Below are 144,179 nucleotides of genomic sequence, written 5' to 3' on the forward strand. Positions count from 1 at the left end.
TGTGTAACCAATTAGCAGTTTTTTAGCTTGCCAGGTTTGCAGTAATAAATGTATATAATCTATGTGATTTCACCCAATAAACGGCTTCACCTAAAATTCATACCAAATTGCATGTTGCCCATTGCCAGTCTCCACATGCTGCCGTTTGCAGAGCTCCATGAGGTGAAAGTTGTGGGAGCAGTTGATACCTATGATTTAATTATCGTCGCAATCAAGATGGCTGCAAGACACCTGCCTTTTATTTCCTCTTATCAGTAGTGTAAAAGAGACTCCTGTGGACCAATGTCTTCTAATATTATCGTTTGTATGGATGGAGAGTGCTCAAAGAAGCAGAAATGCACAATGACAAACCATGCTGTTGATGAGTCAGTCAGAAGTGACGCAGATTTCTTCTAACATTGTCAGTGACCAGGGATTATCATCTGTAAAATAGTAAGACTCACTATCTCCCTTCCCCTTTGAGATTTTACATTCAAAGATCACCGCTCTATTTGGAGTATTTTTCTATGAATTGACTGATCATCCCTGCTATTCCAGAATGAAACATAGTGAAATCTCATTTTAAATTAACACCAAATGAAGAGTAACACAACAAACACAGGGAGGAAACAAGCAGGGTAATTGTAGTAAATGGCTCTTCATCTTTAAAAAACATTCATTTCAGACTAAGGTATCAACAATGTGCAGAGAAAAATTTGCTTTGATACACATCTTAATGGGGAAATTTTCTCTTAAGAGACATTTACGATAAATGCTGTATGTGACAGACATGAAGTATGGAGAGATCGGCCTGATAGTTTGCAAATAATTACCTTCCAACATCTAGCTGATACATGCACATTGATAAACCAGCCAGTGAAAAAGCCCTTTCTGGCTGTGGTGCAAGGTCATTTAATGGGGCAAAGGCAGCACACGGTGGCTGACTGAGGAGGGAGAGAGCAGCTGTGTGACTTGAGTACAGCCCACACATCTTCTTGTTCCTCATCTGCCACGAAGAGAGGGAAGAATGCTGCCAATCAATGCGATTGATAAAGCACTTCAACTTCATTGCAAGCACACACTTCCTTTTATACTATTCCTACCACGTGTTATACTTATTGTATTTTAATTGGCTCTAGGCCTAGTGCTGATTTGCTGGAGTTGAAGTTTTGTGGACTCTGATCAATATGATCAAGTGAGGTCCTTCATTGAAACACACACAGAGCTTATATAGGTTTCTATATCAGTATATGAGTTACATTACAGTGCTATTGGTTAGATGTTCTGTTCATGTGTCTCACTATTGCTACACAGTCACTTTGTTCCTCTTTAAGGTAGTTGTTAACGTTCTTGCAGTCTGTTATCTCATGGAGTTTCTGACACGCTCTTGTTCTCAGACATCTGCTCTCCTGTTGACATGTCTCTGTTAGCTTCCCCAGGTCTGATTATATGGGGGTGAGAAATAAATCTGGATGGGCCAAAACCACCATTGCTCTCAAACTGCATTAGTACAATTCCCCCTTTTTGTTTATGGACTAGCCAGATTTTTGTGAAGAGCACTATCCATCCTACCAGAGAAACACTGTGACATACACGGCAAAAATAATACTAAGGCAAAAATAACTGACAAAAACAGAAGCCCTTGTTTAACTGAATCTAAAAACCATCCCATAAACAGAAAACCATACTGTAGAGAGTGGCAAGCTAAAAACTGCTAATTGGCTACACGTACTGCTCACACCAAAGTGATTAATTAGTAATTATAACGAGTTTTGAGAAGCATATCTTATAGCTAATCATTGTTAGTTTGCCTTTGATATCTAAAAGTTATCTGCACACCTGCTGTGTTTTGGCCATCTTATTATGGCTGGTTCACAACATGTTCACTTACTTCCAAATACTTTCCTACAACTCCTTCTTGGTTTGAGGCAGTGCGTACCTTTGTCTTCAAGGTCACTATATTTGAGAATGTAATTACCAAATACCTTTCAGCATGAGTAATATTCATAGAATCATAGAATCATAGAATTGTAGGGGTTGGAAGAGACCTCGAGAGATCATCGGGTCCAACCCCCCTGCCAAAGCAGGCTCCCTAGGACATATCACTCAGATAGGCGTCCAGGTGGGTCTTGAATATCTCCAGAGATGGAGACTCCACCACCTCCCTGGGCAGCCTATTCCAGTGCTCTGTCACCCTCACTGTGAAAAAGTTTTTCCGCATCTTGGTGCGGAACTTCCTATGCTCCAACTTGCAGCCATTGCCCCTTGTCCTATCCCCACAGACCACTGAAAAGGGGCTGGCTGATTCCCCCTGCATCCCCTGCTTCAGATAATTATAAACTTTAATTAGGTCCCCCCTTAGTCTTCTCTTACTCAGCCTATCCTCATAGGGGAGATGTTCCAGGGCCCTAATCATCTTCATGGCCCTTCTCTGGACTCTCTCCAGGAGATCCCTGTCCTTTTGATACCAAGGAGCCCAGAAGTGGACGCAATACTCCAGGTGAGGCCTGACCAGGGCAGAGTAGAGAGGAAGGATCACCTCCTTTGACCTGCTGGCTATACTCCTCCGGATGCACCCCAGGATCCCATTGGCTCTCTTAGCCACCAAGGCACACTGCTGGCTCATGGCCAACCTGTCATCAACCAGGACCCCCAGGTCCTTCTCCACTGAGCTCTTCTCCAGCAGGTCATCCCCCAGCCTGTACTGATACAAAGGTTGTTCCTTCCCAGGTGCAAGACTTTACACTTGCTTTTGTTGAACTTCATCTGGTTTCTAACTGCCCAGCTCTCCAGCCTGTCCAGGTCTTGCTGGATGGCAGTGCAGTGTTCCTGCGTGTCAGCCACTCCTCCCAACTTTGTATTATCAGTGTACTTGCTGAGGGTGGATGCTATTCCCTCATCAAGGTCGTCAATGAAGATATTAAACAGAACTGGACCCAACACCGAGCCCTGGGGAACACGGTTAATAACAGGCCTCCAGTCAGATTCTGTTCCACGAATAACAACCCTCTGGGCTCGGTCCAACAGCAAATTCTCAACCCACCTCACTGTCCACTCATCTATCGCATGCTTTCTCAGCTTTGCTATCAGGGTGCCATGGGAGACAGTATCAAAGGCCCTGCTGAAGTCAAGGTAGATGACATCCTCTGCTCTCCCTCTATCTACCCAGCCTGTTATGAGATGATAGAAGGCTATGAGAGATCATAGAAGGCTATGTCTTATGGGAATTCAAGGATATTGTCTTCTGTGAGGAGAGCTAGGCCGCCCGCCGACTAGCCCATTATCCTCCTTGCCAATTTTTTCCTTTTTAGTATCTGTGTTACAAAAACTGCTTTTTTGAGGTCTCTGCAGAAAGCTCAATAAACATGACAGTAAATGTAAGACAGGTACCATAATTAACAAATCCAGTAATCTAAATTTGACCATTGACAATATCCATCATGAAATTCCCCAGTCATGAAACCAATTGTAAGTGCCTTGATACCTTTGCCGTTGTATTTGTTTGTTTTGCCAATCAGGAGTGTCATAAGTGCAGATAACATCAGCCTCACGTTTTCCTGCAGGCACTGATTGCAATCTGTGACATTAGGCTGTTCAGAAATCACTATTTCCCTAATTTTCATGCACAAACACATGCATTTTTCAAAGACTGTTAGATCATTTAAAAAATCCTGCAGCAAAGTTCAGTCCACTGTGGCCGCACTTGGAACACTTGACTTCAGTTACTGGGATCAGGATCTTGTCCTGGTTCATGCAAGCTTGAATTCTTCTGGATCCACGGCTTTATCCGCTGGGCTCCCATATCTGTAATGACACAGGCAGATCTCCTTCCCAAGTTAGCACCTGTAACTTCATTCTTAATAACACCTGACATCGACTTTTCTCTCCCTTTTTCCACCTTTTTTTTTTCCTCAAACCTTCTTTTAAACCTACTCCATGGTTCACCATTGGAGGTACCAAACTGTTCTGTGAGAGACATAAATAGTTCAAAACATAAAGAGCTTTGTGAGAGATTGGTTCATACATTCTACCATGGCTTTGCCTGTAGGCAAATGTGGCGTCCCTGTAACGTAGGCAATGTTCGTGCCATATATTCTGAGCTGTTGTCCAGTTTGATTTCACGGGGTAGCCAAATGCTGCTATAGCAGAGTACATTTACTGGATTCTCCCATTTGTGCAGTAGCTCACACTGCCAGAAAACATAATAATCTCCAATCCCTTGTGCTGGTAACTCATGAATCAAACTTTCAATGTCCAAGTTTTTTCTGTAATCAAATTCTTATCCATGTAATGATAAAAGATTAGATCAGGATGCGTTTTTCATACTGGAGCAAGTGTCCAGGCTACATAAGCCTGGCACATAGGTGGTGAACTTTTATACCTTGTGGAAGCAAGACCCAATAATACCTTTTGAAAAAAACCCAATCTCTTAAAATTTTTGCATGGTCCACAAACTTGTGGAAGGGTTTATACGCCCCGTAGTCAGTTACGCCTGTATTATACATTGCAAATGGGCAATTTTTTTTCTAAGTAAGTAGCTAGTAATCAGCCCAAACAGGGATTTTCTGTTTTCCAGGTTACATTTTTAAAGTAAAATGCCCAGTTTCAATGACCGCTATCAAAAATCCTTTTGCTAAGTAGGCAGCCTTTCTTTCAGTGGACTTTTTTTTCTCAGTGCTTTTTTTTTTTCTAAAAAGCATAAGAATAAATTAAAGGCTACCTCGTGCTCCATGGAGATTCCATCATGCTGCCGACTCTTGGCAGCTGGTGGTGCTGACTCCTGGCAGCTCCACCTCGTGCAGCTCGTTCCATGTTTGTAGTCCCGGATGGCGGGACCCTGCTATCAGGCTACCTCATGACGAGCCCCCGTTTTCAGGACGGTCCCAAGCATTCGATCAGGCACACATGTCTGGCATTTGCTGATCTGCTCACCGGTCGCTGCCCCTGGTGCCTTCCCAAACTCTCGCCGCTCCATGTCCACTCCAGGGGACAGGTCCGTATGCACTCCAGGCTCCTGTCCTCTGTGGGGGACAGGCCCGTTCAGGCGCCACTTGCCACGACGAGAGGGAAGAATGCTGCCAATCAATGTGATTGATAAAGCACTTCAACTTTATTGCAAGCACACACTTCCTTTTATACTATTCCTACCATGTGTTATACTTATTGTATTTTAATTGGCTCTCAACTAAAAGTTACATTTACATACTCCACCCATCTTGCAGCCTGGGAATCATGTCTCTTTCTCAGTCCCAGGAACACTGAATCCTTATCACACCTCCTACTCCCACATCTTGTGACCATGCTGCATGATACACAAAAATACACTGACCGATTGTTGACCCTTCTGTTCTCACCAAGACGGCGTGGGGCCTAGTCTTACTAAAATACACAGGCGACTGCTTGGACAACTGTTTCATAGGCTCATGGCCTTGCTTCTCAAGCCATTCTGCACCACTCATCCACCACCATGGGGGAAAAACCCAAAACATTTTCAGGCTTGGTGGTGGGGGTTTTGCTGTCATTATATCAGACATCATGGACAAAAGGGCACATAAGCATGTCCTCCCTCCCCCTAATAGCACAAAAACAACGAAACACACTCTGTGCTGCTGATCTGTGCTACCTTAGTTATCTTCTGGTGAAGAAAATTAACAAGGGATCAAAGTTAAGGCCACCTCTTTTCATGATTTTTTTTTTATTATTATTAAAGTGGCATGGTCTGTTTGGAATCAGATGCCAAACCAGCCAGAAAGAAAAACTATGAAGAAGATGTGAAAAATTACTTCAAAGAAGTGCCCGGTGCACATTGAGATTTTGTTTTGATCTAACAAGAGGCTGCCTGCAGTCTTTTGGATGAAAAGACTTGGTTGCTATGATGTGCTAACTTTGTTTTTATGCTTTTGTTTTGTTTTGTTTTCTCATTTTAAAAGATGCTTACGTGAGAACAAAGTAATTCTCACAGAAGTAATAAGTAGAATATAAGTGACCTTTATATAGGTCACAATTCTGTAATAAATATTGTGACTGCTGCAGTTAGTATGGTAAATCTGCTTCCTAATACCACAGGAAAATGTGCCATGCAGGTCTAGGACTGGGCATACATCAGAAATACAAGGTCTTCAGAAGCATAGCTGGACTTAGGGGTGTATGAAACACTTTCTTTTGGCAGGCACAAGGCTTTCTGGCTTGTGTTTTCTTTCAATCCGAAAAAAAAATCAATGTAGTGTTAAAAACATAGAACAGCTCCCTGTAGATAATACAGGCACAGGCTCAGAACTGGGACTTCTTTTGCTTTGTGTGGCTTTGCTGGGCTTCCTGCTGGTTTTCTATTCTCCAGATCAGGGAATTCTGTGCTTGGCAAAACAACAGAAATAAATCCCAGAAGTGTATTTGGGGCTGCAGTATCTAGGAAGGCTGACTTTGCTAACTTTGAATGACCTGTGCTGAGCAATTCTGTATTTGGAAGATTTTGGGGTTCTTGAGTACCAAGGGAGGAAGAGTGTTTTGTTGCGACTGTCCTCTAGTTTTGACCTCAAGTGATAATTTCAGGAAAAAAAAGAACCTAGTCTGCAGCCAGTTTATTACCATTGGCTGCTATACCAAGGCGGGAGTAAGAGATAGATGGGAGGATGCCGAGAGGAGCTGCACAATGGCAAGGCAATGTGTATCACTTCCATTCATCTGCATGGGCACTGTGAGGCTAACGTGGCTGCTGGCCACGCCAGCAAGACCACCTCGGGGCCAGCGAGGGGTGCTGAACCATAGCACCCTGTTATTGTGCTGAACGCCCAAAACCAATGTGAGAGATGTCGAAGGAGCTTGGAAACCCAGAGTGATTCTGACATGGTGGATTTTTCTAGGGGAATGAATGCATGCCTCACACTCCCCGTCTGTGCCAGTAGCAGATAACGGACATCAGCTGCCACAGCACTGGCAGCTTCTAGAAATCTTCTGGAAATCTTCATCCCCGTTATCTTCTTGATGCTTTTATTACCTAGAGGAACTGCCTCATCTCCAGGAGACAACGTTTCCCACCTTGCGGGGGCCCAACAGACACCTCCCCGAGAGGCCGGGCACAGGCCGCGGGGGTGGGGGGTGTGTGGGGCGCGACTCACCTGAAGCGGTAGCGGCGGCCTCGCCTCTCCTCTCTGTGTCTTTAAGGCCCTCCTCCTCCCTCTCCTCCTCCTCGCCATCCCTCCCTCTCCGCCTTCACCGCTGCCGCTCATCGCCGCCGGGCTCTGCCTCGTCTGCTTTTTCCCCCCCGCCCACCCTCCAGATCCCTGCCGCCAGCCATGGCTGACATGAAAACCGGCATCTTCGCCAAAAATGTCCAGAAACGCCTCAACCGCGCCCAGGAGAAGGTGCGTCGCGGGGCGGGACGGGGGGAGCTGGAGAGGGGCGGCTTCGCCCCGGCGGGCAGGAAGCGGCAGGGACCCGTGGCGGTGCCCAGGGGCTGCGAGGGGAGATCACTCCCCTCGCTCTCTGCCCCCGCCGCTGCGGCTTCTCCTCTCCCTGTCCGCAGGGGTGCGGAGCCGCCGCCGGGGGAGGCGGGGGGCGCGTTATTATGTAACTGGCCCATTTAGCCGCTCCAGCCGCCCCCCGCCCGGCGTCCCCGGCGCGGTCGCTCCCCTCTGCGGAGCGGTGGTGTGGGGGATGGGGCGGTGAGGGTTGCCGACGTCCACCTGCCGCAGGCCCGAGAGCAGCGCTGCTTCCTCCTGTTCACGGGGAGCTGGGCTCCCCGCAAGGGCGAATAGGCCGAGTGGCTGCGCACCGTGGAGGGGTGGTCGGGTTGCCGCTCCGGCCCGCGCGCGGAAATAAGGGTTTGCCTCGCCTCACCGCCCGCTGCCAGCCCTCCTAAGAGGATTGCATTTCCTTTAATATCCGCGTGGGCTCATCCTCGGCTGAAGAGATCCTCCTTGCTGGGCTGCCGAGCCCGCCGTGGCGCCGTGACAGAAGCCCCCTTTCGCATGGCAGAAACTCGCGGGGTGTCAGAGCGGGGAGTGCTGGAGGAGGCCCTCTCCTTGACCAGCAGCTGCTTCAGTTTTGGGGAGCTTCTCATGATGTCATGGGGCTGGTTAAAAACGTTGTGCGGCTTGATGGCGCTTGCTGCTTAGGAAACTCGGTCCCGATTCTTGTGTTTACTGTAGGCTGGACATGAGCAGCCGGCAAAGTCCGGGAGGATTTGCGCGAGTTTGATCAAAGACACGGGCTGTGTTGGACACTGTTTGGTTTTGTCACCTTCGCTAATAAAAGGCAGTAGCTATAAATGTTCCACACAGGGAACTCCAGTTTAACTGCTGTGTGTCTCAGAACAGGAGCGTGCAGACATCAAACCAAGCAGGAAAGTGTTTTGTGTGCAACTATATATAGCATCCATATCAGCTAATAGTATGGCTTGTTATAAAGCTGTTCTCAGCACGAATTTGGGAGGCACGGTTGTCAGCAGGCATTGCAAAGTCATCTGAGGGCTAATAAAAGCATTGTACCCTGCTAGCATGCATCCTGTGTTGTTATATGCCCTGTGTAATAGAGCTCTGGGGAATTAAAAGAGATTATTTTATGATCACTATTTCTCATACTTCATTGCCTATAAATCCTTACTTGCTTTTTGCCTCGCATGGATCTCTGCAGGGCTCTAAAGGAATAAAAATTGCAATGATTAACATGTAGAAAAGTCTCATATGTAGTCATGTCATTACTTAAGAATCTAATGGTTGAGGCTGTCACGGGCAAGTGATGGATTTTTCCCTTTCAAATACTCCTATCTACTGCACAAGGTCATAAAGTACTAGACTTTTTCAATGCCAAAGTCATGGTGCATTTCCATTCTTGCAGGTTAGGACTGCAACTGCTTTTGAGTAAAACACGTAATATACTCTAATAGTTTGAAGAGATCTGTGGTGTGAGCTGAGGAAGGTCAGTAGTTGGAGTAGAAGCCTAAAAATACTATTTATTTGCTTGTCTTTGTCAGGGCTTACCATCTGGTAAAGCATTGGTGATGATCTTAAAAATCACATGTACTGTTTCCAGATATGCCTGCTCAAACATGAGAGGTCTGGTTTACAGAGGAATTCATGGGCTATTAATGTGAGTTCCTGAGGTCTTGGTGTCTTGGCAAAGGCTGCTGATGTGCCAGCCCCAGGGCAGCTGCCTCCAGCCTGATGGGTGCCTTGGGTGCAAAACAGGGATGCTGGTGGGCCCTGATGGCAGGACTGCTCAACCTTTGCTTCAGCAATCAACCACACTAACAAGGGGAAAATTTATCTGGCGTGATCTGCGTGTATTGTAATTGGACATCTGGTGATTTTTGGCCTTGTTATTGCATCTGTGGTGGTTGTTTCTTATGTCACTGCTTCTAAACATTGGTTATTTGCAGGGAATGAAAGCTGTTAGTGACCTGACAGAGTAGTTCACTGTAGCATGTAACTTTGTGTCCTTGTTTTCCTCTTCATGGTGTGCATGTGTAGTTAGGGCATGAGCTATGCACATCTACTCATGCCTACGCTTCTGGTAATCTTTGCATTCCTTCATGATTATACTACATAAAGTCATAATGTTTGCTAAAACATTATTTTAAAAGCATTTTTGAAAAAGGGCCCCAAAGGGCAACAATACTGGTTTTGGTTAGTTTGTTTTGGGTACTTCATTACAATAATAAATTGTATCTAGAAGTTAAAAGTCTAAGATTTACCTCATTTCTGATGGTGTAAATAAGGATGGCATTGTGGCAGGTGTGTAATATCACATTGGCTTAAAGAGATTTTAAAGGCATTGAGTTGTTTTACCTTGCTGCTTGCATAGGATTTAGACACCTTCAGTTTTACTTGACGTGTCCCTATGTTCGATTGTGTTTATAAAGCATTTACACACAGTAAGTGATGCAACATATGCATTACAAACATGGAGTGGCTCTAAAGCTTAAACCTTCGTCTACAGAAACTGTTTTTCTAATTATTATCTGCAGTTCCTTGCAATCGAGGGGAAATTTTAGTTGCATGGTCTAAATAGTGTGTGTGCCCATGTACATGTGTGCCTAGTAACCCTTTGTATGACAAAAGCTAGATGGCTGACATGAAAACATCTCATATGGGGCAAATTATCTGTCTTGCATTAGATGAGTTAAACTCAAGAGCTAGATGGATACATCCTGTTTTCCTAGTTTAAACAAAAGTAATCGTGAATCTGTGACCAGGGAGATTCAATAATATTGTTCTTACAAAATTCCAGAAATACTTAGATTACACTGTGGAAATGGGTGGAAGTAAATGTCAATGACTTGATATGGCAGATCACATTTAAAAAAAAAGAAAGTAAGGCTAAATAAATCATCCACTTACTGTGGGTACTGAACTGAAGGGGACGGAGGCAATCGTTCAGAATGGGCTGGACCAGGCCAGTACTCAAAATGAAGCAGTTTTAAACAACTGGTCGCTCCGTTTTTCACGTCATCCAGAAGATGGTACTTTAGCATATGTGCCTTTGGCACCCTGATTTGGAATCACTGAGTGACCCATCTACTAAATAAGACTGTTCTTCACTGCATTTCTTCAATGACTTTTTCTTCCAAAACTGAGGAAGCGTGGACGTGCTGAGCTTGCAGTATCTGCTAGAAGCTGCCAAGAGTCAGCTGAAGAATTTGGATTAAAATTTGGAAATAATCAGAGCAATTTAGGAGCCTACATACCAGTCATAGAAATTAATGAAACTGATGCATTTAAATATCTGTTTATACTGAAACCTGAAAAGATAGATGGGTATGTAACTGTGGCTGGCTGAGTTAGCTTGTGGAAAACATTACTTGCATGAAAAGGCTGAGTTAGTACCTTTAGGTTTCTCTGGAAATTTGAATTTAAGTTGCTAATCCTGTTTATAGCACTAGTTATCTCCTCGCCCTCTCTTTTGTAACACAATGCTTCTACGTGAATAGAGTAGTTCAGCTGGAAGGCACCTACAACCACCATCTAGTCCAACTGCCTGTCCACTTGAGGTTTCACCAGAAGTTACAGCATGGTGCCAAGGCTACTGTTCAAATGCCTCTTCAGCATGAAATATTTTTTTCAAAACAAACTGTCAGTAATTATAAGTAAAAAACAAATTTTAGTCCCGTAAAAATCATAAGGAAAGGTTAATGAGCCTAATCAGAAGGTAAGAATTTAATTAGTTGCCTCATGTTTTTCTGATCTGTACTAACACTTCTTGTCTGTCACAGGGGAAACAGAGGTGCTAAGATCAAAGGAAAATTCATGAGTATACTCAGACCTGGAGAGATGTGGGAGCATGGCTCAATGTAGAGGCAGGTTGGTCTGATGCAGGTGTCCTCACATCTGACCTTGCTCAAGGAAGAAACACTCAGGGAGAGGAATGGGCACTAGTAACTGAAAGGACCCCAGGCAGACAAGGGATGTCTAGTTGCTGCAGCCACAGCACGGTCACCGTGGCACCATGTTCAGGCAGCAGTAGAGGAGCAGATTCATTATATGTGAAGCTGCAAGTGGAAAATCATAGAAATGTAGGGGTTGGAAGAGACCTCAAGAGATCATCGGGTCCAACCCCCCTGCCAAAGCAGGCTCCCTAGGACATATCACTCAGATAGGCGTCCAGGTGGGTCTTGAATATTTCCAGTGAAGGAGACTCCACCACCTCCCTGGGCAGCCTATTCCAGTGCTCTGTCATCCTCACTGTGAAAAAGTTTTTCCGCATCTTGGTGCGGAACTTCCTATGCTCCAACTTGCAGCCGTTGCCCCTTGTCCTATCCCCACAGACCATTGAAAAGGGGCTGGCAGATTCCCCCTGCATCCCCTGCTTCAGATAATTATAAACTTTAATTAGGTCCCCCTTTAGTCTTCTCTTCTCAAGGCTGAACAGTCGCAACTTACTCAGCCTATCCTCATAGGGGAGATGCTCCAGGCCCTTAATCATCTTCGCAGCCCTTCTCTGGACTCTCTCCAGGAGATCCCTGTCCTTTTGATACCAAGGAGCCCAGAAGTGGACACAATACTCCAGGTGAGGCCTGACCAGGGCAGAGTAGAGAGGAAGGATCACCTCCTTTGACCTGCTGGCTATACTCCTCCGGATGCACCCCAGGATCCCATTGGCTCTCTTAGCCACCAAGGCACACTGCTGGCTCATGGCCAACCTGTCATCAGCCAGGACCCCCAGGTCCTTCTCCACTGAGCTCTTCTCCAGCAGGTCATCCCCCAGCCTGTACTGATACAAACGGTTATTCCTTCCCAGGTGCAAGACTTTACACTTGCTTTTGTTGAACTTCATCTGGTTTCTAACTGCCCAGCTCTCCAGCCTGTCCAGGTCTTGCTGGATGGCAGTGCAGTGTTCCTGCGTGTCAGCCACTCCTCCCAACTTTGTATTATCAGTGTACTTGCTGAGGGTGGATGCTATTCCCTCATCAAAGTCGTCAATGAAGATATTAAACAGAACTGGACCCAACACCGAGCCCTGGGGAACACCGTTAGTAACAGGCCTCCAGTCAGATTCTGCTCCATGAATCACAACCCTCTGGGCTCGGTCCAACAGCAAATTCTCAACCCACCTCACTGTCCACTCATCTATCGCATGCTTTCTCAGCTTTGCTATCAGGGTGCCATGGGAGACAGTATCAAAGGCCTTGCTGAAGTCAAGGTAGATGACATCCACTGCTCTTCCTCCATCTACCCAGCCTGTCATGAAATTGTAGAAGGCTATGAGATTGGTTGAGCACAATTTCCCCTTGGTGAATCCATGGTGACTACTCCTCATGACCTTCTCTTCCAATTGCTTGGAGATGGTGTCCAGAACAAGATGTTCCATTACCTTTCCGGGCACAGAGGTGAGGGTGACTGGCCTATAGTTACTAGGTTCCTCCTTCTTGCCCTTTATGAAGACTGGAGTGACATTGGCTATCCTCCAGTCTTCAGGCACTTCTCCTGTCCTCCAAGACCTGTTGAAGATGATAGAGAGCAGCTCAGCAATCACCTCCGCCAGCTCCCTCAGCACATGTGGATGTAACCCATCTGGGCCCATGGATTTATGTGCATTAATCCCTTTGTGCCACTCCTGGACCTCCCCTACCTCAATCAGAGGGAAATTCTTCATTTCCCAAACACTCCTACTTTCATCCAGTGTCTGTGGGTCCCGGGGGGCCTTTGAAGTGAAGACCAAAGCAAAGGTGTCATTCAGTATCTCCACCTTCTCAGCATCCCCCGTTACCAGGACACCCTCCTCATTCAGCAAGGGACCTACATTATCCCTGGTCATCCTCTTACTGTTCACATATCTAAAAAAACCCTTTTTATTATCCTTTATGTCCCTTGCCAGCTTCATTTCCAAGAGGGCTTTAGCCTTCCTAGTTGCATCCCTACAGGCCCTGACCACATTCCTGTATTCTCCCCAGGTGCTCAGACCCTTTTTCCACAATTCATAGATCCTCTGCTTCTCACTGAGTTTACTCAATAGCTCCATGTTCATCCATACAGGTCTTCTGCCTCTCCTTCCCGATTTCTTGCTCAAAGGGATGCATCATTCCTGTGCTTGGAAGAAGCACTGTTTGAATAATAGCCAGCTCTCACAGGCTCCCATTCCTTCTAACAGTGTTGCTCATGGGATAGCCCCTATTAAGTAGCGGAGGAGATCAAAACAACCACAGCAGAATGAGGTTAATGTCCAAGTGAGAAGATGGCTGGCTAAGGTCCAAAAATAAGCCAAACATTTGGATATGAGATATGACTTTGAAATATGGAATTTGGATATCAAGAAATGTGGAAGTATAGCAGTGCAGAGAAATTTCTTTGGTTGTAAAAAATAGCACAGCCCTTTCTATTATTTTCAAATAGTTTCTGGATTAATTTGTAAAGGAATTAACACACCCCTTGGTCTTGCAAACTGCCATAATGTAGCTTTCTTGATAGCACATCTCTAAACATTGTCCCACTTGATTCTGAGAAAAAAATGTGTGGGCAGAGCTAGTACCAGCAGATGCATCTTCATTCATGTTTGTTCATCTACCCTCTTTTTTCTTCGTCCTTCACCTATCACCTTTTCCTTGCTGCTTTCTCTTCCTCGTCTTCTCTTGTAATCTAACCAAAGAAGTGGTTGCAGACTTAATAATCAAAGCCATTTAAGAAATTATGTGACTTCTGTCATGCTATCTGGCTACTTGATAGCTGATGCAGCAGCACACTTAAGACATGATCGTGCATTTAAAAATCAGTACTGAGCCTCCAAATGTTGTCAGGTTTCAGAGAGTACAGAGTGTTCTTTTTGTTTTATTGGTCTCCTGATGTGTATGTGAGGAGGGACAGATGGTGCTGCTGGAACCTGGCTCTTCCCTTGGGGTATGCAGGGCTGATCATGGTCCTCCCTGTGTGGTGGGAAGCTGGGAATAAAGTGACCATGCCCCACATGGGCAGTGCTGAGTACCTGGGGAAATGCTAAAAGACAGGGAAGGTGAAATAAAGAGCACATTTGTCTGGTAATTAAGAGAGCAGTGTGTGAAGATCAAGCATTGAGTCTGCAATGGGCCAAGTTCATAAGCTTTGTTTTTATCAGGACCTCCACCTGAGTCCACCAAAACTTAACCTAACTGGTTGCCTTACCAGTGCTGTCACTCCAGATTCAGTGAAGTCAAGGCGCTATGTGTACCCCTAGGCTTTTGAACTTACTTCTACCCTCCGTTCTTGTACTAAATAAACCTCTCAAATGAATTCACTACTTCCAGGCTGTGAAAAGCGTGTTTCAGAGAAGGCAAACCTCACTGATGTTCTGCAGAGGGGTTTGTTCTTAACACCATCCTGGCATGATGTTTCCCTGTTGCACCAGTCCAAGAACATACTTGTTGCAAGCACAGTGCCAGCATCTCTTGTGCAAAGTTTTGTATCAGGGTAAAAATAAATGGTAATTCAGAAGCTGGCTCAGGATCCAGGCTGCTTGGACAGCCAAACTGAGAAGCAAATCGGGAAGGATAGCTGACAACCACACGTGCCATTTGAATGGCCAGGAGTCATGATGTGGCAACATGGCAGGGCATGGAGGAACACACTGCTAAATATGGTGCAAATACAGACAAATATTTTGGATCAAGAACATGTGTTTGCATACTGCAGGATGAATGCAAGTTTGAGCATGTTGTGTTTTGCTCAGTGCTTCAACTCAGCTTGTGCTGTTCAGTTCTGGTTACCATAGTGAGGGCAGTTTTCAATAGGCAGTGTTTATCTGGGTTTGGCTAGGATAGGGTTAATTTTCACTGGAAGTTGGGATAGGACACAGCCACAAGTGGACCCAGCCAAACCAAAGGGGATATTCTCTACCATATGGTGTTATGCTCAGTATAAAATGGGACTAATTGGGGAGGGGTGGTGCAACTCCAGTGTATGCAGCTCAGGGACAGCCTGGCTTCCTGATGGGCCTGAGCTGCAGGACCCAAGTTGTATGGCTGCTGCTGAGAAACTGCATTGTGTATCACCATTTTTTTTGTACATTCAGCTATAAGTTCTGAGGTTGTCATTTACTCTGCAGTCCCAGCAAACTGTCCTTATCCCAACCCACAAGGTCTGTCTTTGTCTCCCTGTTCTCTTCCCCATCCTGCCAACGCAGGGGTGAGTGGCTGCCGTGGTGCTCAGCTGCTGGCTGGGGCTGAACCATAACACCGGAAAAGAGTTTAAAAAATTGGACCCCATTAAAAATATATTTTAAAAGAGGCACTGTGCAGTAGTGAGGCTGCTAAGTTCTGAAGGATCCATTTTTGTGAACAATAAATTATTTTTTCCCCCTTAATATCCAGTTTCAGGTTTGACTCAAAGCACTTTATACCACTATCTGTTTGCTAATGATCATTAGTAGCTCATCCTACCAATAAGTGTGCTGTGTAATAGTGGTATTGGATTGCTTGGTATTATCTGTCGTCAGAAGTGTTTGTGGGAATGAAGTTGTAATATAAACCTGGCCCAGGCTTTTCCCTGCTCTGGGTCAAATGAAGATATTTTTTTTTTTTCCACACTTCATTATACAGAAAAATTCCTTACTTGCAAGAAAGCAGTCAGCAATCAAGCAAATTGTATTAAAATTTAATGCATATTAGAATATTTGCACATTTAATGGATTAAAAAAAAAAAGGCAGTGAAAAGTGATTCTCAAACACAAAACTTGTTATTCCTTCTTTCCCTCTGAAGCTCAGGGTATTTTCAGTTCTGCTTCAGGGAAAGTGTTATCATTAAGTGTTGACAAACACTTGACTCTGGTGGGTTGTGATGGATTTCTGTCGTCTTTATTAAGTTTTATTAAAAAAAAAAGGTGGAAATAGCAGAAAGGTGGGTAAAAGCTTTCTAAAGAGTCACAAACCCATTTCCACTCTGATATGAACACCAACAGGTTATGTCTACATCTAAACCAGGTTTAACTATATTAGTACTAAGCAGGTGGTTTCCTATCAGACCAAAATTACCTGCCACACTACTGAAAAGTGTTAAAAAGACAGGATGTTTCATCCAAGGTTTTTAGCTCTGGGACTTTCAGAAGAGCTCAGTTGTTATTGACCTTCTTAATTTAATTTAAGGTTGCTGATAACTCAGGTCATTATTCCTGAACATGCTGCTAGCACCTACTTAAGTGTGGTACAAAGGTTTTATACCTCACATCCCTCAGTTGTCCAGAAGTGGTGACTCTGCGGAGATGCAGAGAGTACACTTTTAGGCTACTTTGTGAAAGCATGATGCGTTGTCTGCATCCTCATCTCCACCCAGTGTCTCCTGTAGCAAAACAGGAGTTCTCTGAGCCTTCATTTTGTGTGGCACAAGCCAAGGTCTCAGCTGGAGGATGTAAAGCTCTGTGCCTCGGCAGGGGGTGTCTCTGTGCAGTGCTCAAGAGAGGGATCGTGTTCATGTTCACCCAGGAAAACCCAGTGTTTTAGAGAACTAAAACAGTTAGTCTGTTCCTCACTGTATCAGCAAAAGAAGTTGTGAGAGTGCATAATTTTCTTATCCCTGATTTAATGCTTCTGTGCACAAAGAGAAGACTTCATGGCTGAACTGGTTTGATGAGCAACAGCAATGGTGGTGAACAGTTACAAAACAGACAGGTAAGAGGTGTACACTTGACACTGATAAGTGGTCAGACTGGGCATCCATTGCAGTGAATGGGACTAACAGTTGAGAAGCTTTACTGAACATCAGACTCACAGGATGTTGGTTGCAACCAGAACCTGGTAGACAACCAATGTATAGTCAAGATAAAAAGCCGCTAGCTAGGTTCTCCTGTTTTACCAAATTTGCTGTGAGGATCTGTCTGTCCTGAATGGGATGCACATAGATTTTCTTCGTAGTTCTTATTCTACAAAAGAATGCAACTACTATCCAAAGTTTCAGGAAAATATTGTATCTTCTCCTCAATCTCCTTTTCTGTGTTGCTTAGGAACTAAGATAAAAAAATTCTTTTGTCTGTGCAGTCTGAATAGACTTAGTGGGGTTTTTTCCAAACTGTATGGAATATGGAGAGCAAGCACACTTGTATTAATATAAGTTGAACCTGGACAGATGGCTGGGTGACTTATGTAATGTATGATGCTGTGAGAATTAAAGAACTCATCCTTAAAACATTTGTAATTTAGTAAACAATGAAGAAGCTGGGTCTAATCACCCATAAGATTTAGGTCTAAAGTGACACAGTAGTTAACAAAGGCCAGCACCTTCATAGAATTTCAGTTTTAGTGAGGCTAACTTTTAAAAATTAAAGGGAAAATGAGTAAATTATTAATATCTTCCCACATACTAAAATACAAAAGTGAGGACTATGGGGTTCAAATATTGACAAAAATAAACACTGCTCTGTCTGACACAAAATCTTTTTGCAGAAAGAATGTAAATTTTATAAGGTTTACAGTGAAGATGTCATATTTTCTGGAAGAGTATGTGTATTGTAGAATATGAAATCCAGTTACTGTTTGTGTTATGAAAACCTGAGCTATAGTAAAGAGCATAATAGTTTCAAAACAACAGGTTGTTTTCTAATCCAGGATGTGTGGGTGTGTATTGTCACTTGTTGCATTAAATCTGCAGTAGCTAATTTTACCAGAGACATGAGAAAATACCTGTACTCCCATCTGGGATCTAACACCCTTTGGTCTTTGAGCATAGGAGTAATAGAGCTCTTCCTTCCTCACCCTCCCTCATCAGAAAAGGCAGTGGATGATTTATGTAGGATAAATCTGGGGAATGGTTCTTTATCAACATGAGCATTTCTGTGATTCATACTCATACCAAGAGGCATTATAGTCTATCAGTAATAGTACAGAAATGTAGTGGACTATGCAGATTACTCCCATGTACACATAGCAGGAAAAAATGTGCAAAAATAGTGTCAGCCACCTTTCCACCTAGGCTTTGTTTATTCCCTTTGTCTCTTTCTTTTTCTTTTTTTTCTTTTTAAATGTTTTGATTTGGTTTAATGCCTGATTTTGACTTGAATTCTGGGGGAGTTTAATCAGAATAAAATAATTCAGATCAGAGCCACGCACTGAGAAACAGAGATTACATCCGTCATACTCTTTAGGCTTTATGCCTATTACAAATTGTAATGAACTTGATATCAAATCCCTGCAGTAGCTATCATTTAAAGGTTTGATTCTGCTTATGCTGATTTCATTTGCAGCAAGATGAGGCTCTGTGGGTTAAATATAATCCAATTCACTGTGCTAGCACAAGATTTAATGCTCTGCGTACTCTTTGTACTGGCTTGGCATGGGACTGGATTTAAGTTGCAGCTGGCTGCATAGCTTTCTGCAAATCACACCTGTGCTTATAGGCATCGTAGAGTGTATACATACATTCTGAGGTGAGATCTTTGCATTAAGGATTCCTGTGATATCAGAAGCCATGCTGTGAAATCTTAAACAGTTATAAGCCGGGCTTTCTCCTTGCTCTGAAGCAGTTTGCCTGGCTACGTGACCAGTAAATCTGTCCTGGGATCATAAAATTCCTGGTTGATCTTCCCTGTTTGACCTACACATGACCTGCATAAATCAATGCTTCCAATTTGCTGATACTGTGAGCTTTGTGGCTAATTATAGCTGTTTCAGAAAATTGGGTAAACCTGCACAGCTACCAGATCCAAGGGGGGAGGAGGGAGGCGCAAATGCCTGATACCAACTCAGTGCTAATGTTTTGCAAGGGTGCATGCAGGCTCACTTGCTGAAGCCTTTTGCTTGCTCCCCATGCAGCTAACACCTACGCAGAAATACAGAGGGCTTAATAGATCAGTCTGGGACCGTCTGTCGCTGTTTTTAATCTTGCTAATTTTGCCTTGCCTGTTTGTATCCATCAGTTGATGATCCTTGGAACATGCATGCAGTTTGATTGCTCCCTTTTCTTTTTGTGCACATCAACACCTTATTTTATTAATTTCACTTTACTTGAGTCCTGGGGACACTGGACTGGGGAAGATTAATAGTGTTTCTTCACATCTTGCTCTTACCTGCTGCAGTGCCAGGTTTATGCTATGGAAACTTGTCCTGTACATATCTATCAAAATTACTAATTTGAAGATAATATGGTGTAATCTGAAGTGGAAATACAGGGATATATTCTTAGGTGCTGTAAGCTTACATCAGCCTGCTGGCTTCACTAGCTTCTATGTTGATGACCTCATGTGAGGTGAAAACCTGAATGACTGCTGGTGACTCTACCCACATTAAATGTAGTCATCTTGCTGTGGTGACTTCTGTTCCCTGGGAGAGTCCCACATACATGCAAAGCCTTGTTGAAAATGCATTTAATCATCACACAGGCAAATGTAGTAAGTATCATTATACACAGGACCTCTCTTACCTGTTCTCTGAAAATTACAATACCCTGAGAAGAATACAAAGATGCTCAGTTATTTGAGACACGAGCCATCTGTGATTCCAAAAGCACTGGGTGAGAAAGAAGAGATTTGGAAAAAGTATGTGTCAAAACTAGATTTGATTTTATTTTTTTCCCCCCATTGCTGTTTCAGTGCCATTCCATCTGACAGGGCCCTGGAGGGGCTGTTACTGACCCTGCCCAGCATCTCTGTGCTTGCCTATGGGCCCAGGATCTCAATTCAGCCTCCCAGCTGGGAGCTACTGAATAGAGATGAAGTGGTATGTGATACTTGGCTGATTGTGCTTTGCAATATACAGCTTCAGCCACGTTACCTGAAATTTTCATCATCCGTACAGAGGACTGTAGTTGCTGTTGATACATCTGTAGCCTATTACAGAGCAGTCTTGTCTGGAAGGACTTCAGACCATTATCAAGGATGAACCTGAGGCGGCAACTGCTAAATCATAACTCACATTCCTCTGGTTTCTTACATGTGTCCTAAGCCTAAGTAAGACGTGCTTTGCTTCATCACTGCTTAGCAATAATAAACAACGCCAGAAAACTACTAACTCAAAAGAAAACAAAAACCAATTAATCTGTTCTCATGTCTAATTAGCTTAAAGCTAAGCACAAATTGAACCAAGACCTTATGGCTCACAATACGTGTGTCCTTCAGAGGATCTTGCTGCCTGAGCACATGCATGCTGAGGGCAGTAGAAGGCTTATACTTCCTCTTCCACCATCCCCCTTTGCCAGAAATTCCAACTTAGTGCTTAATAGCTCCAGATAGGTTTTGGTTTTTTTTTTTTCTATGTATATGTTGATATTTTTAATATATTTATGCTTTTGCAGCATATTTTGCTCTCTATTTCTGTTACATTCTTTTATTTAAAGTTTTTCCTGGTAAAACAGATACTCTGAAGCACAGGATAGACCCTATATGTTCTTTTATATAATAATTTTTTACTAACTGATTTTACAGACAGCGTGTATTTTTGCAGCCAGATGATTAAGGGCCTGGAACATCTACCCTACGAGGAAAGGCTGAATGAGCTGGGGCTGTTCAGCCTGGAGAAAAGAAGACTGAGGGGGGTCCTAATGAATGTTTATAAATATATTAAGTATGGGATGCAGGGGGAATCAGCCAGCCCCTTTTCAGTGGTCTGTGGAGACAGGACAAGGGGCAATGGCTGCAAACTGGAGCACAGGAAGTTCTGCACCAACATGCAGAAGAACCTTTTCACAGTGAAGGTTACAGAGCACTTGAATAGACTGCCCAGGGAGGTGGTGGAGTCTCCTTCTCTGGATATAAATAAGCCTTGTTTCCAGTGGGTTCGTGTCTCTTGTTCCAGTTGTCTGGTCAGTATTTTGATTTAAAGATGGCTTGTATCATTAGTCTGCAAGAAAAACTCCAGAGAGTCTACAGGTAGAAAAAACCTTGACTGAGAGAGGAATTATTCTGTTGTCTGAAGTAAGATTCACAATTAGGGTATTGATAAGAACATTGTTTTTTCTTTTAATATGAGTGTTGATTCTCCACTGCTTCTATGAAGTACACTGAAGCACACTAATGCTCTTTGCTCTATTGGCAGCATGTCTTCGTTCGTGTCTTCTGTCACGTGGGAGAATCATAATCTAAAAATGAGTTGAGAAATTTTGTTTTATAACTAGTATTTCTGGTAATTGAACCTTCTCAGAAGTTTTCTGGTTTTCTTCTGGAAGCTGTTTTTAAACCAGACTAGAATTTACAGACCTGGCCTTCACAAAGTTTGGTATCTTAACTTCACACTTTTCCTGGGCCTATTTGGAATGGCTGAAGAGAGCTCAGTGTCTGTTCAACTCAGGGGAACTCTTTTCTAGACTATCATTTATTTAAGAGCATTTATGTGAACTGTAATGATCACACAACTTGAAAATTTTGGTCCACAGGTTGTGGCTTGACTTGAAGGATATATATAAAAGAACTCTGAATTCACTAAGGTGATTTTAAATGGGTAGGAACTAAATTACCAATGTGAGACTGAAGAAAGATTGGAGTTCATCCCAAAATATAAACGTTGTGTGCATTTGATATTTTAAAATGCAAAATACAGTAACTTCCACATTAATGGAAGGGGGATTGCTTTATTTTGTTAAGTTTTGGACTTTCTGTTCCCCAAATAACTGTTGTCGTTTGCTAATGAAGGTCTGTGCTAGGACAAGTTGCAAAAGCCGGTCTATAAATATTTATCTTCCACAGACTTGAATCTGAATGCTGACATGAACTTGTTTATGAACTAGATTAAATTTTTGCTGCTTTTCGGTAAGATAAGAGCCACTGGAATCATTAATACCTGCAGGAAAATCTTAATAAGTATTTTTAAAGTTCTTTGACACTTGCTGAGCTGACAGTCTTTCCTTCTTTTTCTGGGAATGCTCTTTCTTGCTAGACCAGATTTGTGAGCATCCACAGGGAGACTAGCTTTTCCTGCTCCCAGGGAGGGGAGGGGGATGAAACAGTAGCCTAAAATACCCTGTCATTTAGGAAATCTCCATCATCTAGAGCTAGGCTGTAGTAACACTTATTTCTCTAGATTTGTCTCTGTTAGCAATATTAATGTGTCTCACTACTTGTTGCCTTGCAAAGCGAGAGAATACATCACAGAAGTTGATCTGCTTTGACATGGCATAATAATGTCAAGATTTGACTTTTGGGACATCTTTAGGGCACTGAGAGGATCCAAATGGAAATTTCCAACCTTAAGATGTTGGGTGCTATAAGTGCTATCCTCAGTTACAAGCCTGCCTGGGTAGTTTTCAGGTAGCCCTGAAAGGCTTTCCCTTTCAGGGAGCTGTGGGGCACTGCTAACAGCAGGCTGTTCTCAGGATCTGGACTTTGAGTAAGATTCTAGCTGCAGATCAGTTACAAGGAGAAAAGGGCTCATTCAAACCTTGGTATCATCTTGCCCTGCTCTGACAGACATTCTGAGCATGTGTAAGGCAGCGGCTTGGTGGTGTATCAGTGAGCTACCCCCAGGATAGGGCTCTACCTCAGAGGCGCAATACAGCCCTTAATTATTTATTTTGAGCATGAATTATTTCTTGACTTGAACACTATTGTCTTCTGCCAAGGCTGGAATGACTTAATGTGTTGATTGCTCACAGTTTTGTTCTCAAGCCTTGATTGTGATGCCTGAATCCAGGGAACATATTTTAATTTTGATGAATGTCTAACTCCCAGAGAGCAGTGTGTAGGCATCAGGAACAGGATGCATCTAAATGCATAAGATATAGACACAGCCAGTTGAGACATTTGTTGAGCAAATACTCCTTTTGTTGTGAAGGCCATGGAGCAAGCTGAGGAAAACTGTGTGATGGGTTACTAAATATGTGCCTGTAGCAAGCCTCACATTGCTCTGCTGTACCTATGCCACTGAACTGCAGCAGAGTGGCGTGGTTACAGGGGACTAGCCTAGCCAGGTGACTGACCCCGTGTTCACAGTTGCTACATGGCTGTGATCTTGGGGGGACCTCATTGCAGCCTTTCCAGTACCTGAAGGGAGCATACAAACAGGAGGGGAATGAACTTTTTACAGGGATAGACAATGGCAAGACAAGGGGGAATGCATTAAAGCTGAAGGAAAAAAGGTTTAGATTAGATATTAGGGGGAAGCTCTTTACAGAGAGAGGGGTGAGGTGCTGGAACAGGCTGCCCAGAGAGGTGGTGGATGCCCCGTCCCTGGAGGTGTTGAAGGCCTGGTTGGATGGGGCCCTTGGCAACCTTGTGTATATCCAGGCCTCTGGCAGGGAGGCTGGAACTCTATGATCTTTGGGGTCCCTTCCAACCCAGACCATTCTATGATTCTATGATTTCACTAGCAAAAGTGCTCTGGATATTAAACTAACATGTTTTCCTGGTACCCCAGTATGGTCTTGTTAGCAGATGCTTATCCAGAAGTAAGTTTCATTTCTCATATCTGTCACTTACTCATAAAATACGTCAAGCACTTCTGTAATCCTGTCAACCCCCTCCTGAATGGGAAAAGAGATTAAATAGAAATGCCATGGTAGAACTTGGGTGTAAATAGTAAACGTAACCAGAACACACATGTGTTGAGCAATGGTTTGTGTAGAAACACTGTGAGTCTTATATTACTGTGGGGTGAAATATAATGAGAAGTGTTAATTTACACTGTAGATTACAGTACTGTAGATTACAGTACTTGATGCTTTCTGACTCCCACTTCTTTTTGTCATCAAAGAGGGGAAGTGAGTCAAACTAACAGAGCTCATCTAAATAAAGTCTTGACTCTCTTAGTTTTGAAACAACTATCTATTTTCAAATAGAGTTTCTTTTTCCAGTTTTTTGGAGAATATTGTATACTTCTCTTCAAATGTTTAGGTCTTTATTGATTTAATCAATAAAGCATTATTTCTTTTTTTTACCACATACTCAGACTTCAATAGAAAATAAGGTACATAAGCTTGTGTCAGTGCTAAGCTTCCAGTGAGTGCTGACTGGAGCATCTGGCTCTACCTGCGTATTGTGACTTTCTTGTACCTGAAGTTAGAGGAGTAAAAATACCAGGAATAGAGCTGGTGGAGATAAAAAAGCAGGTGAACCAGACTATTTGTGTGTATCTGCCCTGCTCTGTGCAGCATCGTGCAGTGATATCCAGCTCTGAGCAAGTACCTGCAGCACTGTGGGTATGAGACCCCATCCCTCTGCTATCCAGATTTGCGGAAATACAGCCTCCTGGCATGCCTGGTAGGTGCACCCTTTCTGTGTGCAGAGGAAGCACACTGTATAATCCTCCACTCCTGAGAAAAGGCGTAAATTTTTACACTTTAGGCTCATGTCCTCCTTACAAATCCCAGAGAGTGAAATTATTATCTGAAAGTAAGTAAGTTTGAGTCGCGGGTCTGATTGTCTTCCCTACCCTCCCTCCCATGCTGCCTCAAAGCTTCACTCTGGTGGGCACTGTCCCTTGAGACACTCCTCCCGCCTTGCCGTGTTCCTGTCAGATAGCTTTCTTGTTAAATTTTGACTTACATGAAGGAAGAAAACATGTCAAGGAACTTCGCATGCATTCATCAGAAAGGTTTGATCGCTGATACCTTAAATGTAACTATATGTAAAATGTGTATTAAATATAGTATATGAACTATTCACATTTCCAACAAACAGGAGTATTTTTATACTCTTAAAATAGGATTAGATAATCCTCTGTGCTTACTTTAGATTGTGGTTATATTTAAAGAAATAAATGCTTTTTGAGGAGCAATTTAGTCTATGTAACAGTGAAATAATAAAGTGTTGAGATAAACAAGGAGCACTGCTAACAAGCATTTCATGGAATTAGCTAGCAATTAGTGCTTCAGAACTTGTTAATGAAGACTAGAAGCTGTAGGTTGCTACCAAGGATTTGAAAGCACGGTGATCAGCCAGCCCTTGATCGTTCTGAGGCCTGCTAAGTTCAGATAAAGAGCCTCAACACCTGATCTTATTTATTCATAGCCCCATCTGCATAGGAGGGGGGGAAATAGGAATGGTGCAGGAAATAAAAAAAAAAAAAAAAAAAGTAAAACAATTCTTTGAATTACGGTTTTCACCACAGTTTGTAATGCATTTCCAGATCGGGCAACTGCTACTATTATTTGTTGCTGTCAGGGATATTATCTACCAATAGCTGGTGGGGAAAATGGGCACTTAAGCCACTATCTTTTATAATTGTTTTCATGGTCTCACACAAAAAATCTGTTGGTTGTTCCACAATCTAGAAAGAGATGCACTGAAGAAAAAAAAAAAAGCACTAAAACAAGACTTCCTCCTGAAAATTAACCAGTAGCAGGCTAGACCTCCAAAAATACAAGCCTCCTGTGACTCAGGAGAAAGCCTAGAATTAAGATCTTGTTTACCTCTGTTGAATAAATAGGGGAGTCATTCCCAGTCATGAGAGGCTGCTAGCACTGCTGTGACTGCACTAGGAGGTCTCAGCACAGCTGGAGATGGCAATGCCAAAGCATGAGCAGGTGTCCAGTTACAGCTAAAGGAATTACTCTTGTGGAAATAATGTATGTCTGAATTTTATCTGATTATCTTCTTTTATGGTTTTGGACAGATTGCAATTTTTTAAGTTAGTTATTGCTCTAGCACACATTTTTAATAGCTCTTCAATCATTTTTTTTATACGTTTGCTAACCTCCAAATTGAATTTCTCTTTATTGTATTCTGTGGTTGCTCACTGTCCTGTCTATATATATTAAAAAAATAATCAAAAATCAGTGGGGAAAAAAGAGCATGGGAAAATGAGTTGAGGAGAGAAAGGAACTGGAGTTGGACGATGGACAGAGGAAGACACCAGAAATGTCAGAGATGCTGGTGCAGATTAAAAAAAAAAAAAAAAAAAAAAAAGAGTGAAAGAAAAAACAAACATTTAAAAGGAAAACGGTGGTGATAGCAGAACTGCAGGTGGAGAGAAAGAGGCAGAGAGCAGAGCTGCGCATCACTTGTGAGTCACTGATTAATGTCTGTATGTGTGTTTAATTTGGGGGAGTAACTGCTGTTTTCTCTCAAATGTTGACTAATTTTCTGGTTTTCTCACATAGTATTTCTCACACCTTGGGAGCTCAATGCAGTGTTTTGCTCTTGCACAGGAGTTTTTGTGAGAGGACATAAAATTCTGCCATAACTTTTCCTATTCTAGTTGTTGTCAATGGGATTTTTCATGCATGAAGCCATGAATCTCAGAAGCAATTGTACAGTTTAGGGCGCCTTGAAAGAAGGTTTTCTGAGTTAGCAAAGCTTACTTAGGCTGGACCCCAGTCACTGATACTTCCTTACACCTGTTACAACACAGAAAGCTGCAATACATTTCCCTGGGTTTTTCCCATCTAGGTAAGGCTGATCCTGTATTTATGGACGTCAGTCTTTTGTTCAGAACTTTCAACCAAATTTGTAACCTGTGTGGTAAAATGAAAGTGCAGTGATACTAAAGCAATATCTCCAAGAGCTGTACAGCCATATTAGCATGCCCACCAAAGCTGAAGATGGGTTTGATTAGCCAAGATGGAGCTGCTACTCTAGAAAAGCCATGCAAACCCATCCAAGCCTGGTGCCTCTGCACACCCCTACACTTCTGCTTTTTGATAAGCCATCTGGTATTCATTTAGCTGTCGTATCTGCCTCCTTCCTTTGTTGCAACAGCTTCCAAATCCTTTAAGTCAAACAACAACTTCAGACATTTGACAGCAGGATAATTAAAATATCAAATTATAAGAAATTTTAACAAAAAAGGGTATTTTTAATTGTAATTTTCTGCAGCAATCTGGTCTTTCCAATAGCAGAATTGAGGGTGGTTTTTTTTTCGTTGTTTTTAATAAAAAAATAAGGGGCTCAGTTAATGGGTGAGTATAAATTGAATCCTGCATATTGCGAAGAGTACAACCAGTACGTTTTTTCAGGAAGAAAATACTCCGTGTTCTTGCCAGCATAAATATTCCACCCTGGGGGCCACTGGTATGCCTGTGTGCTTGGAGACTCCAAAGATGTGTTGTCTTGGTACTCCGCTGTGCTCCATTAAGTAAAGCTAAGAAGCAGGTAACCTTCAGTGAGGGCTCCTAGCTAAGCTCAGCTCCTGTTAAGTTTTCTTTCTGGCAGCATCCTCCTTCCCACAGCTTCCTCAGGCAGTGACAGTGAGTGTGGATTTCCACTCTGGTGCTCAGCCTTTTCCTGAGCTGGCAGAGACAGAACTCACCTTGCCTAGGGTCATGGTGACTCAGCAGAGCAGCTCTGCTCAGAGAAACTCAACCAGAGAGCAGACCCCAGATGAGCATGGCTTTCCCCAAGAAAGGGAAAATGAACTGAACTGATGCTTCAATCCCACAAAATTTAGTTTCCAGGATTACGTTTTTCTTACAGAAGCAGCAGCATCTTCCTGTCAGAGAATATATTACTATCTGGGAAACATTTATCTGATCTCTAAGGAAAAGATCAAGAAAATGAAGATACACTGTTCTGATACCTGCTCAATGACTATAGAAGGATACTCTGATATTTCTGATCTGCTGACTGCAAACCCAGTTTCCCAATAAATGTTGGGAACACACAGTAGGAGCTTTATTATATACCCAGGTCTGCTCTGAGTTTTTCAGTGATGTTCTCCCATACCTAATTTTTCCCCACTATGTGTGAAAAGCTCATAAATTTGTGATAATCTGAAGAAATAGATTTTAGAAACAGCATAGTTGTTCACCATACTTCTTGAGGGTAAAGTGTCTTAATTTACAATTTAAAAACCCTCAAACCTTTCCTGGTCTAATATGTTGGCATGCACAGACCAGAATGTAGGAATTAAATTAAGTTCTTGCTGTCAACCAGAATTTCTTTCTCAAAATGTCAGTGAATTTAATGTAAAATGCAATCCAGTTCTCTATTGGTACAGCAATTCTCACAAAATGAGGTATAATAATTGTATTTTAAATGCTGACATTAAACACGCTTCTTGAAAGGCATTGGAAATTGTTCTGTTAAGTAAGGAGGTATTTTTATATAATGTGTTTTAATCACACGAGTCACTCTCCTTGAATAAAAGGTCAGTTGGAGAAGTGGATTTCAAAAGGGCAAACCTTGTAGATAGGCAAGAGAAAATAATTTCTGCCTTTGAATAGGGGAATTCTGTTTCTCAGTTATGGACTCTTGCTCAGTTTCTTGTGTAGATTAATAAACTTTGTAAGCGCTTGGCTGTGGAGATTAGTTGTTCTCAAATGAGTTTCATCTCTGAATTGCTCAGCTCTCAACTGGAGATGTCAATGTGATTGCCTCTGTGCAGTGTACGAAGATCAGACTCTGGATCCCACAGAAGAAGATTAAAACCTACAGCATGGGATGGGACTGCATGGCAGCACCATGTCCATCATGTCTCTTTCACTTAATGAAAATCGTTCTAGCTCTGTGTTTTAGAGACAGAAAAAACTTTTTACTTTGCCTGTGATTTTCTTGATATGTGACAGCATATTTATATTTGATCTATGGTACATTCTAGTATGCCATAAAAGGTGAAAGGGAGAATTCTGGCTGCAGAAGGGATCTGGGAAGATCTTGGGCAGAGCTCAGGAAGAATCTCATCAGTCAGTGTACAAGGGGCAAGCTCAAGGTCCTCTTGCCTTGTCCCTTGCTACGCGTAGCACACAATGCTTTCTTCCAACATGGAGCCTACCTACGATCTTGAGGAAGATACCTTTCCTTTAAGTTAGGCCAGGTGCAGAGCTGCAACTCTGAAGAGTTGAATTTTCATTGCTTTTCATATCACAGCTATTGCTAAGGCTCTTCAGCTTTCGGAAAGCTCCATGTGAATTTCCAGATTTGTGGTTTGGAATGATGTGGTACACCGAGGATTTGCGAATAGCAGGTTTTATTTGAAGGAATTATTTAGAATGGCCCTGTTAGGTTCAGATTAACCCTTGTTAAGAATCCGTGCTCACTGGCTATTAACTTTTTTCATGCCTGATTATCTACAGTAAGTCTTACTGCAGTACGTTCTGAACTGAAACTGATAGAAAAATCCTTTTGAGTTTTAATTTACCTCATGATACTGGAAACTGAAAAAAGACGTTAACGCTTTTGGACAGGCTAAAGGGCTCCAGCTTATACATAGATGAGGAGGTTTTTTTCTGTCTATGACATGGAGGTACTTTGCAATTTAATTTCTAAATATTTTTTAATGCAGCTCAACCACAGGGTCACTGAACTGTGGCCATAGTAGTGTCTAATTATCTTTCAGTCCTCATCTTCTGTTGGCGTCTTTAGTGATATCTTTTTGGAATGTAAATTCTGCTCAGAGGAGAAATAGTTGCATTGAAATTAACGGCCCGTGATTCCATGGTTGTTTGGGTGGCAAAATGCTGTAAAGTTAAAGCCTTACATTTTATGGCATGTTGTGGAAAACACATGGCATTCCTCTTCTGGCCAGTAATGTCTCTAGTAGTTTCTGGGCTTTCTATTCTGTACAAGTGTCCTGGTTTTGGTCAGGATGGAGTTAACTTCTTTTGTGGCAGTGGATGGAATGTTGTGTTTGGGTGTTAAAATGGAAGCAGTGCTGATAACATCCTGATGTTTTTTAGTTGAGTCAAGCAGTCAAGGACTTTTTCAGTTCTTCATACTTCCCTATTAATGAGAAAGGAGGGGACGAAGACAGGACAGGTGACCCAAACTGGCCAAAGAGTGTATTCCATGCCAATTGCATCATGCTCAGTATAAAGGGGGACTCTTGGGAGGAGGAGTGGGCAGCTCCAGGACGTGCGGTTTTTGGGGGACAGTCAGGTTCCGGGACAGCTCTGGGTTGCACAGACTGAGTTGTGTGGTTTGGTGAGAAACTGCATTGTGTATCAACAGTTTCATGTATTTTTTGCTCTAAAGTCCTGTTGTCATTGTTGCATTTTCTTTCTGCTATTCTAGTAAACTATCCTTATCCCAACCCACAGGTTTTTGGTTTCTTGGGTTTGGGTTATTATTTTCCCCTTCCATTTCCCTTCCATGTTGGGTGCTAAAAAAAGAACTGTGGTTGTTTAGCCCTGTCTGGATGCCAGACGTTCACCAAAGTCAGTCTATTACTCCTCTTAGTTGGACAGGGGAGAAAATACATATATATATTAAGAGGCTCAGGAGTCAAAATAAGGACAGGCAGAGATCATTGTCATCAACAATGTGGGCAGAACAGACTCAACACAAAGTGAAGAAGAGAGAAACTACTCTACTTTATTACACTGCACTACAAAGAACAGCGAACAAACCAGAGTTGAGAGCACGACCAGATCTTAAAACAAACGTAACCAGATCTTAAAACACTTTCCCCCCCACCATTCCCTCCTTAGCAGACTTTAGTCAGGATTATGCTCCCTTCTTCCCCACCTGCTCACAGTACAGGGCGGCAGGGATTGGGGAAGATGGGGTTCTCGGTAGCACCTTCCCCCCACCCCTCAATTCTAAGCAGACTTCCCTTTAGCCATGATCTTGCTCTCTTCTTCCTCCTGCTCGCAGTACAGGGGGGCAGGGACTGGGAAGAATTGGGGTTCTCAGTTACTTCTTCACGAGCTGTTTTCCTTTTCCAGATCTTAAGACACCTCTAACCTCCCTCCCCACTCCCTTCTTAGCAGACTTCACTCTAGCTATGATTTCACTCCCTTCTTCCCCCTGCTTGCAGTACAGGGGAGCAGGGACTGGGAGATGGGGGCTTCGGTCAGTCCCTTGCAAGTTGGTTTCCTTCTTGGCTGGGGGGGGGCTGGGACATGGGACACATTCATTCCACACCCTCCCCCTGCTGCACTGTGGGGTCTCACCCACAGGAGACAGTCCTCCATGAACTTCTCCGATGTGAAGCCTTTCCCCAGGGCTTTATCTATTCACCAGCTGCCCTGGCGTGGGTCACTGCTAGGGCGGGCAGTCATAAATCACAATGTGTCTCAGTCCCAGTCCTCTGTGGGGTCACCAGCCTCCCCCAGCAAACCTGTTCCAGTGCAAATCTCTCTCTCACTTGTTTGTGTCTCTGATTCTCCTCATGGCTGCAAGTGCTGGCAGCGGCTTGTTCCAACGTAGGGTCACAGCATCTCCTCTATGTCTCCACCTGCTCTATCCAGCTTGGAGCCCCTCCATGAGCTGCAGGTGGGGTCTCAGCCTTTTCCATGGGTCATCTTTCTCTCTGTCACTTGGGTTGTCTCCTCCCCAGCCCTTTCCTGGCCTTGGTGTCTGCACAGCTCATTATATCTTCTTGCTCCCTTCTCCAGTTGCAAAATTCAGCTGCTTCTGGGTTGTTTTCTCCTATATGTGATTCTGAGGTGCTCAACTATCTCTTAGGCCACGACTTTGGCCTTGAATTGCTCATTGTTTATAGTTTAGGATGGCAGAAAACTGCTGCTTAAGGAAACCGTCTCAGCAGCACAGCCTCACAAAACTGCAACAACAAGGTAACAGGGTCAATTCCCCTGTGGATACTTCAAAGTCTTCTTTAAATTATCCTGTCAGGAGTGTTCTTATTCTTAATCTCTCTGGTTACTTGATTGATTCCCTTCTGGTATCCATTCGATTTAATAGCAATGGCTTTCCAAGTTGTCCTGACTTGCAGGTGAAGTTTTCCAGAGCCCATTCTATGCCAAAATTAGGTTTGTTGGATATTTTTGGTGGTTAACGATGTATCTCTGATTGTGGTGTCCCATCCTCCCCCCCCCTTTTTAAAATTTTTTGTTCTTTAATAGAATGGACAGGCTTGCTACTTTCTTTTTTCTTTTTTTAAACAAGGAAAATCAAGAAAAGAACTCCTAAGCATGAAACAATGTTGAACATCCACTGTGTTATGGGCAAGGGGAGATGTGAGAGTGATGGGAAAATCCACTCTGATCAGAGACTAGCAGATTTCCTAGAGGTTACTTGGTGTATCTGTGAATATACCCAGCACTTTGCAACAGCTCTTGACTACCACGGGCTGGGGAGTAGGACAGACAGCACAAGGGCTGTGTCTCTCCAGACAGGGCCCTTCTTGGGGACAGGCCTCAGTCTGAGACTGAGGCATGTAATTTAGTCTAGGTGCTCTGGATGCTGATTTCTTGATTTTGTCACCCAAATACAGTACAATATCCAGAATATATCTTAACTTATTAACATTTTGGCATTTATCATGTGTATTGCGTTTGAAGTGCAAATTCTTGTGGTACTGCAAAATCTTACTGTGACTCATCCATTTGGGGCTGCTTAGTGCTATCTATCAAGTGTGCTGGGTCCTGCATTCTGCTGTAAGTGGTTCTCATCTCCACGCTTTTTTTTTCCCCTCACACAGTTTCTTGGTGAATGTGATTTACTTGCAGTGATTTTTATGCAGTTGCACAGTCATGAGTTCTTCATCTGCCTAAGTTCTGCAGTGAGGAAAAGGAAAAAAAGTGGGGGAAACGGGGAAGAAAGGCAGCCGCTCTTGGGATCTCTTTTGTATTTCTCTTTCTATTGTTTAAGACTATTAATACTTGACTGTAGGTGCTGTAAGGAGAGGGCCCTCCTCAACAGGGTGAGGGGCAGCGGGTAGGAATGCGAAGGTCTCTGGATTCTGTTATGTAAGGCTTTGAGCCCGCAGCAGTTTGCATGCAGCAAAGCTGATTCTGGCTTATGCCACATGAGTGAGGAGCCCAATGTGGGGCTCAGCGTTGCCTGCAGCAGCAGCATAATCCTTTTGTGAACCATCAGTGCTTTTCTTCCCCACTGCCTGATCAGCCTGGAGGATGTAGGAAGGTGGTAGTAAGAAAAAAAAACTTCTCTGGGGAGACCAAGCTTAACTTCTGTTAAGGACAGGCTGTTTTTAGTAGGATACCACTCTGACCGGCGTATGTGTCTTTACTTGATTTCTGAACACCCAAGCTGGATTCTTCCCTGTTTTCTTCCAGGAGCTGATAATCTCTTCTGGTCTGTTAATTTTTAATAGATTTCATACACTTTCAAATGCTACTTTCACCCCTGAAAATGAAAAACTTTCCTTGTCCATTTTCATAAGGAGTCTTGTGTGGCTGTGATAAAACTGTCTATTTTTTTTTACCCAAACATGACCCTGAAATCTGAAACATTTATGTTTGGACCAGTGTTGTAATCCATGCTCGGTGATTTCCCCTGGAATCTGCTACAGTGACAGATCTTCAGGCATTAACAGATGTGTAATTATTCTAAAACAAAATAGTAAATAGCTGAAGGTTAGCCTGAGAAATGCTGCACCAACATGGTACTTTGAATCTGAAAACCTAGCTTTAAATAGTGCCATCCTAATTTCAGAGCAGATTTAGAATCAATTAAGTTAATTATGGAAAAAGAAAGCGGAGGACTCATATGTTTTAGCCCTGTTAATCACACTGACTTGCACTAAATCACACGGTCTTACATTAATCACACAGCTTTGCATTTGTATTGTTTATTGTCCATAAGGACTGCAGTATTTTATGCAGAAACCATTTCAGGCACTACTGAAATGCAGCTTCCTTTTGAAGAATGTGGCAGATGTCCCACAGCCCGCAGCAGTGCTGACAAGGGCTTGAGGGCGAGAAGAGGAGGGCAGGAGAAAGAGGTTAAGAAAGGTGGAACATAAAAAAATGAACAGTTTTATTCTTAGTGCTGTGAAAACTATGCTGTGGTCAATACCTGGGAATAACAAGATTTATTTTCACTACTTTTATGAAAATGTGGCATCTCTGATGGCCTCCTAGTAGCCTACTGAGGTGTTGCAATTAATTGAAGTTTGAGGAAGCAATGACATCTACCAAATAACATGATTTCTTGCAAGATTCAGGATTGTCATTGTGGTTAGTGATCTTAGTAGATGCATGAAATTAATCACCCAAAGAAAAAAGAAAGGATAAAAATTATATAAAAGGCACAAAGCGAAGAATAGTAAGTCTTTCTTGTTATTACTTTGCATATTTTGAGCTTTTGATGTAGAGCCCTGAAGAGGAGCATGTGGATACCTTGGCAAGAGCTACTCTTGGAAGACTGCATCGTTACATAGGCAACCTTTCCTTTAGGTTGCATCTCATCAGCTTTCATTACCTTTACACTGTCACAGTTTAGGAATGTGTCACATAATCACCTGCCTTTGTTTTCATAAATTTACCTGTGGGTCTGCAGGAATCATCGAATCCAAAACCACTGCATGGATTAAATTAGCACAAGCCATGTTGAAATCACAATGGAGGACCCATAGAAAGACCAAGAGTGCTATGAATCACTGGCATGAGTTTCATCACTCAGCATGACTTGATGTCTAAAAGAGGCATCAGAATTTAAAGTGTGTTTGCAGTTTAGATCACAACAGGATAGGTCAGGAGTCGATTTTAAGGTTTCTGTCTCCCAGCTCTGGGATAGTTATTGATAATTAGGAAATTACATCATAACATTACACTCACTAGCACCTGATTCCTTGAATTTATAAAGTGTATTAAATAAAGCTTCTCCTGCTTTATTTTTCCACAGCTTTCTAATCTATTGATGGAGTCAGAAGAGGTACTTGATGATGTTAAATTTCCTTAATGTTGTGCTTCAGACTTCGGTACAAGTGGAGTTCCTCACTTTGTAAAAGCAAGTCTGATAAACATGACAGATATAGTCAAATCAAAAATTAAAAAAAAAACAAACATTTTGCTCAATTTATTACATTGACCTTTACCTTACGTTTGTATTCGAGAATTTTTAAAGAAATTATATATTCCAAGGAGACTTGAAAGAGTAGCATTAAGATTTTAATTCCTTTATAATGATGCATTTTAGTATTTATATTTTTATTTAAGCTATTTCATACTGGCTGTAATATAAAGAGTGGGAAAAAAAAGTCTTGTATAGAATGTTTGAAAATAGGTGAAGAGCAGAACTGTGGCTATATGATCCACACTCACTTTGTGATTTCTTAATGCTTTAAAAACCAAAACAAAACAACTGAAAAACAGCACCAAAACTGCAAGGGTGGACAATCCTGGAGCACATGAGATACCTGAATGGGGCTATACTATCTACTTGTAGCATCTGTACTATGTAAACTGGGATTAAGTTACACTTTATCAGCCAGATGTGCCATCTTGGTCCCAAGACACTACCATCCAGGATAAAATGGCACATGGTGCCAATTGGCTTTGTCTTTATCGGTTCCCTGGTGCCATGATACATGGCCTGTGTCTGCATTATGATTGGGAACTGATGATGGTCTATGTCTAGATGAAAACAGTAGGTGTGGAGGACCTGGCATGCTACACATTCCTAGGTTTTTTTAACAAACTAACTCTAGCAGCCTGGATTGAATGCCTGGTTGAGGATGAAGTGTACTTTAGAGTACATATACAGGTATGGGGGTGTGTGCATATATATACCAAAAAATTTTAAAATTATATGTAATTGTATGTGCCCCACTGGACACACACACATGTATATGTGTGGTATATGCCACATATGTGTGTGTATGTATGTATCCCTGGGCTCACAACAGATGCCTTATTCCTTGCAGGTTTATAGCCTTGTGATTACAGGGGGCATCCCATGTGCAAGGGCAGAGCAGAAGCAATATTAGTGTTGTGCTCTAGAACAAGGAGTTGCAATAAGGTATACATCAGCTATTTAATGTTAATTGGCTCCTGTGACAGGAAATCAGCATAGATTTCTAAAGTTTGCAAACATTGAGCTATCTACAGTACGTGTTGCTTTGCCGAGGAGAAAAGAGTCTTTGCTGAAAGGCAGCAAATGCTGCTTGTTTAGAAGGAAACTGGGTGCCAGAGTACTGCTGCAATAGCTGCATTTAATAGAACAAGGCTGAGGTTAGTTAATTTAGAAAAGTTTTACCTAACTACGAGACAAAGGATTTTGGTACCTTTTCCCTCATGGCGAAAAAGCTAGCCTGACAGCTTTGTAAAAATCTCTGGTCCGCAGTCTAAGGTTGTAAACCGCTTGCAGAGTAAGCAGCTTGCTTACTGAAAATACCCGGAGGGCCTTTTTTCCCCCTGTAAATAGGATTGGGCAAAGGATATGCCATAATTCCATTGACTGATGCATTAGGGGGGGCTTCAAAGAATTTGCTTCCAAAAATTCATCGATGTGGTTATCCTTTTGGTTTGTTTTGGCCCATGGTCCCCATGGAGAACTGCAGTTATTTTAGTTCTATCAGCAATTTCACGGTCTGTGCAGAGATAAATATCAGGCAAAATTTAATAGACTGCATCTTATAGTTTGTAATCTAATACTCAGAGATAAATTATAAAAGAAACAAAATATAGGCCAACTTCCATAACTTCTAATGTCAGCTATTATGGGACTTTTTGCTGTGGAATGCATTAAATCTATTAGAGTATTTTGTTACTGTCATAGTAGATAACAGGTTTCTGAAAATAATCATCTGTTTCCCTGGAAAACATGGTCTTTCTGGGAGCTTCTGCCTTAAAGTACTATTCTGATCATCTTGTACAAAAGGAGCAGAGAGGTGAAATTCAGCAAACCGAAGTATAAATATTTCTACACAGTACAAGTATTTCTATGTGTAGATCTACATCTACATATTGATGTTGGGTCAAGAGGGGTTCAATGATACTCCTGTATTACAATAACTCGCCCTTGTGCAGAAAAAGGGTTTTCACACTGTGGAGCAGGGTGTATCTCCTTCATTTTTAGACTTTTTGTAGCCATCCCTCCTTCTGCATACCTCAGCAGCCAGACATCAATACCTTCTACCACTGAGCAGAAAACAGGCTTTCTAGGGGTAGATCTGGTAATCATGTATGGTATATACTTTGCTGCCCCAAGCTGGGTGTCATGTAGATGTTTCAGATGAAAATAAGGCTGACTTGGTAGCAGTCTTCACCTTGAGATTTAAAAAAGGTTTCATCAAACCTCTCACAAATCCTGGTGAAACTGTGCCTCAGAGCATCTGGCAAACAGAGTAAAATGCCAGATAAAGACAGCAATTATATTTGGTTATAAAGGGTGATGCTTCCATCCAAGCTGAAGGAACCTCTAGAGATCAGTGAGCCCAAACACGTTCTAGGATGCAAACTGGAGGGCTTTCTGCACCATACAGGCAGGCAACAGCAGAAGGCATCTGGTAATCAGAAATTCACGCTGAGTGGAAATGCTAGAAAGCCTTTGGTGTCAGGCTGGATTTTCCAGAAGATCTCCAAAGAGACTAGCAGGCTCTGGTTCTCTTATATGTGGGCTAAGGCCTAAACACCACCGCCTAGTTCCCCCAACGTGTTTAATCCGGTTGGCTTTGAAGGGATTTACATCATTAAAGCTATGATCTTGCTCAGTCAAGGGAATCCTGAAGGTACTTGAGATCAACATCCCTGGACAGACAATTTATCCCTGCATCTTTAGTTATTTTGTTAAACCAGCTTCTGTGCTATTACAATGCATGGGGTGATCTTTGTTAGTTAGAAACTGTTTCTTTATGCATTTAAATAATAAGAAAAAACCCAGTGGTTTTTTTAAGATACCTAAACCCATCATGTATTTCCTAAAGTACTCCTGTCTAACATCCTTCATAACCCATGAGTGACAAATACTTCTGTACTGCTAGAAAAACACCTTTATATTTCTATAAATGAACAAAATGTTATGACTTTGGTGCATTTCTAATCTCTAAGTAGCTGCCAGAGGTTAAATTTGTATATATAAATGCCTACAGTTCTGCTTGCCTTTTAAAGCCATTATGGTACATTATGTGAAAAGCATCCGTTATGAAAGCATATAATCAAGATCACGTAAAAAATGTCTTTGTTAAGAAATTACTTGCTGCAGAAGCTATTTTACACAGCTGAATATTTCTGGGACTGCATTTGATACAAAGGGGAAAAAATCAAATCAGGCTTTACAGTTATAGAAATATTCCCAATAAGCTTTGATATACTTATTTTTACACCAGTATCTTTAATTTTTAACTTTTTTGCTACAAGAAATATGACAGCTTGAGTAGGTATGATAGACAATATTAAGTAATCGTTGCCATATGTATCACTTTATTTTTGGGAGTGATAGAGAAACTAATCCTGTTCGTCTTTCTCACACTTTCAGATCCACAAATGTAATTACCTAAGTGAAATAATTGAGATTTGGACCTTTTTATATCCTTGCACTTGGTTATAAATGCTTTTTTAGTGCTTTGCATTGCTCAGTAGCTGTTGAGGGAGGATTATATAGGCACAGCATTGATGCACAACATCTACACGTTCAATTTAAAGCTCTCCTTTTGGCATTTTGCTTACAGGCTGGCACAGCTACTTAATCAATTGCTGTGCCTTGGTTTCCTCCCCTGGACATGGAGGTGTTATAATCTAATCTTGGGGAGATTGTAAGAGGCGTTTAGGAGATAGTCACTGTGCTGATCAAGGTGGACAGGAATATTTAGAGTGGCTGTACATTTCAGCTCCAAATGTAACGAGAGGCTCAGGAATGGCTATCTTTTTTATGAGAGATGTGCAGAGTGTGGTTTTTTTTCCGTAGGATTTAGCCCTGAATATTATATTGTTGTAGTTTAATCTCCTTTGCTGCTTTTTCCTGTCTGACACCATTGTTTGATCCATTTTCACATGTAAGCTGATTTTAAGTGCTTAACACATTTCTTTCTACCACTAATTTTTAAATAGAGCAAGTGATATTTTTTCTCTTTTTCTTTATTTTTTTACATATGACTGATTTTCAAAGCCAATAAAAAGATAGGAAAAACAAAGAGAATTCAAGGAGCTGGAGTAATTTAAGGAAACGCTAGTTTAGACATATTACTACTAGGGAAGAAATTTACTTTCAAGCTTAAAAGAGTCCAGAATCTAGGAAAAAAGCCAAGAGGATAATCGAACATTAGAAAACTTGACTACAAGGGAAGGCTGAAGTCAGGGCATTTGCTCAATGTAGAAAAAATTAGGCTGAAGGTAGAGATGACAAGAGTCTTCTAATTTAATTTAATGAATGCATTTTTGTAAACATTTTTTTTAAGGAGAATGGTGACCATTTTTCTATCTTTGCCCCTGGATGGAAGATACTAGCACAGTTGATTTTTAGAAGAAAGACTGGAGTTGTTTGTCACTGTCCCATGCTCTTCTGTCACTTAAAGTGTGAAAGGTTATTAGCTCAGTGTCCTCTTCTCTCTGTCTGAATTCAGCAATGGACCACGGTCCTGGTGATTTTCACTAGTAGCTGGCCTGTGCCCATTTCCTGTGGAAGAAGTTCTTTCCATCTTAGGCGTGATGATGAGGATTTCTGTTGAACTGTTCACTGAAGCATGGCTTCATCCTCAGTGCAGACTGTCTGCTTCTGAAGAGTTTGAGAGGCCTCACAGCACAGGACTTGCTGATGCAGGTCACTCCACCTTGTCTTTGCTTGGTCTGTTTCTCTAGCACGCCTTGGTGACTATGCTAACAGATCATGTGGTCATTGTTATTTTGTCTCAATTCCAGCTGCTTTCTAAATTTCCTTGCACCTGCAGAGTTTGTTTTATTTTTTTCTTACCAGTTTTAAACCTCTCTCCCTATTGGAAATGTTCTTTGTCCGGATCCTCAGTTCTCTCACCTTGTTAATTGTGTACATGCCTCTGACTTTGATGTTTGTCTAAGTAAGGCCTGCTGAAAGGCATCAGAAGGTGGCTCCAGATGAGCAGCAACCCCAGAAGAACATGACATCTCTTACAGCAAGGCAGTGCTTGCGTGCCATTTCTTTCCCAGCATTACCAGAGAGGCTCCTTTTCTGGACACATTTTTAATTGGAAACTGTAACTGTTAAGACAGCTCTTAGATGTGCTGGTTGTATAGAAGCACACTGAGCAGGACAGGACTGCTGTTTGCTTGGCAAAGAGGGACTTCTCTGAAAAGCAGGCCCTACCTGTGCTCTGTGTGCTGCTGACCTGAGCAACACAGTCTCTGTTTCCCTGTTCAGCAGCTCTCAGCTCTGTCCAGAAAGGGGTTACTCTGGACACCCATCCCCAGGCTCTGTGGAAGAGGGTGAAGCCCTATTTGCCTGCAAGATGTCATGCAAAATCTAGGTGTCGAAGCCAGAGCACTGACACCAGCACTGTAGTGCTGGTAGTCCCTGCTGACCTCAGTGTCAGTTCAGAGCTTTTTTTTCCCCTTTTGTCTCTCATCCTTAAGTCCTGTTTCATTTGTGTTGTCCCCTACGCCTCCGGTGTCTGTGTGAACGTGGTTGGTTTTTCTTTGCTTTGGAAGTGACTGCTAAATAATTTCTGTGGTAACTAAAGGGTCATAATCTGGGGTGAGCATGACAAAAGATGCACATAAACTCCTGAGAAGAGGCAAGCTTATCCTTAGAGGCAGTTAGTGAGAAAAGTAGAAATATGTTATGCTAGCTGAGCAGCTTTTGGGATACTTTAGCTGTGGTGAGGTACTGTTTGACCATCAGTAATGCAAAAATGCTGAATAATTCTAAAAAACTATGAGAATGAAAACTGGTAACTTTCTTCAGAAGTATGTTTATAAATATCTTAAGCATGGGATGCAGGGGGAAATGGCCAGCCCCTTTTCAGTGGTCTGTGGAGACAGGACAAGGGGCAATGGCTGCAAGTAAGAATATAGAAAGTTCCGCACCAATATGCGGAAGAACTTTTACACAGTGAGGGTGACAGAGCCCTGGAACAGGCTGCCCAGGGAGGTTGTGGAGTCTCTGTCTCTGGAGATATTCAAGACCCTTCTGGACGCCTATCTTTGCAATATGAGCTAGGGAGCCTGCTTTGGCAGGGGGGTTGGACCCGATGATCTCTTGAGGTCCCTTCCAACCCCTACGATTCTGTGATTCTGTAATGCTAGCCATGTTATGCCGGTTTCATTATTTCTTGATAGGACTGGTCTTGGGGATCGTAGCAAGATTATGCCCTCACAAATTCTTCCAGTAAGTCAGAAATAAATCTCTTGTGGAACAGTAAGTTTTTTAAAAAGAAAGACTGACCTCATTGGCTTCAAACATTTCCTGAACTGTTAAATTACTTGAACCAATTGCATGTGCCCTAAGTTTTCATACTATTTGGAGATGATTTCATCAGTATAATGAAACAAACTTATTTGTCATTCTGTCTAGAGAGGATTGAATTCACGTTGAAGTGGTTTGTCAGTGTCACTGTCTTCCTCTGAATGAGGAGAGAGGAGAAAGGTCTAGAACATCCCAAAGGTGAAGAGTAGCTCATCAGCAAGTGTTGCCATGTCAGGCACATTGCTGATATCTACTCTGTGCAGTGTATTAATGATCTATGAAGAAAATAGTAAATTCCTCCACAGATGAACATCAATCTGGGAAATGTTTTGCAAAGTAATAGAGAAAGTTATCTTCATGTTCTGTATTGCTATGTGTGGCATGACACGAGACTGTCTTAAGAAGTGGTGAAATATTATGTTGGCAAGCCATCAAACCATGCTTGGAAACTTCTAGATTTGTTTCCCCAGGGCTCCACTGTCAGTCCTGTAATGCAGATTGGACTGAGTCTGCAGAGAGAAATCCTGTCCTTGCTGGATGTGAAGGAGCCTGAGGGTGGTCAGAATCTGCATCTCTGTGTGCTGGACCAAATACGGGTGTCTCTTTCTAGCCTCAGCCAACACCTTTCTCAAGTAAAAGTGTGGAAATGTCACAGCTCAGACTGGAGGAGGCAGTCAAGATTAGGCATCTGTATCACTACTTTGAGCATATGGATTAATTTAGAAACCAAACTGATAAAAACGTAAAGCCACTAGTAGTCTATCTTTTAGTTGTAATAGTGAAGTGGAAGGAAAGTGAATTCACCTTTTAACTCCTTGAGGCTGTGCAATGGGAAATACATGAGCTCTGTTAATTACCCATCTCAGGAATGGCTGAAGTCTTGTCTGTGGTTATCATCTCTGCATGGTACTGATGTTACTGTAACTTTGTGGACTGTAATCTCACTGGCAACCATTAGAAAACCATATTATATCAAAATACCTCTTTTAAATTGGATTTTTTTCCTCCCTAGGAATTCTGATACTTATTTGTTTTAAAAAACTTCTATCTGGCTCTTTCTCCAGGTTGAAGAAATTTATTTTCACTTTTAAATTGCCTTTTGTTTGCCTTTCATGATGAGAAGTAATCTAGAGATAGCTATAGTGCTATTAAATAAAACTTCCCAAATTTGTATCATTCTACCATGAGGACGCTGTATTTTATCACTGATGTTCTTTATTTACTTAGTGCCAAAATCAATTTCTTTTATTATAAATGTGTTCAGTTTGAGTTTAATCAAGACCAATAGGAAGTATTGTTAGTGGATCATGGAACGGAGTACAGATACTGAGGAACCGCAATACAAATAGAAGGGGAAATAGCCTGAAAAGCATCACTTAAAGTGAAAGTTCTTTAATCCGCTCAAAGCATAACATCAGAGCTAAATAAAGTAAACAAGACTCTGCTATATATACCCAGTGGAACTAGATGGTAGGAGAATGGATGTGCATTTTAAATTCAGGTCTGTTGTTTTGAATGTCATCCTTATTTTGGCCTTGTGACTGAAAAGCTTTTTGCTTGATTATTTCTTACTTCACTCCCAGCAGACAGGAAGAACATCACATACTTGCAGTGACAAATCCAGAGCGATGGTCTCTAAAGACAAAATTATCTTTTCCCAGGTAGAATGTAAATGTTTAATTAAGAAGGAAAAACTACGGTGGCCACAGATAAATTACAATTTTGTATTTGATAGGTCTTTTTGGCCCAGGAAAAACTTGATTAATTTAGAGATGGCAGATTGCCTGTCAGGTAGCATTGCCAAGGGCTCTGGTAGTATAAATTATATGATGCTTCTTGTGCAAGGATGAACTTTAGTGGTTCTTCTGTACAGGAGGCAGATTTTTTTTATTCCATTGTGACTGCTTCCAGCTTGAAATATTTTCGTGCTAAATGTCTTTGTAGTTGATTTTAATGTTCTGTTTATAAGATCTCAGAAGTAAGTTTTGAAGAAAGTTTTATGTAAGCAATTTACTTCTTTTTTAATAATTATCTAAATCTAATTTTAATAATTAAAGTTTTCTAAATGGCAGTTATGTTACGGTTTGTTCCAGGCAACTTTTTATGGATTGAAAGTATGGTAAAAAAAGTTTTTCAAATGGCTACTTTAGCCTTTTTTTCTTAGTTTGTAAAGACTAGGAATATCAGGTCAATAGACAACAGAAGAACTAGCTAGTCACTGGGTGAATATAAATGTTAGAACAGAAATTATTGTTAATTGTGACTTTCTGGTAGGATCTTCAAACAAATTAAAATGATCATCCCCTTTTCTTCAGTGCTGTACACAGATGAAGGATCAGATGGTCTCTTCTCTGAAAAGCTTGTAGGCAAAAAAGGGCCAGAAGTGAATCCAAGATCACATAAATGAAGCTGTCACATGAACACTGAAACATTACCAGGCTAGTAAATAACATGCTTGTTCCATTGGTATTACTATTTGGAGGGAGCAGTGTCTGCTCAACAGAAAGCGTATAGGGCAAACCAAAGGGGAGTAGGAAAGTGGAGGAACTGGTAAGTAAGAGGAAAGTGAAATGATGAGAAGAGTCTTAAGTGATCCTGTCTGCACAACCTGTGTGAGATGCTCTAGTGTCACTACTAGAAAGATTTCCAGGTACTTTTGAGCTAGATGAATAATTTAAGTATAGGCAGAAGCAACAGCAACTGACAGGATTTTTGGTTAGTTCAGGAGAGTAGCTTTTTTTATTTATTTGGGGTATAGTAAAGGTGACAGAAATTCAGCCAGGGATAATATTGCTAATTGTGCAGGCAGTTAAGTTTAGCTCTTGTTGAGCCAAAAGAAGTGATCAATCTTCAAGAAGCTTGAGAGCAGCAATATCCAGAGAAGGGCAAACAGATTGTCTTTCAAGTTCTTTAAGATGCCTTTTTGTTCACTCTTCCTCATCTGTGTAGATCTGATGCAGGTAATCTGAACACAGCAGATTTCTGTACAATAAATCAGAAGGACTTTCACAGGAGGACAGACCAGCGGTTAAGAAGCTAGCCTAGAATGATCAGATTTGGTACCCTGCTTGTGATTAACTTCCTCTGAACTTGGCCATACAGGTTACTTGCCTTTCCTGTATCTTGTTTCCCCAGTGGTAAAATGAGCAAGGAATGAACTGCTTGTGCATTAAGAGATTTTGTGAGGAAGAAGAGTACTCAAAAGTTTGAGGATTGTAGATCTTGCTGTGATATTCATAGCTCAATGCCCACACGTAGGCTGTTAGAGTTGTATCCTGCCTTGCCTCAAGCTGCTATTCCAGAAGATGCTTCCATGGGTCCTAGTGTCATGTTTGCCACATGCACAGAGATGTTTGAGACACTGCCATCTGAGATGCCTACACGAAAGCGAATTAATCAAACCCACCATTTCTCAAAGTTGATTCTTTGCTTTTAGCTTAGTCTCTATTCTTTCCTGATGGTTTTTTTTCTCTTAGTACTTTCTTTGATTTCTCTCTTCTTTTTTTTTTTTATCTGCATCTAATCTTGGTCTATGTTGTTTCTTGTTTCTTCCCGTTTTTGTTTTTGTCTTCAAGCTACATCCCATGAAAATCACCTTCCATACACCATTTTAGCATCTCTACCTGGATACCATCCTCTATTATACAGGCTTGGTATACAGAGCTGATTGAGGAAAGCTGGGATAAGACCTTGCCTCTCTATAGTTTATTTTTTGAAGTACAGGGCAGTTCTTTGAAGCTGTTCCAGGCTTTTACATTCACTGGGGATAAGCACCTTTCAGATTACATGCAGAGAGGGTCTAATGAACCATCTTACTTTGTGGAAGACCCCCTTAGCACTAGACCCTGTGAAGATCCAGAGAGACAAGCAGGAAAAGTCCCTAGCAGTACACTGTTGTAGCTGTTAGTATCCCTTCTTACCAGTAAAGCAAAGCCTTTAGAACTCCAAAGCTCATCCTTCAGTGTTGTGGTTTTGTGCAGCAAGGCTCTGGTGGAAGAGAGGGTGCTGCAGGGGTGACCTCTGCAAGAAGCAGCTAGAAATTTCCCCTAGGCCTGACAGAGTAAACATCAGCAGGGCTCAAGGATGGACCTGCTGCTGACCAAGGCCGAGCCTATCAGCGACGGTCACAGCACCTCTGAGAATCACATTTAAAAGAAAAAAACAAGTCACAAGCAGCTGCTTTTTGCCACCAGCGAAGGGAGTGAGAAGATGTAAGAAACTCAGCAGACACCAAAGTCAGGGAAGAAGGTGGGGAGGAGGCACCCCAGGTGCCAGAGAGAGATTCCCCTGTAGCCTGAGGAGAAGGCCATAGTGGAGCAGGCTGTGCCCCTGCAGCCCATGGAAGATGATGGGGAGCAGAGATCCCACACTGGAGTGAGTGGAGACATATGGAAGATGCTGTGACCTGCATCGGACCAAGCTCCTAGCAGAACCTGCAGCCCTAAAGGGGCCCACATGGGAGTGGGTTTTCTGGGGGAAGGAAGAGGGGGGATTGTGACTCCAAGGGTGAACAGGCTGGAGAAATCTGGGCCTGAGAGACTGAAAGGCATTCTATGATTCTGTGACTGCACCCTGTAGAAGTGACCCACACCTGGGGCAATTGGTGAAGAGATGAAGCCTTGTGGGAAAGGACTGATTTTGGACTCCTAAGCCTTTCAATATATATTTTCTCTCCTGTCCAGCTGCAAAGGGGAATGATAGAGCGACTTTGGTGGGCGTCTGGCCTCCAGCCAGAGACAAACCACCACATTCAATCTCCTTAAACTCCTACTGCCCAGATAAGTTTTACCACTGGGCCTCTTAAGATCTCACTTAGAACAATAGCCAGATACTATTATGTAAAATTTTGGAAGGGTGCCTAATTCCAGGTTTGCTGGATATTACAAAGATAGGGTGAGGAATGGTCTGTGCACTGTGATGCCCTGTGATGTGCAAGTCAGTGCTCTCTGTAAAGTACTTTGTGGTTTTAACCAAATGACCAGGGACTAATGTAGAAGTCTGAGGCTTCATTCTGAGAGGAATCAGTCTTGTTTGTTTTGTGGATCTCTCTAGAGCATTTTTACATCATCTGGCGATGATGTACAATTGGATTCTGTAATTTGCAGAAAGGTTATTATAATCATCACTCATAGCATAATGTTCATATTTGTCATTTAGGCTGTGTAGAAAGGCAACATTCCCCTCTTTCAATTTTGGTTAAGGGAACATACCTTATCATAGTATTTTATGCTTGTCTGGATATTATGCAGTGCTCTTCTCATTTGTTAGCAAACTGTTCCCATGCATCATGGTATTTTACAATACTCAAAGCACCATCAAGCAAAAGCTCACCAAAAAAATTAACAAAAGACAGGCAGCCATGAGAAAAATGAACCTTCATGCTTCTTGAAACAGCAAATGTCTTACTAGAGCTTCACAAACAGCAGGACAATCCATCAGTAAGAAAAATCCATCAGGGCTGTAAAATGTAAGGACATTATGTCAGAAGTTCATTTAAATGCAGTTTGTTAGGGGTGGGGAGAGGGTTCTGCAGGAGTGTCACTGCATGCTTGTCATGTATCTTCCCTAGGCCTCTTCTTGGGAAGGGAGTGGAGAGAGGCTGCTAGATTATATGGACAATTAGTGCGACCTGTAGAGTTGGGTTTTTTGCTCTTTCATACCTAGTACCTAGCAGCTGCCTTCTTCCATTGTGTGGACTATTCATTCTTCAAGCATTAATGCAGTTCAGGATAGGACTTCTCTTTTGCTTTGTGACCCTGTACAGCAGGAATTACCGTTGTTGTATATTAGGATAGCAGTTGTGGCGTTGCAGTCTTCCACTAAATGGTACATTCCTAAATTGCAGTTTACCATGTTGTCCCTTCTCCTCTTATATCACAGAATCACTATGTTGGAAAAGACCTTAAGATTGAGTCCAACCGTTCTCGTCCTATGCTAAACCAGATCCCTAAGTACCTCATCAACCCTTTTTTTGAACACATCCAGGGAAGGTGACTCAACCCCCTCCCTGGGCAGCCAGTCAGTTCCAGGCCCTGACAACTCTTTCAGTGAAAAGTTTTTTCCTAACATCTAATCTGACTCTGCCCTGACGCAGCTTCATGCCATTTCCCCGTGTCCTATCTTCCGTCACCTGGCTGAAGAGACTATTTCCCACAACTCTACAACTTCCCTTCAGGCAGTTGTTGGCCGTGATAAGGTCTCCTCTCAGCTTCCTCTTCTCCAGGCTGAACATCCCCAGCTGCCTCAGGTGCTCCTCATATGATTTGCTCTCCAGCTCCTTCACCAGTCTGGTTGCCCTTCTCCAGACTCACTCGAGGACCTCAATGTCCTTCTTAGGGTGAGGAGCCCAGAACTGCACACAGTACTCAAGGTGTGGCCTCACTAATGCTGAGTACAGGGGCACAATCACCTCCCTAATGTGATCCAGTGTGTCAAACTTGAGCAATGAAATTCAACTGTAAATGGTAGGCAAATGAGGATTATTTTGCCCCATTTAAGGGAAGACTGAAATGGGCAGCGGTGGACCAAATATCAATACAATAATAGAGATATAAGATACATCATGTGACAAGAAAGATTGGCTGTAATTTACTGAATGCTCAGGACTTCTCTGTATCATTAATACTGCAAGTGTGCAAAGAAATATGGGTTGGTGACTACAGATCTTCTAATGGTGATCTGGAAACCTGAGCTAAGCTTAGTCATTTGTTAACATCGGTAATAGAAACAATCTGGAGTGCAGATTCTGCTGAAGATAAGGAATGAGAGAGAGGTCAGAGGGTGAGGGCATAGGTGTTCCTTGCAAGTCTTCTGTTTCCTTCTTTTTCAGATCAAACTCTTGTAAATTTATTGGCCATCTCCACAGCAATTCAGCCTTTAAAAGTGTGTTGTGTGCTCTGGGTGGGAGGGTCATTGATTGCTCATTAATGATTTAAAGCATGCTTCCTTAAATTCTCACCTATGTGTTTTGTGCACCAGTGGATCTTCTTGAGACTTCAAAACCAGGCCACAGCATCACCCTTCTTGACACAGCTCCGGCCTTTGCCTGGTGGCCAGCTGTAGTCCTCAGGTTGCCTGGAGAAGTTCTGTGATAAACCAGCACCACCCCAAGCAATTGAACATGAGTGAAGAGCTTTATTGTAGCGTCTTCCTGCATTTTCTATAGCTTTCTTAGTAAACTGCTCAGCATGCTGTTATAAACAGGTTTTCAGGATTTTGAGAGTCTGTCAATGAGAAAAAGATGTGTTGGGTTTTTTCCCCACAACTTCCCAGCATATATTAATGAGAATGGAGGCTTGGGCAAACATTTGTCATAGCACAATGGTGGAGCAGCAGCAGCAGCAGTACAAAGGGAAGCCTTTGTTCTTTGAAAGTTGTTGTCTGTTTAGCATGGAAAGCATTAAATTCAATCAGCTGCTTGGAGAAGTGAAACGATTGAGTGTGTTGCATTGGAGCTATGTTGGATCAAAATATTTGTAGCAGAATTGGAACTGAGTGCTACGCTATTTCAGATGTTTATCTTAACTCTGTGATAAAATGGTAACTTAAACTTACTGGGTGTGTTCTGGCTGCTGATCTACTTTCTTTAAAAAATCCTAATAATTGTAACTGTGGTATGAGTTGTGGCTCCAAACTGAGCTTGTTTGGAAAGCCAAGGCTTTCACCGCAAAAAGAAAGTGTTAAATATTGTTTGGGTTTTTTTTTTTTTTTTTGTCTCTACAGTGCTCAACTGTCTGACTTACTAACAGGAAAGCCAAAGAATGTTGATCTTTTGCTCTGTTTAGTCAGAAACTTACTCTAGCACAAATGGAAATTCTTGGAGGGAAAAAAAAATATGAAAAAGCTCCAAATAAAACACACCTTTTTTACCCCCATGACTCCTTTTCACCACCTATGATGATAAAAATTCCTTTGCACACATGTTTGACAAGGGATGGATATGTGTTGGGATGTCTGATGAGGTAACTGTCAGGTCCTGTTCGTCCTGCTGCTGCAGCTCCTGTGTAAGGAGCTGAGCTGCTCTTGAGGCCTGGGTGGTCTCACACAAACAGTTTCTCCCTTTTTTTAGCTTTTTTTTTCTTTTTCTTTTGTTAATTGGTTTGTTGGTTGGTTCGTTCTTCTATATCTCAACTCCCATAGTCTTAAAACATTTTTTAGGGGAAGATGGGTACGTTTGTCTGGGTGGTATTCTCAGCAGCTATTGTAACACTCATCCTTGCCACAGGACATGAGTTTTCAATATAATCAAGCTTACTCAAGTTAATCTGTAATTTTCTCTATTATATTGGTTTTCTTTCTTTGGTATGTTGCAGACATTTAACAGCATTCACTTCACAGTCATTATTCAATTGATCATTTTAATTCAACATCAGCAAATCAGTGACGTTTTCATCTTAACGCTTTGCATCCTCACAAAACTGAAATGTGTTATTTGGTAAATGAAGGCACTTAGATGACTTGAAAGGGGAACTGTTTAGTCTTCTGTCTTTAAAAAGATTTAATGAAGATGCAACATCCCCAGATGGAAATAGTCTTGCATTTTGTATCTAGACATGTAATTGTGATGACATTTATTAATTGTATCAGACATGTTTTTCCTTGCTCAAATTGTATGTATTTGTGTTGAATCTGTCATTTATTTTATCTCAGTACAACATTGTCAGGCAATTCATCTATACATGTGTTCACCTAACAGCATCTATGTTTACCACCAGGTCAAATTTAACTTCATTCTCAATGCTAATTGGACTTAGGAATATATGAACTAAATAATTAGCAACATGCTGGGCCAACACTGATATTCATTTTAGATCCTTAGTGTAATTCAGTGCATTAAGCAAATCATACAGTTTGGAGATGACTGTTAAACCAAGAAAAAAAAAATAGAGCAGCTGGTTCATTTTTGAGTGGTGGTTGGTTGGGGGTTTTTTTGTCTTTTTGTGGCAGTTTAAGGGTAGACTTACTGCTGCATTATTTAGTCTAATGTGAAATGGGGTAGTTTTTGCCTATTTCTTTTTTTGATGGGGTGATTGCATTCAGCATGCTTACCTGGCTGCCACCTCTTTGAAAAGGAAATGTTGGATTTTTCAGGAGTTGCCTGGTGTGGATCAAAGTCATACCACAGTTGGGGGCAGACTGTTTGGCTCGTTGGTGACAAGGAGCAATATGAAGGCCTGTGATGAGTCAAAATGTTAAATTAAATGATTCCTCTGTAAAACCATCTGTGATACTTTTTAACATTTTATTAAAAGATTGGTGATGAGACCATATGAAATCTTTGGAAGTAGTAGGCAGACTTAAAAGCAACCCAAAATGCCCAGATAGGCCAGGGGAATGAAAAGCTGAAACATCGCTATAGGCAGCAGAAGGCTATTCTTTTTCCTTGCTGATGTCATTCTTTCTGTCTTTCAACTGTAAATATGTCAAAACTTCCTTCAAGTTCCACATGCCAGGTCTGTAGGTAGCATTGCATCACCTTCATGGTCATCTTGACCTGCTGGTTTCTACTGTGGCCATGCTGGACCACCCCCCACTTTGTGCAGCCCGGTGAAATGGTGGGAGGCTGGCAGTCATAGAGAGAGTATGCTGTTGTGAGAAGAATAGGAGGGGATGTTTATATGTTTATTCATAGTATCAGCTAATTTCTACTGTTTCAATTTTGTGTTGTTTCATTTGGCTTTGTTTTTTCCTGTGAAAATGGGAAACTGTCATGAGAGAGCAATCCTAGCATCACTGTGTGAGATGGTCCATCCCACATGCAGTGGGATCTCCTAAAAGATATGAGGGCTACTCGATAGGAAGAGTGAAGCCTACTTTCAGCTAGGTATAAGTCTTCAATAATAAACTGAATGGAGAGTGCTTGGATTTAAAAATAGTCTAAAGTGTAGCTGTGTCAAATTACTTTTAAGATTGCTATCACGTGAATATTGCTGACATATGCAGTGTATTTATTATCTAGTGGATGATAATCCACTCCTGAATTAGAGAAGAGCAAGTATGAGCACAATAGGAGTTTTAAATATGCATCAGTTGTAGCAGTTTTTCATGCAGCCTTACAGTTTGTTCTTTATTCTTACTCTATGACTTGATGTTGACAATCATGCAGATAAGGATGATGTTAATTCTATTCAATGCAATGGGCCATAAACAGAAGAAAAACCTAATGAAATTTGAATTTTTGTTTTTCTTTCTCTGTCTGAATGGGAGGAAAACTTGCAGTTCAAGCAAATTTCCCTCATTTTTTCTTGCTTTTAAGTCCTGGAATTCTTTGCTAAAAGAAATGTTGCCTCATTAAAGAAAAAAATATATATATATCTCCCTCCCAAGGGCTGCATACTTTGAAGAGTATTTACACATACACACACGCACCACACCCCTGCTGTTTTCCTTTTTTATTTTGACAAAACAGTTCCCTATGTGAACTTCAGAAACTTACATCTAACTGCAAGAAAAGCAGCATTGAAAGTAGTTGCCGTTTTGTTTTGTGAAATAAAGTTATTCCATTTTCTTTTCAATACAGGTACTTCAAAAATTAGGAAAAGCTGATGAAACAAAAGATGAACAGTTTGAAGAATATGTTCAAAATTTCAAACGACAAGAGGTCAGTGACTTCTCCAGTTTCCTTAATTGTGTCTTAACAACAACAAAATACACTTGAACTTGCCAATTTTGAAGGTGATGTTACAGGGTAACAGGTAAATAGAATTAATTTGCATGTGTGTGTAAGATTTTGTTTTGCTAGTTTCAGATGGAAAGACCAGTTGATTTTATACATGCAGCAGGCTAAGAAATGTGATTGTAATACAAGGACATACTGTAACCATACATAACACCATCACATTCAAAGTGCTTGGGGCCAGTGGAGGGGTGGCACATTTTCAACAGCATAAACGAAAGCGCATCACAACCCTTACTAAATACAGCTTTGTAGTGTGGTTAAGCTGCCTGTTTGTGCAGGGGCCTGTCGCGGCAGTGCTGATGAAGTACTAGTAGGAGTAAGGCTCAGTTGTTCTACGTATTTTAAACACAAGATGTGAAAATGAAAATGCTCTGAAGAGTTTATAATCTACTCCCAGTGCTATCCTAAAAACTAACCTCAATTACTCCTTGCTTTGTTGGACAGACTTCTTGGCTCAGAGGTGATTAACTGTAATTAATTGTATAGTAGCTTTCTAGAACAAATTAATGCCTACCATGAGCTGCATTAATGCCACCAAGAAAACAGTCTTGTTATGCAAGTACAAACTGAGGTGTCTGTCGTCTTTATGAGCTATCATTTAGAGCTCACACAGAAAGGCACTGGAGGGTGAAAGAACTGCTCCCACGCTTTTTATGCGATGTAAAAAATTGACTCATGTCAGTGTTTGCAATTTCTGCCCTGAGTCAGTCCTGTCTACCACAGGCACTTCCGTCCTTCCCATGTAAACACAACCCCTGCCTCAGTTATTTTGAGTACAAGAGAAAAAAAGCACTCTGTCTGCCGTGTTCACCAATAAGAAGCATATAAATTGCTTGAGTTCCGTTAGTTTTGTTCATACTTTGATCTACAGCTTGCTGGTAATGCAAAGATACAGAGCATTACAATATGCACCTGAATTATCACTCTTACTGATTAATACCTTGCTGAACTGCTGTCTTCTCTGAACTCAGGCAGCCATTTCTTCTTGGTTTACATTCAGTCCTGCCTTCAAGATTATCTCTGCAACTCTAGAGCCTTAAGGAAAAGCAGAATTAAATTCTAGGTATTAAAGAATAAAAAAGGAAGCCTGGGTCATTAATCCTTGTACTCAGGTCCACCAAACTGTTGATGTGGGCCATTGAGTTGGCTTGCAAGCCTGTTATAGCTTATCCTATCTCTTGCAGTTCCCTCCAACATTTGTCCCCGTGGTGTTTGCCAACCTAACAGAGCCTTTTTATAGCAGAGGCAGTTTGAGAGTAGATCCAAAATTTATTTTGTTTCTTACAGTGTCATTTAGCAATGGTTTAGCCATTTCATGGCCATTTGGCTCCCTGGTATACAAAAGACAGGGATCTCCAGGAAAGAGTCCAGAGGTGGGCTATGAAGATGATTAAGGGCCTGGAACATCTCCCCTATGAGGAAAGGCTGAGTGAGCTGGGACTGTTCAGAAGACTAAGGGGAGGGACCTTATTAATATTTATAAATATATTAAGCATGGGATGCAGGGGGAAATAACCAGCCCCTTTTCAGTGGTCTGTGGAGACCGGACAAGGGGCAGTGGCTGCAAGCTGGAGCACAGGAAGTTCCTCACCAACATGCGGAAGAACTTTTACACAGTGAGGGTGACAGAGCCCTGGGACAGGCTGCCCAGGGGGATTGTGGAGTCTCCTTCTCTGGAGATATTCAAGACCTGTCTGAACACCTATCTTCGCAGTATGAGCTGGGGAGCCTTCTTTGGCAGGGGGGGTTGGACCCGATGATTTCTCGAGGTCCCTTCCAACCCCTACGATTCCGATTTCATCTACCAACATTTGATTTTGAGGAAGGCTGCCACTTCAGTTCTGTGCTCTGGGAATCCTAGTAAGCTCAGAGCTGTGAAAATAGTTTTTCTTGTTTCCCTCCCTTATTGAGCCTGCAAAACTTGGGAGCTCAACTGGTCATACGGATAGAATGATCTTTTTGTTAATTTAAACACAGCAAGTGAGGACTCCCGGTTCAGCTCAGGGAAAAGAAAGAGAATAGTGCTCATTACCCAGTAGATAACTGCAAAACTGAAGTCTGAACATGCTAGTCCTTGCCTCCATAGCAGACTAGATGGTGAGTATGTACCAAACTCAACAGCAGGCTCTGTGTAAAGGTATGTCCAGCAGACCTATCTGTAGGAATAGCTCGTTAAGGCTATCCAGTGATCCATTCCCATCTCTTTCTGAATACAGCCAGATAAGAGTCTGTTCTGGACTTGACAACCCAACTTGAATTATGGAGTTGAATCACCGTGGAGAAACTGACTCAACCCTGGTCTGGAGAGAACAGAGAATAGTGGCTTTGCAGAGCCTCAGGACTTTCCCTGTTAGAAGCGGTTAAGATGCTTCAGTGGAAACCAACAGTAAAAGTCTTTGATTTTTAACAGTGAATACAGCTGTTATTCACTTTCCATTTAAGCTGTAAACTGGACATTGCCACTCTAAATAAAAAATTATGGAACAAAAAGAATGTAAAAACTCATATATCACACAGATTTTTGGTGTATTTCAAGAAATTTCTTGAGGCTTAGATTTTTTTCTCTGCACAGCTAATTGTGGATGTGCTCAGCCTCTTAATTGACCCTGAAGTTGAGAGAGAGGAAAAAAAGACAAATCCTGCATATTTCTCTCCACTGTGAAAATATCATCAAGTTGCTTGGAATTTTACCTGAAATTTCATCTCAATTCTGTTGTTCAAGCAACTGAATCTTATGCACTTTTTTTTGACAGGAGGTAAACTATCAATTCCCTTATCCCTAAGTATATTGTAATGACTCAGAGTGCTTGTTTTGATTTTGTAAGAGGTCAATATTCTAACTTGTGTCTATGCATATTTACCTCATTATTTTTCCCTTATGTAGTTATGAGACTTAGTTTACAGAGTATAATTAAAATACATTTTAGTGTTTAAAGCCATTATGTAATGTATATATACATACAGAGATATACCAGTTGCTACTAGAAAAGTGGCTGCCTGTGACATGTTGTCAGAATAAAGTCAAATGTCAAGTGCTGTTGTTGCTAGTTTTCATTCAAGTGGAAACTAAGACTCTTTTGGTTTTTTTTTTCATCATTGAGTGAGCAGAACATGCTTCTGTGGGCTGCTGTACTTAATGTGTGTCTCACAGTAACAGCTGCTTCTTGGCTGTAATTATTAGGGGTCCTGAAAAGTCTTAATCTGGCCAGGTCTGTGTTTCACACCTACAAATTTACCCGCCTTACAGCTATGGGACAATGTTGACTGAAGTTGTTCAGAGGGAAAAATAATGTTCATTAAAGTGCTTTTTTTGCATCAGACATGCCACTGATTTCATACAATTAATTAATGACCTAAGATACCAAAGATAAGATTCGCCAACTACACACAGGCACTAGACACGCCTGGCTTCAGCAGTTGCTCCAGTCACTTGGCTGTGCCCACAGTCCTGCGTCATACTTGCTGGCCCCATGGTCCTCTGGAGCACCCCATGGCATCTCCAGCAGCAACAGACACATGTTTTGGCAGCTGAACCCTGCTTCTGAGAGGTCATCCAGTGTCGGATTGTGACACCTAAATGTGAGTGTCTGCGTTGGAGTTTTTCCAGACACATGTGTGAAATTAGGCAGTGTGGTCTGGAGGGCCAAGACACAAGCCCATCAGTCTCTTAGGTCTTAATGGCTCTGTTCATTCCCATGTAGGACTCCTAACCATGTAGACAGGCCTAGAGTCCCCTTTTAGCTCAGCCCTGGGCAAGTGGTCTCTCCCTGAGCCATGTCACAAGTGTGCTGGTCCCCATGGCTTGGGGACCCGTGCTTCAGCTGCATCTTCTTGATTCCCCCAACAGACCCTGGATTGTGGTTCATACCTTTGCCAGGTGAAGGAATGCCAATTGCTTATCATACCAGCACCTGGCTCAAACCTTGCAGGAATGCACCTGTCAGTGAAGTCATGGCCTGTGCTGGGGTCACTCATGGCTTCTGGCTCAGGTCTGCTGGGTTGAGCAGCTGCTGAAGTTTGTCAGTTGCCTATATGTTGGTATCTGTTGCCACTTGCAAGTCCCTAGTGTGTCCTCCCTGGCTTCCAAATGCTATTCCACAAAGCTAGCAGCTCTCTTAAGACTGGTTTTGTTTCCTGTTTGTGGATATCTTGCACGATATCACAAAAGGCACTGGAGAGCTATGCTGAGTGAATGGATTTGGCTTTTGAGTTTCCTTAATTGCCCTCCTGACTCCACAGGCTGCAATGAAGAGCTCTGCAATGAGGAGAGGCACCCAACTCATGTAGACAGTCATAGGTGTCTTAATCTGGAGTTGAATGAAGGACATGACGAAGAAGGGAAGCATCAATATGTGCTGTAATCCTGTGATATGCAGCCTGTGTTCTGCAACACCTTCTTTTCTCTGAGAATTATTAGATTTCCTATATATATATTTGACCATCTTTAAACCTACCTTATTATAGAATCACAGAATGGCATGGGTTGGAAGGGACCCCAAGGATTACAGAGTTCCAACCCCCCTGCCACAGGCAGGGCCACCAACCTCCAGGCCTGGATCTACACAAGGTTGCCCAGGGCCCCATCCAACCTGGCCTTGAACACTTACTTCCAGGGACAGGGCATCCACCACCTCTCTGAGCAGCCTTTTCCAGCACCTCACCACTCTCTCTGTAAAAAAAGCTCACCCTAATATCTAATCTGAACCTTCCTTCCTTTAGTTTTAATCCATTCCCCCTTGTCCTGACATTATCTATTGATTCCCCTCCTATTTGTATGTTCCCTTCAGGTACTGGAAGGCTGCAATGAGGTCCCCTCACAGCCTTCTCTTCTCTAAGCTGGGCAAGCCCAGCTCCCTCATCCCTTCTTCACAGGGGAGGTGCTCCAGCCCTCTAATCATCTTCGTGGCTCTCCTGAACCCTCTTCAACAATTCTACATCTTTCTTGTATTGCAGGCCCTAGACCTGGACACAGTACTCCAGATGGGTCCTCCCCTTAGATCTCTCATTCTACTGATCTTGTGTATGGTCTTGACATAGCGAAAATAATCCAGGCAATCAATGAAAAAGTTTGAGCTTTAAAATTACTCTTACTAGGAGACACTGTTTCCCTGTAGCTGATACCCAGATTTCCTTGGTTGCCTGTGGAATCCCATACTAAACTGGAGGGGATTCTTGATACTTCTTTAGTTGCAACATACTGTTGGTTCAGTACTGCTCTGTCCATAGGATACTCCTTCGGTAAATGAAGATGATGCCAAATGCTGTCCCTGGTAGTTAATCTGAAGTAATCCAGACATGGGAAAACATGATCTAGACTAGCAGGACAGAGCTTTTTTGTTCTGTGAGCCAAGAAGCATCTGTAAAGTGCATTCAAGGGGACTGCATCTGACAGGCGTCTTTTCACGGGCAGTCCCAAAGCGTACATCAGGTACCAGATGGCCACTAAGACAAATACAGGCAATACAATGCACAAAGTATTTTGGGGGGGCTATGGGAGGGATTTTGCTGCTGATTACTATTTCATCCTGAAATGTACATTTAATAATGATCTTATGCCTGAGAGCTCATTTTTCCTGAGACAAGAAGAGACATAGTGTACTATTAAATTTTATCTCAACCTCATTAATTTCCAGTCAGGCAGGATACCCAGCAACGTGAGGTCCTCTGTTTTATGCTACAAAATTATCTCTGCAGGAGCAGCCCTGATCCATTCCAACTAATCCCTCACTTCAAAGGAGACCGCATCTGATCCAGTGTTTTTGCTTTTTCAGTTCTACCCATTGATTGCTCCAAATCTAGAGCCTAGACCACTGTCACACTGGGCTGACTTTAATTGCCCCTTGAATATAAACTATTACACCTCTGCAGCTTTAGTAACTGTGATAATTGTTTTCTCACGGGCAGTGCAGATGAATGATCAAATTATTTCTGACTATTTTTACAGCAGACTGGTATATGTTTCTTCAGGATAAGGTACCTTGGGATTTAACATGCTAACTGAGTGTGATCCAGTTCACAACAAGCAGTTCTGGACTATTTTCTACCAGACCTGTTAATAGATAGGTTATATGTTATTTAAGAATATGGTTATGGATATGCAGCTACAGAGATAAACAGGGGTCAAGTATGTTTTCAGTAAGTGTAGCTTGGCTTTTAATATGTATAGATTATTTTTAGCCGTAGAATCGTAGACTGCACTTGCTGTCTCTACACACCCCAAATTTTCATTAAAGCCATTATTCTGGCCTCTACTCTGAGGCCGTGAATATGCCTATAGGAACATTTTATAGGTATGAAGGTAGGATCCTTCTTGGACAGGGAGAGGTTTAGTTGTGAGGCAAGAAGGTTGCAATTTCATTTAAGAAGGGTGCCAAGTATTTTCTGTTCACTGCTCATCTGAAATGGAGACTGAGGTTTCAGTGAAAGGGTTAGCTGGTTGAGCATCACTGCAGGCAGAGAGCTTTCTCACCCTGCTGCTGGGAGTTTTTACTAATGTGAGGCAGAACACCATGGTGCTTACCTTTAGAGTTCATACTTTTTGGATTAGTCCATATTGTCTGAGGAGCCTGTTTGGTTTGATGCAGTTTGTTCCAATTCATCATTTTACTTCATAATTACAACAGTGAAATTCTTCCTCTTTAGCTACTTTAGTGATTGGGCCTCAATTTTGGTGCTGTCTTGGTAGGTACTAGGATGCCAAAAAACCCCTCTGTGTTTCTAGAGAAGGTTGCAAACCCAAGTATTTTCAAGTGATGCATTAGAGAAATAATTCAAAACCCAAACTACAGCTTGTAGAAAGAAAAAGGAAGAAACTAATTTCTTTAAGGAAAAGCATTCCGCAATCTGGGAGTCAGTTCTAGAAACTGTAAGACTGAGAAATGGTAAAATAGAGTATGCTGATATGTAGATATATTTTATACTGAATTATGTATTTGTCCCAATAGCTTCTTATTTTGTTAAGCTTCACTTAACAGAATAGTCCTTTGGATTCATACTTCTGAGTTCCCTAAAAGACCTACTAGTAAATACTACCTAAAGTGTTCAGAGAGACAGTGCTGCTTTACATTGCAGCTAGTAACTGCACATTACAATAAAGGTAATCATCCAGATGATACAGAAAAGGCTTTATTTTGAGCTATTTCCCTGACGTCTTAGTGATGAAATGACAAAATTCTTTAAAAAGAAAACCAAAACTAACCATAGACAAGAATCTGTAGTACTGATAAGGCTTAGTGCTGCTGTAAATACGTGTAAGACCTGTGGCTGTTGATAACATGATTCTGAAACACTGAGCCTCCTTTTCTCACTGAGTGCATGTGTCTCTACTGGCTTCATAATACTGACCTATGCAATAAGACCAGAGAGTTGAAAAGGGAAGCTGACAGCAGTACTGACTGTATGCTACAGTGTTCAGAGTAACCAGCTGTTGTTTGGGACATGGCTATGGAGACCTGTGTTGATTTTCCTAGTAAAGGATGTTGCTTTGGGTGGTCAGCATGCCTACCTTGCTCTTTTGTGAAGTTTAACTGGATTGCCGGACAGATTTCTGGTAATTTCTATCTTGAGTGTGACCAGGTGAGCTAAGACCACTGATTTTTGGTGCTGGAGCCTGGTGAGAACATGCTTGCTGTGACTGTGAGAAGTTTGCTATGAACTGTGCTGTTAAGATTTCTCTCTGGAGTTTTCTTGCATAATATGAAACTCTGACTCATATTGCTGCTTCATGTAGAACAAGTAAAAGAAATTATGAAATTATAAAGGAAGCATCACTGCTTTCTTGGGAAATCTCATTTCAGAGAAACACAACATCTGCAAAATGACACCTAGTTTTCATTCTTTTCAAGAAACTGCATCTCAATTAACAAAATTGACGGCCTTAATGAAGATACTTGTAACCGAGGTTTCAGAACTACCAGATGAATTCATCTAACAGATTGGAAACATGAAAAAGTGGGAGAATATGAAATATGTGTCATTGCTTAAAACAGTGCTTTTTAAAACAAATACACCTTGGTTTGCAAAGTTTTGGGTGCCAGTAAAGCAATTTTTTCATCCTGTGAGTATTAGTCTGTTAAGTGAGAAAAGGGTCTATACCCTCATGAACAGTGAGTTTACTATAGCAAAATGTGTGGACTAGAGGCACTCTTTCCAGAATTCACAAGGCTGAAGTCTTTTGATGCAAATTTTTATTTCTGGTGTTGTATAGAAAGGTCTGATTCTGTTGCCATTGGAACTGAAAGATTTTCTCTCAAATTCACTGGGAGCTGCCTGCCCTGTGGGGCCTTAGATGTCGTATGTTATATGTTTGCTAATGAAGAAAAATTCATAAGGCTCTGTGTTGCTTAGATATTTCAATGGCTTGTGACCTGTTAATAACCTAGACTGAGGGAGATTTGTGTTAAAATTATTCCTTTGAATGAATTGTCAGAATTTGTAACAGCACATATGGCAAGATACTGCATTGTGCTTTACTGCTTTGACTTTCCCTGCTGTGTTTTCCTGAGCAGTGGTTGCTGATGACTCATGAAGATAACCAGCAGCAAAAGATCTCATAGCAGTTTACAGTACCTGTAGTAAAAACACACCACAGCACTGTTATAAACGTGGTGTTTGAGCAGTGCGTGTTCCTGGCATGCTGTTTATGATGTGCTGCTTAGTGACAAAATGGCATGTCCATGAGTAAGTATAGGCCTTTTACTGGACATAAGGACAGCTAATAGCTCTGAACCATTCAAAGTTCTTTAATAACTAAAAATTATTACCTAATGAGCACATCTTCAGCCATATCATGATAAAGAATCAAGCTGCTATGTGTATCTGCTTCCCTTTTTCACCACAAGCCAAAAGACTATATTGCTGCTCAGGACAGAGAGGATACAAATTGGAAAGATCGTTTCTCTACCTTCGTGTGACTTCTCAAAGGACCAGGGATCCTCCCAAGAGGAGACTGGTGTTTATAAAAGGAGAACTTTCCTCCTCATTCTCCCACATATTTACACTTCCGAAGTGTGTTAGGATGCTACCGTGTTATGTAGGATGATAAAATGTGTTGTTATGATGTGTTAGGGTGGAACTTTTTACTAAAAAGGCAGTATGAAGATGTACTACACACATACGGACACAACATAAGGGACACAACACCAAGCTACCACTACTTTCAGAACTTCCATTGTTTTGTGAGTAATTAAGCTGAGGTTTAATCCAGTGATTACTCAATGTGTGCCTATCTGGCCCTTGCTTTGACACGCAGCTTTATCCCAAAGCAAGGGAAAGGTTTGCTTTCAAATCTCAAACAGGAGACAAATTTGGGGTCCGGGTGCTGCTTGTGCTCTTAACTGTTACTCAGCAGCTTCTCAGGTATTGCCTTGTTCCCTGTGCTCAGAATTTAGTTGATTGATGGATTTATATTCAGAAAGGAGTTTTACTTCAGATCAAGTTAGTGTAAAAGCAGCCTTCTGTTGAATCAATAAAGTGATATCAGTCTGCTTTCTAAGTCCTCTCAGCCATCTTTTTTACCTTCTAAACTCTAATATTTCCAGGATCTTAAAACAGTTGTTCTCTTACAGTATAATGAAAATTGGGGGCTCTTGATCCAGTTCTAAAGGCCATCAGTTCCCTGCAGGGAGCTGGAAGAGGCAAGTGAGTTTGGTAGGGGTACTGGCTAGGAAAATGGGCATTCTTTGAGAACCACCATTTGGATTTAATGTGGCTGCAGGTAGATTTATTCAAAGATCCAGACAGTACCTTTCAACCTGAATTTCTTATGATTCTCTGTGTCTGAAGGTTCTGACATCACTGTTGCTGATGGCAAATCCTATACTGATGTCAGAAGTCCTTTGACTTCAGTGGAGTTTTAGCCAGTTATACCAGTTGAGACTCTGCCTCCTAAAGTATTCACACATACGACCTGTTGGAGTCTAACTTTCATACACACACAAAAAAAAGAAAAAAGAGAGAAAACCTCTAAAACAGTCATATTTTGCAGCTGATTTTTCCATATGGTGTATGTGACAAAATATAACTGCAAGCTGATATTTCTATAGTTTCCCACTGCTGAAATAAATAATTTGAAAGGATGTTGGGAACTGATAAACACAGAGCATTTCCAGAATCTTCAGGCTACTGCAGGTGTCCTGGAGAATAGCTTTTTAACAATGCAGCACAGATTTTATTGCAAATCCTTGTTGTAAAGTTGAACTTGACATAGTCAGAGATAAAGCAACCCATGCTGTCTATTCTGAGGTTGCCAGTGGTTGTTGGTATATGGTAGAGATCTTTTTAATGTATTTACCAAAGAAGCAGTTAAGATTTCACTGCAGACTGGGATATGCTCTAGCCAAGTTAAGCAAAATAATGAATGCTATTGTTTTTTAGTAGTTATTTGCTTCCAACATATTAAAATGTTAAAATTCTTGGAAAACTGTTTGCAAAATTAGTAAGCCATTTCTGTGAGGACATGGATTTTCAGCAAGTCTAGACTATCTTTCTTTGTCTGGTTTGAAGTGAACGTACGCCATTCTTGATGGTATGGTGTGTTTCAGGTTAGGACACTGGCCAGATTGACTTGAGCTGGGCCTTGGCCATAAAATATACCTATCTTTCTTGGGCTGGAATTCTGCCATGTGCAGGTGACTGATAAAATAGAACCAGAAATTTTAGCCTAGAGAGTACACTATGTATACCATCTTGGCCAGGCCACCTTTTTTTGTGTAAGCCCATGCACGCTTGCAACGTATGATGCTGTTTATCAGCTCCCAAAACTGCTTTTTGTTGTTATGCTTGACATACTGTACGCATGTTTTAAGGCATAAAATATAACTAAAATGTGTTTTCACTTTTTTTCTTTTTTGTTTTTTTTCTTATCCAGGCAGAGGGTTCCAGGCTCCAGAGAGAGCTGAGAGGATATCTAGCAGCCATCAAAGGTGATTTTTAAGTTTTGTCATGTTTTCAGAAAGTAAACTTCTGTTAAAAATTGAGAGAGGTAGGTTTGTTTAAGGTACATAAAGACAAATTGAGTAGTCTGCTTTTCTGCTTTGAATCCAGCACAGGCTCTTTAGCCTGTTGCTAGGGATTCTGCGCCTTTGATGTCAATTCACCTGTACAGTCTTACATGTATGGCTCTTCCTTGGCTGTCCTTTATATGCAGGGCTGCTGCCCAGATTCTCACATTGCATGTATTTTGACCACCCACAAAATCTACGTGTCATCTTGCTCATATCTGCAAGTGCTGCAATGTGATAATACCCTGTGCAAGGCAAGTGATTACTTGATCTCCACAACTAACATTCCCAGGTATTACTAGCTGGACGATGATCTCCTCTCTCCAAAACCACACTCCCAGTGACAATGTGATTTCTCATGTCTTTCTGACTCCTCAATCCATTTTTTCCATGTTTAAAAATCAAATGAGATGTCTTTCAATACTGCATTGAAAGTCCAATTTAAGTCAGTGCTTACATATCAGAGATTAAGTAAACAGCTATTTAAGTCCTACTGGACATCTGTAAATCCAGCACACTCAACTTAGCACCATACACAGAGCATTCTCTTTCTCGTACCATCTCTCTTTAGAGGAATTGGAGGCCAGGTGCTAACGGAAGGGAACAGAAGTTGGTAACTAACAGAGAAATAGTGGTGACTTCTTGAGATAAATATATATGCGTGAATATATTTTAACCTGGCTCCTGTCCAGTAGGAAAAACTTTACAAATGAGTATTAGCATCCAAGGAAATCACTGTGGCATAATAAAGCTTCAGCAACTGTTGGCAGGCGGGGAAGAAAGCTCTTTTTGATGGGAATTTTAAAATGGGGAGCAAAGCAGTAACATAATGTTGTTGACTGTGCTATGTTGGATGGGCTGGGCAAGGAAAATCCTGTACGAGACAAAGGATATTTTGCCTTGTAGGGCTTTGCACAATGCCAGTCCATTATGCGATCCTATTGGACACTGATTTTATTTTCTTCTTTTTCAGTAATCCCTTCCCCCACACATTGTCAGATGGATACTCAGAAGCAGCATGATGAAGCTGTTTGTTGAGCAGATGGCTTTTCTGTCACCTAGGCTGACTGTTTACATGCTGCTTAGTGACAACAATCCTCCCCTCCGTGTTTCATTTTCTTTCTCTCTCCTTCCCTCTTCCAGTTCTTTGTGCATTCATGGTTATTTTGCTAGTTTACTCTCTTTACACCAAATTTTCATTTTAACTTGGTGAGAAATTTTTCATGGTGCATCTTTTGTCTTTTTAGCCAGGCTTTTCTGTTCAGCATCTTTCCCTTGCTGCAGTCTATAAGCCCATGTTTGAAAATAGTTTGGACTGACTTTTTTTACCAAGAGTGAAGAGTGTTCGCTAACACCTCAGTAACTATATGTCTTAAAAAAGACCCAGCTGCCATGAGCAGCTCACAAAAGGTGTTACTCCTCAAAGCCAACAAGCCACCAGTGGGCATCCTTGGTGCACATATTGGCACACCTTCACGCTGTGGAGTGGGAAGACAGCAAAAGACAGTAGTCCGCAAACACAGGGACTTTCCCAAAGCTGGGGCTTTCCCAAAGCTGACTAAATCCACGGTGGCAAAGGCACCTTCCAGATTTTGAATGGTAGAAGCAAAACAAGCATCTGCTACAGTCTCTTTGTTGCTATTCTTTGAAGTACTGCCTGCTATTGTTAAAATATTTTTGCGTGGCTGTGCACATTATGGGAACCCCTGAATTTTAGGCACTGGAGTGGGTTTTCAGCACCTAGGACATCTGAGCCTTGGAGGCATGCTGTTATCAGAGGGTCATTTTGCAGGGAAAAACGTCGGTCATATCATTGGAAAATAATGCACTTGACTTCCTTGTACTCTTCCAGGTGTGATAAAAGCAGTTCAAGCTTACGCTAAAATCATTTCATTAAGCTGATATGCTGTGAACTCTAGTAATAAGTTTCATTTTGCTGCATGCCTTTTGACTGAATATTGGAAGTTGGAAGTACTAGATGGGGGCATGATTTAAGCAAGGAATAGTTGATTGAGCATTCTTCTGACCCTCTATCCCTACATTTTAATATACTTGTCAGCTTGACGGTTAGTATGTCAGCTTGAGGGTTAGTATCACACATTCAGAGGGGCTTCTTAGTCTTGGCTGGATCTTGATCTTTACTGCTGGTTACTCAAGGCCTCAGAGGAACCATGTCATGAAGCTGTTGAACATGACACTAGTTCTTATGTGCTGTTTTATTTCACCTGCATGATAGTTTAACATTTGCTCTGTATCAGTGGTGCTTCTACTAACGAGACTGTGTACTGTTCTCCATAGCTATAGTCATCTCATGTCTGTCTTCTGTCTTTTCCAGTCTCCTTGGCAACGTGTATCTGGGTTTTCTTCCTCATGATTTATTTTTTAAAGCCTTTGAGAGCTGTAGGTGACTAACAGTTTTGTGGGCCGGTTGTTTAAGAAAACTTAAATCAGCCTCCCATTCTCTTCCCTAAGCCCTTTGCAAGTACCAGTGCAGATGGGGATGTACAGACCAAGGTGGCAGAGGTTAAAAGGAATCTTGCATTGTGAAAAAGCAGCACCATACTTTTCAGCTGGCTTAATTTAGTGAGAAATAATAACCAGTCTACAGGAAGGAAAGGAGATTTTGAAGGGCTGTAAGCCGTTTTACTGCCTAGTTGCCAGCAAATATTCTCCAGATACATAAATCTTAGAATCAATTATGTGATTTCTTAGAAGCCATAAAACTATACATCATTATTCTGTAAAAATTTGCAATGAATTATGCAATGATTTAATTGCTGCAGTGGAAACTGTATCGGGTAACTAGCAACAACAGATATATAACCCTTATGGCAGGATAGGTCATTGCATATGAAGCTCTCTTTCCCATTCAAATAATTAAATAGTAAGAGCCAGGACAAGGTGCAATCTCTGCAATCTCTAGGGTGCTTAATGGAAATGTCTCTGCACCACCAGCCCTGAGGCCCTTACCACATGGGGGCCTGTAGGAGTCCTTTGGGGTTCTGAAGACAGGAGCACTTTCCCATAGAAAGCAGGAAGATTTCATGGAAGAGCCTCAGACTTCAGTGATTGGTTTATTTGACATAATTTTTCCTGAGCGATTCAATTATTTTGGCATTTATAGTTATTAAATAAGTGACCGAATTACCAAGAAGAAGCAGTGCTAAATGAAACAATTGATACTAAATATAAATTTCTACCTGTTCATCAGCAGTAAAACATCTTTTTACATTTCTTAGTTCTTTAATGACTTGCTTTCAAACAATTCATCTTTCTCAGGGATAGCAGTTAAACACAGCAGAGAGAGAGGCAGCCTGCAGTCTATGGCTGACACTAATCCTCTTAGCTTTAGTGCTGAATAATGCATAAAAGGTATCAGTGCATAAGAAATAATTCCATGTGAAAACCAACCAAATAAAAAAACCCAAACCCCAAACATTGGGTGCTGTGAGTTTGTGCCCACAAGCATGAAAAAGAATGGGAAGCCACCAGCTTGGCATAAACCTACACACTCCTTTTGGTATGGCAGTAAACCTAGTATAGGTACAGTAGGAGGCGAGTAGGACGGATGATCTTGGCATGGGGACATTTCAGACAGAAGTCCCTGATGGAGGAAGCCAGGCATTGCAACACTCACTTGCCACATGCTGCAGCTGGATTCGATTGATATTTTGTAATGGGATGTGGTTACCAGATTCTCGGGATTGAAAAAAGTATAAAAGTTGATGCAACTTTTATCGTGACTCAGGTTTGGGATTTTAGGTGTCTTAGTCTCTTAAGCCTGAGTCCTGTACCACTTAAAAAAACAAAGTCTGCTTAGGAAAAAGGTGCTCTGCCCTAGCCTGGTTTGTGACAGAGCAGAATGTAAGCTGCAGGAGGGATTAGCAGGCAGCTCTGTTAGCCTGCCTGCCGCAGAGAATACGTGGTAGGTTTAGCAGGCAGCCTGCTTAAGGGCAAAAGTTCAGGTATCAGAAGGGGTGGAGCATGAGCCATGTCAGCCTTCTTTGTCTGTGCTTTGCCCCTGAGTGGGCAGAAGCAGCTGCCTTAAGCACGGCAATACTGTGGAGGTTTTGTTTTACCTCATGAGAAGATTAATTGTAGTGGCAATGGAGATTTTAGATGGGTCCTGCCTGGAAAAATATGTGAAGATCATCTGTAATCTGTCATATTCTAGGCAAAAAAACCCTCCTTCATTCAGGAGCCCATTCTTAGCTAGTGATATATCATCCTAAGCATTAACCACAAAGGGGAAAAGGAAAAAACACATCTTTGCATGGCAAAGTTTTGGTAGAGGTGATGGCTACTGTGTATAAAGATGGATTAATCATTCTGAGAGGGAGATTTCTTGTTAACCTGGGGGGCCTGGGTGAACATAAAGGTTTTGTTTCAGCTCTGGAAAATTAAAAAAAAAACTATGCTAGAGGGAAAAGTCAGTACATGGGGATCAAAATAAAGATATTTAGCAACTACTTTTTGTAGTTTGCAGTTATGTGTTTCTCCTCCTGTCTAATTACAGGGATGCAAGATGCCTCAAAGAAGCTTACAGAATCTCTTCATGAAGTTTATGAGCCAGATTGGTACGGACGGGAAGATGTGAAAATGATTGGAGAGGTAAGATATGTGGAAAGAGTAAAAAAAGTATTTTGGCTGCAAATGGATTAGCTGAGCTATTGAGAAGCGTACATCTAAAATTTCTGTGAATTCTTCATTAAATCCTACTTTGAGCATAGAAATTATTGGTCTTGTGAAAGGCACCTCCTGCTGACCACATGCCGCGTTTGCAGTGTCTGTTCTACAGACCACTTGTGTAAGTTCCCACTGAGGTCAACGTCTGTGTCCTGATAGCAACCGATTGGCACATTGGTGCTCGGTATCTTACTTGTGGTTTCACAGTCAGGATTCTCAATTCAACTGCGTGTTGAAAATGATAAAATCTGCTTAGCTTTTTGTGCTGCTTAATAACTGTTTAGCCAGTGATGCTAAACAGGATACTTGATGGTACGCTCACCTTGCTGTGACAAGAATATGGAATTTAAGGCCAGGCTAGGCTGCAGAGCACTATTCATCTTAGCTTTTCTGAGGTTCCTTCAGTGATCAGAGAGAAACAGGCTTTTGTAGAGGACATTGCTTAACTCAGAATTGCCTGCTTAGAGTAAACATCCTTAATTCTGGGAGGAGTCTGTCAGCAAGCATGAGGGTAGTGACAACAAAGTGTGTACAGCTTTTAACCACCCAGCATCCATTGCATAAGGCCTCCTGGAAAATATAATTAACAAGAAACTGAGAGACAGCACGGTCTTTTCAAATGTGCATAATGTTTCCTTTTCTTCTCTGTGGCTGCCTTCCTCTACTTTTCTCTGCTGCTGAAGGCATGGTGTGGGTTTGATTTTAAAAACACCCCACTTCCAAACCCTCTAAGTTAGGAAACCATAATATTTCTATTGTTTTAAGTAGAAAAGCTGGAAGATCTCCTGCTGCACCATGCTGTAGCACTTCATCTTGTATCAATGGACAGATTTTACACTCAGGAATTTGTACTTGTGCATGAAAGGAACAAAATTTGGCTCTTAATCTCTATTAGATATAGGGATAAATGTCAGATGTGTCTTCGTCCTGGTTTTGGCTGAAGTAAGAGCTAATTTTCTTTCTAGTAGTTGGTATAGCACTGTGTTTTGGAAGGGGAGGTGTGAGCAAGCAGTTGCATGATGCTTAGTTGCTGGCTGGGGTTAAACCATGACAGTCTTCTCAATAAGAGACTGATGTGGACAACATTACAAAATGTCTGCAGTCACAAATGTGGATTTATGCATCCATCAACCTGGAGTAAAGAAGAATGATATATTTGTGCAGTCCAAGATATAAATGATCATTCCAAAAGTAATTATATAAATGATCTATTGATATAATGATATATTTGTGCAGTCCTGTATATAAATGATTGTTCCACCTAAATGACCTTATTCTGTATGGTAGGGAAGGTGATTCCTTAATGAACTCTTCAGCCATGTTTTCTGAGCCCATTAGCTTTCAGAAATCATCCATGATTTTAATTTGACCAAAATATCTATCAGCAGGATACAAAGGCAAATGCATGAGACTGGCATTGCTTGCTATGATCTAATCCTGTGCTGCTCTGTAGACCACTTGTTGCAGTTTTGTGAGGCTGTGCTGCTGAGACGGTTTCCTTAAGCAGCAGTTACAGTTTTCTGCCATCCTAAACTATAAACAACGAGCAATTCAAGGCCAAAGTTGTGGCCCGAGAGATAGTCAAAGCGCTTCTGAGAATCACAGATAGGAGAAAACAATCTGGAAGTAGCTGCATTTTGCCACCGGAGAAGGGAGTGAGAAGATGTAATGAGCTGTGCAGACACCAAGGCCGGAACAGGGTAGGGGAGGAGACGACCCAAGTGCCGGAGAGAAAGATGCCCCTGCAGCCCATGGAGAAACCCATGGAAAAGGCTGAGATCCCACCTGCAGCTCATAGAGGGGCTCCACGCTGGATAGAGCAGGTGGAGACATAGAGGAAATGTTGTGACCCTACGTTGGAACAAGCTGCTGCCAGCATTTGCAGCCATGAAGAGAAACAGAGACACAGAGATGAGTGAGAGAGAGATTTGCACTGGAACAGGTTTGCTGGGGGAGGCTGGTGACCCCACAGAGGACTGGGACTGGGAGACATTGTGATTTATGACTGCCCACCATAGCAGTGACCCATGCCAGGGCAGCTGGTGAATAGATAAAGCCCTGGGGAAAGGCTTCACGTTGGAGAGGTTCATGGAGGACTGTATCCTGTGGGTGAGACCCCACAGTGCAGCAGGGGGAGGGTGTGGAATGAATGTGTCCCATGTCCCAGCCCCCCCCAGCCAAGAAGGAAACCAACTTGCAAGGGACTGACCGAAGCCCCCATCTCCCAGTCCCTGCTCCCCTGTACTGCAAGCAGGGGGAAGAAGGGAGTGAAATCATAGCTAGAGTGAAGTCTGCTAAGAAGGGAGTGGGGAGGGAGGTTAGAGGTGTCTTAAGATCTGGAAAACAGCTTGTGAAGAAGTAACTGAGAACCCCATTTTTTCCTAGTCCCTGCCTCCCTGTACTGCGAGCAGGGGGAAGAAGGGAGTAAGATCATGACTAAAAGGAAGTCTGCTTAGAATGGAGGGGTGGGGGGAAGGTGCTATCAAGAACCCCATTTTCCCCAGTCCCTGCCCCCCCTGTACTGTGAATGGGGGAAGAAGGGAGCAAAATCCTGACTCAAGTCTGCGAAGAAGGGAGTGGTGGGGGAAAGTGTTTTAAGATCTGGTTACGTTTGTTTTAAGATGTGGTCGTGCTCCCAACTCTGGTTTCTTCATTGTTCTTTGTAGTGCAGTGTAATAAAGTAGAGTAAGTTTCTCTCTTCTTCACTTTGTGTTGAGTCTGTTTTGCCCACATCGTTGATGTTAGAGTGATCTCTCCCTGTCCTTATTTTGACTCCTGAGCCTCTTAATATATATTTTCTCCCCTGTCCAACTAAAAAGGGGAGTAATAGACTGACTTTGGTGGACGTCTGGCCTCCAGCTAGGGCTAAACCACCACACCACTGTGACTAAATATTGTGTTAATAAACTAGATCTTTCTTTTAAGCATGATTAATAGGTTGAATTAATTCATTAGGGATTCTATTAGGGTAAGAAGAGAATGAACTGAATGTTGGCATCACACAGTATTTATTATATGTCCTGTAGTGGCTCACAGTGACACAAACACTAGGGAATAACTTTGCCGACTAGCCAGTGAGGATAAGAACCCTGAAAAGCAGTGCTACCCCCTTTAGCCTCCCTCCTATCAAAGGGGGGAATCCAGTGATGTTGGAAATGTTCAAAGAAAAGGGGGATCAGCATGTTTAATGCGGGCTAATGACTTGTTTGGTTGAGAACCTGGAAACTTGAGCAGTACGTCTCTGTGTAAAAGGATTTGCTTTTGGCAAGGTATCTCTCACCCTGCTCCCTATGGGGTCCTTCTCACATCAGCAGTATTAACATGTTCTTAAAAACTGGAAAAACTGCAAGGAGTGTCTCTTGGTGACTGCTGCAGAGTTGCAAAGGGAACTGGGGAAATGCACTGTAGCTTCTGGAGGAGGAGGGCTTTTGTTTATTTTGCCTGCTGATGTTGGCATATTTCATACCTGTCATCCCAATTCTCAAACAGTGTGAGATAATGTTCTTCTCTGTCCATCAGCCATTTCATCAAATGTACCTTAATGGCACAAAAAGCAACTGTATTAGAGTTGGGTCGCCACTGTTTTTATTTTAAAAACGATGAAGCAAAACTAAGTTTACAAATCTTTGTAAATTATGGGAAACCTGCTTGCTTTTTTTCCTTTTTTTTTTCCCCTTTGTTTTATCTACTCTTTTATTTTTAGTTGTACTCCTTTTCTCTGTAAGGAAGTTTCATCACCAGTGAACATACTTAGGCTTAAGAACTAGGGCAGCTTCAGAGTTTGTGTTGTTGTCAGGGACCTGAAACTCTGGGGATGAACTTGAAACCTTGATATCCTTATTTTCACAGAGCAGTTACTATTTGAAAGAACGAAAGCACAAACTAGCTGCTAAACTAAATCTTTTGTTCTGAATTAAAACCTGCAATGTCAAGTACTACTTTTCATTTACTTTGTAAGCGCACTCTGATTTACTACCATAAAGAATGTTTTAAATCTTCAAAAAGACTAATCTTTACCAGTTCCATTTGTATTTCTCCTACCTTTGGAGGGGAATTAAACTACTAAGGTTTCTCTTTTCTACCTTCACAGAAATGTGACGAACTTTGGGAAGACTTCCATCAAAAACTGGTGGATGGGTCGTTGTTGACCTTGGATACATATCTAGGACAATTTCCTGATATCAAAGTACAGTAATGATTTCCTATAAAGCACAATTTATAAGATTATCATGGAGTCATCTTCATTATGTGTTAGAGCAACCATCCTGAGAAATATATTTTAAGCATTTTTCCAACTGTAGAAAAAAAAATGTTAATTATTCATTAAACTTGCACACTATATATAAGGGAAAAAGGAGGTGTTACCACTTATTCTGGAGAAGGAGGCAAGTCTTACATAACATAGATATCTCACTTTCAAGGCCTGTAAGCCCTACGCCCACAAACCCCTTCCAAACAATCTGTAAAGTAATTCCCTATTTAAAATAAGGTGATTAGCTTGTCTCTTCTACCACGTCCATGTTCTTGCATGATATAGTAATTTTAATATGGACAGCAGAAAAGGGACAATATGTCAACAACTTAAATGACAATGGAGGTACAGTAGCTTTTTTTAAGTGCTGTTTGTCCTGACTTTCATTTCTGTCCCTGTACAGACTCGCATTGCAAAACGAAGCAGAAAGCTGGTAGACTATGACAGTGCAAGGCATCATCTAGAAGCCCTGCAGAGCTCAAAAAGAAAAGATGAAGGCAGAATTACCAAGGTAGAGCAATCATAAGGATGCTGGCAGAAGACTTCGAGAGTTTGGGTGGCATTTGTTTCTGTGCAGACTCTGAGCACAAAGTTTCTCCTCTTTTTCCTCTAGCATTAACTAGCAATATCCTTTAGCAGAAGTTTGTATTGATTATTTTGGTAGATGGGGAAGGCATGCCAAACCTCTTTCAGGAGTGAATCCCCTTTGACCCCTAACTTTCTTTCTTGATGAGACCTAGGGGACAGACGGTCCTGTGTTGGTCTCCATGGTGTGGAACTGAGTCACATCCTTGTCAAAAAATTTAAAAACCTACCAAACCAAATTTGGTAGGTTTTGCTATGTCACAGTGATTGCAGAAGTCTCTCTGTTTCATTTTGTTTTAGGCAGAAGAAGAATTTCAGAAAGCACAGAAAGTTTTTGAAGAGTTTAACACTGATTTACAAGAAGAGTTGCCATCTCTGTGGTCACGGTAAGCCTAGGCAGATGTTGTCTGGAAGGCCTAATGGTGGACTAAGTGAAGGAAACCAGGGAATTTTAAGGAGCTGATGATAAAATGCTCCAATGGCTTCTTGAAGATCCTATCCATTGTCTTTTTAAAATAATAACAGGGAAAATGCCTGAAAATGACCCAAAATTTTATTTATTGTAATGCTTCTTTCAGTGTATCTTGGCACTTAAGTTTCTTTATCATATCTTCCTTCTGAGGTGCAAAAAGGTCTCCATTGTATGGATAACAAAATGTGACAGAACAGATAACAGCAGATCATGACTGCGGCCAACTGCATCAATCACCTTTCTCGGAAACCTTGGTAGTGGATACCCAATCCTTTCCAGGAAAAAAATGCCACTTGTTAATAAAAGGGATAAAATGTTTCCACTGTCAAAAGTAACTATACAGGGCAGCCACAAACTTTTCTTGAAGATTTGCAGTGGGTCTATTTATTGGTCATTTTTCTGTAAAAGGTATTGACATGAAGAACCTTACATATGTATAAAGATTTAATGCCAGTTGTTGTTTCCCAGTTCTAATAAAATACTGGCAAAGCACTAGAAGAAGGGAAACATAATAGTATAGCTACTTCAAAATACGGTTTTGTGCTGACTATTCTGTGATGTAAAAACATTTGATGGCATAGATCATTCATTTGGGATGTATAATCATAGACTGTTTATACGGAAAATGCAGACAAAATGAATGAGAGAACAACAGCAGTAGAAAAATAAGCATCTCATTAGTGTGCGATGTTCTTTAATAAATGACTGGCTGGAGTGGAAGTACATTGTGAGTCACCGAAATATCCCTTGTCTTCTCTGCCTTCTAAATTAACTCCTGTTAAATTTCAGATCAATTAAGAGTTTTTCCTGCTGTGTTTCTGCCTATTTCAGTTGAAAAGTTTCTTAGGACTTCACAATATTTATTTTATGGGCTTACTAAAAGTAAAAGCACATATGAGTGATTTAGAGTAAGGGCCCTGTTATTTCAACACGTGTGTTGCCCACTATCTAGTCTCAGGGAAAGGGAGAATTTAATTTGAACAACAGGCATCATTTAAAAGAGCAATTGCTTTCAGGGTCCTTTATTTTTAGTTACTACAGTTCTTCAGGAAGAAAATGATCCACTGAGTTGACATTTTGCAGGCCCATCCTTAGCCAAATATGATTTTTGTAGTAGAAGTTAGGAGAAATTACACATGAAAGTTTTAAATAGGAAAATAGTAATAATAATAATAAAATTCAAAATGAAAAAATGCCTTTCTACTTTCAAAGTGTACAAAGATGTATGTATTACCCCAAGGAAGCAAGCAAGCAAGCAGATTTTTTTGACTGCATGTTTAGTCTGTATTAGAAATGTCTATCCTATATTAGAAATTCTTTTCCTCTTACACATGCATGTGTGTATTTCAGGGCTGATGTCTTTAGGGAGGGCTGAGCCCAGGACACCCACCCCCAGCTGTACTGAGATTCGTACCTTAGAGCTGCCTCAGGCACACCTGCACTGCCTGGGGCCTGCAATGGCATCTAGATCGCAGGCATTCGCAGTGCCAGAGTGGTACCTCTCTCCTTCCAGGGAATGGTTTCCTGCTGTCTGATGGGAGATAGGGTGCCCAGAGCCCCTTCCTTTCCATGTGTTTGTGCTGCATTTGTACAAATCCTTCTCTGATCTTCCCTTTCTCTAAAACAAGCTGAAGCCTCCCTGTGTGGAGTAGTCTCAAGTTGAATCACTCTGCAGAGTGAAATACGGTTCTTCACACAAGAATAATGAAGAACAAACTAGTTCAAAATTTGGACGTTCAATCATATTACTTGCTTTGCTAAGAATAAAAGTCAAGAATGTTGCTTGTAGACTGGGGGAAAAAAATAACTAACTTGCCTTTGTGGCCCTCCCACCCCTATCTTTTATTCTTTTTCTTTTCTTCATGACATCCTCCGCAGACGAGTTGGCTTCTATGTAAACACCTTCAAAAATGTATCCAGCCTCGAGGCCAAGTTTCACAAGGAAATAGCTTTAGTGAGTAAAAACTAATATCTCATGTATAATGGATTATGTGATATGTATAGCAGCAAGCATCTTGTGACGCAGCAGTAAAAATCTAACAGAGGCACGCGTGAGAATTTGCCCTAGCTCCAGATTTGTAGTATAATCTTTATATTGGTTTCTACTTGCCATTTTTGTACTTTCCTTAAGGAAAGGGTATCCCATACAATTTTGGATTACAATGCATTATCAGATGTAGCACTAAATTCACTTTCTATTTTGATAGCTTCTCTATTCCTTATAGTATATTGTCATCCTCAATATTTTTTAGTGTGTCCCATTGCTAAACATCTCCTTGCTTAATCAGTACCAGAAAAATATGTCAAGCAGTCCCTTCGAAATTGCTGTACATATTGATAATCATGCAACATTATATCTGGGACTGGTAGGCAAACAATGCAGTTTCAGGGAGGATCTTGTGAATATTCCTTGCTAAGTGGTAATGTATTCTTATCTGCAGTAACCTACTAAAAGGAATAAAAATGGTATGGAAAACTCGCTTGACTCAAGTCCCACAGAAATGCAGATTAGGTTTTTGAGGGGAAAACATTAATTTTCTCAGCAACCCATGTTGCTTTAAACTTTAGACAACCTCCTTTATCACATCAGGCAGCAGTCAGTCACACTTACATGCTTGTTCTCTGAAAACCAGCTTATGTTTTTGAAGAACTGCTGTTATATTTGACTCTGTGGGTTTTAATAGGTCTCTACTTAGGCTTTTGATATACATGGCTCTGAATATTTTTGGAAAGACCTATATGCCATTTTAAAGTTATCTGATTTAAGGTTATGAGTTATCAGACCAGATTTATCACCCATGGTTTTGTTGTTAATCATTAATATAATGCTTCATATAAACTCAGGCATGTGTTTTGTTTTCTCAGCTATGTCACAAACTATACGAAGTGATGACGAAGCTGGGAGATCAGCATGCAGACAAGGCCTTCACCATTCAAGGGGCACCAAGGTGAATTTATTGGGTTTTTTTCATTAATTGCATTGCTGTAGGCTTTCTGGGTTTCACCATATTTGTACTGATTTCTGCACAACACAGTCACTGGGTCTGTTCGTTCAGGATGTTAGATGAAAGTAGCTTGGAATAAGTCATTCTCAACATGAATAAAGGTACAACACTTCATTCATCAACCACCCATTCTTCCTTTTTTAAAAAGCATAAAAGCTGGATTCACAGCTGTTGCAGTTTAGCCTAGTTCACTGTAAACAGTTACACCAGCATGCACCAGCTACAAATATGTAGCTCATTTGTTCTTAGATGTTTACTCTACAGCAGTGTTGGTAACTGAATTTTTTTTTTTAAAGCCTTGAAATACTTAGGTGTGTGTTTAGTTCCCAAGGGCATGTGATTAGGTGGTAACCCCAACTTTTGTAAGTCAGCTTTTATCTCCTCTGCTCATGGGAGAGTCAAGAAATGTGATCTGATAGTGCATCATAAAAGCTGAAGTAAAAAGAATGCCACAAAATACCATACTTTTAATGACTTTCAAGAGAAATCATGTCTTAAAATGTAAAGGAAAGCAAAAAAAAGTTTAAAATCAGATGGTTTTCTTAAGGTCAGTTGATGTCAGTGCAGTATTTTTAATTTTTTTGCATGCAACAAATGTAACTTTTCTGCCATAATTTGATCTCTTGGCACTGTGGTCATGACAGGCAGAAGAGTGAAATTGTGAAGCAGTGAGACTTACAAAAACACAATGATACCTAGAGGGAATACACAAATCCTGAATTTCCAGCCAATCCCACCTTATCAGAAGGAATCAAGACAATGGTATAGCTACTGCTAATTTGCCCTCAAGATGGATTCAGATTAGCAACAATTTAGGCTGACCAAGCAACATAACATCTGCCTCAAACATATGGCAAAGAATTTTACATTTGTTTTGATCTCACTTCTGAAAGAACAAAGAATAGAATATCAAACCTTCTGACCAAATGCAAGCTTCACAACTCCTTTATTAATAACGTGTCCAAAATTTTTGTTTTCAATTAGTTCAGTGTTAATCTGCACTCATACATACTGCCTTCATAGAGCTGTTAGCTCATGTATCACCACTTCCAGACCCTTTTGGATGGACTCATGAGCTGTACTGTGTTTCTATGAAGCACTTGTAAAATACTTTTGTGGGACGTAGTGTTGGAAAACTTCAAGAAGTTTTTGTAAAATCCAGGTATTTTGGTCACCTAGACTATGTCCAGTGTGCACATACTCCCTCCCCCTGCATTCCCATCCTCTTCAATGAGATAAAAAAATAATTACTCTAGCTGCGAATGAGTAGGGACAGGTTAATTCAGTGTGATCTTCTTAACATATTTTTAAAATGCTTTTTAAAAAATCCATTATTTTTTTAATTACCATTTTGCTGTCCCGGTGTTGTTCACAGAGCCTTATCTGAAAACCTGGATAGATTTTGACTTCCATTATTAGTTATGGTGCTCTAAATGACTGCTCAGTAGTGAGTCTTTGTAAGATAAAACAGCCTTCCTTTTGACATGTATGAGAAGTAGATAGTAGACATCTCATCTTTCCTTTAAAGAACTGTATAAAAAGAAACATCTTAAAAATTTGTAAGAATATCCTGAAGGCAAATACTGTACCTGGGAAAGAAATTTCTTAATAACTACTCATATTTTTCTTTTTTTAATATTTTCACAGAAAGAGGTGGTGAGTGTGAGCTAAGTCTGACCTTTTCAAAGAACGAATTTTTCTTGTGTTAGCATTAGGAACACGTTGATGGTGTGGTCTCTTCAGGTAGTGCTTTTGTTCTCCCTGAAGATGTGTAGGACTCGTTCTTCTTTTACTGAGTACTGTGGTCATTGAGTGCTGTAGTTTATAGTCTCTCTGAGTTGCCAGCTTTCAGCATTTCTAGGTAGTCTTGGTGTTTGCACCAGGTCTTTTCATGGGAAAGGCAGATCCTTTCTCAGGACTTCAACAGATCTTTTCTTAGTATCAGCAGAGTTCTGTTGAAGTCACTTGACTACTGTTTGTTTATAGTTGTGGTGAGTTGTCTCTCTAAATAGTGAGTATCTTTGTAATAATCTTGGTTGTGTTTTGTTTTATTGAAACCTTTCTGAAGTTGCTGAACTTTTAAAATTATTTTTATTATTCATTGTTATGAACAGATTAAATACCCGTGGGGTTTTTATCTTTATAGCCTTTTATACTGAGAACCATGTGAAATGAAAACAATAATTCCATCTCACATTTTATGATGGTTACAAACTTATATGGGAAATATTATTTCAAATACAAAATCTGAAAAAATGCAGGTGCTGTGTTTCCCTCAAGTTATAATGATCAGGTAAACAGATGTTTTAAAAATCATCATCACTCAAAATTAAAACTTCCTTTGACACTGAAGACAACTGAACTTCAATTTAATGTAATTGCAGTTCTAGTTTCAGTCATTATTATAATTACTCAGTTCATCCCCGGTGTGTACTGCCGTTTCTGGTCACTGGCATTACATTAGGTAATTTTCTTCACAGTGGCTGGTGCAATGCACTTCAGCTGTTGCATCAAACTGCTGAGGTACTAAATCAGCATGGTACATATGTCATTGACATTGCTTTGTTCCTGTCCAGCGATTCAGGTCCACTCCGCATTGCAAAAACACCGTCACCACCAGAGGAGGGCTCTCCCCTGCCCAGCCCAACTGCTAGTCCCAATCATATGCTGACACCAGCATCTCCGGCACCAGCCCGGCCTAAGTCACCCACACAGGTAAGTGGAAACCTAACAGGAAAAACCGGTCTGCTGTGTAGTAAAAGATAGCTGAGATGATGCAGATAGTGGGTTTTTCATCTAGGAAGTAACTGAGAAATGAGAGGGAGGCCACTGGCTCCATTGCTGTCCTATTCAGTGGTTGCTCACTCCTGTGTCATCAGCATATGTGGAAAGTAGCTTTTATATAAGGAGGAATGAAGAAAATTTGAGGTGTCTGGTGAACTGGGGGGACTTTGCATGGTCTTTAAGGACCCACATCCCAGCTGTGATAGTTGGATAGTTGATTTCAAAAGCCTCCTTGTGAATCTCAGTGTTACATGTTTCTGTTCTGTATTACTGATAATTAAAGGTGTATTTGTTGTTGTTATCACTGGCTGAGAAGTTTGACACTGTTGGAGTCACTGGAATAATTTCTATTCTTACCAGTACTAGTGAAATAATATTGAGTTTCATGCGTCAGTTTCATCTGTAGCATAGGAGATGTCTGTGATACTTTGTGAACATAACAAAGGATTTTGTTGATGTTACTGATGTTTTCAGAATTCAGATAGCTGCTCTGCTGACTATTTCTACATGGGTAGCATGTCAGAATTCGTCTTTAGTTTTCTCTGGTTTCCCAAAAAATGACACCTTATTGCCTGAATATTCATATGGTACAACTCAGTTTAGCCTTACTGGTGCTAATGGTGTTACATCACCATACCACATGAAGATTATTTTTTTTGTGGATTTGTTTTTGCTATTTTGACAGATTTTAAAATTCCATGGTAGTATTTGGTGTTATTCCAAGCAATTGGTTTGTCAGTGTTACGGTTTAACCCCAGCTGGCACCAAATGACCACCCACTTGCTCACTCTCACCCCGCCGTGGTGGGATGGGGGAGAAAAGCAGAAAGGTAACAATGAGAAAACTTGTGGTTTGAGATAAAGTCAGCTTAGTAGATAAAGCAAAAGCTGCTCATGCTAGCAAAGGGAAACCAGGAATTCATTCACCACTTCCCATGGACAGGCAGGTTTTCAGCCACCCCCAGGAATGCATGGCTCCATCACATGTAACGGTGACTTGGGAAGGCAAAGACCATCGCTCTGAACGTCCCCCCCCTTCTTCCCCCAGCTTTATATGCTAAGCATGACATCATATGGTATGGAATATCCCTTTTGGTCAGTTTGGGTCAGCTGTCCTGACTGTGTCCCCTCCCAGCTTTTTGTGCATCCCCAGGTTCCTCTTTGGTGGGGTGGTATGAGCAGCAGAAAAGGCCTTGGCTCTGCATAAACATTGCTCAGCAGTAACAAAACATTCCTGAGTGATCAACACTTTTCACAACACAAAACACAGCCCTGTACCAGCCACTGTGAAGAAAATTAACTCTGTCCCAGCTGAAAGGAGCACACATAGTTATGTGAATCTCTGGAGAGCTGGGGGAATTAGTAACCTAAGCACCTGTGAAGTGCTGTGATGGTTCCCAGAGGTGATATGCTCTTAAGAGTTAAGTAGGCTTTAAAGGTAGCAACAGGTGGACAGGAGTGAGATCCCAAAGCTAAATGGAAATGAACTTAAGAAGCCAAAAAGCTGCAGAGGCCTGATTCTGTACAGTATTGCCCTTCCAACTATGGACTGCATAGGAGAGAAAGTACCTTGTGCTGTGTGCCCATCAGAGCAGAAAAAAATCAGCCAATAAATGCTTTCATGTGAAATCTTAAGCCTTGAATTAGAATGAATTTGAAACATAGAGTTGTTTTGCTGTTCCCATTATGTTTATTTCTAGGTATTTGGTGGCCAACAAATGTTTGATTCCTTTTGTTAGAAATGAAAAAAGGTCCTAAAAACAGGACTTAAGGTAGACAAGTAGTGAAGCAGTAATTTATTATACGTTCTTGCAAGAGCGGGTGACCCAACAAAAGTAGGCACACTTTTGGTCAGTGCCTGCAGCCTTTTTATACCATACATCTATACATATTCATCACCTGTCCCGCTTCGTATTAAGATGAGTTCAAAGAGGTGTTTCCATAAACTCCTCCCAATTGCGTCTGCGCGTTGTCCTGTGGTAGTGGTCGTCGGGGGTCTCAGCGATGAAGGCTCCGAGTCTTCCTCAGGTTGAACCTTTCACCTCCTTCCTCTGTTTAACTATGGATTTTACAGGCTCAGCCAAGGGCCCCATCCACAGCAGTACACAATATAATACACATGGCATGTCTGGGACATTCCCACTTCCATTGGTGAAGAAAATTAAAATGTATGAGTCCTTTTGTCTGGGACAACTGCTTACTGGCTGGGACAACTGCTTACTGGCAAGTAGTTGTCTTTATCTTAACTTTCCCGGCAACTGACAGGGCCCTGGGCTGCAGGAAGTCAAAGCTCCAATACAGGTTTCAGATTACACGTGTTAATTTTGTAGCCTCTGAAAAGGTTTGTTCTCTCCTGATCAAAATGATTAGATTTATCGAGACCCCAGAGACCCCACATCGTTTTGCCCGTTTTTCCTGTTTGCCTTGATGTACAATCAACATGGTTGAAGCCTGTTCGTTGAGCCTGATTTCCTTAAGTTCCAGCCCATGTCCTCAGTCACGATTTAACCCCTTATCTCATTGTCCAGGATCATCTGTATCTTTTAGCAGAGCTATGTACTCAAATTGAACCCTTGAGAACAGTATTCCCCCTTATTTTATGTGCTATCCTAAATTCTCTACACAGGATTCCTGATGAGGCAGCCTAAGTCCTTTAAGTCAGTAAAGAATACAATAACATTTTTCAGTTTGCAAAAGCAACATTTCTTAGCACTTTCCACACTTTCAGTTCATGACTTACTCTCACACTTAAGGTGAAACAACAGATAAAAGCCTAACACAAGCTGTTTGGGTCTAGCTTAAAGGTCTTTCTTTTATCCCTGAACTAGTCTGTGACATTTTTGCTGTCTGCCTAGCTAAGAAAAGGTCCACCAGTCCCACCGCTGCCTAAGCTCACACCCACAAAGGAGTTGCAGCAGGAGAACATCATTAACTTCTTTGATGACAACTTTGTCCCAGAAATCAATGTGACAACCCCATCACAGGTAAGCTTCTGAGGATGGTGTACGGGTCCAACCTTGCAATCACCATGACTTTGTCTAAGATAGTGGCCTTGGGACTGATCTCTGTAGAGAAGGAGGAGGGTGCGCCAGATTACCCTTTTTGTTATCTTGAAAAGGTCATGTATACAGTGTTTTCTCTGAGTAGGCCACACAAAATCACTCAAAAGGCCTATTACTGCTGATATATTGAACAAAAATGAGAGATTTCCTAAGAGGCCTGACAAAAACCACAATGAAACACAGCCATGTTTGATATTTAACTGAATCCAGGTTGAATTGCAAGGTGAGAGTTCACCTGAGGTGCTTTTTTCTAATCTTAAACATCCCAAGTGGTACTTTACAGTGATCCTTCATTATTTTCATTTCTCCATCAAAATCATAAAAAGTATTCATTTTTTCTTTTGAGTGATTTAAAAAAAAAAAAAGGCCTGGCTGCTTTAATCTACTTTTTGCAGGGATGAATAGTGCTTCAGCTAGAGTATTCATTCACTTGGTTTCGACTCATAGAAACATTAGTTACACAGCAGAGAAGTGATCAAAATTACTTTTATCTCATTATTATGAATATTTTTTTAATTGCGTCTAACAAACAGAAAAGCCAGAGTTGTGTAAAAAAAAGTCTGTCTAATTTGTATTCATTTATTCAGCTTTCATGCAGTTATGGTAGCTGCTTCATTGTTCAATAATGGACCCTTTCTATTATGGTAATTACAACTCAGAAATCTGAGCCCGGGTCTGATAGACTGGGGACAAATATGCAGATCTAAAGCTTATGCAGAATGTTTATAAATTTCTTGGGTTTATGTGAATTACTGGTTTTGTGTTAATTCATTTGACAACACAGGAGAATGTAGGCACAGCAATGAAAAATAAAATTATTGTAGAGAATTTGATTATGTGATGTTTTGTGTTCTTGTGGAGGGCAGAAAAAGGCACTGGCTGTCCAGGGGGACCTATTTGGAAGATAAAAGAGTTATTTATAGTTAAGTCCCCATGCAGTTAAAGAATTAATGGCAGCTCCCATTGCACAGCTGCATTCTGGGCCCTCCTGCTGAAGGGAGGTTGTAGGTCTGCTGCACCATTGTCCCATGACTCCATGGGAGTTACCGCTCTGACAGCATGAGCCTTGACATCAGTGGGATGAGTTGTTGTATCCTGTGCTAGGAGTGCCCCCCTGCATTAAATGCTGCATTCACCTAACCTTCACTTGTCAGGCCAGCCAGGGAAAACAGAAGTGGAATGGATTTGTTTTTTCCATTAAGAGCTGACACTAGAATAGGGCTTTAAATGAATGTAAGTCACATTTCCAGAATCTTTACAGCCTTTCTACGAGAGATTGGTATAAAAATGGAATGGCATAATAAAGGTGGGGCATGCTTCTGAGAACTGAAATCTTTTCTTTGTCTCTCAAGGAAAAATTGATCCTCCCTTCAGTGAGTCCCTCCCTCCTCTGCAGTCAGTGACCTAGGAATGACCTAAGCTATATTGCCTGGCCACCTTCTCATGATTCATCCACAATTCTCCCTCCATAAAACCCACTCCCCACCCCTAAAGCATCCTTACTCTATCTGAGATCTCAGAGTATATGCAGACATACTCAAAAAGTGAGATGTATACTTTTTATATCCTTCTTTAAGAGAAAGCAGCATCAAAAATGTATTGCAAGAAGTTGACAGGAAAAAGGATTTACTCCTCTATTCTTACAGCATCTCCTACACTCTGAGAGCCCTTGTTGGGCAGCATGGAGGAAGCTATTGAGCCTGCAGAGCCTTCTAACGGTTTAGGATTTCCCAATGGACCACTGCTGGTGTCCCTGGCACTGTCCTCCTGTAAGGGCACAAAACCAACAAGTCGATGAATAGAGCTTTGCTGCTTTAATCCCATGTTTCAGGGAGGGTTATGAACAGGCCGAACGCTTTTCTTGGGAACACAAATAACCAGCAATTGTTGTCCATCTTTCTTTACCGAGCAGTACTAATGCATTCAGTGCTGTACAAGATACTCTAAGACAGTTCTGCTTGATGCTGTTGGAATATTTTGCCCCGGATTCAGCAAAGCAGGTCACACTTCCAATGTATTCATTGTTAAGAGAGGATTTAATTACTGCTAAGTAACAGAAAGAGGTGAGAAGATGTGATACCTCAGCAACAGGATGAAACAGAACATTTAGAAATGAGTGTTCCTTGCTTTGGTTCATGTTTCCTTAACATCACATTGCTCCCTAGTGTCCAGTTACCAGCTTGGACATTGTAGGCCTTCATAATATGCCCCCTCCAGGTATTTAACATGTCTGAGTGTGTCCTACAGCTCTGAATGAACAGCCCATATCTGCTGAGGCTATTTGAAGGCTGGCTTGTGCAGACTGTGTGCAGAGAGAGAGGGTGGCAGTTTTGGTGGTCATTACAGGTTTCTTTATGCGTTCTTCATCCCCTGTGTGTACATGTCCGCTGAGAGGAACAGCTTGTCTTCTGCCACAGCTGCCTCTTTCAAATGTGCCATTTATGGATACTTTGTCATGTTGCAATGGAGTTAACAAAGGATGACTGGCAGGCTTTCCTGTCACAACTTTGTCCCTTATCTGAGGTTCCTGTTTCTCCTAAATCTCCAGCTAACTAGATATCTCAGTTATGCTGTGTGCTTATTTGGGCTTTTGTTCCCAAAGTTATGAGAAAAGTTCCCTTCATTTTGGTCTTAAGCAATGGGTAATAGCAATTTTTGCAGTGATCCAGTACCCTGCCACTACAGACCTTAGCTGTCCTCATGCAAGGCCTAAGTGAGAGTCTTGTGCATTTGACTCAGTCCTCATAAATAACAACTTCATTTTCAAACCTCACTGAAAGATAATGAACTTTTCCATCTCCATCCATTTCTGATTATATGCTAGCCGATGCTTTGTTATCTCATCAAGGTATATGACCATACAAGTGCTAGTACCTCAGGACATATGTGTTGAAATCTGAATGTATCAGATGAGAGGCATGACAGAATGAATGTGGTGCTGGTTTCTGGTAAGGAGAGCTGTTTCGGTGACCAAAAGCAGAGACCAAGGGAAGAGTAGAAGATAAGCCAAATAAAACTGATAATCCCTGTGCCCCCTTATTTTGTAGTCTCCTAGCCTCTGGCTGTTTGCCGCTCAGGGCAAACCTCAGCATGGTTTCTACTTATTTAGTAATCATCAATAGACTACTCTGCCACAAATATGTTCAGTCACTCAGCACATCTAAGATTTTACATTCATACTATCCAATGCAAGGGTGTCCCCAGGTGAACTATGTGCCACATGGAGCACCACCACCTTTTCACAGATTCAGACTTCTGCCCCCATCAACTTCTTGCTTTGGAGGAATTGTGGAGCTGTCAAACTCCTGTCAAATGCCTGTATAGACCCCACTCATGAAGCACCACAGTCATAGAACAGTGCGGGTTGGAAGGGACCCCTGGAGATCATCTATTCCAACCCTCCTGCCAAAGCAGGATCACCTAGAGCAGGCTGCACAGGATTGTATCCAGGTGCATTTTGAGCGTCACCAGAGAAGGAGACTCCACAACCTCTCTTGTCAGCCTGTCCCAGCATTCTGCCACCCTCAGAGTAAACAAGTTTTTCCTCATATTCAGATAAGAGTTCCTGTGTTCCAATTTGTGCCCGCTGCCCCTTGTCCTGTCACTGGGAACTATTGAGAAGTCTGTCATCCCCACTAGCACCCCTTTTCCAGACTGAAGAGCTCCAGGTCACTCAGTCATTCCTAGCAGGGATGCTGAGGAGCTATTTTTACTAAATTTCCAGATGACACAGAGAGATCCAATGTCTTGGGGCATATGAAGACATTATTTACTTGGATTTGAATATTTGTTTACCAATAGTAACACTAATTTGGAAAGTTTACACTCTTAAATGATTTAATAATAGAAAGACTCTTTATGTTACTGTCATCATCATTATTATCTCCTTGTTTTGCTGTTCTTAGAACAGCCCTGTTGTAGACTTCGATAAACTTGGTCACAGTCAGGGACGAGAAGCTGGGCTATGTGGTCTGACCCCATGTTACCATTCTTACATAAGATTTTATGCGAGTGTATGGGTACAAGTAATTTCCTATGCTGTAATTTCCGATCTGAACCCTTTTCAAAATAGGATGCTAATTACTTCAAAAGACAAGCTTCTCCCACTATTTAATAAACACTGAGGAGCTGGCATTAGGCAGTACTAGCCTTGTTACCAAAACCAAGATGCTTGCCTAGAATAATTATCATTAGTGATAATTAAATCTCAGCTACAGTTTCATGTTTGTTGAAGCACACTAATAATTTGTTCATGTTACATTACAGAGAGAAAGGCCTGTAGCCCATTGAACCGATATATGTATTTGCAGTGACCTCAGAGAACCTGGCTAATTCATTAATTGCAAACAAAAAAAGGTTGTAAGAGCAGATAAGTACAGGAAGAATTAGTTAATGTTATGTGAAATGTTTCCTAAAGTTTAGAACTAAGGGCAGCATTAAATGTTGTTATCGTGGGTTTCCCAGTCACCAGTCGGAAAACAGTTAATTCAGTTACAAACTTAATTTTATTAATTTAGCAGGCGGCAATTAAGCAAACAGCGCTGGGCGGCCAGAGCGTCTCAGCTCTATCAACGGCATGCACCGTCCCTCTCCGAATTCAGGTTTTTATAGTCCTTTAGTTCCGGGTCCCGATTGTTTCACTGAGGCTTATTCTGCACATGCGCCAGTTGTTGTTAGGGGGTCGTCTTCTACCTTCTAGTGGTCGATGGGATGAAGTTGCTCCTCTTCCTCACTTGTCCCTTAGTTGACCCCTCTCCCATATTTGGTCATCTTTAACAGCAAGCTCATTCATTGGCTACTTAATTTCTATGGTTTCCACTTCTAAGTTACCTATAACTCAGTTCTATGCTTCGTTAGCAACTAACAATATACGTTACACAATCATTCTTACAAAATCAGAACGTTACAACCTGTTTCAAGGTACATGTGGTTTACTGAACAAAGGCTCATCTATCACAAATGTATATTGTTATTCATTTTAAGAATTGAAACTTAATTTAAATGCATTTATGGCCTTCTGTAATGGCTTATTACTAATGTTTGTGTTTGGGGAGCAATTCCTTTATGAGAATGTATGGATATTGGGTTCCATTTTTAATTTTGGTGTCTGATTCAAAGCACTTTAAAAGGGCTTTCACAGTCAAACAATGAAGACTCTTTCAAGAGGGCTGCAATTTTTTTAGCCTGAAAAAGGCAAAGCTGTGCCACAGAGGAAACAAAGACATCATATGAGTGAAGTTCATAAATGTAAAAGCTACACTAAAGCTCAGTAAAGTCTTGAGAGCTTCCTCCCCTCCTGGCTTGTGCTGCAGCTAGGAAGTCTGTGATATAATTTTTTTTTTTTTCCCTTGGACCTCCTAATATTTTGCTGCCAAGGGCAGCATATGAAAGATGAGTTTTTCAGGAGTTATGTATGTTCTCTTCTGACAGAATGAACTTCCTGAAGCTAAGAAAGAGGAATCTTTGCTAGACCTGGACTTTGACCCTTTCAAGCCAGAAGTTGTATCAACTGGAGTTACTCATTCACCCATGTCTCAGGTATCTCTTTGTCTTGAGATAGACAAAGCATATGAATGCAAAGTGGTGTGTTTTGCAGCAAAGCTTTGCCTCATGTACTAATGAGCAGTGCATCTGCAGTGCCTGAAAAACTTCATTTTCCCGAGCAGCTCTTGACAGCCATCTACCTTTCCCCTTCAGTAACCTGCACTTGATGATGTACTGGAAGGAGAAGAAGTTGTCAGGTGGCAAAATAAGATGTTCATCAATGAGAGCGGTTGCTGGTACCTTCGCCTTGACTTTGCTGTGCCATTATTTTCCATTTTATATAATAACTCTTAGTGCCAGCATTATAATTCTCCAGTGCCTTTTTTTCTGACAACTTTTCTGACCTGGCTTTGACTTTTCATGTCTGGAGAGATGCCTCAGGGGACCTAGGTCTCACAGAGTCAGCATGCAATTGTGTTACTATGATGGAGTTTCTCTACCAATGAAGGAATATGAGCCGAGTGGTTTTGCTTTTAAAAATCTATTTTGGATCTAACCTGAAGGAAAATGACAGGATGGAGTAGGATGTTTCCTTGCAGGATGTTATGTTAAAGAAATTCTGTGTTCTATGGTAATATTTGCCATGGTTGTTTCTTGCAGGAATATGAGATGAAAAAAAAAAGTAAAAGGAAAAAAAAGCTGATGTATCAAGTTGCTGATTTTCATTGCCTTATCTTAGGGCAACTGCTATTTTAAGATCTAGAACTCTCCCTCACTACCCATAGGGCTGAAAGCACAGTAGGGAGGTTCTACTGGCCAGCAGAACTGGAGCTCTGTGTTGTATATAGACAAGGCAGTAGTATTAGGACGCTGTTAGAGAAACCTATTATCCCTGTGGCCATCACTAACCTGGCTGGTACAGTGAGATATGAGAGGACTAATCAGCTCTGTAGGAATGCGGCACTGGGAAAAGACTGAGCAGACAAGAAGCTTTAAGGCTGAGGTAGTTCTGGCTCTCTGCTGATCTCTATTATTTGGTGTGCAGTCCTGGTTATATAAGGAGATCTGCAGTGTTCTCCGATGGCATATGCACTGCCAGACAAGCAGTCTATCGTCAGTGAATTTCTCATTGAGTTTTTCTAGGAGGAGTGTTAAATTACAGCAGAGGCTTTATGCATCTTGCTTGATATTTTTCTTGCTCCCTCTAAACAGGGAAAGGGAAAGAAATTCCTTGGCATTCAGCAGTGACGGAAAACTCTGTGACTTTGCTAACTCTACCTTTTCAGCTTGTCTTGTCATAATGCTAATTAGGGCAGAGGGGTCATTTAACCAAACACATTTAACTTCTGTGACAGAACACGTTTGGGTTCTAGTGAAAAGAGTTCTTTTAAATTTAACTGTACCATGAAGTACAGAATATAATTCAGCGTAGAAAAGTATGTTTTAGGTTTTCATCAGGGTGCATAGGAAGCATTCCCTGAGCACCTTCATTCTCTCCTTTCACCTACACCATGCATGTGAGAAAGGATGGTCCACATCCACAAGAGCATGTGGATGAGTCAGAGCATCGCAATTTTAGAAGGAGGGAAGATAGCCCTGCAGTCTGGGTCTCAGTCTCACAGGATCATTGCTGTGGCACCACCAACAGAATGAAACCTGTGGTTACAATCTCTGGAGAGCCATGTGCTACTTTGCAAGGAGATAGTAAGAGAGCTTTAAATGGCATTTCTATATGTGTATAGTTTTTGCCTTAGTCATCAATATTATGCCCAACAAATTGCTGAAGTAGTGACATGAAGACAGGAGTCATCATCTGTGCCAGGATGCCTCAGGAGGCCTGGCATGGCTTGCCTGTTGATTAAATTAATTGACTCCCTCCACTGCTCTGCCAAGGTGATCAGACCACAGTTAGTGAGCCCCAGTCTGCCCTTCCTCACTTGCTTTTCTGTTTCTTTGTTTCTCCTTCATAAGTGGCCTTTCTAATGTGTCTGGCCCTCTCCTCTTCTATCTGTGGTCTGCCTTGCCTTTCCCTTAGTTTGTTCCTTCTGCCTCATTCTCAAAGCCTCACGAGCAATGAAAGGAAAATGAAAACATGAAAAATGAGCAATCTCTCCTTCCATGGAAGTCAGTAGGATGACGAGAGTTTGTATAGGTTAGCGCTATTAAGAATAGACCTATTGGCTTTCCTTAAAGGCTCAATGTTAAGCTAATAATGTTGTGTGAGAGTAAACACGTAGTCTTGTGAATTTCATCCACTGATGAAGCACATACCTGGAGTTAAACAGAATTAAACTGACTGAGAAATAGCTGTTGGTGTTAATTTGCTGTAAATCTGAGTGGTGACTATTACTGTCTCTTTCGTTTGTGAGAGCAGTAGTTGTTCAGAGAGCCATTCTGTCCTTATAAAACAAAAAAGCAGTCAAGAAAAGGAGTTAAATTTAGCAATCCTTTCTCCCAGGCAAATAATAGGTGTCACATTTAACATTTGCAAATATTTTAGGAACAGTTTTAGATTTTTTCATAGATTTTAACCTAGGAACTGAACCCAAGATGGTGTGAAAATAGTAGATCTATTTTGAAGCACCTCCAACAGCTTTAGGGCCTAATCAGCAGAGTTCTTTCTTATGTGATAGGCTATTATTATTTATCATGAAATTTGCTGCACTTCCTTCTTCAGATAAGATGAACACATTGGTCAACTTTCTCATTTTCTTTCTCAGAAAGCATGCAATTGTCTTCCTGCTGTCAGAGTTATAAGAAAACCCACATGTTCTTAGTGGATAGCTGGATGTTTTTTTTTTTTTAACTGGCTAAAAAAATCTGACCCATGTGAGTTAACTACAGCTTACACCTTGCAGAGACTCCTGTACCTGTTGAAAGTCATTCAGTCACCAGCCCAGAGTCTGGCTGTTCCTCATGCCTGTGGGTGGTGTGAGTTTGCTGGCAATCAACAGCTGCTTTGCAGTGGAGAATACCACAGCCCAGTGCAGGCTGTCCACCCTGTTAAACCAACACACCTATTATGCAAATAAGTACCCCCACACATGCACACATAGAAGTGCTAATATATAAAATGTATATGTACTATAAATATTAATTCAAATAAGCTCTCTGTCATTAATGAATGCACACAATTATGTAACATGTTGAACATACAGTACATGAATAGTATTTTTCCTAAAGCTTTTTTCTGCTCCTTTTTTCAGACATTGCCATGGGATCTATGGACGGTAAGCCTGACATTTAGCATTGCAAATCGAGATATTTCTGTGCCTCTGATTTTGTTACACCCTAAACTCAGATTTATAATGAGGTGTAATAGGGTACCTGTGATAAAACGTCAGTGGCTGTCGGGAAAGCAAAGTGTGATAAATATTCAACATACTCATAGAACTGCTTTTATAATATAATTCAGAGACTAGAAATGTGGCTTTTATTCACAGGCCTGGGATTAGTCTTCTGTGGTGTGAGGGGGGAGAGGGCCTGCCTGTTCTTTCCTAGGCCAATTTCACAACTGCTGCCAGTTTGAGAACTGCTAATTAATGAAATGCTGCTGTAATTAAGTATGACGTTCTTGTTTTCTATGTTTTCTATGTATGATTTTCTTCCATACAGACAAGCAGTGAATTGGTGCAGCCGGTAAGCAAACCTCCCCACAAAAATCACAGCCAGTTTAGAGACATGCTTCGATCAGTGTGGTGTAATATATAGTTTTCTAGTTTTGTCTATCAGTACTGCTCTTTTACATTCTGATCTACTGCTTCCAAATGCTGTAAAACACATAGCTTTTCCTTAAATTGCTTAATTTAGCCATTTTCATTCTTTAAATTAAAATTGCTCTAGTAAAATGTAAATTTTGTGTTTTCTCATCAAGTCCGCCTTTATCTTTTTCATCTTGTGTTTTTTCTTTGCTTTTCTGTCTGCTTAAAGCCTGATTCTTCAAAAAGTCTTTCCCTGTATAACCTGATCATGGAGGAAACCCCAAACAGTGTGTCATCAGAAGATATTAAGAGATCTCAAACTGATCTAGGTTCACTCAACTGGGACCTAGATGTTAGTATACCCAGTGTCAGCCAGGAGATTACTGCAGGCGGGTCTTTGCTTTTTTCCGGGGCAGAGCAAAGCTCAAGCAAATCCATGGGCACTCTGCCTGCTAGCGTTTGGCTTGCTGTAGGTGAGCAGGAGGATGCTGCACCAGGGTCAGCTTCTGTAAATGAAAACCAGAGGACTTCACTGGAGGACCAGTTGGATGCCAAAAATGTCCCATGGGAAGATGTGGTGACGAATCAGCCTTTAGAGAATATAACCAGTTTTGAAACACCCATCCTGGGAACTGATAGCTTGTTGGATGAACCCCTCCCATGTGATGTGCAAAAGGCAGAGGAAGAGCGGGAGGAAGACGAGTGGGCAGGTGTCAACCCAAGTGAACAGGTAGAGACCAGAGCTGTTAACTATGAGGAGGTAGAAGGTACAGAGGAACTGGAAGAGCAAAGTTGTGAAACCGAAGGAAATAGTGAGGCAGATCTTCACACGGGTTTAGCAAAATCAGATCTTGATGTTTTAGTTAGCGCAGAGGCAGAAAACATGTATGAGTTGGAAGATAATGGTGGGGATACTGGGAGAACTAGTGTTGCTAAGCTAGAAAACCTTAGGGAAGAAGAATTCAAGGGGCTCGGTGCCCTTCATGAGGCAGGTGGAGGAATACCATTGTTGAGCACAGAGCTGGAAGGTGGGGACAAAATTGTAGTGGACAACAGTAAAACTATAGAAAACACTGACACTGAACTTGAGAGAGTTTTTGGTGTCTGGGATCAGGACCACAGAAGGACACTTGAGGATGGCTTAGACCAAACTGACAGTAGTACTGGAGACAGTACATCCATGGAGTGTATAAACGTGATGGCACACGTTGATGTAGTGGTAACTTACCACACAGAAAAGGACCCTACAAATACTGGAGATGTTCTGTGTGATGCTGAATTATTCAGTGCAGAAGAGTGTGGTAAAGGAACTGAAGACAATAGCATCAGCCTCTTCCCAAATGGTAGTGTTGATGATGAAGGCCTAGCTGCTGCTGAGAAAGAGTGCACATTGCTGCCTGAGACAGCTGATGCTGCTGGCACAAGCTGCGGTAATCCTTGCTTAGATAATGCAGAAGACCAAGTGACAGGTAGGGTGGCAGCAGTCACTGAAGTGCTTCCTAGTAGCAGTGGTGTTCATGAAGCCTTGGAAACAGACCCCTGGCTGGCAAACTGGGATCCAACAGTTACTAACGATTCCTGGGGTTTTTCTAATCTGTCAGATGGACAAGCCAATGGACTGGATAATTGGCCCTTTTTCCCCAAGCAACAAGACTCAGAGGAAGGCAACACAGAAAATGGTTGGTTAGGCATTAGTGAGAAATGGTCTACACAAGACCTAGGAGGGACTGATAACAGCTGGGGAGAAGTAGGTGTGAGCACGAGCAATAAAAGTCAGGAGGCACCAGTAAAACCAGGCTTGCCCGGGGAGCAGGCAGGCATTAGCAATCCCGGACCGAGCAAGGATATAGCTAGACCCTTGGCTCTGTTTCAAATGGGAAATTCCAGAAATGCTAGCACCGAGAGTTCAACTAGTCCTAAAGACAATGAGACCAACAACTCAGATTTATCTGAAGATGAAATTGCTAACCGGAGATATGGATTGTTGTACCAGGAAATTGAGGCTGATAAAGAAGAGGTACCTACCCCAGTGTGTAGCCTAGTCTAGACAAAGAGTTCCTTAGGCCATGCATAACCTTGTTGTTTGAAAACAATCCATCTGTGTGTTCCCCTTTACCCCTCCTAAGCCCCTGCTATTCTCTTTTTTTTTTTTTTTAAAAAACTGCCATGCAGCTGTTCATAGTGTGGTGCCCCTCAGCCGTGTAATGAAGCAGGCTGACAAAAATGTGTTTCAAAACTGTGAATGAAGCTTTGAACTGTGAAGGCACGTTGTGTCTTGCAGGTTTTGTCTTCTATATGTGTAACTTCAAATGCACCTAGTCTTTTTTGTTATTATCATTTTGTAAAAATATTTGAGTTACTCTGCCTTTTATTTTTGCTGTTTTCTTTAAGCCTGTGGCACCTGTTATCAAATAGCACCGTTGTCAAATTTCTTGCTGCCTTACCCTTCATGTTACCTTTTTTTTCCAATGTCTGGCCTATATTTTTATTTTTCAAATAAAATCATGTTCTATTTAGTAAACAAATAATTTGTTCTGATCTTCACTTCTACTTAGGCATCCAGCACAGCATTCAACGGATTTGCACAGGTAAGGAATAAACATGTTTTGAGATTTTTTTTTCTATGATGTTATGAAGGGATTAGGACTGGATGTACAATTTCAGGAAATCTTTTCTACAGACAAGCTGCACAGCAATTTCATGCTGACTGACATTCCTAGATGTTACTGGAATGATGCTAATACTTTTGGTACTCATGGCCTGGTTGAATTTAATAGCAAAAATCTGCCTTCCTTTATTGGGACTGATGTTTTTCCTCCAAAAATGGAGGAAAATGGAGGTTTAGCTCTTTTTGTTCTCTTTTGTGGAATTTTTTTTTCACAATTCCGAAGTCCTGTATAGCATGGTTTCATTAGTTTCACATGCCGTCAGTGATTTTCTGTATGTATACATAAAGTGAGTTTTGTTTCTACATCTCTATTTTAATTTAAGATACCTTTTAATATCAAAGTTAAACCTAAATTATTTGTTTGCTGATATACTGATGATAAGACCACATTAGGAATCGCAGAGGTACAGTGTGAAGATACCACATTAATCCTTTCAAATTCCAGGCCTGTGCCAAGACCTGAAATTTCAGGTGGATAACCTGGGGTCTCATAAATTTCCAGCACCCTCTTAGAGACTGACTCATCCACATTATACTCTGCACACCATTTATAAAAGTACCCAAAAAGCCTGAGCATGTACAAGGATGGAAATGAACCTTCCAGTGCTTTAAGCCCAGGACATTTAAATTAGTAGACAATCCAGAAGGAAGGGACAAACCACAAGGCTGCCACACAGCACGCACCTCTAATAACAAAGGCAAAATATTTGCCCCAAGGAAATAAGTAGTCGATGCTTGCACTATTGAGTATTTGGCCCATCAATATTTTGCAAATTAATTGGTTCTGAATGAGATGTTGGAAAACATCTTAGGTTTTTTTGCATTCTTAACGCAGGCAAAATTTTGTGCCTGTAATTCCCCTAGTTACTATTCAAATAAAAGCCTAGAATCAAGAGGATGTGAAAGTTACTTAGAGGTGATGTACTCCCCAGACATGGGACTGCAAAAAAAGATTTTGAGTTTCACAACTTAGAAGTGCGTCGTACCTGAAACAAAATCCTTGCAATTCAAGTGTATTTAATGAAGGGTATTTCACTGCCTTTAATAACATTGCTTGGTTTAGAAGCATAGATAATATAATTGAAAAAGGAATTTATTTAATATTAATACTGCTTAACTAATTATTATTAGTACCTATTTAGATTATCTATTTATCATTTTATTCTAAGTGAATTTCCTTATGACTTTATCCGTATAAACCATTAAAAAAATCAGGTCTTGATAGATACCTGCAAACATCCCATCTCAAATATTTTTTCATTGTTTTTCATTTGTATATCTAGGATACCTCTGCATTTACAGTGCAATCAAATGAGAATGTGACAGACACTTTGGTAAGTGGTGGATTTTGCTTTCTTTTTAAATGCCTTGTAAAATAATGGCACCACTTTTCTTTACTGCAGTGAAACTTTCTACTTTTTTGTGTTTTTCCATCCCCTAAATCACAAAACCTTAATCTGGAAAAGCTGGTGGGTGATTTCCACTGCAGTTGGAAATCTGAAAACAGTCATTCTCAAGGAGAGCACAGGGAAAAAGAAAAACAGGATATTCCAAGATACTTTTACATTTCAAAGGTGTAGTCAAATGCTGTATTCATTTATTGTATTTATAGAATGGCAAGAATAAGAACTATGGTCCAGCGTAGAGCAAGTATGTGGTAGTACATGATGGCTCTTTAATGTCTCCAGTATTGCTGTAGTTTTATCCACTCTCCACATAGCAAAAGTAGGCACAGACTGCTTCAAAGGATTGGAGAATCTTTTTGGAAATGATTGTACTGGGACAGTTTCTTAGCCTTTCTTACAGTCTGTGGTTGGCCTGGAGTAAGGATGTGGAGTAGCAGCATTGCTGGGTACGTGCTATAGCTCATTAATAGCAGCAGAGTGATACTCAATATTATTTAATGTTGCTTTTGCATAGTGCCTCTGGTGGTGCTTGTGTTCATAATGGTCACTGGATACATTGAGAGCATTTGTACTTGTATCTGAAATGTGGTAGGTAGTCTGAAGATTACTTGTCAACAAGTGGCTTGAAGGACACCAATGAAATCTGCATTATAATGTTGCCTGTGAGTTTAAGCCTGAAAGTTTCTTCCAGTGTTAACCCTCAGGAATCTCATTAGTCATCTTACCTGGGATAAATCTCCTTTGTGTTTCTCATTTCAGTTCTATTTCTTCTTTGTGAAATTCCCTAGAACTGGCATTAATAGAGTACACAGAGACATTTCTGCACAGCGTGGTATGATATAATGACTGTTACTTTATGCTGTGCCAAATCCTGAAGGTCTTGCTTAGGCAGACTTCTCTGTACCTCATTAAAAATCAGTTTGCTTAAGGGATATGTGAGAAAAGAAGTGAGAGGCTATGGGTTTTTTCCTGAAAAGTATCAGAAAGGAAAAGTATTTTGGTATCTTTAAGAATTCCGTGGAAACTGTCTCTTCATCACAAGAGACCTTCTAGCCAGCTGCCAGTTATCAACTGCTAAACAGCTTTTGAGCTTCATATTATGCTGAGCGATTTATTCATGGTGAATTAACCTACTGGGGTTATTCTATCTGGTTGAGTCAGCCATCTTTATAAATGGAATATGCTGAGCACAGCTTGCATCTCCCCCCTTGTTGTTCGTGTCTGTTTGCAAAGTGATTTCTCCTTTGGAGATTGCACTTTTGCTGTGAGCTATTTTGCCACGGGACTGAATGAGTTGCAGGGCTGATGATATTTGCTAGATTGTCTTGCCAAAAAACAACTTTAGGCCAGAATTTAAAAGGGTGGAAATCCCAATATGGGCTGATAAATGGATGCCTTGTAGGTGAATGAGAGCTCAAGAGGGAATGCATTTTAATAAGAAACTACAGATTATTTTCATGCTGGCAGAATTCAAGCAGTCAGTGGTTGACCTGTACATACAAAAAAACTCTTTAAGTCTCTTCTAATTGCTTCTTACCTTCACTGGAGAAATGACTGTATCATCTGAGAACCAACAGAACTAGGAAATAGGGGCTTATTTTTAAAACTTATTTGAAGCCCAGGGGTGGTACATACAAGTGTCAGTTTCAACTCTTGACCTTGCCACCAGTTTCTGGAGCATTTCTGAGCAAACTGAGCACTGTCCCCACCACTGCTTGGGAAGCTGATGCTTTCTTTCCTTGCAAGGGAGGGATGTAAGACTGGCTCAGTTTACAAATAGAACACTGAGGATGAAAATACCCTTTAGATGCTGTACGGCCAAGAACTGCCATCTTCTCCCTGGCAAAGCCCAGCAAGATAGAGTCTTAAGCTGAACTGTGCCAGGCACAGTTTATATTCGCCTCCTCCCTCCCACTGTCATGTGCTCCTCATCAATTTTTTCACTGTCTATTTAAAAATCAATAAAACAAAAGACTGAGGCTGAAGAAGCTCCACCTGGGGAACACAAGGTTGAGGAAACCCCTGCTGCTGCTGCTGTTGTGGAAAAGGAGGCCATCCCTGCTGATCCTGCTGAGCCAGCAGAGCAAGCTGTGGTGAGTGACCTGTCCCCCATGCCACACCCTGGGCCTCATCAGAACCACCTTCCATCATGGTGAATGTGCCTGCTTCATTACAGCCATCTTTCCCATTGTCACCATCCGCAGGTTTCCCCAGCGCCCGGCTGTGTCACAGGATGTCTCTCCAGCTGTCCCCTCCTTTCAGCCCTAAAATGTCATTCCTCTTAGGATTGGCATTTTAGACCAAAGTTCAGCTGAATGATTATGGTTTCACAGATTGTTTGATTCCAGCTGAACCTCAGAAGGGGAAACAATTGATGCAATTTTAAAATTACCTTATTGGCAGTTTTTTTCATTTAATTTCAAGCTGAGCTGTAAGCTCTAAGCCAGCGTGCATCTTGTGTGGTCCTTGCTAGAGCATGGAAATACCAGAAACAAGTGATTGTGATATAAATGTCTAGAAAGCTCATGGGTTTAGAACCCAGCTCTGAGCTGAAGAGGAAACTCCAAGTACCAGTTTGGAGATTTTTACATGTCTGCGTTCACAAAACAATGGAAGGAAAAGAGATGACAGCTCTGCAATAACAACAAAGCAGGGCACCATAATATCATTAGAAACTAAGAGGTGGTCTGAGATGGTAGGCGTGGGGTTTTTTTGCTGACTAACATCTATTATCCTTTTCATCCAACTGAAGTTCCTCTTATGCATACTGCTGTCAGAGTGTCTGGGCAGTGAGTCATACCAACAGGCTAAGAAACCCTAGAGGAAAAATGCATCTGTTTTTTAATAAGCTGTTTTCATGCTTCCTTGAGGCAATAGCATGTCAAAGTTTCTAATGTGCAGATTCCTACTGAAAACCAGGACAGAAAAAGGGGCTGTTTTGTGAATCTGTTCCTCTGCCACAGAAGCCAGTGGCAGTTGTACAGCTCTGCTTTTTTGACCATTGACCACAGTTTAGTGCCATAGGTGTTCTTGGAAGAGCAAAGTTCAGCTTGCTGAACTGCTCTTGGCCTTGGGTGATTCCCTCTGTGCCTTCCTCTGCTAAATAGCAATGATGATACCAAATTCATCCTAAAAATATGTGGTTTTCAGTAAGCATTTCATACACTGCCACATGGGAAGCAATATTAAGCTGATGTAGATGCAAATTAACTGAAGAAAGTGGAAGTAGATGGCACCTATAGATGTGGCAGCACAGAGCATGGACAGAAAGAAGACTTATCAGATATGCAGCTACTGTAGTGTGTCATGGATCTGGCTCTGGAGCTGATGTTTAATATTTTCATTAATGGCAGTGGCTCAGGCACTGCTAGCCTAACTGTGGCAGTTGTCATAAAACTATTGAAGAGTGTCCAGAGGAGGGCAACAAGAATAGTGAAGAGTCTGACGGGGAATTCTTATGAGGAGAGGACAAAGTCCTTTAGTTTGTTCAGTCTGGAGAAAAGGAGGGTGAGGGGAGACCTCATCGTGGTCTGTGGCTTCCTGATGAAGGGGAGCAAAGGGACAGGAGATGATTTCCTCTCTTTGGTGACCAGTAATAGAAATTGAGGGAATGGTATGAAGATGAGACAGGGGAGGTTTAGGTTGGATATTAGGAAGAGGCTCTTCATTGAGAGGGTGGTTGGGCACTGGAACAGGCTCCCTAGGGAAGTGGTCACAGCGCTGAGCTTGGCTGAATTCAAGAAGCAATGCACTCAGTCACATGCTCTGACTTGGCTGGTCGTATGTGGAGCCAGGAGTTGGACTTAATGATCCTCATGTGTCCCTTCCAGCTCAGGATATTCTATGTTTGTGTGATTTGTCAATGACTTGAGGTTGGGTAGTGTCATTAATTTAGGGGAGTAGCATTAATCCCAAATTTGTCTGCGTGGTTCCAGCTGTCTGTACCAGGCAACTAAAAAGTGGTATCCAGCAGAAATGTTACAAAGAGGCAGGTTGAAATTTAGCTGTAGCACTGGCCTAATTCATTCTTCCCTTGCTCCTATCTTCCTAAGGGGAAAAAAAGTATTGTTGAAGGAAAGGGGGGGTGGGGAGAACTGCTGGGTGAGACGTTTTGGAAGACTTTAGGGGAAAGGGAAGATAATGCCTGTCTCTGTCAAATCTTTGCTGTTCTCTGTGGACATTTAGCAGCACTGCAGCTTTGGAGGGAAGCAGTCTGGTGTGTTCCCCAGCACTATGTTTAGACTTTAATTCTTATTTAGACTTTAATTCTTATTATGCTTGCATTAATTTTGAGTATTTATACAGTGCAGCAAGTGACTACAAGATCATCCATCTTCAATAATGTAGCTGAACAAAGAAAGCCCCACAGTCTCTGGAGACCAGGCTCTCCCTATCCTGTCTGGTTTTGGTTGACATAAATCACAGTAATAACTTGTCAGCTCTATAATAAGGCAAAGAATGAACTACTTGTCTGAGGCACATTGTTTTGTCAAGCTCTTGTCCAAGAAGCTGCACATCTAGTCAGAGTAAATTTTACAGTTTGGAATAAAGAAGGAGGGAGGGAAGTGGTTACAAACTATAAAGGCGTGACAGGCTGGGTAGGAGAGGAGGTGGGCTGGCCCTGTATGTTAGAGAATGTTTTGACTGCCTGGAGCTGGAGTATGGTGATGACAGGGTTGAGTGCCTCTGGGTAAAGATCAGGGGAAAACAAAATCAGGGAGATATAGTGATGGGAGTCTACTATAGACCACCTGACCAGGAGGAGGAAGCTGATTAATTGTTTTTTAAACAACTGGGAGAAGTCTCACGATCAATAGCCCTCGTCCTTATCGGGGACTTCAATTTACCGGATGTCTCCTGGAGGTACAATACAGCAGGGAGGAAGCAGTCTAGCAGATTCCTGTAGTGTTTGGAAGACAACTTCCTGACCCAGCTGGTTAATGAACCCACCAGGGAAGGTGCCCTGCTGAACTTGTTATTTGTAAACAGAGAAGGCCTAGTGGGGGATGTGAAGGTTGGAGGACGCCTGGGGCATAGTGATCATGAGCTGATAGAATTCTTAGTACTGGGAGAAGTAAGAAAGGGAAACACCAGAACAAGCACCTTAGACTTCCGTAGGGCTGACTTTGGTCTGTTCGGAAAGCTGCTCAATATGATTCCATGGGAGGCAGCCCTTGAGGTCAGAGGAGCCCAAGAGGGTTGGTTGCTCCTCAAAGAAGGAAGTCTTGGGGGCACAAGAACAGGCTGTCCCAGTCTGTTGGAAGAGGAGTCGGCAAGGAAGGAAGCCAGCTTGGCTGAGTAGGGAGATCCAGGAAGATCTTCGGGAAAAGAGAGAAAAATATGACCATTGGAAGAAAGGTCAGGTGTCTTGGGCCGACTATAGGAATTTAGTGAGATCATGTAGGGAGATAATCAGAAGAGCTAAAGCAGAACTGGAACTCAAACTGGCCAGTTCTGTAAAAGATAATAAAAAGTCCTTCTATAGGTACATTAACAGTAAGAGGAGGGTGAAGGAGAATCTCCAGCCTTTATTGGATACTGAGGGAACATTAGTGACAAGGGATAAAGACAAGGCTGAGGCCCTTAATTCCTTCTTGACAACAGTCTATAATAGTAAAGATGGTTATTCCCTGAGTGCTCATCCTTAGGAACTGGCTGACAGAGAGGGGAAGAACAGCAAAATTCCCATGGTTAAGGAGGAAATGATTAGCAACCTGCTTGGCCAGTTAGACACTAACAAGTCAATGGGACCTGATGGGATTCACCCGAGGGTGCTGAGAGTGCTGGCAGATGTACTAGCCAAACCCCTTTCCATCATCTACCAGAAATCCTGGCAGACTGGGGAAGTTCCACTTGACTGGAGGCTGGCAGATATAAGAACGGCTGGAAGGAGGAGCCGTGGAACTACAGGCCTGTCAGTCTGACCTCAGTCCTGGGGAAGATCATGGGGAGGGTCATCTTGGGAGCTATCATGCAGCACGTGTGATGGCCAGGGGATCAGGCCTAGTCAACATGGGTTTACAAAAGGTAGATCCTGTCAAACTAACCTGATCATCTTCTATGACAAGGTGACCCGCTTAATGGACAAGGGGAAGGCTGTGGATGTAGTCTACCTGGACTTCAGTAAAGCCTTTGACACGGTTTCTCACAGCACTCTGACTGAGAAACTGGCTGCCACTGGCCTTGACAGATGGACCCTCAACTTTGGGCCGGGCCCAAAGGGTGGTGGTGAATGCAACAAAATCCAGCTGGAGGTGGGTCACAAGTGGTGTCCCCCAGGGCTCAGTCCTGGGTCCGATCTTGTTCAACATCTTTATCAATGACCTCAATGAAGGGATTGAATGCTCCCTCAGTAAGTTTGCAGATGACACTAAACTAGGAGGAAGTGTTGATCTACCTGAGGTTAGGGAGGCTCTTCAGAGGGATCTGAGCAGACTGAACCGATGAGCTGAGACCAACGGGATGAAGTTTAACATGGCCAGGTGTAGAGTGCTGCACATAGGACATAACAACCCCATGCAGCGCTACAGGCTTGGGGGAGGTTGGCTGGCTGGAGAGCCATCAGGAAGAGAAGGACCTGGGGGTGTTGGTTGACTGCAGGCTGAATATGAGCCAGCTGTGTGCCCGGGCAGCCAAGAAGGCCAATGGCATCTTGGCTTGTATCAAAAACAGTAGGTCTAGGGAGGTAATTGTGCCCCTGTACTTGGCATTGGTGAGGCCACACCTTGAGTACTGTGTGCAGTTTTGGGCTTCCCACCATAAAAAGGGCATTGAGATCCTTGAGCAAGTGCAGAGAAGGGCAACTAGGCTGGTGAAGGGGCTGGAGGGCAAATCCTATGAGGAACGGCTGAGGGAGCTGGGGATGTTTAGCCTGAAGAAGAGGAGGCTGAGGGGAGACCTTATCACCACCTACAACTACCTGAAGGGAGGTTGTAGAGAGGTAGGCGATGGTCTCTTCAGCCAGGTGACAGGAGATAGGACAAGGGGAAATGGCAGGAAGCTGTGCCAGGGCAGGTTTAGATTGGATATTAGAAAAAAAAAATTTACTGAAAGAGTTGTCAGGGCCTGGAACAGGCTGCCCAGGGAGGTGGTTGAGTCACCATCCCTGGATGTGTTCAGAAAAAGGGTAGATGAGGTACTTAGGGAGATGGTTTAGCAGAGGATGGGAATAGTTGGACTTGATGATCTTCAAAGGTCTCTTCCAACCTTGTGATTCTGTGAAGTGGGGGAGAGGAGGGATGGGAAATCAGTCATTGATCTGGAGCACACCTATTCCTCTGAGTGAATGGGAGGGAATAATGTGGAAGAATGGGTATTAATGAAGCTGAAAAGGTGGTTTATAAATGGGTTTATTTTGATTATCTGTAAGGATTTAGTCAAGAAAAAAATCGTAAAAGTAGTTCACTGTTTTTCTGAAGGGAATCCAGCTCACACTGACAAAGCAATGGTAGAAGCCTCTTGCACTTCTTAAGCACTAATTAAATGGTAGTCTGTGGCTGCAGCGCTGGGCATCCACTCCTCAGCCAGCACAGCCTTTTCAGATGATCCATTTTGCTGCCTGTCAGTCAGTGAGGAGTTCTGGGTCCACAGTCTTTCAGCAGCTGCACTTACCAAGGGACAGGACTGGGGAGCTGTTGGGAGAGAGGCAGAGAGAAACACAGTGCAAGAGCTAGGGAAATTAAGAGCAACCTAAGAGGAAAACGATAGTCATTAAGTACAAGTATTGATTATGCTTGTACTTGGGCTCTTGTTTGTTTTTGAATCTGAAGTTTTCTTGCTGATTTGTATATATGTATATATACAAATCTATATGTATAGATTTTAAAAATTCCTAATCAGAGTGATTCTGTACTTTGGTTCTGAGGGGATTTTATTTCAGAAAGTATTTTCCAGGATTTGCAAAGAAAAGTTTTGAAGTTTAGGATTAAAAACAAATGTGATCAAAGCTAAGGAAAAGTACGCTGAATTGCAAAATACGAAAGTGTCATTTCTCAACAGCAGTTCTGCATTTGTTTGTTTTATGAGTGACAGTTTACTTTAAAATTGAAGTTGTAGAATTCTGATAGGTACTTTCTTATTGCAAAACATTTATCAAATTTGTTAAACTTCTAGTTTGGAGCAACAGCCACTGATCAGTTAATTTTTCTGTTGTGAGTTTTCTGTCCATGTCCTGTTAGTCCAGAAGATTTATGGCATGCCTCCTTCATTGAAGGAGATTCACAGTAAATTTTCTGGTAGGGTTTTTGTTTAAATTAGGCAGGGAATGGTCATGGGGAGTTTTGGATTCAGTTACTTGCTGTTTCCTAGTCTCCCTGAACAAGATCGCCCAGACCTCATTACAAGAACTCATCAGAAATGCTGTGTGAGATATTTTTGTTATGGTCTTTCAGGTCTCAAATGTCACAGAACAAAGTTAGGTTTTTTAGTAGCTGTGAACAGTGTATCCTTTTTGGGCAGGGGCCAAAATGTTTGGGAATTAAAGGGATAAAATGACCGTGTACACCAACAGAAGCAAAATTAACCATGGTTAAAAGACTGCATGGGCCTTCTGCACATTGAAACAATTATTCCTCTATTTCCATAGCATCCCCAACGGCAGCTGTAAAATCCGAAGGATACAGGCTATAGGATTTAATGCATTAACCAAATAGTACTACCCTTCTCACCACATCAATTTTTCACGTTCAAACAAGGATGACCTGAGGTCATTATAATAAAGCAAAAACTAATGAAATCTTGTTATTTCCCTTTCTTTTTTTAGATGTGAAACATGTACTTGGAGTTGAGAACTCCAAAGTTCTTGATCAGATTAAGAGAACAGTTGAGATGAGCTTTTTTACTTTTGTTATGCTCCATTAGCATGGAAATAGCCTTTCAATGCTTTGGATCTGATGCCTGCCTGGAGTCTGACCTTCTCCCAGTAAAGCAGTCACTCAGCTAAACACTATGGTGTTTGACGTTGTGTATAAGCATAGAGGAAACTACCCCCGATAAGCTCTTTGCAGACACTGAGCAAGTACAGCAGAGGCCAGGAAACAGCCTGCACCTTTGAGGGTGTCTAATTATGGTTGAATCCCACTGTAGGTACAACTCAAGGTACCCAAATGGCGAAGGATGTCATTTGGGAGAACAATACCTTATTAGATACAGAAGGCTGTCAACTGTCTCCAAATTCCAACCACGCAGCTAAGCACAGGTGCAAAGTTGGAACACAAGGCCATTAAAAATATATGGCTCTTGTCTACAGAGGGGAACTGACATGGAATAATCTCATTTTGTTGAAGAAGCAGATGTTTTTTCACTTTATGGAACCAGAGTGTTGCTTTATTCAAATGATATTTCAGTCATCCTTTTTACTAGTCTTTCATGCCCTAAAAATGGTACCAGTTATGCTGCTGTGCCCCTCCCCTCAGACCCTGCCATCCACAAAATCCCAGTTTACAGCTAATCAAAAAAGCAAAAGCATAGCGCTAGTAATATGACTCATGCACAATAGTCAAATTAGCTTTGGGAAGTCCCAAGCTTTGAGAAGCAAAGGGAGCTGTCCTCGTTTTCCCCTTTCCCACCAAAACTGGGCTTTCAATTAGTCTGGAAAACAGTCTTCATTTTAAAATATGTACATGTTTATATTAGATTCCTCTGCAAAGAGGCCCAAAGCTGTGCTAATGAGATTCTTACCAGAGAATATTGCCAGGGTATTATTAAGAAAAGGGCAGAGGCTGGTGCATTGCTGCCTATAAATACAGGATGATGTTCATTTATGAAGGAAAATTAAATTGTAAATACCGCTGATGGCAGAATTTCAGCACTTTTTAATAGTAAAAGTAGGGAATGTATTTACTGCCTTACAGTTGGGCGTAAAGCTTTTATGGGCAATAGAAATACCTGTGCACATCTCTTGTCAAAAATATTAAGTGAGGCTTCTTTGGGTGGCTGCGTATATGTGTACATCTCTAGAGTAAGAAATAATTCTGTTTGCCATTGATGTTTGCTTTTTCTATTTTAAGACCCTCTGCAGTCGTCTCAAACATAACTATAAAATTGAAAAGTCTACGGCAGAGGCTTGGCAGTTTTGGAAAAAAAGAAGGATTAATCATTAAAAAAAGAAGAAAGTAAAATAAAAGGTTATATAACACTGTAACTTTAACAGGATAAAGCTGTGAGAGGTTTGTGTGGTAACACCACTGTCAGCAGCTACCTTGCCCTGGCATCTGGATGTGTTTGGGGCTTATGAGGTGACTGTAGGCAATACCAGAAGATTAGATGAGATTAGAAAAAAACATGAGTGATATGAAGTTTGGATATAACTCAGCATCCTTGTATTAAAAAAGAAACATGCAACCACTTTAGCTGAAACTTGTAGAAATTTTGGAGTGACAGTTGTGGGCGTGTGAAGACAAGTGCACTGAGCACTTGAGGTCTCCTAATTTCTGATTGCTAAAGCAGACAGTCTAATTTACCATGCCCTGATATATCTTTGTATAACTTGACTTCAACCTTACAGCTCTGTAGAAAAATCTAACTTAGCTGTGTTTGCAAAGCAGCCTCACTGTTTATTTGCAAAGGGGGTTTCCATAATGAGGCTTTGCTTTGTTTTTCCTCAGCAGAGCATCTCTAGAAACAGCCTTTCCCCACAGGGAGTTGGGAAAAAAGCAGTTCCAACTGTTCCGAACCAAGCTTACATTTTGGGATTTTGACTGTTGAAAAGACGTAGTGTTAGACGTCATCTGTGCTGTAAAAAGTACTGTTTGGGGGATGCAATTACTGTACAGTGCACTCTTCCTCTCCAACAGCTAAATGGGTGTCAGATGTCATTCAATTTTAGGCACCTGCTGTGCACTGAATACCCACCTAGAGAAAGGTGATACTGAAACAGAGTTGTTAACTTTGTGACACACCTCTTTTGAACAGCCCCTTTAAGCGAGTTGCAGTCCGGCAAGAGCAGAAGAAGTGGTTTAGAGAGTTTGCCTTGAAAACCTGGTGAGTTGCAGGGGCAGGAGCAGGTTATAACGGGAGCAGTTTGAGTCTTGGGTGGGATAAATTTGACCTTCCTGGAAACTGCAAAGTCAGCAGCGTTGTGGGTTGTTGCTTACTGAAGAATTCTTCCAATCTGGTGCTATTATGTGAATAAAAGTAAATAAAATTGTCCTTAGCATTTGCAGTGTGATGACAATGAACTACATAAAAGGCTTAATTTGTTGGTTTTTAGCCTATAACTACTTTGATTTCAGATTATATGTGGCAGTAAGAATCATTCTGCTTGCTATATACTATCCCATTTAGCCCCAGCCATTCATTTCATCACATCCCATACACACTGTGTTTCCATTAAGCTTCATTATCGCCAATTTCTCTGCAGCCATTGCCTCAGCATGACTAAGGTGATGACCCGATTTCCTTTCTATACAGGACAGTGTCAAGGCAGGGGATAAGGAGACAACTGGAGTTGCTGAGAAAGAAAGCAAGGTACATACGAACAGCCTTGAGACTGTGATTGTGCCTTAATATCTGCAAGAGAATTGTGGCAAAAAGTACATTTGTCATGTGCATGTTACCAATATCCAGGCCGATATGATGCACCCATGATCTAGCTGTGGTATCTACTTTAGCTATGCACAGGTATATCTATATCTGCAAGATACATTCTAACACCTCGCACCTCTCATTCAGTGCAGGACCTGCTTTAGAAACTGCCTGTTGCAGCAGCACAGTGATAAATGTCTCGGGGCAGCAAAGTAGCTCCGTGGTGGAGGGAGCAATAATGTTGTTTCCCAGCAGCTTTTATACTTTGCATAAATTTGGTTGCCTAGCCTTCCTGCAAGCATCTTTATAAAAAATAAAAAAAGTTGATAAATCATTTATTTTTCCTAGCACAGAATGCCCTGAACTAAAACAGATATTTGAAAATAATCACGTTATGAGTTTGTTTGCTGAAGCATAAATCCAACATCAAGTTAGATGCAGTTAAAATCAAATTACAAAGCAACTGAAAAGCTCACTGGCATATTTTAAGCTGTGCATGTGTGGACCTGAATGCCTTTATTTTGCTTATATTTCTTCAGAGGTGATAAAATGACACACTGAATTTTTCCATGCTAATGTGAAATGATAATGTGTTCAAACGTGCAGAGACCAGCACATGATGAATGGCATCAGCACATGCAGGGATAGAGGTAGGGGCTGGGAGAGGGATTGTTATTAATCACTGAGGATTTGCATCTCAAGGTGCTGACAACCTCCTTTTTTTGTTGTTGCTACTTTTGGTCCCGCAGTGTATACAAAACCATCTGTTTGGTTTCAGAACATGGTATGTCCAGCTGTCCAAGCTTGGGTTTGTTACCCTGCTGTCAAACATCATTAGCTCAGCTATAGTCAAGGATATATCTGTGCCTCCAGTGTATCCCAGTGTCCCTGGGAAACAAGTTTGGAACTCACCGGTGCTGCACTCCTCACCAGCGCTGCCATATCCACACAGAAACCAGAGGAATTACATTATCAAGAAAGCACAGGGTGGGAGTGGTAGATCAAGCTCGGCTTGGTATAGACAGAGAGCAAGAGTGTGTTGCGTTGCTTCTCTAGTGCTGGCCTGTTACTCCCAACAACTCTGGCCTAAGAAATTCCTCGCTATTTTGTAAGCACCAAGGCTTAAGTCTTTGAAATCTCTCCCCTTCTTTCTGACACCACTTGTCCTTATAAAGTTGAGGTCTCTTATCTGGTGAGTTTGACCCTATATTCTGTTTAAAATAGCAGCATTACTGTATGCACTGACATAAGAGATCAGGCTATTTGTGAAGCTGATATCTGGCCTCCAGTGGAGGGTGGTCCCTTTGTAACTTGCATAACAAATTGTTCAGTAGTACCCCAAAAGTCTTCCAAGACTTTGCAAGCAATTGATGTATTCCCTAAGCACAATGATTAGTTCTTCTTGTCATTTATATTAGCTAGCTTAGCTGCAATTATAACCAACTGTCATAAAAATTACCCAGTCCCCTTTCTAAATCCAGCCATGTGGTGAGATCTTCAGCTCTGGAAAACTGGCATAGCTCAAGGGAACTCCTCTGGCAGACCCTGCAGCATCATGCTCAGTACCCCTCCTTCTCCTTTCTCTGGGCTTGTTCTTGCTGCTTCCAAACTGGTGGCATCATGTGGAGCTGACAGCGCTGTTAATAAGAGAGTGCAGCTGTGTGAATCGGCTGCACCACGGGTAAAGCAGTGTTCACAACTGCTGCGATTGAAACAGTGGAGTGGTGGTTCTATGGCAGCCCTTGTGACCCTTTCTTTGTCTCCTGTGTGGTTGGTATGATAGGACAAAGCCACATTTCAATAGTACCCTTAAAGAGAGCTAATTTGGAATATTATTAGGTCTAATGTTATTGATCACAGAACTACAAAGTTGGGAAAGACCTTTAAGATCATAGACTCCAACCGTTCCCATCCTATGCTAAACCATATCCCTAAGTACCTCATCCACCCATCTTTTAAACATATCCAGGGAGGGTGACTCAACCACCTCCCTGGGCAGCCTGTTCCAGGCCCTGACAACTCTTTCAGTGAAATTTTTTTTCCTAACATCTAATCTGAACCTGCCCTGGCGCAGCTTCTTGCTTATCCCCTTGTCATCTGGCTGAAGACAGCCCACCTCTCTACAACCTCCCTTCAGGTAGTTGTAGGTGGTGATAAGGTCTCCCCTCAGCCTTCTTTTCTCCAGGTTAAACATCAGCAGCTCCCTCAGCTGCTCCTCATGTGTTTTGCCCTCCAGCCTCATTGCCCTGATGACTTACAGAAAAAAGGTTTGTAGGATTGATTGTCAATATGAAGTAAGGTAATACAGGTAACTGTGTCTGCAAGTATGTGGTTCTCCACAGCTGGATGTAAATTCAGTGGGATGACCTTCCCTCTTTTTTTTTTTCTGTACTAATCCAATATATTTGAGGCTGATAGGTTCATTCTGTGCTATCTCACCTGCACTTTTGTAAAAGCTTTTTTAACCATCTAGCTTGCATTGTTTTTGTACTCGTAAGGCACAAGAAAAAATGATTATGCAGTTGTGAGCTGTGGTATATGCTCAGTGACTCATGGCTACAGCCTGTAAGTGCATCACCCTTTCACTGCAGGGCGTTTGAGAGCTGATTCATGTAAATTAGCATTCTCCTCCTCATTGAAATAAAATGGGCTGTACAAATCCAATAAATAGAAAAGAAGTGTTGATCCTAATCACAACAGACAGCAAGATCAATTTCTGCAGCATGCTGTTAGATGCACATGGTATAAAATCAATCTGATATGTACTCTGTTCCCCTCTCTTTCCTGCTAGCCTCTTCCAGGGCTTTTACACTCATCTTTTATTTGAATATCTTCTTGGGTCAGAGCTACAAAAATTGGTTAATACTATGAGTGGCAGGCTTTCATATCTTACAAGTCACAGGAGAAGAGGTCAACTTCTGCCCATGTCATTTGATGCTACTTCTTTTTACAATAGGGCATCCTACATCAGCAGCATTTTCAATTTAAACTAAAATTTCTCTAGTGATTTCTACCAAAGCCTACAGTATTTTCTGCCTTCAAGGACTCCGGAAGAATTTTATCACATCAGTTAACAGCCATGAAAAGGAGTAGTGCTGAATATTAGATATTGCTACAAAACAGTGCCTGAAGAGTGCCTATGAACATCTGCAGGTAGTTCGAGTTCAGCTAGCAGGGTTAGCCTCATTGGTGGGGGAAAGATAAACTGAGGAAACAAAGAGTATTAGGCTGTTAACTGGAGATCAGAGATATTCCTGCTAACTGTAGCTTGACACTGGTACTTAGAAAACAATTTTTCTTCTATCTATCTGCCGTACATTAAAAATTCCACATTGTAGTTAATTGGATTGCCTTCCACCCACCGAGCCTTAAGATTAACTGTAACCATGTAACCAGTATGGTACTGTAAGCATACACCAGTATATACTAATGCAAGTATTGGAGTGATACACAGATTACAACAGTCTCTGCTGGACAAATCATTCAGCATTGCACTATAGGCAGGAACTTTTCTATCACCCTTTCTGGATACTGAAACAAAACAGACATTAGCTTTCCACATGGACTGATCACAAATAGTCATATCCAGACTGAATGAGCATTAATGTATGTTTCTCTTTCTTATACTGACCTAGCTGTAGAATTTATGGTTATACTTTCTTCTGATATGTGGTGGAATCTGTGAATTTCTGATCTTTATCCATCTGCATAATATATTTCCTTGCTGATATAGACAGATTTGTCAGTCTCTTAATTAGAAAGGAATGTGTAATTAAAGTAATATTTTTGAAGCCTACCCAGGTCTAAAGGTAGGTGATAGTGGCAGGAGAAGGCTTGTAGCATCTTCCTAAGAGTGGACTCCACTAGCAGGGTCTTATGAACCCCTGGACAGCTTGCAAGCTCCTTCTCCTCAGCAGAAACCCATGGTGAATTTTTTATACAATACAACTTGAAGAGGGAAGAAAAAAAATAGTAGAGCCTTAGAAAACTGTTAGTTCACCAGTAACACCTGAGTACTCTAATAAATGTGCCTAGTGAAGTTCCATAAGTGTGTCTCTCCGAACTGTTAATCATCTCAACCGTGCAAGTCCACCTCTGTGCTCCCCACATGGTGCATCAGGGCATGAGGGCAGCCTCCAGTGCTGCTCTCCTGCAGATCAGGAGAAACCACAATGAAAGCAAGGCCATAGATTGGCACCACTCAAGGAAGCTTCAGAGCAGAGGCTGGTCTGCAGTCCCTTGAGCAGATAATCATATTTCTCCCTCCTCTTGTTTGTAGGGAGTGCTGGTCACTGAGGGGGCAGTGGCAGCAGAAGACAGTGCAGCTGTGGCAGCAGGAGCTGGTGACGGCGCTGCTACTGCTGAGCAGGAGGGTGTTGCTGAAGGTGACGAAACTCAGGGAGAAGAAAAGGAGACTGATGTGTCTCAGGTAACTTGTGCTAACGTATGGGAGAGTGTGTTAGTACATATCCAGCGGCCTGAGTGTGTCAAGGCCACCAGGTCCAAACAGTAGCAAGGGTGAGAGTCTCCTGGGATAGTCCTGGGAGGTGTCCACGTAGCATATCCATTCTTAATTTGGGTTTCACTTCCCTCTATGTTTCTGTGTTCCCCCACGCTTGTGGAGATGGGCCTTAATGGGCAGATGGCTTTTGTGATGGGCCTGAGAGCTGTATGGACAGGGTATTGTTTGGGCTCCCCCTCCTACTGCTGTCTGTGTACTCCTCTGTGGAGACAAGGTTTCTCACATAACCTCATAAGGTCTTATGGAGGAACAGGCAGAGAAAGTAATGGATTTTTCATGTCTCCTGGCACCATGTCCCATCAACAGCATTACTTTATTCTATGTAAATCACAGGGGTCAAACTATGTACCTGCATCTGGCCTGCTGCGTTCTGTGACCTCTGAGAATTTTGGGACTAGCTACTAGAGCAGATCCTGCAACTGGGCAGATGGTTGCAACCCCCTGTCATTGCATATTGCATTTCTTCTGTGTACCAGAATAGGATGCTCTAGCAGAGTATTGGTGAACATTTTCTTTTAAGCTTGGATGCTCCAATTAAATGCTTTTTGTTCTAGGCTTTTTGATTGGTCAGATGTTACCTACTTAGCCTTTTTGCTTTCTCTGTTCCTAGTTGTATTGCTGTAAATCGGGAGAAATCCCCTCAATCAGTCAAAGAAATAGGTCATCTTTCCTTCTTTCATTAGCTTTATATCACTATTGTTCCACTGACTTGAATTATCAAAGAATTATAGGACAGTGACTCCTAGAACTTGTGGCTTGACCCAAACCCGCACAAAGTTAAGAGCAGGGAGGAGGAGAAAGGCCTGTTAATTTCCATGCACATTAAAAATGAAACACAAAGTACCTGCTATTTTTACTATTTACTGAAATAATTTCTGGTAACATAGAAAGCAGATTTAGGAGGACTGAGGGAAACAGTGAAAACAGGGATGTGATAATTCCTTTACTTTCTCCCACAAGTACTGGGTTCTATCTTAATGTAAGAATCCACTGCAGAGAAGAAATAAATCCTCTTTCCTGTATTTGCCCTGTTCAGTAAATAAACAATTGTTTCCTCATTGAAATAAAGTGGTAAATACTCTGCTTTTGGGTTTTGTTTGGGGTTTTTTTCCCCCCAGGAAAAGGTCAGCAGCATCCCTTCCGTAATAATAGAGCCAGCATCAAACAATGAAGGGGAAGGAGAACATGAAGTCTTGGTGAACGAGTCCAAAGATGCCACATCAGAGATGGGTGCTCAGAGCACTGGCACTTCTCTCAGTGAAACTTCACAGGTTGAAAGTGAGCAGAAACACACTGAAGAAACACAGGCTGCCTCTGCTCAGGATCAGTCTGTTCCAGCAGAAGACGCAGCTTCGGAAATGCCACCTGGCTTTCTCTTCAAGGTTTGTTTCTTCATTCTTCTATTGGACATCCTTCAGATCCAGCTTGTGTGGATGTGGCTGCCTGCGCAGGCAGGTGATAAGTACTTGAGGCCAAAGGGTGCTTAGTTTAACAGCCAGACACAAACACAACTTTTAACACTGTTTTGTTGCTTCAAACATTCTTTAAACACCTTTCTTGCTGTGCAAAAAACGTAGCTGTAAGACTCATTGAAGTAAAATAACCTTTTCTTCTCACCAAGTTACTACTGACAGTGAATATATTGAGTAAAACTATGCTGCCACAGAATTAATCAGTAATATATATATTAGTATATATATAAAAATAATGTATGCTAGCAATATATTTGATATGCCAACAATATATTTGATCTTTAAGGTCCCTTCCAACCCAAAGCCTTCTGTGATTCTATGAATATTTAACACCTCTTAATTTTTCTGGCCTGAAAATGTATCTACTGAAACACATGGGACTTCTACAATTAATGGTAATGACGCTAAAGTGTCGTTCTGTGACTTCAGTAATATTGTGGTTATAAACTGTTTGGGTAATAGAACAGAAAAGTTTAATGAGGCATAAGAGAAATTATCTTCTTGGGTAGCAAGACCTATAGGGCTTCCTGGTACACAGGGTTCTTTGATCATGCTTCTCACTTCAGAATCACTGAGCAGCAGAAAAGCTCCTTGAGGATGGATGAGCCTTACATGCTTCCTATTATAATTTGCATAGTTGAGACTAATTAGTCCCAGAGCACTACGTAAGTATGCCATTCTTCTTGGTCTGTTCTCATCACTCACTATTTTTAGCAAAGCTTGAGAATAACATTAAGGTAAGGGTGAACAGGATCGTGCGATTGACTCAGACATGCTGACATAGTTCATCTTCTGGTTTTCATCATACTCTCTTGGGTCAGACATAATGTCGTGGTTTTACCCCGGCTGAAAGCCGAGATCCACGCAGCTGCCTGCTCTTTAAAGGAAAAGAACAGGGGGAGAAGTGGGGGGGGGGGGGGGGGAGGGGGGTGAGGCAAGGGAAGGGAAAAGGAAGGGGCAAATAACAACCCAAAACCAAGAAACCAAAAGCCCGTGGGTTGGGATAAGGATAGTTTACTAGAATAGCAGAAAGATAAAATATAACAATGCTAACAGGACTTTAGAGCAAAAAATATATGAAACTGTTGATACACAGTGCAGTTTCTCACCAAACCACACAACTCAGGCCGTGCAACCCAGAGTCGTCCCGGAACCCGGCCGTCCCCCAAAAACTGCGCATCCTGGAGCCACCCTCTCCTCCTCCCATCAGCCCCCCTTTATACTGAGTATGACATAATTGTCCAGTTTGGGTCACCTGTCCTGGCTTTGTCCCCTCTTTTCTCATTAATAGAGAAATATGAAGAGCTGAAAAAGTCCTTGACTTCTTGACCACAACTAAAAACATCAGGGTGTTATCAGCACTGCTTCCATTTTAACACTGAAACACAGCATTCCATCTGCTGCTACAAAAGAAGTTAACTCCTTCCTGACCAAAACCAGGACACATAAATAAGGAGAAGCAGAATATATGTCTGCCATCTGGTTCTTGGGACCATTTTCTTTCATTATTACAGAGTTACCGTGGCACTGGCTGTGCTTTGAGAAAATTAGAATATCCTATCTCTTAAGGAGGTAGAGCCATTTAGCTAACATGGTCTGTTCACAACAGCATGTTGATCCTGACAATGTTTCAACAGTGGCCCCTTTGAAAGACAGGTATATTTGGCATGTCCACCTGCCAGTAAATGGGGGCTCTTTTCAAGGCAAACATAAGGTAGGGTTACCATTACCCACCTCTTTGATCAGCTATTGAAATTGGTGCTGTACAGCCCACTCAAATTTCCGTGGCTGTTTACTGTGAGACTAATACCCAGTGGCCACAAAACCCAATAAGTGAGAGACTGAAATACCAGTTCCTGGGAGTCTTTCCTAAGTTTATTTGCAAAATCCTGTCATCCCTCTCTCTGATCTAGTAGTGATAGTGGGGAATGAAAGCACATTCCTTACACAGAAGAAATAAGGGTGGCAGGGCTTGTCTGAGAGGCAGGACTTGTGGGGTGTTGCAGTATCATCTGTCCTTGAGATCTTGTGGCCTTAGGAAAGGATCTCAGGTTTCCTGTGGTAGTCTCTCTTCATATCCAAGGATATGAACAGAAAGCTTTGACACGACCAATGTCAACATTAATGATTTTGAACGTGCCTACCTGTAGACATATATTGGCATAAAGAAGGCACGTTATTCTTTCTCCTTCGCCCCCCCAATAAATATTTAACAGAGAATTTTGAGAAAATGTCTCCACTTAGATCTTGTCTCTGTGTTTGGTGGTGTTTTCTTCAGGTTGAAGTTCTACACGATTTCGAGGCAGCTAATAGTGACGAGCTTAATTTAAAACGAGGAGATATCCTACTAGTAATTCCTTCTGAAACCACAGCTGATCAGGTAAAAACATGTGGGGGTTTCTGTGGACGTTTTCCTGGGTTTCATTGTATTTCTCACATATTAGGGTCAACGGGAAATGTGTATCCAAAATGTCATTACTATTAGAAAGCGTGAATTTTGTTTTTGTGCGTAGTTCCATTTGAGACTAAAGGTACAGTTGACTACAGCTGAAGTTATAGATACATGCTACTAACAGAACCTGACCTCAGAATGCTTTCCAGGGTTTTTTTTATGTTACTTTGCAATAGATTTTATATGCTCATACAAGCGCAGGACTTAATACGGAAGATGAATTACAAATTGCAATTGTGATGTTACATATATCATCTTGTCTTCACGTTGCAGCAGAACTGATTACAGGGTCCCTAGATGTTCAGAGTTTTTACAGAGGGATTAGGAGAAATACAACCCACAAAGAGTACTGAGACTGCACACAACTTCTGGTGCCTCACAGCCAAGACGTTGGGTAGTGCTGCAATGTGTGCTGCGTGCCTCCAAAACTAACTCTGCCCTCTGGAAGCATGAGCCTGAATTAAACACTAGTTTAGTTTCATTTAAGATATCTGATTTTGTTTTAATTTTTTCTTCTGTTTTATTCCATGTATTGAATTGCAGTTATGTGAATTGATTTCTGGCCACTGCTTTAAAAGAGAAGACCATGGTACACACTGTGAGCACCAGCTGCATCACTGGGCATCTGTTTAGTGCCAGTAGTGTTGCTGAAGGTTTCCCCTTAATTTCAGGGTTTAGAGGTAGGGGACTGGATCCTGCCTTGTGAGGCAGGAAAGAGCACTGCTCTGAATGAAGAACGTTTTTTAAAATAGCTCTAAATACAAGTGCCCTGAGCACGTGTGAGTGCTGAGGGCTATGAATTAGTTTTGTTGGTCGATGCTATCCAAAGTTAGATAACAATCTGCATTCGTCATCTTAGCTGAGCTTTCTTTCAAGACAAGAGAAATGGAGTGGGGTTTTTGTGTTTGGATTTTGGTTGGGGTGGGGTTTTTTAAAAAAATTAAAAGGTTTTTACTTCAGTGGGGCACTTTTTGCTTTATACAGGGAACGGTTCTGTTATCCTTACGCAAATTATGCCACATATTACCTCACAGACCGTTCAACTGATTCTGTTAGCAGTACTTGTAAAACAGGACACTGGTGTAAGGACAGCCAAATCTGCACTCTTTTTGCAGCCTGTTTTCCTTAGGATGTTATTTGTTAAATAGGCTTAATCTTCGCTTAGTGAATCCACGAAGTATATTCTTCTCTTGTGGTGTACATTGAAATTCCATTAGCATTAATTGGAGTAAATTGTGTGCAATGATGGAGAAGATAAAGCTTTATGTATTCATGGTTCTTGAAACTATTCTGGCCATACCTTTATTACTCAGTACATATTTGCCCTTAATGTTTAGCCTCACCATAAAATTTAGTCTTTTTGTCTTTTGGCAGGTACTTTGTTGATTTATATACAGTCTTTTTATCTTTGTTATTCTTTATTCTCCTTAAAAATTGACCCATTTAAATCCATAATTCTACAGCCAGTACCATGAGCCTGTGTTACCCACTCAAAGCGAACCCACCCAGGGGGTTCAATTTTTCCATGAGATTGAGTGAAGGTCTATTATCCAGTGAAAATGTTGGTTCATTTCTACAGTCCACCCTGCCTGTGGTCAAAAGCCATAGTTCCTTTCTCCTTTCACTTTGATACTCCACACGCTTCAAAAACATGTACCCAGCCAGTGCTGTGCATAAGCTGTACCTTTAGTGATGCTCATTTTGGGGCTGAGAGCCAGTTGTCATGCAGCAACTGAGCAGTCATGCCTTGGTGTTGACTATGAAGATCTGTTCATGTTACCCTATATCCTCATTTGCAATAATAATATAGCAGCATATTAAAATAATATATGCTCTGTGCAATAATAATATGGCAGCATTAGAAATTTCCCTGTGTCTTTGCTCTGGCTCCTGTTCCTAAAGGAACAAAGCACAGAATTAGTGAGGTGAGAATAGGTTGAACATTTTAAAAAATTACTGAATTTATTTTGTTCCAGACATAACTGTTACAACTTGAGAGAACCCAGCATTTTCCAATAAGAAATACTTCTTTCAGTTGCTTGGGATGTGGGTTTGCTTTGCAGCTTTGGGTGTCAAATTCCAGTTTAGTTTTCCAGGAGTTTTTTGAAAAATAGTTGTATGTCAACAACATTTGTGTTTCCAGAGGTAGTAACTCCCAGAGGGTGCAGGAAAGGCTATTTCTTCTGATATGTGAATGAGTAAAAAGAGCTCTCAGGGGAACAATATTTGACTGAAAGCTATTTCCCTCCTGTATCACTGGTATTGTGTAATGTTGCCGGCACAGCGCCATGCCCTTACTGCACAGGTGTGACAGTATTCTTTGTGGAAGTTCTGAAAAAGTCTCAAGAGAGATTTACCCAAATGCAGATCTGGTGTAATGCTGGATGACCTGGAATTCTTGAACCCTCTTTTGGGTTCAGCTAGGGGATAGGTGGTCTAGTGGGCATGTGTATGCTCACAGTCACTCGGTCTCGCAAAACTGTGGCCTGGCAGAACAGAGAAAACGGTCTGTGCAACATCAGAGGCTGCTTTTCAACCAAAGCACCAAACCTATTAGCCATGTGGCTCTGAAATATCTTCAGGTTTGAAGCTCGTAGGAAGGAAGCATGGACACATGAAGTTAAAGAGACACTGTTTTTTCCCTTGCAGGAGGCTGGCTGGTTGACAGGCATTAAGGAATCTGAGTGGCTTCAGTACAGAGATGCAAATACTTACAAAGGACTTTTCCCAGAGAACTTCACACGTCATCTGGAATAGTTCTCCACTCAGGCAGACCATCTACGGTGGTACAAAGCTCAGTCAGTAGGTTTTTAACCTCTTTGAAACACAGGAGCCCACCTTTTTTTGTAGTTTTAGCTGTTAATGGTTTACAGAGTGGTGCCAGGCAATGCGTGTTGAAACATATCAAAGTGAGCATGAATGCAAACAGTTAAAGTTAGCAATTTCTGTGGAGAGAAAAAGAAAAAAAACCAAAAGAAATAAAAAAGAAATGTCCTTATCTGTTCACACGTATGTGGCAACAGGTTTGTTTGTGCTTTGTCAGAGCTATGGTGATCCTGTATTTGGTCCTTTCCCATGAAATCTGAAATTAGCCTCCTCAATACCAAAACCTTAACTTCTCGCACTAAGTGTATTGTATTGAATTGCACTGCAGAAGATTTAATTAGTTATCCTGTAGTTATTGAGGTTAAACTATTATGTTTCATGTGTTGAAAAAAAGATAATTAATTGCTGCAACGTTTTTCAATGTTATTTTTGGACGTGCATAATATATATACACACAGGAACTTACATATGTATATATAAGTGCATATGGATAAATATGCACTTTCACAACCTCATCGTAGTTCTTTGACTGTGTAGTATCATCAGTACATGCATTGCTCTTTCACTGTCTGGCATTACAGGTAATGGTTTTGTTCCAAAGCAAAACTAGCTGCTGCATTGCCAAAACATGATACAGTATCTGTGTTTGTAATGTGAAATTTTCATTCTGGGATGATGAGTAACATCATGTTCAAAGCTGCTGAACCTTTGAGAAGGCATGGCTCGGACTTCCCTTCCAGCTGCAGTAGTTACAATGAGATAATCTGGAATGGGGGAGCTGTTATGATGCTAGTCTATACTTTTTTATTTAATTGGCTGAATAAGTAATTTTTAAAAAAAAGAAGCAGAACTAATGTCTGAGAAGAAATAAACATAATATATTTTCTCTATATGTATTTATGCAGTGTACCTTCACAGATCCTTTTAAAATAAGATATATAATGTATCCTGTATCAAAAAGTCATCTGTAATTTATGTTTTCCAGTGCTGTGTCATTAAAAATAAACCTTTGATCCAGAGAAGCTGTTTCATCTATGGTGTCTTGAAGTTTGTATAGTTTATACATTGTAAGATTGGATTCTCCAACAATTTAATACCTCTTTTTCCAAAGAAGCATGGCATAATTGGTGCACCAGCTGTAAATTCTTGCTCTCAACCCTAGTCATGGCTGGAGCTCCAAAAGGCCTGAACCCCAGCTCAGCACATCTCCTGGCCACTCCTCCTGTTCTAGGCTCTGACCACCAGCTAGTATCTGTCCACAGGTACCAAGGGAGCTTTTCTGTGCTTGACTGTCACTCAACTCAAGATTGCTGCCTCTTCGTAATTTTTCACTTGTCCATTTATTTTGCGTGGAAAGTTCTCCATGAATCTGATTTTTTTTTTCTGCAGATATTTGGGAACATCTCTGTTTTCTTAGCAATTCAGTTTTTATTCATGGAATTTTGTTTGAGGGCTCATTTTGCATGCAAACAGTATCTGTTTCCACGCTTTCTAATTTCAGTTGAAGAAACAGATTTTATTGGGTTTTTTTTTTTTGTCTCTCTGGAAAAGGAGGAAAGTTGATTTATCTGGGTTTTCAGAATACAGTTGCTTTCAAAAGCAAATCTAATGATAGCTGTGTTTTGTGAAGAAGCTGAATGGCTCAGCTATGGTAGTTGGGATTTTGGCTTTGAGATGTGACAATGAGCAATCAGAGTTGCAGGGAAGCTCTTTGGTTTTCTCTTCATTGTTTTACAGGTTTGGCCCTCACTAGTGACCTGGGGCTGAGAATCTCTCTGGGGAAAAAACTTCCTTTTGATTTTGGTGTGTTATATTTAATACCAGGCACCAGTGCACCCTTTTGAACTGGAACTTTTATACCTAATTTATAGTGAGACTTTGATAACCTCAAGGACAGTCTCCTGCTGAACTGCACTCAACACTTGTGTTTCAGTAATAGATACTCTACAGATCGCTACAACTCACAAACACTGGATGATGGAGCCTGAGTTTCTCTGTGGACACCATGTTGCTACTCCTTTGACTGAGGCCTTCTATCAAGTGAGACCATCATGTGTAAGAGCCATGTCTCTAACAAATCAGAGCACTCTCTGATCAGCCCAAAGCATTTCTTTACCCAGTGCTGATTGTGTGGAGTTACCATTATGTCTTCTTGGTGTTAGAAATACTCAGGTCAGAGTCAACACCCTTCCTTGGCCTTGATTCTTCCACTGTCCTAGGTACAACTCAGTGAGACAAATCCACTGAGAAGAGCTTTGCAGCACACTTGAGGTTGTATGTAGATAGGAAATGTCTCTAGTCTACAGCAAAGGGCTTCCATGGTATCTTCTGACATGTTCCTCAGAAATAACTGCTTGACTCTAACCTACATTTCTTAATTCCACCTCAGTGCAAAGAAAAATATAAATTCAAAATCTATCCAATGACCTCATCTCCCTGCAAGTACTGCCAGTATTCGCTGCCAATAGGAAGATGAACTGTTAATGTCCCAAGAGCGATGCTGTTGCAAATGATGCCTGTGTCATGCTGCAGGTTGCGGTGACTACCACATCCCATTGTGGCATTAAATGTGTCTTCATAGCTCACACATGCACCCTAGAGCCTCAAAGCAAACACATGACTTGCAAGAATGAGAATTATGGATACTAAAGGAAGGATATTTGTAGGTCAACCAGAATGACGATTTTCCTTAATTTCCCCTTCTAACAGGAGGAGTCCACGAATAGGAAGGAATGTATTTATCAATTTGGGTTAACAACTGTTCCTCATATTCTTGCTCTTAGTTTCATTAGAGAGTCAGGCTTACGTCTCAGACTCTTCTTATGTTTGCAGCTCCTGAGATTAATGACATAAAACAAATGTACTTCTCTATATATGACAGAAGCATATTCTAGGGCAAGCAAGGGAAATCCTTCCCAGCACGTACTGCTGTTACATACCAGTGTATGAACCCTCCCCCTTGGAGCTAGATTAGCCTGGAACTCTCCCGCTTTTCTTGGATTTCTTTTTTTGGATTCACATGCTACATTGTACTTGGGGAATTAGTAAATTTTGTGCTTTTGGGCTGAGTGTAAAGCAGTAACCCATTGTATCTTGGTTTCTCTTAAGACATATTTATGCCTAAGACAGCACATGCTACAAACCTTGTACAGCAGCTGTAATTTCTAATTCTACATCAAACAGATCCTTGAAAGATTTAGGAACCCAGTCTCCTGATTCTGCATAGTGTGGCCTTCAGAGGGATCTGAACAGATTGGACCAATGGGATGAGACCGATGGGATGAAGTTCTACAAGGCCAAGTGCAGAGTCCTGCACTTGGGACATAACCCTGTGCAGCGATATAGGCTCGGGGATGAGTGACTAGAAAGCTACCTGGTAGAGAAGAACCTGGGGGTGTTGGTTGATGGCTGACTGAATATAAGCCAGCAGTGTGCCAAGGTGGCCAAGAAGGCCAATGGCATCTTGGCTTGTTTCAGAAACAGCATGGCCAGCAGGTCTAGGGAAGTGATTGTGCCCCTGTACTCAGCATTAGTGAGGCCACACCTCGAATACTGTGTTCAGTTCTGGGGCCCTCACTACAAGAAAGACATTGAGACCCTGGAGCGAGGTTGGTGAAGGGGCCGGAGAGCAAATCTTATGAGAATAGGCTGAGCAAAGTGGGGTTGTTCAGCCTGGAGAAGAGGTGGCTACAATTACCTGAAAGGTGGTTGTAGAGAGGTGGGTGTTGGTCTCTTCACCCAAGTGACAGGTGATAGGACAAGGGGGAATGGCGTCAAGCTGTGGCAGGGCAGGTTCAGAATATGCATTAGGAAAAAATTCTTCACGGAGAAGGTTATCAGGCACTGGAACAGGCTCTCCAGGGAAGTGGTTGTGTCACCAACCCTGGATGTATCTAAGACAGGTAGATGACGTGTTCAGGGATATCGTTTAGTAGAGGACAAGTATGATTGGACTCAATAAACTCAAAGGTATTTTCCAACATAGTGGTTCTGTGTTTTCCCATCCCGCTGTAATTAGTGTCACTGTTAGCTCCAATGTGCTCTCTGGTGGCGAGATGTTTGCTGCAGTGCCCAAAATGTGACAGACACTGTACCTGATAGGCCTCTGTTACTCACAGAGTCTTGTAGAGGTATGAAAGGAAGCGGAAATTTTCTGTAGTCTTTTGCAGGGATTCAGAAAACGGTATTTTAAGCCTGCAAGGTCTGTGTTTTACAGGAGAGGCTTTATAAATGCTGAGAATCTTCATGTAGTTCCTAGGCTGAGAAAGAACATCACACTGCTGTCCACTTAAAAAGTTGTCATGAAAATAAAGGTGATCAATATGTAAATGGTTTGTTAAACAAGAAAAATCAGAGTATTAGAGTTCTCTGTGTCGATCCGTGCCTCTGGATGCTGCATAGCATCGAGACTGCATAGCATTCAGACAGCTGCTCAAAAAGGGGCTTCTGAGGGCTCAACTCTACCCAGCAGAGGGTGGTAGATGCTAGAATTTGCATCTGCCGAATTAGCAGTGAGTTTGTCTCACTGATAACTCTCAGCACTTTAATCTTGTTCCATGCCTGCTGATGCACAGGGCAGACACAGTGAAGGTTGAGGCACACGTGTGGAAAGTGCTAAGAAATGTTGCTTTTGCAAACTGAAAAATGTTATTGTATTCTTTACTGACTTAAAGGACTTAGGCTTCCTCATCAGGAATCCTGTGTAGAGAATTTAGGGTAGCACATAAAATAAGGGGGAATACTGTTCTCAAGGGTTCAATTTGAGTACATAGCTTTGCTAAAAGATACAGATGATCCTGGACAATGAGATAAGGGGTTAAATCGTGACTGAGGACATGGGCTGGAATTTAAGGAAATCAGGCTCAACGAACAGGCTTCAATCATGTTGATTGTACATCAAGGCAAACAGGAAAAACGATGTGGGGTCTCGATAAATCTAATAATTTTGATCAGGAGTGACCAAACCTTTCACAAAATTAACATGTGCAATCTGAAACCTGTATGGAGCTTTGGCTTCCTTCAGCCCTAGGCCATGTCAGTTGCCGGGAAAGTTAAGATAAAGACAACTACTTGCCAGTAAGCAGTTGTCCCAGACAAAAGGACTCATACATTTTAATTTACTTCACCAATGGAAGTGGGAATGTCCCAGACATGCCATGTGTATTAGATTGTGTACTGCTGTGGATGGGGTGCCTGGGTTGAGCCTGTAAAATCCATAGTTAAAGAGAAGAAGGAGGTGAAAGGTTCAACCTGAGGAAGACTCGGGAGCCTTCATCGCTGAGACCCCCGACGACCACTACCACAGGACAATGCGCAGACGCAATTGGGAGGAGTTTATGGAAACCACCTCTTTGAACTCATCTTAATACGAAGCGGGACAGGTGATGAATATGTATAGATGTATGGTATAAAAAGGCTGCAAACTCTGACCAAAGGTGTGCCTACTTTGTTGGGTCACCCGGTCTTGCAAGAATGTATAATAAATTACTGCTTCACTACTTGTCTACCTTAAGTCCTGTTTTTAGGACCTTTTGTCATTTCTAACACACGCTAACTGGTTATTTCCACCTGCAGGCAAATGGGGACAGAAAAGTACGTTCTCATCATGAGCTTCACGACTCACATGGGTTAAAACTCATCCTGTATACCAAACACTGACCAAGTAACAAGTGACTCGGCTTATTCAGGTCAATGTTTGTTTAAGAGGAAACAATAATTTAATACACTATATTCTCTTTAAAATAATTCTATAGGCTGCCTGTGTTTAAATAAACAGCTAAATTAATAATTGCAGGGAAAACAATTTAAAACAAAACAAGAAAACAAAACTTAATCCATCTTTCATCACACAGCAGCAACAGCAGAGCAGCATCTGCCAAGGGCCTGACAGCTACATCTACTGGTACCAAGACCTTGTCAATGGGCCACCACTCTACCTCTTCACTAACTCAGGTCCTGTCCAGGACATCAGTGTGCCTCCTGTGAAGATCACAGCTTGTTTCTCACCCAAAGAAAGACATCTGAGCACTCAGAATAGAGTGGGAACCTATTGAAATGCAAGCCTGTCTCCAATTCAATTGTAATTCTGTAGTACAGATAAGTTTCTACCTACAACACAGGAGGTTCCTGTTAGCTCCAGAGGCTTCTGGCTTCCCTTAGGGGTGTCAAGCTCCCAGATGTGAGCCAGCATCAGCCCTTTTGGCTCTGCAACAGCTCTGGCAGCATTGGAAGGCAATGGGCAGACAGGTTTATCAAGCACAGGAGAGGATGCTCTGATGAAGTAACTTGGCAGAGATTAGCAGCTTTGTGACACAATACCATTTTTTGACAGATCTGAAACTCTTCCTAAGTGAAAGGGGTATGAGGTTGATGTTTTAATCTGATTATGTTGACATAATGAATGAGCAGAACTATGACATCTGTTTTACACAACAGTGCTTCAGTTAATCAAAGATACTACTCCTACAGAAACCACCTTCTTTTGAGCAAACCCTCATGTCGTGTGGAAGTACTGAATGGTGTATTTTTGTGGTTTTGAGCCCACCATCAGATGGCGACGAAATATCATACCTCTGGAGGTCGACTCATAGATTGCATCCAGCACAGGCCAAGCCAGCATATTGTTGTTATTATCCTTGTTTTTACCTCCAGTCAGACACTTCAGCACAGAGAGGTTTCTGGCTGGATGTCACAGAGTATTTTCATGAACAGTGTGCTGCAGGGATGGGCATTCTCCACCAGGAAAAGCCTATTGCAGCTGGCCTGAGACCAGGGGCTGATGTCTGGCTCTAGCTGTGCCCTGTCACGCAGGAGTATTGTTGGGGTGGAAAGAGTCCAGAGGAGGGCTATGAAGATTAAAGGACTGGTGCATCTCCCCTGTGAGGAAAGGCTGAAAGAATTGGGGCTGTTCAGCCTTGAGAAAAGAAGGCTAAGAGGGGATCTTGTTGACGTTTATAAATATCTCAAGTTGGGGGGGAAATATCTCACACAGGGGGAATTGGCCAGCCTCTTTTCAGTGGTCTGTGGTGATAGAACAAGAGGCAATGGCTTCCAGTTGGAGCATAGGAAGTTCTGCACCAACATGCGGAAGAACTTTTACACAGTGAGGGTGACAGAGCACCGGCACAGGCTGCCCAGGGGGATTGTGGAGTCTCCTTCTCTGGAGATACTCAAGACCCGCCTGGACGCCTGCCTGTGCAACATTTGCTAGGGAACCTTCTTTGGCGGAGGGGGGGTGGGGGGTTGGACCCGATGATCTCTTGAGGTCCCTTCCAACCCCTACGATTCTGTGATTCTGTGAAGCGGTATCGAGGAAACTTAACTGTGGTCCCTTAAGGCCTTTTTCCTCTCTCCTTCACTTATGCCAGGATCAAAGATCTGGGTCCCAACTCCAGCCCTTTCTTCCCCTCACATAACGTCTCTTCTTCGTCATCCAGGTGGAGACTCACAAGCAGCATCAGTGCAAACCTCGGAGATGCAGAGGAAGATGAGGAAGGACAGCTCTGTCACGATGGAGTGCAGAGTGCCAGCAGAAACCATTGTACACTGGTACAAGCAGCTTCCTGGAGAGCCCCCAAAGAGGATCCTGTACATTTCGGGACAGTCACCTACTTTTGATGTTAGCAGAAATGAAAGATTTCAAGTTGGGAAAAACAGGAAAATGTACATGTTTACAATAAAATTCATAATGCAAAGTGATTCCGGCACTTACTACTGTGAATAATGGCATTATCAAGGCATCACAGCACTAGAAAAGCAAAGACAAGCCTCATAAAAAGACACTTTACACTCTGAAACACAAACGCTGAACGCTGCTAGAGAGGCTGGTGCTTCCCTATTCATCCCCACCCTCAGGATTTTATACCACTCGAGAGGAAAAACAACACTTTACTTTGACAACTGTTGCATTTATGGTAATAGTTACCAGTATTGTCATTTCATAGGCACACTTTGAGGTAACACCCAGACACCGGAGAGTCCCAGTCATGTCAGGGTAAAGAGGAAACACTGCTTTTAAGATGAAGGCTTGGTTATACTGAAAGCACTCACCTGACAGTGTCCAAGGCTTGGCTCCCTGTGTGCACAAATGCGCGCTCTCAATTCCTCTTCTCTGTAAGAAGCCTTGGAGCAAGCAGGGAAACAATTTTCTCTTGTCTTCTTTAGTGCTTCTGTGACTACCGATTCCTAGAACAGACCAGAAAACAGACTTTCCTGTCATCATTTCTCCCCTGGCCTGTCCAGGACAGGACTGAAAACCTCAGCCTGAGGCTGTGCCCCCAGCAAGCAAAGACTCCCAGAGTGCTCTGGATTAAGCACACTAGGTTTTATAAATCAGGTTCTGCGATCTTGTTCCCAGGCTTCCTCTCCAAGAGGCACTGGCATCTCCTCTGAACTCTGAAACCAAACCCTGCAGCTGTGCATTCCCTCCCGCACTGGAAACCAAAGCGGAGGCACGTCCCTGCAGTGCGGCTTCCCTGCTTTTCAGTTGTTCTGGCCCAATACTTCACTGGCCACGACTCTGGGATTTACCAGTGTTTCTCATGGTCACCTGACATGCTGACGGGACCGCAACCTCCTCAAACATTTGCCATCTGGCAGTGGGTTTTCTGTTCTTGTGACTTATGCACAGAAGACCTGGCTCTGAAGACACGTCAGGAGAGTCACCGCCTTCTCCTGAAAACACTGTCTGCATCTGGCGTCCTTTTCACCCTCACCAGAGTCTCTGTGACAGCAAAGCAGGAGAAGGAACCATGCTGCTTCTGGCAGCACTGGTGGCCACAGCTGCCTGGTCTTGTAAGTCCTGCCTTATTGCCTACGTTTCCTCACAGGCACCCAGCACTCAGCAAACAATCACCTTCCCAAATTGCAGCCTAAGCAATTTCTCTTCTTTCTGTCTTCTCCTAGATGGGTTTGCACAAGAAAGTCCTTTGCAGAAACCTCTGTCCATCACCAAGTCTAAAGGAAGTGTCAGCCTGCAATGTCACTTTAAACATGTGTCTGAGAATTTTGATGGTCTCTACATACACTGGTATCAACAGAAGGCAAACAGAGCTCCACAGAGGATGCTGTATTTTTTCCGGGAAAAAGTCGTAGATGAGGGTTTCGAAGAAAACAGGTACAGGGTTGAGAAACATGCTAGCCAGAAGCTGTGCATACTTAGAATAAATGACATCATGCCAGAAGACGCTGCTACCTACTACTGTGCCTACTGGTACAGTCACTGTGGTAGAAACTGAGAGATCCCCTTGACAGATACTGATGTCTTGGACGAATGAACTGCCAAAAGCTAGAGGCTTCGGCTGTGCTACCATTTAGCATGTGGAGCTGAACACAAGGCCCCTGATGACATTAAGGTAATATATTATGTGTGCAAGGAGATCTCCAATACAATTATGGGTTTGCAGGAAGGAAAAAATCAAGATCTCTCCTGTAATGAAGTGGTTCATTGGTCACTTTCCCTAGCAGGAATTCCTTTAAGATGAAGGAGCCCATAGGAGCTAGGCAGGGTGGGAAAAAAAATCTCTGTAACTATCTTGTGTCCAGTAATGTATGCTTGAAATCCCACAGACAAGGGTGGAAAGAATCACTGTGACTTTGCATGATAAACGCCCATCAGTTTGGGTGCAGAAATTGGAAGCGTATGAATTCTTTACAGTGCTGAGGAAAGTTCATATTGTATAAGCAACTGATGTCTACCTTTATCCATGTGTACCAACACAAACCCAGAGGACTTCCAGAGCACATTCTCTATGTGCCATCAGGGGATCCTTTGTAAGGAAAAAGCTATGTTTTCCTCAGTATGAGCTCTGCTCTTACAAGGGATTTATGAGGGTTTAGCACAAACAACCCATGGGTTGATGGTGGAAAAAAAAGGCCATGCTTTAAAAGAAAAACCCCAGAAGTATGTTTTCCTCAGCTCTGGGCTCTGCTTTAGTGACATGGGGGGAGGGGGAGGGGGGCATTTAGAAGTTGTTTTTTTTTTAATTTGCCTTATACAGGCGTGCTTTTGAAAGGAAATGGTATGTGTGTAATTATTTAAGGCATCTGCAGCTGGCACAGCCTCCTTGGCTGGTACGGAAGGAGGATCTGCTTTGTCCCCACTTGAGTCTGCCCCACTGCTGCCCCGATAAGGCAACCAGGAGGAGGCAGAGCCATGTGGCTGCTGAGCACTTTCCTCCTGGCAATCCGTTTCTCCTGTGTGTACCTTTCTCAGCCCTCTGCCTGCACATCCTCCAAAGGGGGCAGAGGGATGCTCTCTTACCTCAGCTTCAGTGCTCTGATTTTTCTATTTCTTTCTCACAGGCAGTTCTGCACAAATCTTGCAGCGAGCCCCCATCTCCATCACCAAGCCAGAAAGCAAAACTGTGCTCATCGAGTGTCCTGTCCTGGATCCTGATTTTCACAACGTTTTCATTCACTGGTACCGACAGAGGCCCAGTGCAGCTCCCGAGCGCATTGCCTACATGTCCTCCAGGCTTTTCCTTGAAAATAAGCCTGATGAGGGGAAATTCAGTATCGAGAAGGATGCTGCCAAACAGCTCTGCACCCTGACAGTCAGCAAAGTCACGCTGCAAGATTCTGCTACCTACTACTGCGCTTGGTGGTATACACAGCAGTAGAATGCCTTAGAAAACCTGCACAAAGACGGGCTCTGCTTTCTGCACCAGATCCTGTAGCAGTGACACCAAGCAGGAACATCCCAGCCCTACTTTCCACATCAGCCCTGAATCAGATGCCCTTTACGGGCAGCCCCTGAGTGACTTTACAGTCTGGGCTAGCTAAAAGAAGGAAATACCTTTCTCTTCCCACTATCTGGAGTAAATCCCCAGGTACAGAAGTTGTGTGGCAGATGAGAAAGAGAGAAGTGAAAGTAAACTCGAAGCAGCTCTCTGGGCCACAGATGTTACGCCCTCTCCTTGGATGTCTCTGTTGGTAGGAAATCTTGTTCCTTTGAATCACAGGATGCATCAGGTGTGAAGGTCAATTATTATAACCTCCTGCTGTAAGTAGGGACAACTTCAGAACAGGTTGCTCAGAGCTTTTTAAAGCCTGATCTTGAATGCTTCCAGGGATGGGCACCAACTCTCTGGGCAAGCTCTTCCAGTTTCTCACCACCCTCATAGTGAAAAATTTATTCCTGATGTCCAATCTAAACACAACTGGCTCTAGGTTAAAAGCACTATCATTTTTTTTATCACTACATGCCATTCCAGTTACTCTCCAGCTCTCATGTAGGTCCCCTTCAGGTACTGGAAGGCTTCTGCAAGTTTTTCCCTGAGCCTTCTCTTCTAAAGGCTGAATAAGCTCAAGTCTTAGAAGGGTCTCATCTGGTCTTCATAGGACAAGTGCTGATCTCAACATCATCCACAGGCTGTCAGGGCAGCCTCTCTGGATGATGCCCCAGTGAGTCATTTCCTTTCCTCAGCCACAGCCCTCTGACCCCAACAGGAGAGACTTTGCCTGCCCACACTCCCTAGAGGCAGACACCAGCGACAGCACCCAGAATGCTGCTGCTCCCACTCCTGGCCCTAACTGCGATGTGCTCTTGTACGTTCCCCTTCTCACCTAGGCACAGCGTGGGGCAGCAGCAGCAGAAGCACCCTGCTTCTACCAGTGCCAATGATTCACGGGCTGAGAGTATTTCTTGTATGTTCTCTCCTTCTTTCTAGATGGACAAGCACGAGTGGTTCTCACGCACAATCAGCAATTCATTACCAGAGGGAAAAGTGCAACTGCATGGATTGAGTGTAGTGCCGAGGGCATATCAGACTTCCAGTCTGCAGTTATACACTGGTACCGACATATAGCGCCCAACGGTCCGGAACGAATTCTGTATATTGTGTCAGGCCAAGCTGCTTATGATGAGAATTCCTACAGAAGCAAGTATTCCTCGTGGAAGAGTGGCACCAAAATCTGTCGATTTTCAGTCAACAACATAAACTCCAACGATGAAGGTACCTACTACTGTGCTTACTGGGAGTCCCACAGAAGGAGAAGCCAACCAGCAGCCCGTACAGAAAGCTGCCTCTGCCCTCTAATGGCTTCCTGTCCAATGGACAGAACTTACAAAAGCACCTTCCTGACTGCAAACATCCCCACAGGTCTACGCTAAGATAGCAGACAACGGGAAAAGAGAAGAAATGTAAAAAAGCTGAAAAATCTCCTTGCAGCTTTACTTCAGGCTGGGAAAGTACTGCCCCTCTGCAGCTTTAAAGCTTTCAGCAGGGAACCTTGGGGGAAAAGAGGGAAAGTACAGGGGAAAGCGGAGGACAAGCAGCAGCTGTTCGGTGGCTGACTGCTCAAGATCGTCACATCCTCCTCCTCCACAACACTGACTGCATCTGCGGTCCCCTTCATCCTTCCTAGAGTCTCAAAGACAGAAGAGCCTGTGAAGCATCCATGCTGCTGCTTACAGTGCTGGTGGCCACAACCACTTGGTCATGTAAGTCCTGCCTTGTTTTCCAACCTTTTTTTCACAGGCAGCCAGCTCCAGTCCTACAGCCACCTACTCAAATCCATCAATTCCTGGTCATGGCATCATTTCTACTTTTTGTGTCTTTGTCCTAGATGCATTTGCACAACAAATTCCTGTTCAGAACCCAATATCCATCACCAATTTCCAAAGAAGTGCGCGGATGACATGTGAAATTCAAACATTAGGAGCCAAATTTGATGGCACCGTCATACACTGGTACCTACAGAAGGAGGGCAAAGCTCCAGAGAGGCTTCTGTTGTTTACATCAGGCACAGCCAAAGTTGAAACTGGCTTTCAAGAAAACAGGTATATTGTTGAAAAACCTTCTGGTCTGAAACACTGCATTCTTACCATAAAAGATGTAATTCCAGACGATGCTGCTACTTACTACTGTGCCTACTGGAATCCCCACTGTTACAGAGCTTGAAAGATCATCAAGGCAAAAACAACCCCAGCCCATCCCCTCCTTTAACTTCTCAGCCACAAGGCTATATCTGTGCCACTCCCACATCTTCTTCCCTTCATCTGACAGGGTCTGACAGGATCTCTGGTCACGATGCTGTGGTATTTATTCACAAGGCTGTGGTCACAACTGTGGCAGCGAAACCACTGTATGCTGTATGCAATCCTGGCAGGATTTTTTACCATTTCGGGGCTGTGGGGCCTGTCTTTGTTCCCGTACTTCATTTTAGTGTATTTTATGATATCAGTCTATGATACAGTAATATCGATGACCATGAGCTTGTGCTTCTACTTGTATGAGATTTTGCTGCCCTGTCTATTCTTTGGACAGGGAGGGGTTAATAACGGCAGCCAGTATGGTGGGGGCACAGAGGGAAATAACTACACTACGTTCTTTTCCTTTGGGCTAAATGCAACAGCTCTTATAACAGTTTTTGAAAATCTTCAATATCCCTGGGATATTCAAACTAGCATTTCACTGTTGGTAGGTTTGGTACAGATGGTTCAGTTTTCGTTACATATTAAGCACAGGTTTATGAATACCACTCAAGAGCTTTCTCCGAGGCTGGATAATCACAAGTGGCAGGGTATGTGGCAGAGTCTGGGCTGCTGACTTATGGAAATAGACTGTCGTTGTTTTACGCCGGCTGAGAGCCGAGATCCACTCAGCTGCCTGCTCTTTAAAGGAAAAGAGGAAGAGAAGTCGGGGGCGGGGGGGGGGAAGGGAAAAAGAAGGGGAAAATAACAACCCAAAACCAAGAAACCAAGAATTCATAGATAAGGATAGTTTACTAGAATAGCAGAAAGATAAAATATAACAATGCTAACAGGACTTTAGAGCAAAAAATATATGAAACTGTTGATACACAATGCAGTTTCTCACCAAACCACACAACTCGGGCCGTGCCACCCAGAGCCATCCCGGAACCTGACCTTTCCCCAAAAACCGCGCATCCTGGAGCCACCTGCTCCTCCTCCCATCAGCCCCCCTTTACACTAAGCATGATGTAATTGGCATGGATACTCTCTTTGGCCAGTTTGGGTCACCTGTCCTGGCTTCATCCCCTGCTTTCTCAATAATAGGGAAATATGAAGAACTGAAAAAGTCCTTGACTGCTTGACCACAACTAAAAACATCAGGGTGTTATCAGCACTGCTTCCATTTTAACACCCAGACACAACATTCCATCCGATGCTACAAAAAGAAGTTAACTCCATCCTGACCGAAACCAGGACATTATCCACCCCTTATTCCATACCATTTACGTCATGACCAGATCCAACAATTTCTTTTGGGTACAACCAGTTTCTTGTTTCAGACAGACATATATGTATGTACACATGTATACACACGTGCATACAGGTATTATTCCCTTAATCTATGGACTAAATTAACATTTAGTCCATGATTTTCAGGCTCGTTTGTTGTAACAGTCTCTCATGGTGTGAGTATGTGCCATTGGATCATTGCATGCTGCATCTTGGGCTCTCAACCGATACACCTGACATGGTCCATGCTCTTTGGCCCAGGTCTCTATGAGACCATTTCGGAAATGAGTCCCGTTGTCTGACTCGATTGTTTCTGGGGTGCCATGTCACCATAAGACTTGCCTTTCAAGGCCCAGAACTGTATTCTGGGCAGTGGCATGGGGTACAAGATATGTTTCTAGACAGCCCGTGGTTGCCTCCACCATTGTAAGCATGTAACGTTTGCCATGGCGGGTTTGTGGGAGGGTGATGTAATCAATCTGCCAGGCCTCTCCATACTTATTTCATCCACCGTCCTCCATACCGCTTAGCTTGCTTGATTGCAGCACCCGTCTCACATTCATGGATAACTTGTGTGATAGCATCCATGGTCAATTCCACCCCTCGATCCTGAGCCCATCTATATGTTGCATCTCTCCCTTGATGACCTGAGGAATCATGAGCCCATCAAGCCACTTGGCATCTCAGCAGCTTTGGCCTCCTGCTGCTGCTACTGCCCAAAAAGAGCAGCTAACCCACAGAACTGTACTCTGCAAAGTCCACATCATCACTAATGCTCTGGTCTGCAGACATTGGGCTGCTGCTTTAGGGGCAAAGGTAGCCTTCACTGCCTAAAGAATTAGCACATCAGCACATAGGCTTTGTTAAAAAGAAACCAGGTCACACCTCTCAAGTACTGTGGGGATGGCTTTTGTGAGAATGGCCAAGGACTACACCCTAGAACACTGCGCTAAGTGAAAAAGGCCTGCTTACAACCCTTTTCAACTTTTGCCTTGCCCATACACACTTCCTTCCCCTCACCAGCCTGACGCATCTGGTTATTTAATGACCATCCAAACGTCTGGAAAACACTAGAAGATGCTTATTTCACTAAGTATAATAATGTAACTGTTCATCCATGCCATGGTAAAAGCCGTGCAGGATTTACTCATGACACAGCACTGCAGCACAATATTGTAGCATTAAATTGAAGATTGTCAAAATCCCACAGGGCAAACTCTTGGTCCTGCGAGTCCCAGCATCACAGAATCACAGAATGATATGGGTTGGAAGGGATCTCTAGATATCATCTAGTCTAAACCCCTGCCTGAGCAGGATTAATCACAGCAGGCTGCAAAGGACAGTAATAACACAGGCTGTGAATGTCTCCAGAGACTTCACAACCATTCTGGGCAGACTGTTCCAGAGCTCTGCCACCCACACAGTAAAGAAGTTACTCCTCATGTTCAGGTTGACCTTCCTACATTCAACTGGATGTCCATTGCCTCTTGTTCTGTCACTGGGCACCAGTGAAAAAAGACTGACCCCCATCCTCCTGACACCCACCCCTCAAGTATTTACAAGTATTGCTAAGATCCCCCTTCAATCTTCTCTCCTCTGAGATAAACAGTGCCAACCCCCTCAGCCTCTTTTCATAAAGGAGCCTCTCTAGTCAACTAATCACCCTCTGTAGCCCTTTTTTGTAACTTCTCCTTTGACCGAGGAGCCCAGAACTGCACACAGCATTCCAGATGAGCCCTTGCCAGGGCAGAGCAGAGTGGGAGGATACCACCCTCGACCTGCAGGCCACACTTTTCTTGATACACCCCAGGATGCCACTGGCTTTCTTGGTCGGGAGGACACATAGCTGGCTCATGGCTAACCTCTTGTCCAACAGGACTCCTAGGCCTTTTTCTACAGAGCTGCTTTCCAGCATGTCAGCCCCTAACCTGTACTTGTGTCTGGGGTTATTCCCTGGATGCAGGAGCCTGCACTTGCCCTTGTTGAATTTCGTAAGATTACTCTGCCCAGCTTTCCAGCCTGTTCCGATCTCTCTGGGTGGCAGCACGGCCTTGCAGCTTTGCATCATCCTGGTCTAGTAAGTCCTTATTTCCTACATTTCCTCACAGCCAAACAGCGCTTGGTGAACCAGCACCTCCCCAAATCCTTCAATTCCAATTAATGACATCATTTCTCCTCCTTCTTTGTTTCTCCTAGATGTGTTTACACAAGGAAGTATGCCTCTTCAGAGCCCTATATCCATTAATAAGTTTCAAAAAAATGCATGGATGCTATGTGAAATTCAAACATCAGGAATAGAATTTGAGAACACCTTCATACACTGGTACCTACAGAAGGAGGGCAAAGCTCCAGAGAGGCTTCTCTTCATCAGGCACAGCCACAGTTGAAACTGGCTTTCAAGCAAACAGGTACATTGTTGAAAAAACCTTCCGGTCTGAAACAATGCAGTCTGACCATAAAAGATGTATTTCCAGACGATGCTGCTAATTACTGCTGTGCCTACTGTCATCCTCCCTCACTGTCACAGAGACCCAAAGATCATCGAGGCAAAAAACCCTTCAGTCCAGCTCATCCCTTGACATCTCAACCACACGGTTCTAAGATTGAATGGCAATTCAGTCCATGTTGAAAATTCAGCTGATGCAGTGGGTCAGATTTACCCCGAGGTCAACAGAAGAATAGGAACGTTCCATAGTAGACGTAATATCAGAAGTAGTTGTGTAGACTACTAAAAGAAACACCATTAAAAAAGCCCTATGTAGCTTATCTCTGTTTGGACAGAAAATACAAACCAATTCTTTAGGAAACAGTGGTGTGTGCTGGCTGCTGCCGAAGTAAGCATTTCCCAGGAAGTTTCAGCAGGACACCTCCCTGGGGCTCTGGAGGGAAGGAAAGCACAAGGGAAAGCAGAGGGTAAGCAGCAGCTGGCTGGGGGGCATGCATCCTTCACCCTGGTTTGGTGCCAGATCTGTTATTCCTCCTCATTGCTACAACTGCATCATGGAGACATGTGGGAACCTACACACAGAATGTTCCTAAAAGCCCGCCTCCTTCCAGGGCACAACTGCCAGAGGCAGTGGCCCTGATGAGATGCAGTGCTGTCCCACAAGGTCAACTGGGAGACAGCCCATGACTGCTGTAGAGACATAAGGCTGAGCAGAGGCTTTGGAACAGTGTGAAGTAAGTGTAAGAGCTGGCAGAGAACAGTGGCATAACTCATTATTGCAGGGAACAGTGATTTACCCTATTCGTGCTACTCAGTCCAGCAGGGTGTTCCAGGACAGGCTGTTGAAACGTGCACCTAGGACCCCTGTGGGAGGTCTGAGGAAAAGAGAACATCCTCAGGAGGGGATGGATTGAACAATTTGACTTATGAGGTAAGAATGAGGACAAGCAAGACACAAAGACAGAGATGTGAAGATAAATTATTTCAGATTGAGTATTTTAGGTCCTTTTGACACTGTTAGTTCTGTGTTTTAGCCTGACAGGAAATTTACCTCCTCTATGACCATGAGCTGAACAACGACCATTGGATGTGCTGAATGAGTCTTTTCTCCTCCCACTTGCTCAATGCTTTCTCCAAATGATGGGCTTTCCCTCCCTTTCATTCCCAGTTTTAACCCTCATGGGCAGCATGTGGCTGATTCTTGTCCTTCTTGCAACTTCACTGTGGTCCCGTAAGTCTTTTTTCTTCTCCTCTCTCCTTCACTTGTGCCAGGATCAAAGATCTGGCTCCCAATTCCAGCCCTTTCTTCCCCTCACATAACGTCTCTGCTTCCCCATCCAGGTGGAGACTCACAAGCAGCACCGGTGCAAACCCCAGAGGTGCAGAGGCTGAGGAAGGACAGCTCTGTCATGATGGAGTGCCAAATGCCAGCAGAAAACATCGTGCACTGGTACAAGCAGCTTCCCAGAGAGCCCCCAAAGAGGATCCTGTACATTTCGGGGCAGTCACCTACTTTTGATGACAGCAGCGATCAAAGAAGAATTCAAATTTCTAAGACCAGCCGCAATTACAAGGTCAAAATCGACTTTTTAACACCAAGGGATACCGGCACTTACTACTGTGCATATTGGCACTATGAAGGCATCACAGTGTTAGATGGGCAAAGACAAGCCACACAAAAAGGCACTCTACACTCTGGACCACAAACGCTAAACGCTGCTAAAGATGCTCAGGGTTTTATACCACCTGAGAGGAAAAACAACACTTTACTGTGACAACTGTTGCACATATGGTAGTAGTTACTAGTATTATCATTTCATAGTCACACTTATAGTTAACACCCAGACACTGGAAAGTCCCAGTCATGTCCCAGTAAAGAGGGATTATTGCTCTTAAGATGAAGGCTTGGTTATACTGGAAGCACTCACCTGACAGTGTCCAAGGCTTGGCTCTCCGAGTGCACAACTGTGCGCTGTCAATTCTTCTTCTCTATGTGAAGCCTTGGAGCAAGCAGGAAAAAATTCTTCTCTTGGCTTCTTTTGTGCTTCTGCGACTACTGATTCCTACAACAGCACAGAAAACACAGTGCCCTGTCACTCCCCTGGCCTGTCCAGGACAGGACTGAGAACCTCAGCCATGGCCTGTGCCCAGAGCAAGCAGAGAGTCCCAGGCCCTTTGCTTTATGTACACTGTGTTTTATAAATCAGGTTCTGTGATCAAAGGCTTCTTCCAGGAAAGCAGGCGTCTGCCTGACAGGTAAATAAGACAGCCAAAGTAGTTCCTTAGCGTGAACCGGGGGCACATGCTAAGTCTCCTGTGAGATATCGCTTTGATGCACATGGACCTTCAACCACGAACACGCATCCCTCCACAGTGGGGCCTTTCTGGGTACACAGCGAGATATCTCTCTGCAATGGCCGTTGACAGCAGCCCTCACCCGGCTTGCTTTTGTTCCCAGGCTTCCTCTCCAAGAGTGTTGGCATCTCCTCTGAACTCTGAAACCAAACCCTGCAGCTGTGCATTCCCTCCCGCACTCGAAACCAAAGCAGAGCCGCGTCCCCGCGGTGCAGCTGCCCCGCTGGCTGCAGCCTGGTGGCCCCCACCTGCTTCGGTGGAGGGCAGCACAAGCACAGGGCTCCCTGGTGGGGAACTGTGTATTGCAGTGGGGTGAGCTGCGCTCTGAAACCTTCACGCCCTGATACACGGCTGGAGCTGCTCTGCCTCGCAGCTGCTTTTCAGTGGTTCTGGCCCAAGATGTCAAGGGCCACGACCCTGGGATTTACCAGTGTTTCTCATGGTCACCTGACATTCTGATGGGACCACAACCTCCTCACAGATTTGTCATCTGGGAGTGAGTTTTCGGTTCTTGTGACCCACCTAGTTTTGCACAGAAGACCTGGCTCTGAAGATAGCTCAGGAGAGTCACATATTGTCCTTCCTGAAAACACTGCATCTGTTGTCCCTTTCACCCTCCAAGGAGTGTCTGCTCCATCAGAGTGTGACAAGGAACCATGTTGCTGCTGGCAGCACTGGTGGCCACAGCCGCCTGGTCTTGTAAGTCCTGCCTTATTTTCTACATTTCCTCATAGGCACCCAGTGCTCGGCGAGCAAGCACCTTCCCAAATTTCTGAATTCCAGCCTAAAGAGTTTCTCTTCTTGTGTCTTTTCCTAGATGGGTTTGAACAACGAAGTCCTCTGCAGAATCCTCCATCCATCACCATGTCTAATGGAACTGTTCTTCTACAATGTAACTTTCAAAATGTCTCTGCGAATTTTGATGGCCTCTACGTGCACTGGTATCAACAGAAGGCAAACAGAGCTCCACAGAGGATGCTGTATTTTGCAGGGGGGAAATATGTAGATGATGGCTTCCAAGCACACAGGTACAGAGTTGAGAAACATGCTAGCCAGAAGCTGTGCATACTTAGAATAAATGACATCATGCCAGAAGATGCTGCTACCTACTACTGTGCCTACTGGTACAGTCACTGTGGTAGAAACTGTGAGATCCCCTTGACAGATACTGACTCAGTGACACCCCACAGACGACTTGAAAGGTCACATCTCCCAGTGTGGATGAGCTGCCTGTCTTCAGGCACAGGTTCTGCAGAAGCAGGACATCTTTGATGGTGACTGATTTCTCGGATCCATCAACTGCCAAAGTGTAGAGGCTTCGATTGTTCTGCTATTTGGCATGTGGAGTTGAACAGAGCTATACAAGGGCACTGATGACATTCAGGTAATATATAATGTGTGTACGAGAAAACCCCCAATATAATTATCACAGAATCATAGGGGTTGGATGGGACCTCATTGGGTCCGACCCCCTGCCAAAGCAGGTTCCCTTGTACAGGTCGAACAGGTAGGCGTCCAGACTGGTCTTGAGTATCTCCATAGACGGAGACTCCACAACCCTCCTGGGCAGCCTGTCCCAGTGCTCTGTCACCCTCTCTGTGAAAAAGTTCTTCCACATATTGGAGCTATTGCCCCTTGTCCTGTCTCCACAGACCACTGAAAAGAAACTAGCCATTTCCTGCTGTGTCCCACACTTCAGATATTTATAAACATTAATTAGATCCCCTCTTAGTCTTCTTTTCTCAAGGCTGAACAGCCCAGTTCTTTCAGCCTATCCTCTTAGGGGAGATGCTCCAGTCCTTTAATCATCTTTGTACCTCTCTGCTAGAATGTCTCCAGGAGACTCCTTTATGTATCAGGGAGTCCTGAACTGGATACAATATTCCAGGTGGCGCCTGACCAGGGAAGAGGAGAGGGGGAGGATCACCTTCTTTGATCTGCTGGCAACAGTCCTCTTGATGCACCCCAGGATCCCATTGGCTCTCTTAGCCACCAGGGCACACTGCTGGCTCATGGCCAACTTGTCATCTACCAGGACCAGAAGAGCTCCTCTCCAGTAGGTCATCCCCCAGCCTGTACTGATACAAGCACTTATTCCTTCCCTACACTTGCTTTTATTAAACCTCATCTGGTTTCTCACTGCCCACCTCTCCAGCCTGTCCAGATCTCAACGAATGGTAGCACAGTGTTCCTGCCTGTAAGCCCCTCCTCCCAGCTTTGTATCATCCGCGTACGTGCTGAGGATTGATGCCATTCCTTCATCAAGGTCGTCAATGAAGATGTTAAACAAGACCGGAACTTGCAGGAAGGAAAAAAATCTAGATCTCCCCTGTAATCAAGTGGTTCATTGATCACTTTCCATAGCAGGAATTCCTTTAAGACAAAGAAGCCCATTGGAGTTAGGCAGGGTTGAAATAATATTCTCTGTACCTAACTTGTGTCCAGCAATGTGTGCTTGAAATCCCACAGAGAGGAGGGGAAAGAATACCTGTGACTTTGCACGATACATGCCCATCAGTTTGGGTGCAGAAATTGGAAGCATGTGAATTCTTTACAGTGCTGAGGAAAGTTCATATTGTATAAGCAACTGATGTCTACCTTCATCCATGTGTACCAACACAAACCCAGAGGAGCTCCAGAGCACATTCTCTACGTGTCATCAGGGGATCATTTGTAAAGAAGGAACCATAAAGCCAAGGGATTTATGCGGGGTTAGAACACACCTCACACAGTTTGATGGCAGAAAAATAGGTCAAGCTTTAAAAGAAAAACCCCAGAAGTATGTTTTCCTCAGCTCTGGGCTCTGCTTTAGTGACATGGTGTAGGGTGCGGGGGGGGGGGGGGGGGGGGGGGGGGGCATTTAGAAGTTTTTTTTCAATTTGCTTTATACAGACGTGCTTTTGAAAGGAAATGGCATGTGTGTAATTATTTAAGGCATCTGCAGCTGGCACAGCCTCCTTGGCTGGTACGGAAGGAGGATCTGCTTTGTTCCCACTTGAGTCTGCCCCACTGCTGCCCCGATAAGGCAACCAGGAGGAGGCAGAGCCATGTGGCTGCTGAGCACTTTCCTCCTGGCAATCCGTTTCTCCTGTGTGTACCTTTCTCAGCCCTCTGCCTGCACATCCTCCAAAGGGGGCAGAGGGATGCTCTCTTACCTCAGCTTCAGTGCTCTGATTTTTCTATTTCTTTCTCACAGGCAGTTCTGCACAAATCTTGCAGCGAGCCCCCATCTCCATCACCAAGCCAGAAAGCAAAACTGTGCTCATCGAGTGTCCTGTCCTGGATCCTGATTTTCACAACGTTTTCATTCACTGGTACCGACAGAGGCCCAGTGCAGCTCCTGAGCGCATTGCCTACATGTCCTCCAGGCTTTTCCTTGAAAATAAGCCTGATGAGGGGAAATTCAGTATCGAGAAGGATGCTGCCAAACAGCTCTGCACCCTGACAGTCAGCAAAGTCACGCTGCAAGATTCTGCTACCTACTACTGCGCTTGGTGGTATACACAGCAGTAGAATGCCTTAGAAAACCTGCACAAAGACGGGCTCTGCTTTCTGCACCAGATCCTGTAGCAGTGACACCAAGCAGGAACATCCCAGCCACATTCCACATCAGCCCTGAATCAGATGCCCTTACGGGCAGCCCCTGAGTGACTTTACAGGCTGGGCTAGCTAAGAGAAGGAAATACCTTTCTCTTCCCACTATCTGGAGTAAATCCCCAGGTACAGCAGTTGTGTGGCAGATGAGAAAGAGAGAAGTGAAAGTAAACTCGAAGCAGCTCTGCGGACTGCAGATGCAACACCCTCTCTTAGTACGTCTCTGCATGGTAGGAAATGTTGCTCCATTGAATCATGGAATGCATTAGGTGTGACGGTCATCTATTGCAACCTCCTGCTGTAAGTAGGGACAACTTCAGACCAGGTTGCTCACAGCTTTTTAAAGCCTGATCTTGAATGCATCCTGGGATGGGCACCACCACTCTGGGCAAGCTCTTCCAGTGTCTCACCACCCTCATAGCGAAAATCTTGTTCCTAATCTCCAATCTAAACGTACCTGGCTTTGGTTTAAACACATTATCCCTTGTCTTATCACTACATGCCCTTTCAGGTACTGTCCAGATTTTGTGTATGACCCCTACAGGTTCTAAAAGGCTGCTATAAGGCCTGCATCTCGACCCTCTCTCACAGGTGCATGCCCTTCTTATGCTGAGAACTCCACAATAGGACACAGAATTCCTGATGGCGTCTCACCAGAGCAGAGGGGAGGTGGACGATCATATTCTTGATCTCCTAGCCACACATCTCTGATGCAACCCAGGAGGCAATTGACCTTCTGGGCTGCAAGTGACTGCACACAGTTGGCACGTGTCCAGCTTTTCATACTGCAATATCCCCAACTCTTTCTCCGCGGGGCTGCTCTCTATCACATCACCACTCTCTGTGTTCTGCAGGAGCTGAGCAAGGCTTCCTTGAGACGAAACCAAAGGTCTCTTAGCTGATTTGGCTGAGGCATCTCATCACGCAAGGCAGCAATCCTGCAAAACCAACAGCAGCTCGATAACATTCAGATGTCCATTTTGCAAACAGAATGACACCAATTCAGGTCCTTCCACCCCTTTTGTGACAGCCAAAGCTGATTATTGAAATCAAAGGGCCGCCCTGCTCTGAACTCAACATCACCCACCAGCTGTCAGGGGAGGGTCTCCGGATGGTGCTCCAGTGAGTCATTTCCTTTCCTCAGCCACAGCCCTCTGTCCCCAACAAGGAGAGATTTTGCCTTCCCACACTCCCCGGAGGCAGACACCAACCACAACCCCGAGAATGCTGCTGCTCCCACTCCTGGCCCTGGCTGCAGCCTGCTCCTGTAGGTTCCCCTTCTCACCTAGGCACAGCATGGGGCAGCAGCAGCAGAAGCACCCTGCTTTTACCAGTGCCCTTGAGCCTCGGGCTGAGAGTCTTTGTTGTGTGTTCTCTCCTTTCTAGATGGACAAGCAGAAGTGGTTCTCACGCACACTCAGCCATCCATTACCAGAGAGCAAAGAGCAACTGCACGGATTGAATGTAGTGCTGAGAACATATCAGACTTCCAGTCTGCAGTTATACACTGGTACCGACACATACTCCCCAAAGGTCCAGAACGGATTCTGTTTATCACATCAGGCGAAGCTTCTTATGATGACAATTCCTACAGAAGCAAGTATTCCTCTTTGAAGAGAGGAGCCAACATCTGCCAATTGACAATCAACAACATAAACTCCCACGATGAAGGTACCTACTACTGTGCCTACTGGGAGTCCCACAGAAGGAGCAGCCAACCAGCAGCCCGAACAGAAAGCTGCCTCTACCCAGAGCAGCTCTACTGGCTTCCTGTCCAATGAACAGTACCACAATGGCACCTTTCTGCCTCTGAAGCAGTAAGTACAAACAAAACGTCACCACTCTAGGACATCCATCTGGCAGGTTTACTTTGGCTTGGGAAATTTGCTGACCCCTCTCTGGCTTTCATGCTTTCGGCTGGGTACCAATTTGGACGGAAAGAGGTAAAGTACAATGGAAAGCAAAGGGTAGGCAGCAGCTGTCTGGAGGGCATGTGTGCTTCACTCTGGCTTGGCCATGGCTCCTGGGCTCTCTGGTCAAAGAGGTGCCAGTTCTGTTGTTCCTCCTGGGTGCTACACCACCATCATGGAAATGTGGGCATTTGCACACACTATATGCCCAAACATTTCTGTGGCTTAGACTGTCAGGAGATTTACATCCTGCATGGACAAGAGCTGAACAAGACCATTGGACTTATTGAATGAGTCTTTACACTTCCCACTTGCTCAGTGCTTTCTCCAAATGATGGGCTTTACCTCCCTTGCATTCCCACCTTTAACCCTCATGGGTAGTATATAGCTTCTTCCCGTCCTTCTTGCAACTGCACTGTGGTCCCGTAAGGCCTTTTTCGTCTCCTCTCTCCTTCACTTGTGCCAGGATCAAAGATCTGGCTCCCAACTCCAGCCCTTTCTTCCCCTCACACAACGTCTCTGCTTTGTCATCCAGGTGGAGACGCGCAGGCAGCGGCAGTGCAAACCCCAGGGCTGCAGAGTAAGCCAAAGGGCACCTCTGCCACCATCCTTTGCCGAATTCAAGCAGAAACCATCGTGCACTGGTACAAGCAGCTTCCTGGAGAGTCCTCAAAGAGGATCCTGTATATTTAAGGAGAGTCACCTAGTTTTGATGACAGCAGCGATCAAAGAACATTTCAACACCGGCAGAGTCCTACAGAGCCCCTCTACAGTCTCATAATAAATTCTCTAACACAAAGTGATTATGGCAGTTATTACTCTGCATATTGGCACTATCAAGGCATCATTTGTGGACAAAGATAAGCCACACAAAAAAGGACTTTACACTCTGAACCACAAGCTCAGACCACTGCTAAACATGCTGGTACTTCCCTATTCCAGCCCTCCCTCAGGGTTTTACACCACCTGAGAGGAAAAACAACACTTTAGCGGGGCAACTGTTGCACATATGGTAGTAGTTACCAGTCTTATCATTTCATAGTAGCACTTTGAGGTAATATCTAGAAACTGGAGAGTCCCAGTCATGTCAGGGTAAGGAGGGCACATTGTTTTTAACATGAAGGCTTGGTTATACTGAAAGCACTCACCTGACAGTGTCCAAGGCACTTGTGTGCACAAGTGCACGCACTCAATTCCTCTTCTCTATGAAAGCCTGGAAGCAAGCATGGAAACAATCTTCTCTTGTCTTCTTGAGTGCCTTTGCAACTACCGATTCCTAGAATAGAACAGAAAACCAGACTTTTCTATCACTGTTTCTCCCCAGGACTGAAAACCTGAGCCAGGGGCCCAGAGGAAGCAGAGAGTCCCCGGCACGTTGGGTTTTACAAATCAGGTTCTGTGATCAAAGGCTTCTTCCAGGAAAGCTGGCGTCTGCCTGACAGTTAAGTCAAACAACCAAAATAGTTCCTGAGCGAAGACCGGGGGCACGTGCCCGGTCTCCCGTGAGATATCGCTCCGATGCATCTGGACCTTCAACCACGAACACGCACCCTCCACAGTGGGGGCTTTCTGGGTACACAGCGAGATATCTCTCTGCAATGGCCGTTGACAGCAGCCCTCACCCGGCTTGCTTTTGTTCCCAGGCTTCCTCTCCAAGAGTGTTGGCATCTCCTCTGAACTCTGAAACCAAACCTTGCAGCTGTGCATTCCCTCCTGCACTTGAAACCAAAGCAGAGCCGCGTCCCCGCGGTGCAGCTGCCCCGCTGGCTGCAGCCTGGTGGCCCCCACCTGCTTCGGTGGAGGGCAGCACAAGCACAGGGCTCCCTGGTGGGGAACTGTGTATC

At 42.5% G+C, this 144,179-nt stretch overlaps 1 protein-coding gene across 1 annotated transcript; it reads left to right on the forward strand.

Moving 5' to 3' along the window:
* Positions 1–7,271: 7,271 nt before the first annotated feature.
* AMPH (amphiphysin) lies at positions 7,272–117,828 on the forward strand (the record flags this gene model as incomplete). Its single annotated transcript, XM_084280548.1, has 22 exons — positions 7,272–7,340; positions 51,767–51,847; positions 62,793–62,847; positions 67,442–67,536; positions 71,702–71,797; positions 72,267–72,374; positions 72,749–72,834; positions 74,799–74,874; positions 75,786–75,868; positions 78,502–78,640; positions 81,564–81,692; positions 87,201–87,308; positions 90,461–90,484; positions 90,870–90,893; positions 93,511–93,543; positions 94,907–94,957; positions 97,003–97,122; positions 106,439–106,495; positions 110,832–110,981; positions 112,193–112,456; positions 114,825–114,926; positions 117,648–117,828. The coding sequence occupies 22 exons, from the start codon at positions 7,272–7,274 to the stop codon at positions 117,753–117,755; spliced, it is 2,058 nt and encodes a 685-aa protein (XP_084136674.1). The 3' UTR covers positions 117,756–117,828.
* Positions 117,829–144,179: the final 26,351 nt, after the last annotated feature.

Source organism: Gallinula chloropus (assembly GCF_964237585.1).
Source record: "Gallinula chloropus genome assembly, chromosome: 2".
NCBI lineage: Eukaryota > Metazoa > Chordata > Aves > Gruiformes > Rallidae > Gallinula > Gallinula chloropus.